Source organism: Lepidochelys kempii, chromosome 1 (genome assembly GCF_965140285.1).
Source record: "Lepidochelys kempii isolate rLepKem1 chromosome 1, rLepKem1.hap1, whole genome shotgun sequence".
NCBI lineage: Eukaryota > Metazoa > Chordata > Testudines > Cheloniidae > Lepidochelys > Lepidochelys kempii.
Window position 1 is genome coordinate 73,238,351 of NC_136380.1, and position 144,179 is coordinate 73,382,529.

A 144,179-nucleotide genomic window follows, 5' to 3' on the forward strand; every position below is an offset into this window, starting at 1 on the left:
TCAGCATGGATTCACCAAGGGAAGGTCATACCTGACTAATCTAATCGCCTTTTATGATGAGATTACTGGTTCTGTGGATGAAGGGAAAGCAGTGGATGTATTGTTTCTTGACTTTAGCAAAGCTTTTGACATGGTCTCCCACAGTATTCTTGCCAGCAAGTTAAAGAAGTATGGGCTGGATGAATGCACTATAAGGTGGGTAGAAAGTTGGCTAGATTGTGGGGCTCAACGGGTAGTGATCAATGGCTCCATGTCTAGTTGGCAGCCGGTATCAAGTGGAGTGCCCCAGGGGTCGGTCCTGGGGCCGGTTTTGTTCAATATCTTCATAAATGATCTGGAGGATGGTGTGGATTGCACTCTCAGCAAATTTGCAGATGACACTAAACTGGGAGGAGTGGTAGATACGCTGGAGGGTAGGGATAGGATACAGAGGGACCTAGACAAATTGGAGGATTGGGCCAAAAGAAATCTGATGAGGTTCAACAAGGACAAGTGCAGAGTCATGCACTTAGGACGGAAGAATCCAATGCACCGCTACAGACTAGGGACCGAATGGCTCGGCAGCAGTTCTGCAGAAAAGGACATAGGGGTTACAGTGGATGAGAAGTTGGATATGAGTCAACAGTGTGCCCTTGTTGCCAAGAAGGCCAATGGCATTTTGGGATGTATAAGTAGTGGCAATGTTGGGACCTGGGGAAGGTGCGCCCCAGGCTTTTCTGCTTTGCCAGCAGATCGAGGGCCGTGATCGTTCCCCTCTATTCGACATTGGTGAGGCCTCATCTGGAGTACTGTGTCCAGTTTTGGGCCCCACACTACAAGAAGGATGTGGAAAAATTGGAAAGAGTCCAGCGGAGGGCAACAAAAATGATTAGGGGACTGGAACACATGACTTATGAGGAGAGGCTGAGGGAACTGGTGATGTTTAGTCTTCAGAAGAGAAGAATGAGGGGGTATTTGATAGCTGCTTTCAACTACCTGAAAGGGGGTTCCAAAGAGGATGGCTCTACACTGTTCTCAGTGGTAGCAGATGACAGAACAAGGAGTAATGGTGTCAAGTTGCAGTGGGGGAGATTTAGGTTGGATATTAGGAAAAACTTTTTCACTAGGAGGGTGGTGAAACACTGGAATGCATTACCTAGGGAGGTGGTAGAATCTCCTTCCTTAGAAGTTTTTAAGGTCAGGCTTGACAAAGCCCTGGCTGGGATGATTTAGTTGGGGATCGGTCCTGCTTTGAGCAGGGCGTTGGAACAGATGACCTCCTGAGGTCCCTTCCAACCCTGATATTCTATGATTCTATGAGAAGGCTCGGGCCCTCCTGCACATCTCCACCGGTTCCGTGAGGGGGGGTGCTGTCTTCTACCAGGAGGCAGGTGACGTGTTTCTTGGTCCCCTTCATTTTCTCCAGGGCATAGAAGAAGCGGGAGCCGCGATCCATCTCCTGAAGGAGGCGGATGCGGGATCGAACAAAGGCGCCCCGGGCCTGATGGTCCTCGAGGGCCCGGAGCTTCTCCCACTTCTCCCAGCACGCTCTGCAGAGGAGCGGGTCCTCGGGGCTGGCAGCTAGACGCCTCTCCAGCTCTAAGACCTTCCGTTCCAACTGCTCTATCACTGCATGTCTCCATCAGCTGGTGCCCCGGGTGCAGTCGCGGCAGAAAAGCCTGGGGCGCACCTTCCCCAGGTCCCACCATTGCTGCGCCAAGGGAAAGGCACGCCGCTGCCCTCTCCAGGCCAGCCAGAATTCCCGGAAGGACGTCACGAAGCCCTCATCCTCCAACAAGCTGTTGTTAAAATGCCAGTAGGCCGGCCCCGGCCTCTCCGCACAGAGGGTGGCTGTCACGGTGGCTAGGTGATGGTCAGAAAATGGGGCCAGCCAAATGCTGGAGGAGTGGGCTCGTGAGAGATGGAAGCATGATAAATAAATACGGTCCAACCGGGAGTGGCTTGACCGATGGGCTTCTACCCGTACAAAGGTGAAGGTGGAAGTGTCATCCGGGTGGTGGTCGCGCCAGATGTCCACTAGGGAGTGATGTTCGACTATCTCCTGGAGGGTGTCCGTGGCGGCCAGGCTCTGCTCGGTCCCTGAGTGGTCCTGTTCCTCGAGTGTGGTATCAAAGTCCCCTCCAAGGACCAGGCACTCATGAGAATCTAAGGTGCCGAGGAAGGCAGACGCCCGCTGGTAGAATTGCAGCCACTCTGGGCCCAATGTCGGGGCATAGACATTAACAAGGTTAATCACGAGCCCCTCCATACGGACCTGGAGATGCAGCAGGCGACCCGGCACTGCCTCAGCGACCCCTAGCACCTCGGTCGTAGGTCGGGGAAGAACAGGCTCGCCACTCCAGCCTGTCAAACCGTGGCATGGCTAAAGTAGACCCTGTCCCCCCACTCCAGCCATCAACTGTCTTTGGCGGTTGGGTCCATATGGGTCTCCTGCAGGAAAACCACAGAGTACCCTCCCTCCCGAAGGAAGGAGAGCACCTGGGACCTGCGGAGAGCCATCCGACAACCCCGGGTGTTCAACGTTGCGATGGTGAGAGATGTCATGGGGAGGGTTGTGGGGGTCCTCACTGGCAGGGACGTTCGCATCTCCCAGCGGGCTGCGCAGCAGTCCATGACCCATCCCGTAGGTGAGTAATTGTTCATGAAAGACGCAGACCCGCCAGTAGGTCGCAGCATCCTGCTTCCCCGTCCCTTTATCTTCCCCCATGAGGGCCCTTGTGGCCCGGAGGATTTGAGAAAAGTCCCCCCATCACTGAAGAGCAAGTTGTACTTTGTTGTGGGAGCCATGGACATCCTCTAAAAACTTCCGCAGCTCTCCTCGCAGCTCATATGGGAGTGGGGTTACGGTTTCCCGGTTGTTCTCTGGCGGGGCCCTTGGTACAGACCTGTGGTCCACTACAATGGACAAGCAGGGTGCGGACCCCTGACAGGGTGCCTGATGGGCTGGAGCTTCTAGGCCCACCTCAAGCTCTGGGGCAATAGGGGGCGGTGGAGGGGAAATAGCAGCTCCTACTGGGTCGGGGCAGGAGAACACAAAGGCTGCTCCCTGGGGGTCATCAGTTGGGAAAGGGAAAGAGACAGCCCCGGTGGCGGCAATGACATTGCAGGAGATAAATTGGATAGGGGTAGGGGCAGGGGCAGAGGCGAGGTTATGGGTTTCGGGAGGCAAGCAGCTGGATGGTGGCGCCTCCCGATCAGGCTCAAGGGTTAAGGGGGTGGGGAGGGAGCTCTCAGTGACACTGGGCGCATGCTTTGTGGTGGATTTAGCGGCCACAGCATCAGGAGGTGGATTATCTTCTGTAGGGCCCCCGTCCGGGAATGAAGTCAATTGCTCCGCACCAACGGGGGATGCCCCTGGCGACTTGTGTCCTGGCCGCGTGGCACCGGCTGTCACCTGAGCAGGCTCGGTGGTCGTCAGCGGGGTACCATCAGCGGCCAGGTCGGTGGAGGAATCCTGGGGCTCCTCGGAGGTGGGAACGGAAGCAGCAATTATGGGGAGGGAGCATGGGGAATAGAGGGGTGAAGTGAGGTCATCCAGATCGAGATTTTCTGGGAAAAGGTCATCCTCCCCCTGGGTGACCAGGGTCAGATCTAAGGCCTCAATCTCCTCGAACATGGAGGAGAGGACACTTTCCGCTGCCCCAGGGTTCTCCCCGCCAGCACCCGCCATGACGGCTGCCTCAGGGTTCACGGGGGCTTTGGGTAGCGTCTGGACAGAAGGGGCTTCCTCGAGGGTCTCGGAGGGGAGGGTCTCCCGTGGAGGGGAGACACTACCCTCCGGTGCTGCCACGTCTTTTCTGGCTGGCACCGGTGGATGGGACGCACTCGTGGACAGAGCGGAAGGTTCGGCATCGGTGCCCCCCTTCCTGGTCTTCCGGGGGACCTCCACCTCAGGTAGATGAGGCGGGGGTCGAGCCTTCCGCTTGCCTCGCTTCCCCTGGACTAGGGCCCAGCCCTCCATGACATCATCTGGTGGCTGGTTAGCAGGGGTCGTGTCAGGGGGTAAAGGCGATGGCTCAGGGACTTGCGGGGGGAATGGTGGGGCAGCATAAGGGAGGGAGGATTCTCCCTGGGGCAGGCTCTCTCCCATGCCTGGTGGTATCTCTGCCATACCCTCCTCTATAGGGCCCTCTAGATTGTCAGCAGCAAGGGTGGGGCTCTCCCTCTCGTCTGGGTGTTGTAGGGCAGGTGCCCCTTGGGCCTGAGTGGGAGTAGCAGTGGTCCAAAGAGGAGGGGGGGCGGTTCAGGTACCGGGCGGCCAGGGGCGTCGGCAATGATGGGGCCGATGTCCTGCCAGGTCTCGGGGATCCCAGGTGCCCCTCCTTGCCAGGCTAAGGGGCAGTCCCTCCGGACATACCCGATGCCCGGCAGAGGTAGCACCGGGCTTCCCCCGTGGAAAAGTACACACAGTAACGGGCCCCCTGGTGGGGGACTAGGAAGGACCCTTCAAGTGCCACTCCGTCACACACTGCCGACGGCAGTAAAAGTTGCACTTGCCTGCTGAAGGAAAAAATGTGATGGACGGTGGGGTCCTTGCGGCCCAACGGGAGAGGGCTGATAACAGAAACAGGTTTCCCCAGGGTGGAAAGGGCGGGTAGCAGGGCAGCATTGGGGAGAAAAGGAGAGACAGAGGTCAGGACCAGGTGGACGCCCAGGTCCTCTAGCGGCTCTTGGGGGACAAACACCCCCCCCCCACCGCCAGGCCCCTCTCCACCGCTTCCTGGGTGGCAGCCTCCGATGCTAAGAAGAAAACAACCTTTCCATACATTTTGGAGGTAGCCACAATGACCGAGGGCCCCACCACCCTTGCCAACGCCCGCACGTAGGTCTCCACGTGGGGTGAGGTGGGCACCAGCAGGCATCAAACACCGTGCTTCCTTGTCATGGTGGGAAAGGGGCCCTGGCTGCTATTGATGGTGGCGGGGGCGGTGGGCAGGAGAGATGACAAGGCGGCAGGCGGGGGGGTTGCCGCCGCCCGGGTATATGTCCTGGGGGCTGAGGGAGGGACATCCGCAGAGCTGGTGGAAGGGGCAGAGGGGGAGGACGCCATGGTCGGTGGTGGGGTTGCAGCAGTGGGGGTGGCCTCTGCCATGGAGGGCCCGGTGGTTTTAGTGGGGCCCTTCCCCTTCTTCTTGCACTGGCCTTTCCCGCCAGCTGCGGGTGCTTCCCTTGAGTCTGGGGAGGCGATGGGCATGGCAGCGGTGGAGGCCACCCCGGTACCCTCCATTGCCGATGCCCCAGAGGGGCGGTGGCAGGTGATTAACAGGAGCTGGGATCAGGTAGAAAGGGACAAGTTGTGGGGTGGACAATTCGTGGGGGGGCACATGAACCACCGTACTCTTGACCAGAGAGTCCTGTTTGGTTGGCTGGTGTTTCTGGCCCACGCGGTGGAATCAGGGTAAGCAGCTGAGTCCAGAGGCAGATGTTAGACAGCCAGCAAAGATGGTGGAGTGAGGGGGTGAAAATCATAGTGTGGGGGTTGGGAGGACACAGATGGATCGGGGGGCAGCTCTGTGCCACACCCCCTGTGTCCCTACAAACACAGTTAAGACACAGTCAATGCCTCCCCCCACATGAGAGCACAGTTTGAAAGTTACTCAGTCTTAGGCCCCCTCCACGGCAATTTGTAAATTCCCCGGGCGGTGTTCCTCCGGTGAACGGCTTTTTCTCTGTCTGTTCCGGGCTTTCTTTTTTGCATTCCAGAAATGCTGGAGCAAGTGATAAGAGTCCTCTCGATCGGAGACAGGTCCACAGACAAATAGCAAGCGGCTGGATCTAGGTCCTTCCACTCCCCCGCTCCAGGGAAGCAGGCTGGCAGCCCCCACCCCCCTCGGCGTGGGGTTTCAGCTGGAGCGGCAACAGCGTCCGAGGGCAGGCGAGTGGGGGCTAACTGGCCAGCACTTTAGCAACAGCAGAGAAAGAAAAAAAAATAACAAAAAGAAAAGAAAGGCGGGGGAGCATCTGGCCCGGTTGGGGGGAAGCCGAAAGCAGGGGCAAACAGCAAGGAAAGCCCAGGCCAGAGAGCAGCAGAAGGAGCGCAGGCTAAATAGGTCCCTTTTCCCTGGGTAAGGTAATAGGGAAGGTCCCAGAACAATCAGGAACCTTCTGAAGATAATTAAGACAGGATGATTAGAACACCTGCAGCTAGTATCAATTAAGGCAGGCTAATCAGGGCACCTGGGTTTTAAAAAGGAACTCACTTCAGTTTGTGGTGTGCGTGTGAGGGGCTGGGAGCAAGAGGCACTAGGAGCTGAGAGTGAGAACGCGGACTGTTGGAGGACGAGGTGTACAAGCATTGTCAGACACCAGGAGGAAGATCCTATGGTGAGGATAAAGTAGATGCTGGGAGGAGGCCATGGGGAAGTAGCCCAGGGAGTTGTAGCTGTTGCACAGCTGTTCCAGGAGACACTCTAGACAGCTGCATTGCACAGGGCCCTGGGCGGGAACCCGGAGTAGAGGGTGGGCCCGAGTTTCCCCCAAATCCTCCCCAGCTCCTAGTCAGACACAGGAGGAGTCGACCTGGACTGTGAATTCAGAAAAACGGCCGAGCTGAGGGCTGCCGTGAAGCTCCAAGGCGAGCAAATCCGCCAATAAGCGCAAGACCCACCAAGGTAGAGCAGGAACATTGTCACACTAAACAATTAATAAGTTCAGGTGCACCATTTGTTTTCCAATTCTCTTGGAGTAGTGTGATGATTCTGGTGCAGGCATGGTGTCAAGGTTCCTTCCCCACTCTGAACTCTAGGGTACAGATGTGGTGACCTGCATGAAAGACTCCCTAAGCTTATTCTTACCAGCTCAGGTTAAAAACTTCCTCAAGGTACAAACTTTGCCTTGTCCTTGAACGCTATGCTGCCACCACCAAGCATGTTAAACAAAGAACAGGGAAAGAGCCCACTTGGAGATGTCTTCCCCCCAAAAAATCCCCCCAAGCCCTAAACCCCCTTTCCTGGGGAAGGCTTGATAAAAATCCTCACCAATTTGCATAGGTGAATACAGACCCAAACCCTTGGATCTTAAGAACAATTAAAAAGCAATCAGGATCTTAAAAGGAGAATTTTAATTAAAGAAAAAGTAAAAGAATCACCTCTGTAAAATCAGGATGGTAAATACCTTACAGGGTAATCAGATTCAAAACATAGAGAATCCCTCTAGGCAAAACCTTAAGTTACAAAAAGACACAACAACAGGAATATCCATTCCATTCAGCACAGCTTATTTACCAGCCATTTAAACAAAAGAAAATCTATCCCATTTCTAGCTAGATTACTCACTAACTTAACAGAAGTTCTGAAGAGCATTCCTGACCTGCTCCCGACAAAAGCATCACACAGACAGACAGACCCTTTGTTCCCTGCCCCCTCCAGCTTTGAAAGTATCTTGTCTCCTCATTGGTAATTTTGATCAGGAGCCAGTGAGGTTATCTTAGCTTCTTAACCCTTTACAGATGAAGGGGTTTTGCCTCTGGCCAGGAGGGATTTTATAAGTCTCTATACAGAAGGTTGGTTACCCTTCCCTTTATATTTATGACATGTGGCATTATCCACAACAGGAATCAACTCAATCTGTTATGGAATCTCCTGAATCTGGTACCAAAGTTTCTTCCAACAAGTTATCAAAATTTGGAGTTGTAAAAGGAGGATGTTCGATTGAAGGAACATAAAATCCAACTGGAACATTCCCAGAAGCCAGTATTTGTCATGGCTGCAACTAGTCCATATATCATTCCAGAAAGTAACATTGGATAGTTTTACCATGAATGACACAGGTCCAGTGCATTTCACAAGTTCTCCAGGAACCCATTTCACTCCACAACCATAGTTGCAGGTCCATACTAAGTCTCATACTTCAAAAGGATGATGCCAAGTCTCATATTGATCAATTTGTGTAGCTTGGAATTTGGCTACACTTGAGGCAACATCAGGACATAGCAGGTCCCAACAGGTATGCAAAGATCACTTCAGCAAAAGAGTTGCATATGACTTGGGAAGTATCATGTGGTTTCTTCCTGTAAACAAGCAAGAAATTTCTGCTGATGACTCAAAATAGACTTGTTAGCTCTTTAGGCATGCTTAAGTGTTGGTACAAAGCGTTCTGCTAGTTTGTTTGTAGCAAGATGGTACAGAGTAGAACATATGTTCTGAATTCTATTAGAGGCTAGGAACCTCTGAAATTATTTTGAACAGAACTGAGGTCCATGGTCTCTTATCAACTCTAACGGTTCACATAATCAACTAAAGAAGGTATGAAGATGTCCAATACTCTTGGTAGCTGTTGTAGAAGTGATTCTGAAAACTTCTGCCCATTTTAAATGGGTGTTCATTATGATCAGAAACATACAACTTTCCAGTGTCCTGGCAAAGTCCATGTGAATACTTTTCTAAGGAGTCTGAGGCCACAACCACAGGTGTAGAAGAGCTGAGCCAGGGCCATGCTGAATTTTCTGACATCTAGTAAAGCACTTTGCCTTCTTCTCAATTGTTGATCCCCAGCCACCAGGCATAATTCCAGACTATGGCCTTCATCTGTACACTGACCAACAGCTTCCAAAAATGAGATTAAAGTAATTTTGGAATGATCATTCGTATTCCCTATATGATGCAATCTTGATTCACAGATAATTCATGTTGACCTGACACAAATTGTGTATCATAGAACCATAGAATATCAGGATTGGAAGGGACCTCAAGAGGTCTAGTCCAACCCCTTGTTCAAAGCAGGACCAATCCCCAACTAAATAATCCCAGCCAGGACTTTGTCAAGCCTGACCTTAAAAACCTCTAAGGAAAGAGATTCCACCACCTCCCTAGGTAACCCATTCCAATACTTCACCACCCTCCTAGTGAAAAAAGTTTTCCCTAATATCCAATCTAAACCTCCCCCACTGCAACTTGAGACCATTACTCCTTGTTCTGTCATCTCCTACCACTGAGAACAGTCTAGATCCATCCTCTTTGGAACCCCGTTTCAGGTAGTTGAAAGCAGCTATCAAATCCCCCCTCATTCTTCTCTTCTGCAGACTAAACAATCCCAGTTCCCTCAGCCTCTCCTCATAAGTCACGTGTTCCAGTCCCCTAATCATTTTTGTTGCCCTCTGCTGGACTCTTTCCAATTTTTCCACATCCTTCTTATAGTGTGGGGCCCAAAACTAGACACCGTACTCCAGATGAGGCCTCACCAATGCCAAATAGAGGGGAATGATCACGGCCCTCGATCTGCTGGCAATGCCCCTACTTACACAGCCCAAAATGCCGTTAGCCTTCTTGGCAACAAGGGCATACTGTTGACTCATATCCAGCTTCTCGTCCACTGTAACCCATAGGTCCTTTTCTGCAGAACTGCTGCCTAGTCACTCGGTCCCTAGTCTGTAGCAGTGCATGGGATTCTTCTGTCCTAAGTACAGGACTCTGCACTTGTCCTTGTTGAACCTCATCAGATTTCTTTTGGCCCAATCCTCTAATTTGTCTAGGTCCCTCTGTTTCCTATCCCTGCCCTCCAGCATATCTATTACTCCTCCCAGTTTAGCATTATCTGCAAACTTGCTGAGGGTGCAATCCACGCCATCCTCCAGATCATTAATGAAGATATTGAACAAAACCAGCCTCAGGACCGACCCTTGGGGCACTCCGCTTGATACCAGCTGCCAACTAGACATGGAGCCATTTATCATTAGCTGTTGAGCCCGATGATCTAGCCAGCTTTCTATCCACCATATAGTCCATAATCTGAGGATTCTTATGATCCAACACTGTGCCTTGGAGTATCATTCCCTTCACAAGAGAAAGCATACCCTGGCCTTAGAAGTCTATTTTTAGATGTCTGTGCTAATGATGGGTAACCTATCCATCAAACTGAGATAAACTTTTGATGAAATGTTCTTTTTGAGTTGATGGAAGTTTGAGCATGGTCGACATGACAGCCCATCAGCACTGCTGTGATGAATCCTTTAATGGAACTGGATGGTATAAGAATAAGCTGAAAGTAGCAGTGCCCATCTGTGTTCCATCTAAGCTGTGTGATTGGGTGGCTGCCCAGGAGTGATTCAAGTGTGCAGCTTAGAGGGAGCAATGTTCACTAAACAATCCAAATCAGCTTCCAACAGAGGCTTCAGAACATAACACAAAACTATGGGCTTGCAATATTTTGACTGGCTGTCAGACTTAACGGTGAACCTCGCTGACATGTTGCTCATCTATCCAAGTTCCTATTCAAAATCTTCGGAGTGTCTGTCCTGTATTTCTTGAAGGTTTTGAGATGCTTTCATGACCTTCTTGATCTCACCTTTAGCTTCTAAAGCCAAATTCGGACAAATAAAAGTGGATACTTTCCTTCAGTCACATACAAGACTGTTTGTCTAATTGAACTTTCAGCTGGAGTATCCCTTTTGGGACTAACTTTTCTAAGTAAAAGTCTTCAAAACTCTGAAGTTCTCTTCCAGAGGAACTTGTGAAAACGTCTGGTGATAGCTAGATGCAGAAATCAGTGAGATGGCAGCTCCAGTTTCAGACACCATTCTTCTAGGAACTCCAGCTTCTGATAACACGTGCAGTGCTAGGTCTTCATCAATGTCACTGGACCTCTTATTCCACATTATGAATTTCTGACTGCCATCCCTTCTTAGGTTCAGTCCTCATAGGTGTCTTCTTGGATGGATGGTTACTTGTGTTGCTGGCTGTTGAAATGTGTGTTAGGTCATGGCAATGCGTCCTTTCTTCTGGCACTTTCTGCAAATAACCTGGCATGCTTAGCAATCCTCAGTATGCAGAGTTTGTGCAGAATAGCCACACGGAAATTCCTTGCACTCCCGTCATCCTCGGTGTCACTGATTCAGGAGGTGAACATCTCAGTTCACAGTAAATTCCAGCAAATCCTTCTCTGTGCTTTCCATGACCATAACTACCTCAACAGCCTTCTTCAGTGTAAGTGCTGATACAGTCAGTAACTTCTTTCAAATCTGACCATTGTTTAATCCAGAGCCAAACTGGACATGTAGGGCATCACTCAATGTCTGTCCAAAGTGACAATGATCTAATAACTTTCCTAGAACAGCAACAAACTGCTACTGACTATCCACTTTCCTGGTGTTGCTGAAGGAATCAATATCATTTTGCTATCATTATTGGGACAGGAGAGAAATATACTTTCATTGCTTCCGTAATTGCCTACATGGAAGTTTCAGGCACAGTTGGAGACAGTAAGTCATGCAGCAGTTTATATGCCTTGGACGCATCACTGTCAGCAGGGTTGAAATTCGTTGACCATCCAGAAAGGAGTTGCAGGTTGCCAATGGCTCTAAATTTTTGAGGTACACCACCCATGATTCACGGTTTTCTTTGAATTCACCAACATCACCACAAAAGTTGCCATTTCACTTCTCTCTTGTTGAACTTCATGCCCTCCTGGACATCTCTCTTCCACAGGGAAACTTTATTTTCTCCTTGGCCTGGTGTTGGAGCTTTTCTCTGAAGGTTACATTCCCCCCCCCACTCACCTTTATTTTTCTATACCGTGCACTGTCTGAGCTTGATCTCCCTCTGCTGGTTGTATGTTTACACTGAAGGCTTCAGACTTCCTCCTTTGGTTGTACTTAAGCTCCCTCTGCTGACTGTAGGCTGTCAGTGTAGGCTACAGACTGTGTCTGTTCCTGAGTCCATGAGGCCAAGATGGCTGCTTCCCCTGCTCTGCTCTATATGAAGCCGCTCTGGCAGCAATTGCAGCTGTCTCCTCCTTTGTTTTATTTGTATTTGCCTACTCCCGCTCTCTGGCCGACACTGCCCATGCAGCAAAAGCAGCAGTCTGCCACCTTATGTTTCTAGGTGAACTCCCATTCTTTTTATTTTAATTATCATTTGCTTACTGTTTCTTCTCATTGGTAGGGCAGTGGGAGCATTGGACACTCAAGGGAGAGAAGCTTCCAGTTGCCAATACCATATCTGGATCCAACAGTGAAGAAGATAGACCCAAGGGGAGCTGATTTAAACACAGCTATCTGTGGTGACTTTATTGTTCTGGCAACAAACAGGAACAAAGACAAGTGAGGCGCTGATCTGAGTATACAGAGCCCAACCATTAAGAGGGACAGAACATCACAGGCTAGGTGATGGTTGGATTAGGAAGGGGGAAGAAAGGGGGACTCATCATCCATTGCATTAGCCCAGTGTAGATTACTAGGTATTTCCACTCTAGAGGATGCTCTGGGCCATATCCATTATTCTATAAGAGAAGTGAAAATAAGAAAATCCTGTGTAAAATTTTACTTGTTTTATAATTCTCACAATGAAGGATCAAATTCTGTCCTTATTGACACTGATTTTGTTCTCGTCACCATCAATTTCCACAGAGTCATTCCAGATTTACATCAGTGAAAGTGAGAGCAGAAATTGGTCTATTCTCCTTGGTTTCTAACAAAGTCACATTAGGTTGTTTCCATCTTATCCTCTAGATATTTTAAAGGCATCACAATATAGAGACTTTCTTCCCGGCAGTCTGCCAAAGTCCTGATATTTTAAACCAACTACCTTATTTTCATAAAAAGAAGTCACATTTTAGCATTTAACTATAGGCAACTGTAAAAATTCCCCTTGACAACAAACCCTCCATTCAAATTATCGGGACATATCCAGTTACTCAAGAAACATCTGCAAATACCATCAGATGCTTTCAGCATTGTGGTCTTACTGATCTGATCTGCCTGAAGCATCTGCTGACCTTGATGCTGTGCCTTATGTAATCCCAGTGAGATGAACACTAGACCTCTTGATCTAAACCATACAGTCCACAGAGAGGATGATTTAGTGTTCTGATTATTGTACAAGGCAGTGACAATTCTCCTACAGATGTGAATTAGCCAGAATCCTTCTACAAAAATAAAAAGAGCTTTAAAAAGGGACTGCTGGGCTTTTTCTTGTCTGGTGTCGTGTACTCAGGGTTCTTGCCAGTAATTCCAATAAGTTAAAAAAAACATAAAATAATTCTTTAATGTCAGATAAGTAGAAATTTTTTCAGATTTTATTCTGAAATCTTGAATATGAAAGAGCAGATTTAAGCTGTATTTCTTCTTGTTCCACATTAATGTTTTGCACTTCAGCTGTCAAATGTCGCCTTGTGTTTTAAACTTCAAAAAGCAGGAGCCAGGGCTGCCACTTTATTAATCTTCATTACATAGCTTCTGGACAAAATTGAGCATCACAATTCTAGTAATCAAGCAGCTTTTCAGCATCATAAAATTAATTTATATTCATTTCATTCTGTCTTATCTTCATTTGTGTGACCTTACCAACCACTCTCTGCCATTAGGCTAGAGCATAGAATTTTGAGTGTTTTGATGTTTTATCAGTTATTTACAGGTTATATTTTAATTTTTGATACCCACAGGTCATTCCAGTGCCACAAACAGTTTATGAATATTTGCACAGCTTGGTATAGACAAGGAAGACTTATCCTACTTATCTGATGAGAATTTCACTGAAAAAATATAAACAGCTGAATTCAAACTCTCTTTTAAATGTGGACCTTTGAATATATATCTTTTCAAATATTTTTTGAGATTATGTACAGATACAAAGTTGAGTTGCAGTGTTAGAAGTTTCAAAAATGTTAACCTGAGAATTCTCAGGTGCTCAGCAAAAGAGAAAGAGAGAGAAAAAATATTTTTTTAGTGTGGTATAGTTTTACAGTAGCATCAAAATGTGCAGTTATTAATTGAATTAGTTATGTCCCAAACACAAGGGCAACAGTGAATTTAAAATTAAGGGTAGATGCCCACTGGAAAAAAAAACTATCCATGTTTTATTGATCATTTTTCAACATTATGGTTTCAAGTTATTCTCTTAATTTTGCAATCCAATACATATGATAATCAAAACCTTTCTAAGAGATCTTTGCTTTACTTTTAATTGCTTTTTTAAAATCTTGTGCTATAAAAATAGACATTAGCTTTCATCCTCGATGAATCAGAATGAAAGATTAATGATTTTTCTGTTCTCAGGAGCTATCCTTTAAACATAATGCTGCTATTAAATATTGTATAACACAGTTAATTACATAGTCTTGATGCATGTTATGTTGGAAGAGGGCTATTTGCCACTTATTAATATTTTACATTGTTACAGTATATATCATGAATATCAACCAACCAGCTTTGTATAAATGCTTTAGTTCACAAATTGTGGCTTATCATGAATAAAACAAGTGATAAATGATATGGGGGATAAGCCACAATCCACCAATCAACTATTGCCATTCCAAATAGTACATCAGTTGCACAAGACAACAGTTGACTGCAGTCTGATATCTCATCTATTGCAGGTCCCGATCTGGGAGGCATATTCAGAGATCACTTAACTCCAAACAAAACAGCAAGGGGAACAGGGAGAGGAGAAAAGGAGGCCCTTCCTTATAAACTTTAGTCCAGTAGTTAGGGATGTGGGATATTCTGATGTGGGTCTTCCTCAGTTTCTCCTATTGAAGTTGTTCCACTTTAATTAATTAATTTAATAATGTTATATTAATTGGTCCAGAAAAGGAGTCAGAATTCTTCTACGGCCCAGTGAGAGCACTCAGCTGAGATACCAGTTCCCTGTTCAAATCCCTTTTCCTCATCCCAGCAGAAGAGAGACTTGAACCAGGAGTATTCCACATCACAGGTGAATACAGTAACCACTGATTTAAAAGTTAAAAGGGAGGAACTCATCACCTCCTCAGTGGTTTTGTGTGAAATTAGGCAGCCTCTGAGCAGGCCTACCAAACAAGGTCTGCATGCAAGTTAGGCAGAGGAGAGGCGCTCTTCCTCTATTTCATGGATCATAAGCAGAGATGGGTGCCTCCCTGACTTAGAGGATCTCCCATTGGCAAGATTAGGTACAGTAGCTCCCTGATAGTGTGCTGGCATTGTGGATTGCATTCTAAGGTCCCTATATCTCCCCATTCATTATAGAAGAAGTGTAAGCACCTAACTAAGACTTTGTAGATCACAGTGTTGTTCCTGTGATTTTCTATGGGCCTAAAAGTTAGGCCATGTGACACGCAGTATCTGAACACTTGAGACCCTTGTGGATCGGGCCTAATTCTTGTTTGTTTGTTTTTAAGCCTCTTTACATAAACACGCATAAGCATGTGCCTGTGCACATGCCCATAGACACTGAAAAACAGTTCTCCTGTAACAGTCCTCTGAACTCTTTTCCTCCATCAACACAACTGATAAATTCTTAGGAACTTGTTTCTAAAGAAACTAAAGAAAACTAGAAATGATGTAGCTTATTTTGGAAATGTTTTACTTATTTCTGTGGATCTTTTCAAAAGTGACATGCATTTAGGAAGTTAAATTCAGAATCTGTGTAAGAGGAACAAATAGCCAAACACAAAAGGCAAGGTACTCAGACAACATACCATCCTGAGATACATCAGCATATAAGCAAACCCCATACCTTTAGCCTTCCACAGAGCCCCCCCCCCCCTTTTTTTTACAAGATAGCTGCAAATCAACAAATGAATATCTGAATATCAACAAATGACAGGTTTTTTACTTTCTCCCACTATCACTTTTTTAATCTAACTCTAAATATCAGGTTTAGTATGTAAACAACACATTGAGTTTACAGTATATTTTGACTTTCAGCCCCAACATTCTGCTTAACTACGAAAGTAGTCTGCACTATTATAGCTCTCTGTATTAGTCCTTCCAGAAATATGACATCACTGCTGTGCTGTGTTTCAGAAGTTAAGGGCAAGATTCTCCTTTACACTAAATTACATTTGCTCCCTTTTTAAGGTCTCTTTGCACAGCCAGAGCAGTGCAAAGGGACCTTAGTGTAAATGAAAATCAGGCCCTAGCACTTGTCTTTTAAGATTGAATGGTATAATAGAACAACTAAAGTAATTACTCAGAGTAAAACAAATTAGGGATCAATAAATATCCCTCTGCACTGCAGCTTACAGGACTATGCCTTCCAGATATGCCAGGCACTGATGTTTTATGAGTTGCACTAAGTTGTTCCAAAGATCTTGCATCTAGGGCATTATATATAGTTATGGTTGGTGTTGCGCATTGTTGAATATCCAGTAGAGCTTTAAAATCAGCCATTCTTACTTTTGTGCCAATGCCTAATAGTGATAATGGAAGGTTCATCTCTTCTCTTTTAACAGTCACAGTTAGAAGCCAGAGGGTTCATTGCTTAGCCACTACAGATTTCCTTTCTGCCTTTGAAAACTGTGAACACAGCATGGCATTCTCATTTTGCATCTCAGCCAGTACTAATTTTTCTTATTTTTCGAAAATCCTCATTTGACAGGAATTGCTCCATCTATTCACCTGGCTTTTTAACATTTGCCTGAGTTTATTAAATGACTTTATTAAACCACTACACCGGTGGAAAGAGAGAGTAATTTTTAATGGACATGCAAAACAATGTTGTGCTACTTTTTAGCACTTTGTTGAGTCCCTTGAAGTATTACGAGTAAGATGAAAACGATAGCTGTCATTTCACCTAAACATTCCTGCTTTTCCTGTGCAGTGAGAAAGCACTCTTTTCCTTGGTGTTTTCTGTATTATCAGCTTTTTCTTAGAACCAGATACTGCAGTACATGACTTTCAGCAATGACAACTGTCAGCATGGTGATAAGAGGAGGGAACACGTGTCACAAAGGTTTCCTGTTGTAGTGGGAATAGTATAGCCCCACAAGCAAGGAAACTCAAAGGTAATGCAAGGAGGGGACTTATATCATTTGTTGTGACTGAGCTTGTCACCTGAAGTTTGTTTTACAAGCAAATAACAACCTGTCCTCCTAATCCCAGAAGGTTCTCTCATTCCTGGGGTGATCTGAAAGATTTTCACTGCTCAAGGGGGTTTGTGTCCTCTGTGGAGGAAAAACAAAAACAAAACTACATGACTTTACTAGCTAGACTTCCTTCACAAACCACACTCTTTGCAAAGCATGAAATCTTCCCAGACAATACCATATGGCCAGAGACCTTTTCATCAGCAATTCCATTAGTCAGCTCTGAAACAGTTCCTAGGTCAAGGCAAACTTATTTCCTTCCTTTGGAAGGCTACTTTATTTTTTTTCCATGTTGGTCTGTGGCAGTTGTCCCCTGAGAGGATTTTAGCTACAGTTCAAGATTTTTTTCCTAAAGTTGTTCTATGTGGTCGCTATAAAATATCATTAATCTACGTGTGTTCCTTTCCTCCCTTTTCAGGTTGCTCCATTCAGATGGTCTAGCACCTGCTAAACAGTAGAGGGGCTATGTCTTTAAATAATAAATAATATTATTTAATAACCTAATAATAGGTGCTGGAACTAGGATTGCTGGTTTCAAGTGGTTTCCATCACATACAGGGCTTACAGTTTGGTTGAATGGCTCTCAGCACCCCCACTATAAAAATCATTCCAGCATCCCTGATAATAATCACTATTATTGTGCGTTTGAATCCCATAGTGCTAGGAATGGTATAAACAAGCAGCAAAGAAGACAGTCTCTGCCCCACAGAGTTTATATTCTATGGATCAAGTCCCGCAAAGGCTTATGAGTGAGCTCAGCTTTAAGCCTGTATGTTGTCTCACTGACTGACTACAGAAATCAGGGGGATGAGTTAACAATAAAATTAAGAGTGATTAGCAAAAAAGATGATGTCCCAGGGGTTAAAAATAAAATGGGTTCCCTATAAAGCAGGATCTGTATTGTACTCAGCACTCAAACAGCACACATCCAGAGCCCGAACTGAATTTCACTCAAACTGTTGATGAATTAGAACCTGTGAAATATATTACATTTGGTGCACAGGAAGAGGAAGCAATGAATTACTTGAATATAATTTTCAAAGCATTACTGTTACAGTAGCTGCCAAACCACAGCAGCACTAACCAAGGACACAGATTTTTAAGCCTTCCACCGACACAGAATTCCAATATTTTTTTTTCTGAAAGAACATCATCAAATGTATTTGAAGTAGTTTCGTATATAAATATTGTATATGCAGCATGTAGATCATCAGTAAGAAAAGCTTTTAGTCTTTTAAGACTCTCATAAATGAATTCTAGTACCAAATGGCTGGTATGAAAGTTGCATTTAATTTTCAGAGGTTTGGAGTATGGGATTTAATAACTTTACCTTTCTTGTGAGTAATAAATGTGGAGTTAGAGCTAAAAGTCCAGTCATCCAACAACATTTAGTTAGTTATTAGGAAATGCAAGCTGTCTTCAGTATTTTAAGCCCTAATGTCCAATTGACAAAGAAGATGGAGCATGAATTAAATCCATGCAGCATAAACCTAATACAAAATAATATTTGCACATCTTTTCCCTGCAATCTGCAAACTACCATTTCATTTAATAATAATTTAATGGCAATGTGCAACCTGAATCCAAATGTTGTGCGAGGACCACATTTATTGTATAAATGAATGCAATTTGATTATCGAGCTCTTCATAGTATTAGACTTAACTTGCCCTTTTCAGAAATCTCCTAATAATTCAGTGAGATTATGCTGATTAGCAATTTTTCATCATGCTTTCTAAACTAAAGGACTATTAGCTAGTTTCAAATAAATTAGGCATTTTTCAGAACTCAATCCTATATCAAAAGTTTATCTTTAAAAAACAAAAAAATCCCCATTCAGATTAACAAATAGGCCTTTTAATCAAGTTTCTTACTTTATTTATTTTATTTATCTAGTCAATTAAACATATGTAAGTGGGGTTTGATATAGCATGGACAGTTTTTCTGTGGATAATTAAATTACAAATCAAATTATTACTTATTGATAACATATTTGTTAGAATTGATCAGGAATTTCCCATTGAGGTTTTTTTGGTAGAAAAATATTGATTTGTCAATACTTACATTATTTGTGGAAAAGGGCTGATATGACAAATCTCCCAATTAGAAACTTTTTGGAAAATAAATGTTTGACACTGTCAAAATGACTCATTTTGACATTTGCAAAATGACAAGTTTCATTTTTCAGTTCAAAACTACTTTTTGTTTAGCAATTTTATTTAATTAATATGTGAGGTTATTTTTTTAAAAGGTCAAGATTGAAATAAAGCATTTCAAATTACTTTAACCAAAACATTTTTTCACATTGTTGGTTCATGAAAATTTGTGAGATTTCAATGTTTTTTTTTCCAATTTGGTATGGGTTATTTTTTTTTTAATTTGGGGAGGGGTTAATCTCAAAAACTTCACAGGTCAGGAAAAGTTTAATACCTAGCTGTTTGTTATTCCAGGTGTCACCAACTGACACAGTTGCATATTCCAAGTTAGTTTTCATGACATGAAAGCCAATATTTAGCAGTGGGGAGATATTTTGTGTAATGTTATTAGTGTTGCTATGTTAGATTTTGTGTAGAGGGTGCTCAAGGAGAGTTTGCCATCTATCTTGGTCTCTGACTAGTGACCATTCTTGCAGTGGAGTTGCTCTCTGAGGACCAGGCTTTCGTATTGGGCTGAAACTTCTGGAAGAATGGATTGCCTTGCATGTTGTTCGGCCATCTCTGTTCCATGACTGGTGCATGTCTGTAAATAAAATAATTTACACTTGGAATACACCCAGACACTATGGCACCTATTTCTCCTCCACTGGGAAGCCAAGCTGAACATCTCCTACTGATCAGAAGAGGGGCAACAATATATATCTGATGACTGATGAGAATGCTATAAGTAAAAGTTGAAATGGCCTTACTCTTCTTATAGGTACATATATGGATGAAAATCCCACTTGTCTTCCTGGAAAGGAAAGTGTTTTTTACAGGAACTTAATATTACTCAATGAATTAATCCTGCAGGGCAGGCAGTTCCCTAAAAGACAGCAGGAGCATGAAGGTTCCAGGACTATATACAACTGCTAGTATATCACCAAGCCTGCAGTCACACAACTTTGGACTGGGGATCCTAGGAGTCAGATCTCACATATCACAGAATCATAGAATATCAGGGTTGGAAGGGACCCCTGAAGGTCATCTAGTCCAACCCCCTGCTCGAAGCAGGACCAATTCCCAGTTAAATCATCCCAGCCAGGGCTTTGTCAAGCCTGACCTTAAAAACTTCTAAGGAAGGAGATTCTACCACCTCCCTAGGTAACGCATTCCAGTGTTTCACCACCCTCTTAGTGAAAAAGTTTTTCCTAATATCCAATCTAAACCTCCCCCACTGCAACTTGAGACCATTACTCCTTGTTCTGTCATCTGCTACCATTGAGAATAGTCTAGAGCCATCCTCTTTGGAACCCCCTTTCAGGTAGTTGAAAGCAGCTATCAAATCCCCCCTCATTCTTCTCTTCTGCAGGCTAAACAATCCCAGCTCCCTCAGCCTCTCCTCATAAGTCATGTGTTCCAGACCCCTAATCATTTTTGTTGCCCTTCGCTGGACTCTCTCCAATTTATCCACATCCTTCTTGTAGTGTGGGGCCCAAAACTGGACACAGTACTCCAGATGAGGCCTCACCAATGTCGAATAGAGGGGAACGATCACGTCCCTCGATCTGCTCACTATGCCCCTACTTATACATCCCAAAATGCCATTGGCCTTCTTGGCAACAAGGGCACACTGCTGACTCATATCCAGCTTCTCGTCCACTGTCACCCCTAGGTCCTTCTCTGCAGAACTGCTGCCTAGCCATTCGGTCCCTAGTCTGTAGCGGTGCATTGGATTCTTCCATCCTAAGTGCAGGACCCTGCACTTATCCTTATTGAACCTCATCAGATTTCTTTTGGCCCAATCCTCCAATTTGTCTAGGTCCTTCTGTATCCTATCCCTCCCCTCCAGCGTATCTACCACTCCTCCCAGTTTAGTATCATCCGCAAATTTGCTGAGAGTGCAATCCACACCATCCTCCAGATCATTTATGAAGATATTGAACAAAACCGGCCCCAGGACCGACCCTTGGGGCACTCCACTTGACACCGGCTGCCAACTAGACATGGAGCCATTGATCACTACCCGTTGAGCCCGACAATCTAGCCAGCTTTCTACCCACTTTATAGTGCATTCATCCAGCCCATACTTCCTTAACTTGCTGACAAGAATACTGTGGGAGACTGTGTCAAAAGCTTTGCTAAAGTCAGGAAACAATACATCCACTGCTTTCCCTGCATCCACAGAACCAGTAATCTCATCATAGAAGGCAATTAGATTAGTCAGGCATGACCTTCCCTTGGTGAATCCATGCTGGCTGTTCCTGATCACTTTCCTCTCATGCAAGTGCTTCAGGATTGATTCTTTGAGGACCTGCTCCATGATTTTTCCAGGAACTGAGGTGAGGCTGACTGGCCTGTAGTTCCCAGGATCCTCCTTCTTCCCTTTTTTAAAGATTGGTACTACATTAGCCTTTTTCCAGTCATCCGGGACTTCCCAGGTTCACCACGAGTTTTCAAAGATAATGGCCAATGGCTCTGCAATCACAGCCGCCAATTCCTTCAGCACTCTCGGATGCAACTCGTCCGGCCCCATGGACTTGTGCACGTCCAGCTTTTCTAAATAGTCCCTAACCACCTCTATCTCCACAGAGGGCTGGCCATCTCTTCCCCGTTTTGTGATGCCCAGCGCAGCAGTCTGGGAGCTGACCTTGTTAGTGAAGACAGAGGCAAAAAAAGCATTGAGTACATTAGCTTTTTCCACATCCTCTGTCACTAGGTTGCCTCCCTCATTCAGTAAGGGGCCCACACTTTCCTTGGCTTTCTTCTTGTTGCCAACATACCTGAAGAAACCCTTCTTGTTACTCTTGACATCTCTCGCTAGCTGCAGCTCCAGGTGCGATTTGGCCCTCCTGATATCATTCCTACATGCCCGAGCAATATTTTTATACTCTTCCCTGGTCATATGTCCAACCTTACACGTCTTATAAGCTTCTTTTTTATGTTTAAGATCCGCTAGGATTTCACCATTAAGCCAAGCTGGTCGCCTGCCATATTTACTATTCTTTCGACTCATTGGGATGGTTTGTCCCTGTAACCTCAACAGGGATTCCTTGAAATACAGCCAGCTCTCCTGGACTCCTTTCCCCTTCAAGTTAGTCCCCCAGGGGATCATGGCCATCCGTTCCCTGAGTGAGTCGAAGTCTGCTTTCCTGAAATCTCTTGGTCATGATGCGTTCAAGGACATGAAGGTACTACAAGAAGTGGTGCCAAAATGTAGTCAGTAGTTTTTATCCCTAAGTATTTACTGAACCAATGTCCTGTCATGGTGCTGAATAATTCTAGAAGTGTCTTTTGGATGACATACAAAGTGGAAGCCCTGACCACTTGTGATTATTAGGGATCCCATAGCACTTTCACCCCCACCCCCAAGAACAAGGGCATTAGATGTGATGTCCTGGTCAAAAATCTCATTTGAGTAGCTGTGGTCTGTTTATGTAAACTTCCCCAAAACTTTCAACTAGATATGATCTATTTCTTCTCCTCTTTCCCTTCTGTGAAGCACTAGTGTGCCCTTATAAATAGATGCTACATTTCATCCTAGAAGTGGCTGTATTAACATGGTGACTAAAGTGATTCCTTTATATTTGAAGAGAGCATGTGGATACTTTAGGATGTGTGGGAACCAGAATTTCTGGCCTGCAGAAAATGTTGCATTTCAGAATATTTTTTTCATCATGAACAAAACAGAAATGATAAATCTTCTGTAGAACAGACATTTTTGAAAAGTGCCGACTGGTTCAGTGAGAGGGAGCTGGGCATCCTGCCAACCAGCTGCGGAGCAGGTCACCTGAGGAGCCAGCCAGTCTGGGGAGTTTTAGTTCCTTGGCAGCCCTCCTGGTGTGCTGTGGGGAAGCTAGGGATCTCTGGGAGCTTTGGCAACCCAGCAGCCAGCTAAGTGGGGTGCAGTATAATAGCTTCCCCAAGGGGAAGCTTCACATGTGGCCAATGTCTGCTGACCTGGTTTCCATTCAACATATTCTTGTGAAACGTTTCAATACCTTAGGATCAAAGTCCTTTTATATGTGTGGGAGATATTTTATATGTATTAACACAATTCTTCATAGACTTACAGCATAAAAGGTGTCCCATAAAGTGAGATACTCTATACATATACAGAGATGGGTATAAACCCAAACTTCAGATCTTAACACCAATGAAGTCTGGTTGCTTCAACTCTTTTTTGATTCTCCCACAATGCAAAGGGGCTACAAAGAAGTCCTAAGCAGGCAGCTACAAATTCCATTGGCATGAGGAAGAACTCATGCAACTGGTCTGATGTCATCACCTCAAATACCCCACCAGCACAGGGAGATATCAGGGGAGAAGGGTGATAGGATGTAGATAGAGTATGATGCACTCTGGCAATCCCCAGCCAGTATAATGGCTTCTAGGGGTCCTTTCCAAGTTGGTATAATTTAGAACAGTTCCAAGACTATTCTGAGTTACTCCAAATGATCTAACTCCTAACAGCCTCAGAGATAGAAGGAGTGCAAAAGTAAAGGAAAGCCAACCCTGCAACAGCAGTGGGTGGTGTCTTGGCTCAACTGAAAACCTGGACCTCAATATTTATTGCTACAATGAGTTGGAGTAATTCAGGATACCTAATAAAACATTCTGAGGCAGAACACGAAGTCCGTACAGAATAATGCTCCTTAAATTAATTTTTAAGGATAAATTGGCAAAAAAATTCTTGTGAACATTTTTATTTTCATAAAGTCTACATAAGACACAAGAGACAAATAGTTTTTAAAGTGTTATTACTTGGAATTGCTGCTCTCTCCTTATTTTGACATATATGGAGCATGCAATTATTCACCAAGGTCACTTTCCACAGAAGAAAAGGACAGTGTCCAAAAGGTAGCATTTAGGCAGTGAATATGCTATGACAATTTAATCAGTGAGAAAACCCCAATGTCAAGAACCACCTTATTTCTGGGCTGACAAAGACTGACACCTCATCAGACCCTAGTACAATTGTCTACAAACCCCTACAAAGATCAGAATCCCATTGCAGTAGAAAAGGAGGTGGGGGTTCAAACATATTATAGGCATAGAAGTTGGGACAACCTCTCCTTTAGAGGCCAAATTTATAATTAGCTTGGGAAACACAGAGTATCATTCTGTAAATGTTGATGTGCAGCTATGGCCTGATGTCCAGAGAGACTGTGGCTTCCTCTCTCCTAATTTGGGAGATCTAGAAAAAGAAATGAGAATCTCAGACCATATACACAAATAAATTTCTAACCCTTTTCCTTACCAAAAAAAGACGTAAAAATGTGAACAGAGTGTGCAGCTGTGGCATCAGTACACTTCCCAGTCACCACGGCCTGCTTAAGAAGTAGTGTTGGGATACTGCAGGGACGTGCTGGCTGCCGCTTCCCAAAGTTCTCTTTGGCCGGGAACAGCAAACCGCAGCCGCTGGGAGCTGCGGGGGACTGTGCCTGCAGACGGTCAATGTAAACAAAATATCTCATGACCCACCAGCAGATTACCCTGATGAGCACATGCTGAAGGTTACTGACCCCGGTCTAGGAATTAGGTGTTGCAATGCTGAGCAGAGAGATATTAATTCTATAGCCCAGTGTTTAGAGCACTCACATCGGAGGTAGCAGACATGGGATTAAGTTCCTGCTGCGAATCAGACAGAGTATGTCTCCAACATCCCAAGTGAGTGCCCTGGCAACTGGGCTATTGGGCATTCTAGGACACATATGGAAAGGGTGTGCAGGAGAGAGATTGTTTCAGCTGCTAGGACATGGGCTACACCAGGTCAGCTGCTTGTGCATACCAGCCCACCTTCCCCAAAAAGCCTCGTCCTGGGCTGTCTTTTGTGGGGGTTAGGCATGCTTTGAGCACACCCACCAGATCGGGCCCTGCAGGCAAGATAGGAAGGAGAATTTCTCTTTGAGGATCCCATCAGGGTTGAGGTAAGAGCTATGGTATCAAGAAGGTCAGAGGCATTAGAATTTTGCCAGCTTTGCACATATGCACTGGCATAAACATTGACACCTAGGGGACTTTACTGGCAGAAAATTAGTCACCTACATGGTAAGGCAGCATCTGATAACTGGTTTTGTGAATGTCAGTACTTAAGGACCTAAAGAAGCAGTTAGGTGCCTAAGTCCCTTTGAAAATCTAGCCCTAAGTGTCTAGGCACTTTTCTAAATCCTACTAGGGACTTATCTGCACCTGAGTACTTTTATGGTCCATATGTAGACCTTCCCTTTCCTCAGGGAGATCTAGTCAGACTCTTCTCACAGAGTGGTTCATTGGTCTGTTGACTGAACTTCCTTTCCAGTCCCCAGGAGAGTGCTCTATCTGACGGACTGGCTGCTGAGTCCAGATCTATGAATCCAATTTCCTTTAAACATATATGTTCCACTGATCACAGTAGTGCACTTTGAGCCGTATCTCCTCACTATATCATGGTTCCTTCCTGATTATTAACTAAAGGTGGAGGGAGGACACTTTCTGAAGTCTTTTAGCAGGCTTGCAGCTCATTCAAGTCTGTCTTCAACACTGTCCTGGTTAGTACACACAAACATACTGATAGTAACTGAGGCAAATTAACTACTATGGCTAAAAACTTTTACTGATTTTTGGTTATTCATTGTCCTCTCATATCCTCCTAGGGCTGGGGTGTATGCACAAGAAAAACCACAAAGCAATATGTCCCTTGATTTTTTGGGAAAATTTCAGATTAATTCACAGACAGGGGCAACATTACCCAGGCTATCTTATTGTTCTGGTAAGATAATGTGTACATAATACTAATCACATTCATTTGAAATGAACAGAGTTAATCAGGCATGTTTTGAAATTGATGAAAAAGGTGAGGTGGATTATAATTTTTTTAGTCTTTTTTTAATGAGCTGTAAAAATGAATAAACTTTAAAAATGCATATTTGCTGACTTTGCTATCTGCCGATTATTTTATAGATTATTTAAATTCGTTCACAACTAAATTATAAAACCTGTACATAAGCACCAAGACTAAAAGGATTTTATGGATACAAGCATTCAAAATAACAGCATTCGTATGTACATGTTATGATAGAGTAATCAAATGTCACACTTAGAGGTATCATATAATGGCCTCAGGTGTCGGGAAGGAATATTTTCTCCCCTCTGCACACCCACCCAACCCCATGTGAAGCGTGGGGCAACTAGCTGGTTCACTATGGGGTTCACTATCCTGATTTCCTGAAGTCATTGCCAGAGACAAAATAATGGACTTAATGGACAACCTAGGATACGGAAAACTATGTCTTTGAAAGACCATGATTCTATCTATACCATAGATTTTTTCCCACAGTCATACATTCTTATTTTGGCTTTTTCTATTCTGCTCTCTGATTTTCCTACATCAATTAGTTCCTCTAAATCATGGTGTTTGGATACTGCAAGACATTTGGGGTCAGATTCTTATGTGGCATAGTCAGGGTAGCCCATTTGACACAATGGAGTTATGCTGACATAAATGGCTGTCTGTTACTGACATATGATTAGCTTTTAATTAGCCAAATATGGTCCAGATTCTCCTTTCATTTAAACTATTCTTACACTGGTGTAAATCCAAAGACATCCAGTGTGTTATTCCTAATTTAAACCACCATAAATGAGTGGGAGAAACAGACCTTATCTTTATATTTTAGCTCTTCTTTGTATGGACACAGTCTTCCCTATTAAAACAAAGCCTTTCCGTACTGAAGTGGAAGCCATGACAGTAACTGGTATATTTAAGTGTGATCTTTCCTAACAAAGATCTATTATTCTTCAGCATTGTTGTTGCTAGCAAGGTGCTAATATAGCTTGGATGCTTTATGTTACTTTAGTGATGCTAATCAGCTGTAAACCCCTTTTAACTTAATCCACATTTACAGCTGATCAGCATCACCAGGATGGCATAAAGGAGCCAGAGGGGACTCGTAATCATTTTTAAAATCTACACATCTGGACCAGATCCTCAGCTGGTGTAAACCAGCATAACTGTACTAAAATCAGGAGCTGGAGATCTGATCCATTTTTATTAGAAAGCATATGCATGAAAAATATTTGAGTTCTGTCTAAAATACAGTTGTGTGACAAAGCATAAAAAATTAATTTCAGCATAATTATGTGATTTTTACTTATGAACTGAATATCCCCAAGTGATTCCAGTATCTCTTCATTCACTTTGCTAACAAACCTCTCAAAATAGTTTACAAGTTTGGTAGCCTTTATCAACAGGATCTAATATTCCAATAGAGTTCATGAAAAATAAGCTCCCTGTAGTTTTTCACAGAAAAAGTACATGAATTTTAATCTGTCTGATTCATCCCCAGTTGATGGGATTTGCCTGTAATATTTATATCTACAAGGATTCAAATATTACGGTTGCACATGTGATGAATGAAGAATCCAAATAAATATAAATTTATGTGCAAAATAAATGTAAATTATGTTCTTCCTTGCTAGCAAAGCAATGGATTGTTTTTATGCATTTATTGTATTCTAAGTGAGAGTGTAACTTGTGCTAATATTAATAGTAGCAGAACATGACTTTAGATGGTCCTAAAACATACGTGACATTTGTGTGTGCGTGCAAGTGTGACTAAAAGAAAAGGAGTGGATATGGCTATCATGTTGGGGAAGGCAATTTTGATTTTAGCTGATTTACTTATGAACATAAACAGTTACTTAACTTCAGAATTACTTTTGGTTGAACTATTTCTGACAGCCTCATAATTTTTGATTGATATATAAAGCTTCAGAGGCAAATTGATTAGGATCTGTATTTAGGATTCAGAGTTCCATGATCCACAATTGAAGAATTAGACTAAGTTTACCACTTTGAGTTAAGACTTTGATTTATCATGATTTGATTTAAATTTCTTTTCACATCCTATGTTAAATTCTTTCATTTACACTTTGAAAATCCTACCATACCCATCTTTATTTTACCCGAAGAGTAAATTATGTTTTGATTCATAAAACTTAAAAAAAATGTAGAAATTACAGGTATAGCATATTGTCTTATTAGAAACTTAATACATTTTTACTAATCAGGGTAAAAATACAGGGTGAAAGTCAATGGGAATTTTGCTATTGACTTCAATTAGGTTAGGATTTCACCTATTATTTTTAGCTTTCCTTTTCATTACTGCAGTGCTGGAAAAGGTAGATTGTCTTGACTGACTAAGCCATATTTTTACTGGACAAAAAGGAAAGAGAAAAAAGTTATAACAGAGGAGAAATAATAATGACATACAGGGAACAAAAGCAGGAACCTGAAGATCACACCCACGTGTTTCTCAGGATTTAGCTAAACCCAATGGAGGTGGCAATGTTATTTAGTTCCCTTTGCTTGCCTAGTCTGGTCTGGACATGTTTTGGGAAACCAAAAGCTCAGTGGGGTGCTAGTATATACTGTGAGATGGTAAAGCTTGCTTCCTCAAGATGTTCAGTCCGTAAGATGAACTTAAGCAAGTTGCCACGTATGTCCAGAAAGGGGTAGCCTTTTTGTCCCATCAAAACTACCCAAACCATATATCTGGCAACTACATTTAGGAATTCCTTTCTTTCCTTAGGTCATTATGTCAGTTTGTCGCTTTAAACAATAGCTTTGAAGATCACTGATCACCGTGGTTTTGGTGGGCTTTTTTAGCTTAAACACATCTAATTTGTACCAGTCTATCTTCAAATGTTGAGGATTGTTAAGAATTTTTTTTATATACCAAGCCAAGTTGCCCTTTGTTCATTTTTTCCCTAATTTTGAACAACTCAGGATATAGGCCTTCTGAGCAATGGGATTTTGGGGACCATTGTGACTCTAAGAAACGTAAGAATCATGTGTGGCTAAGTCTGTGGCTTTAGGTTATTGGTGCTGCTTCTAACTTTCCAGTCAAGTCAAATTCATACTTCTAGTGCCCTTGAAACTTATACAAAATGGCTTCTCATATTACCTTTTGGGTGCATCACTTAGTTCCATCTTCATTGTGTACTACCTTTCTTTACTTAGGAAGAGCCTGAGAGGGACTCAGTAGTGGAGGGGCTTGGGTTTTTACTTTCTCTCCAGTTTCATTTTAAATAGATGATTATGAACATACCCTGCCTTTCTTCTTTCCTTTGGCCCAATCCACAAAGGGACTTAGGTGCCTAAGTCCTATCTTTAGGTGCCACTGAGAGCTCCAAAACAACCACGCGGCTGCCACCTAACCTTCAAGGTGCCTAAACTTACTCTGTGTCTAAGTTTTTGCAGTAAAAGTTCCTTAGGTAGCTAAGTTCTTGCATGTGACCAGATGCACTGCTGTCTCACAGTAGGTGTCCAGACAACTATCTCCCACCTAAGCCCAAGTGTTCTTCCACCTAAGTCATGTGCAGGTCCCGATCTGGGAGGCATATTCAGAGATCACTTAACTCCAAACAAAACAGCAAGGGGAACAGGGAGAGGAGAAAAGGAGGCCCTTCCTTATAAACTTTAGCCCAGTAGTTAGGGATGTGGGATATTCTGATGTGGGTCTTCCTCAGTTTCTCCTATTGAAGTTGTTCCACTTTAATTAATTAATTTAATAATGTTATATTAATTGGTCCAGAAAAGGAGTCAGAATTCTTCTACGGCCCAGTGAGAGCACTCAGCTGAGATACCAGTTCCCTGTTCAAATCCCTTTTCCTCATCCCAGCAGAAGAGAGACTTGAACCAGGAGTATTCCACATCACAGGTGAATACAGTAACCACTGATTTAAAAGTTAAAAGGGAGGAACTCATCACCTCCTCAGTGGTTTTGTGTGAAATTAGGCAGCCTCTGAGCAGGCCTACCAAACAAGGTCTGCATGCAAGTTAGGCAGAGGAGAGGCGCTCTTCCTCTATTTCATGGATCATAAGCAGAGATGGGTGCCTCCCTGACTTAGAGGATCTCCCATTGGCAAGATTAGGTACAGTAGCTCCCTGATAGTGTGCTGGCATTGTGGATTGCATTCTAAGGTCCCTATATCTCCCCATTCATTATAGAAGAAGTGTAAGCACCTAACTAAGACTTTGTAGATCACAGTGTTGTTCCTGTGATTTTCTATGGGCCTAAAAGTTAGGCCATGTGACACGCAGTATCTGAACACTTGAGACCCTTGTGGATCGGGCCTAATTCTTGTTTGTTTGTTTTTAAGCCTCTTTACATAAACACGCATAAGCATGTGCCTGTGCACATGCCCATAGACACACTGAAAAACAGTTCTCCTGTAACAGTCCTCTGAACTCTTTTCCTCCATCAACACAACTGATAAATTCTTAGGAACTTGTTTCTAAAGAAACTAAAGAAAACTAGAAATGATGTAGCTTATTTTGGAAACGTTTTACTTATTTCTGTGGATCTTTTCAAAAGTGACATGCATTTAGGAAGTTAAATTCAGAATCTGTGTAAAAGGAATAGCCAAACACAAAAGGCAAGGTACTCAGACAACATACCATCCTGAGATACATCAGCATATAAGCAAACCCCATACCTTCAGCCTTCCACAGAGCCCCCCCCCCCCCACTTATTTTACAGCATAGCTGAAAATCAACAAATGAATATCTGAAAATCAACAAATGACAGGTTTTTTATTTTCTCCCACTATCGCTTTTTAAATCTAACTCTAAATATCAGGTTTAGTATGTAAATAACACATTGAGTTTACAGTATATTTTGACTTTCAGCCCCAACATTCTGCTTAACTACTAAAGTTTTTGTTGTTGTTGTTGCTAGGTATGACAATTTTTCGCTTGTAACTGTGCTTTATATTCATAGTGGAAAAGGAGCAAGAGGGCTGTTTTCATCTTGTTGCAAAAACAAGTGAGAAAATCCAATTTTGCCAGTTTCAGTTCAATTACAAATCTTTTTTTTTCAGAGCCTAGCTCATGACCATTACCTTGTTTTCCTTGTTTCCTTGTTTGTTTTGTCAGCTCTAAGCAAATCCAGAAAATGTAAATTTGCTAAAGCAGGTTATGAATCCACAATACAATTTAATTGCACAATGTGTCAATTATACACATCTCACAAAGCACAGTGGTTACAACAGCAGAGGATGTTGTCAAAGGTAGCAATAGGAAGGTGAGTACAATAAATAAGAAGTGTGAAGAGTTGGTAATTGCAAGTACCTATGTGGAAAACTGTCTAAGAACTTACCGATTAGAGAAGCTGTAGGAAGTTTTCAGCTGTGTTTTAGAAAAGATCATCCACCAATAGACGAGAGGTAGCTTGAACTTGCAGAGTGCAAGAGAATTAAAACTGGGGGTGGGGAGTAGATGGAGAAATGGAGGTAGATAAAGGCATGGCTATGAAAGGCCTCAAAAATCAACAACATCATTAGTAACAGATATGAAAGAGGATGTGAATAAGTCTGATGTGACTTTACCCACAGTGGGAAGGAGTAGAAGGAAAGAAGAAACATTAAGGGGGGAAAGGAGAGGAAATAAAGGAGGAAAAAACACATCATTTGGAAAACAAAAAGAGTAATGGAGGAAGTCTGAGGTCTGAGAACACAGCACATTTTGAAGCACACACAATACTATTTCTAATTATTGTCTGTTGCTCAAGTACAAGAGTGATAATCACCTTAGAAATATATTAGACTGATAGGTAAGTGCAGAGCCAGGAGTCATATAGACATGTTTTGATATGACACGTGCTCGAGCTCCAGAATGTTCAGAACACTGAAACAGCCCTCTCAGAGATAGTGTATGAACAGAGAAGCACAAAAGTACAGAAATATGGTCTGAAGTGGCAAATGCATGAATGAGCAAATTAGCAGAATGAGCGTCTGTCAAGGTCCCTTCCCCACTCTGAACTGTAGGGTACAGATGTGGGGACCTGCATGAAAGACTCCCTAAGCTTATTCTTACCAGCTTAGATTAAACGGTGCCACCACCAAAGTGTTACACAATGAACAAGGGAAATGCCCACTTGGAAACGTCTCCCCTGCAAAGTATCCCCCCCAAGCACCACACCCGCTTTCCTGGGGAAGGCTTGATAAAAATCCTCACCAATTTGCGTAGGTGAACACAGACCCAAACCCTTGAATCTAAAAGAACAATTTTAATTGAAGTAAAAGTAAAAGAATCACCTCTGTAAAATCAGGATGGTAAATACCTTACAGGGTAATCAGATTCAAAACACAGAGAATCCCTCTAGGCAAAACCTTAAGTTATAAAAAGACACAAAAAAAGGAATATACATCCCATTTAGCACAACTTATTTTATCAGCCATTTAACCAAAACAGAATCTAATGCATATCTAACTAGATTGCTTACTAACTCTTTACAGGAGTTCTGACCTGCATTCCTGCTCTGGTCCCAGCAAAAGCATCACACAGACAGAGAAGACCCTTCCCCCCCACTTCAGCTTTGAAAGTATCTTGGCTCATCATTGGTCATTCTGGTCAGGTGCCAGTGAGGTTATCTTAGCTTCTTAACCCTTTACAGGTGAAAGGGTTTTTCCTCTGGCCAGGAGGAATTTAAATTCCCTTTACAGTTATGACAGCGTCAAAGTAGGGATAAAGGAGGAGGACTTGTGGCACCTTAGAGTCTAACAAATACATTTGTTAGTCTCTAAGGTGCCTGTCATGGGTGTGAAGGGAAGGGTAGACACCTTTGGGGTCCCTCCTGGCCGGAGGAAAAACCCTTTCACCTGTAAAGGGTTAAGAAGCTAGGATAACCTCACTGGCACCTCACCAAAATGACCAATGAGGTGACAAGATACTTTCAAAAGCTGGGGGGAGGGAGAAACAAAGCCTCTCTCTCTGTCTGTGTGATACTTTTGCCGGGGACAGAACAGGAATGAAGTCTTAGAACTTAATAAGTAATCTAGCTAGATATGTGTTAGATTCTGTTTTCTTTAAATGGCTGAGAAAATAAGCTGTGCTGAATGGAATGGATATTCCTGTTTTTGTGTCTTTTTATAACTTAAAGTTTTGCTTAGAGGGATTCTCTATGTTTTGAATCTAATTACCCTGCAAGGTATTTACCATCCTGATTTTACATAGGTGATTCTTTTTACTTTTTCTTCTACTAAAATTCTTCTTTTAAGAAATGGAATGTTTTTTCATTGTTCTTAAGATCCAAGGGTTTGGGTCTGTGTTCACCTATGCAAATTGGTGAGGATTTTTATCAAACCTTCCCCAGGAAAGGGGGGGTAAGATTTTGGAGGATTTTGGGGGGAAAGACGTTTCCAAACTAACTCTTTCCCAGTAACCGGTGTTAGACATTTGGTGGTGGCAGCAAAAGTCCAAGGGCAAAAGGTAAAATAGTTTGTACCTTGGGTAAGTTTTAACCTAAGTAGGTAAATGTAAGCTTAGGAGGTTTTCATGCAGATCCCCACATCTGAACCCTAGCGTTCAGAGTGGGGAAGGAACCTTGACAGTGCCACAAGTCCTCCTTTTCTTTTTGCGGATATAGACTAACATGGCTGCTACTCTGAAACCTGTCATTAAAGTAGGGATAGTCATGAGCTATGCTGCAACAGCGAGACCAGTGAACAGATTGTTTTGCCCAAGTACTGTACTGCCAGAAAAGTAAAAAAGAGTTATACAGTTAAACTAGCACTAGCCACATAATACAGATAAAGAGTTTTGCTTTTGTTATGGTTTTCTAAATGTCCAAGAGGTAAACTCAATTTACAAACAATCAGTCCCTGTGCTTCTCTCAAAGCTCCTGTATGACTTCTCATAAGGGAATCTCATGCATTCCAGCTTTCTTAAAATATGGCTCTGTGACTGACAAAGTAATTTCTCCCTTCCTCCTCCAGTCCAGGAGACTGATGCCCTGCTTGTTCTCCCTGATTTCTTGAAATATGAAGGTCACATGTAAATAACTAGGGCTCACTCAACCACTGTAAAGATACCTTTTCATACCAAAATGTGGCTTTGTAGTAGGCAGACTTGCAAACTGTATCTATGTGAAGTGGAAAGGAGATCTTAGAGTCTATAATATTTCCGCAATTAAAGAGTGGAGAGGTAAAAGAGGTCAGAATTGAGAAGGGAGATGGAGGAGTTAGAGGCATAACTGAGGGGAAAGAAAAAGAAGCAAATCATTTGGGTTTAGGTGGGAAATAAGAGTGCCACCCAAAAACACATTTAAAAAAAACACTATTTGGAAGTCTTTTATTGTTTCCTAACAGGGCCATCTATACAATCCCTTACTTATCAGTCAGGGATCTGTATTCTTTGGAAGTGCAAGCTCCAGACATTAATGTAAATTCTAAGTTGGACTAATCATCAGCAGGAGATAAGAGAAGTCATTCTCAAGCACATAACCATATCACAAAAGTCTTAGGTCAAGCAGAAGTCAAGTCCATATCTTTACTGGTGACAGGTACAGCTGTAACCATAGCAACAACAAGAATCACAGGAGGAACATGAGAATTGTACTTGTCACTTTCTTCCTGGCTCCCCTCACCCTTTATGCCTGCTTTCAGGAAATGCCTGTATTTTTAGGAGCAGATGACTGCCTTATCAGGGTTTAGTAAACAGCTAAAGGTAACTAATTTGTCTTTGGAGATACATGTGTAGGTGATTTAATGTAATGCCAAGTAGTTAAAGGACAAATGTAGTTTACAACAGTGCTAAAAGAGTTCCCTTTCATTAGCTGCCCCAGCATACTAATAATCTCTAGACAATACTTCTAACAGGGCTGTGCATTTGGGTTCCAGAAAAATTCAAATATCTAGATAACAGGATAACCCTGAGTATCCTGGTGTTTGTATTTTGCATTTTCATGGGCTCGGGGGCTAAAATAATGTAAATTTCGCTCTTTCATAAAATTTTCATTATTCAGCGGCTGGAATACCTTGAGAAGACCAGACTTCATTCTTTACCCTTATGATTATTTATCTGGGCTATTAAAAATGACAATAAAAGGAAGTGAAAAACAAATTCAAATAATCAACTCAAACACCTGAAACAAAATATAACTACTAGCCCCTACAGACCCTATTCCTGCAGAGTTGGACTGATGGCGACTAACTGCAGCCTCTTTCTGCCCAAAACCATTAGAAGACAGCACACTCCATTTTCACACTCACACACACACAAAAATAGCAGTGATCAGATGGCTAACAGAGAACATGAGTATAAACAGGGTAGGATCTGAAGCTTCAATAGGAAAAGAACATGTTAAGAATTACTTAAACAAATTATATGTCTTCAAGAAGACAAGGCCTGATGAAATATATCCTAGGATACTTAAGGAACTGGCTGAAGAGATCTCAGAGCCATTAGCAATTATCTTTGAGAAGTTGTGAAGAACTGGAGAGATACTTGAATACTGAAAAGGGGCAAATATAGTACCTCTTTATAAAAAGGGGAATTAAAAATAAGTCAGAGAACTATACACCAGTCAGCTTAACGTTGGTACCTGAAAAGCTAATGGAGCATATAATCAAACAATTAACTTGTAAGCACCTAGAAGAAAATAAGGAAATAAGTAACAGTCAGCATGGGATTTATCAAGAAGAAATCACATCAGACCAACAAAATATCCGTCTTTTACAATGTAACAAGCCTTGTGGATAAGGGGGAAGCAGTAGATGTCATATATCTCAACTTTAGTAAGTCTTTTGATACAGTCTCACATGACCTTCTCATAAACAACCAAAGAAATATAGCCTAGATCAGCTGTTCTCAAAGCCGGTCCGCCGCTTGTTTAGAGAAAGCCCCTGGCGGGCTGGAACGGTTTGTTTACCTGTCGCATCTGCAGCTTCGACCAATCATGGCTCCCACTGGCCACAGTTTGCCGCTCCAGGCCAATGGGGGCTGCGGGAAGTGACGCAGGCCAAGGGACATGCTGGCCGCCCTTCCTGCAGCCCCGATTGGCCTGGAGCAGCAAACCACAGCCAGTGGGAGCCGCAATCGGCCGAACCTGCGGACGCAGCAGGTAAACAAAGCGGCGGACCGGCTTTGAGAACCACTGGCCTAGACGAACCTACTATAAGGTGGGTGCACAACTGACTGGAAAACCATACTCAGAGAGTAGTTATCAATGACTCACAATTGAGCTGGAAGGGCATATTGAGTGGAGTTCCACAAGGATCTATCCTGGGTCTGCTTCTATTGGATATCATCATAAATGATTTGAATAATGGCACAGAGAGTACACTTACAAAGTTTGTGGATGTTACCAAGCAGGGAGGAGTTGCAAGCATGTTGGAGGACAAGATTAAAATAAAAAATGATCCTGACAAACTGAAGTAATGGTCTGAAGTAAATAGGATGAAATTCAATAAGAACTAATGCAAAGTACTAAACTGAGGAAGGAATAATCAACTGCACAAATACAAAATGGGAAATGACTTTGTAGGAAGAAGCACTGCAGAAAAGGATTCGGTGTTTATATTGGATCACAAACTATATATGGATCAACAATGTAATACTGTTGCAAAAGAAAGTGAACAACATTCTGTGATGTATTACAAGGAGTGTTGTAAGCAAGACATGAGAAGTAATACTTTCACTCTACTCAGCACTGACAAGGCCTCAACTGGAGTATTTTGTCCAGTTCTGGGCACCACATTTCAGGAAAGACAGACAAATTTGAGAAAGCTCAGAAGAGCACAATCAAAATGATAAAATTTCTAGAAGACACAATCATGAGGGAAGATTGAAAAGATTGGGTTTGTTCAGTCTGCAGAAGAGAAGACTGGAGGGATATGATAACAGTTTTCAAGTACATAAAAGGTTGTTATAAAGAAGAGGGCCCTTAAGCACTGAGGACAGGACAAGAAGTAATGGGCTTAAAGTTCAGCAAGTGAAGTTTAGGTTAGACATTAGGAAAAACTTGCTAACTGTAACTTTGTTAAGCACTGAAACAAATTACCTAGGGAGGTAAAGGAATCTCCATAATTGGAGGTTTTTAAGAACAGATTAGACCAAGGGTTCTCAAACTTATTTAATCGTGCACCCCCTTTTTTGTGTCTGTAGTTATTTGCCTCCCCATCACTAAGTAGCTATACTACCATCGAGGCAGAGTGGTAAGCAGCTCTGAAGGCAGCACCACGCAAGGAGCAATCCAGAAGTAAGGGTGGCAATGTGAAAAGGGATATTCGTCAGTATCACTTTTCACAGCAGACAGTGTCCCATCGCCACCCCTACTCCTGCACTGCTGCTGCCACACCAGAGCGGAAAGCTGGAGCCCAAGGATTGACAGCTGGAGCTCCGCTGCCACCTCTCGGGAAGGAATTGAGGGGGGTAGAAGGAGAGCGTGAGCCCCAGATGACAGGACTTCAGCTGTCAGCCCCAGGCAGGGGGCTCTGGCCTTCCCCCTAGCTTCCCGGTGTGCCTGGTCCTTCTGCATGAGCCTCGCCACCGAGGCCTGACAGCGAGAACTCTTAAAAAAAAAAAAAAAGCGCACAGCTCATGCCTCCCTTGACACATTCCCACGCCTCCCTTGGGAGGTACACCCCATAATTTGAGAACCACTGGATTAGACATACACCTGTCAGGGATGGTCTAGGTAATACTTTATCCTGCCTTATTGCGGGGGACTGGAATCAGTGCACAGGATCTATAGTGCTCCCTTCCAGTCCTACATTTCTATGATTCTATACTTAATCCAGTTTCTGGACTACCTATACAGATGAACATCTGCATGAATTTCAAATAGAATTTGATTCTCTATTTCCTTTCATACTTGGAATACTTTTGATCACTCCAGAATACTTTTGATCACCGCATCCTTTGGCTTGAAGTGGTTACCATTATATACAGGGTTACAGTTTGATTCAATGGCTTTCAACACCCCTACAATAAAAATTGTTCCAGCACCCTTGGTGCAGTCTACTGTTTAGGAAAATGCATCAGCCAGTATGAATGCAGCAACAACTTGCTCATGGATTTTTACATTAGAAAGTATTCTCAGAAAGGAAATGTTTGTCAGGATATTGAGATTATCTCTTTCTTATCTGTACAGCCACCAGAGATGGGCAATAGGCACATCTACCAATTTCTTAGTAGTAGCATACTGTAGTGTCATCAGTCCTATGTTACAGCCTTAACATATGGTCATAATTACCTTCTGTCTTCTAGTAGTAATGTAGTCATTCCATGCTCATGTTCCTTCATGGTACAGTCCGTCTTCTGGAGTATCCGCATGAAACAAGAAGGATTGAATAATGATTGCTGGCTAGTATGTGCTATTGTGATAAATAAAGGGGCGGGGAGGGGGGAGGCAGGGAGAGAACAGCTCCCTTTGATGGACACCCAGCCAGCCAGTTAGCTGTAAATTCCCTCTTGGTAGCTGTTCTTTACTTGTTTTACCTGTAAGAGATTAAAAAGTCCCCCAGGTAAAAAAAAACAAATGTGGGCACCTGACCAAAAGAATTAATGGGAAGGTAGAACTTTTTGAAATTGGGAAAGAAACTTTTCCTTTGTCTGTTGTTCTCTGGGCTGGAGGGACAGAGCAGCCTTGCTATAAGCAGCTGAAGCCAGGTATGATCATGTCTCATGAGATCATGACTAGAACTACTTATCTGAACTCCAAATGTGTAAATAGATCAGAATGTTTAGCTAGACGCAATTAGGGTTATTTCTTTTATTTCTTATTGGCTTGTGGGCTCCTCTGTGCATACCCCAGATGTTTTTGTTTGCTTGTAATCTTTAAGCAGAACCCCCAAGAAAGCTATTTTGGGTGCTTGATTTCATAGAATCATAGAATATCAGGGTTGGAAGGGACCTCAGGAGGTCATCTAGTCCAACCCCCGGCTCAAAGCAGGACCAATCCCCAATTAAATCATCCCAGCCAGGGCTTTGTCAAGCCTGACCTTAAAAACTTCTAAGGAAGGAGATTCTACCACCTCCCTAGGTAATGCATTCCAGTGTTTCACCACCCTCCTAGTGAAAAAGTTTTTCCTAATATCCAACCTAAACCTCCCCCACTGCAACTTGAGACCATTATTCCTTGTCCTGTCCTCTTCTACCACTGAGAATATTCTAGAACCATCCTCTCTGGAACCACCTCTCAGGTAGTTGAAAGCAGCTATCAAATCCCCCCTCATTCTTCTCTTCTGCAGACTAAACAATCCCAGTTCCCTCAGCCTCTCCTCATAAGTCATGTGTTCCAGACCCCTAATCATTTGTGTTGCCCTTCGCTGGACTCTCTCCAATTTATCCACATCCTTCTTGTAGTGTGGGGCCCAAAACTGGACACAATACTCCAGATGAGGCCTCACCAATGTTGAATAGAGAGGGACGATCACGTCCCTCGATCTGCTCACTATGCCCCTACTTATACATCCCAAAATGCCATTGGCCTTCTTGGCAACAAGGGTACACTGCTGACTCATATCCAGCTTCTCATCCACTGTCACCCCTAGGTCCTTTTCCACAGAACTGCTGCCTAGCCATTCGGTCCCTAGTCTGTAGCTGTGCATTGGGTTCTTCCATCCTAAGTGCAGGACCCTGCACTTATCCTCATTGAACCTCATCAGATTTCTTTTGGCCCAATCCTCCAATTTGGCTAGGTCCCTCTGTATCCTATCCCTGCCCTCCAGCGTATCTACCACTCCTCCCAGTTTAGTATCAACCGCAAATTTGCTGAGAGTGCAATCCACACCATCCTCCAGATCATTTATGAAGATATTGAACAAAACCGGCCCCAGGACCGACCCCTGGGGCACTCCACTTGACACCGGCTGCCAACTAGACATGGAGCCATTGATCACTACCCGTTGAGCCTGACAATCTAGCCAACTTTCTACCCACCTTATAGTGCATTCATCCAGCCTATACTTCTTTAACTTGCTGACAAGAATACTGTGGGAGACCGTGTCAAAAGCTTTGCTAAAGTCAAGAAACAATACATCCACTGCTTTCCCTTCATCCACAGAACCAGTAATCTCATCATAGAAGGCGATTAGATTAGTCAGGCATGACCTTCCCTTGGTGAATCCATGCTGACTGTTCCTGATCACTTTCCTCTCATGTAAGTGCTTCAGGATTGATTCCTTGAGGACCTGCTCCATGATTTTTCCGGGGACTGAGGTGAGGCTGACTGGCCTGTAGTTCCCAGGATCCTCCTTCTTCCCTTTTTTAAAGATTGGCACTACATTAGCCTTTTTCCAGTCATCTGGGACTTCCCCCGTTTGCCACGAGTTTTCAAAGATAATGGCCAATGGCTCTGCAATCACAGCTGCCAATTCCTTTAGCACTCTCGGATGCAACTTGTCCGGCCCCATGGACTTGTGCACGTCCAGTTTTTCTAAATAGTCCCTAACCACCTCTTTCTCCACAGAGGGCTGGCCATCTACTCCCCATGTTGTGATGCCCAGCGCAGCAGTCTGGGAGCTGACCTTGTTAGTGAAGACAGAGGCAAAAAAAGCATTGAGTACATTAGCTTTTTCCACATCCTCTGTCACTAGGTTGCCTCCCTCATTCAGTAAGGGGCCCACACTTTCCTTGACTTTCTTCTTGTTGCCAACTTACCTGAAGAAACCTGTTACTCTTGACATCTCTTGCTAGCTGCAGCTCCAGGTGCGATTTGGCCCTCCTGATTTCATTCCTACATGCCCGAGTAATATTTTTATACTCTTCCCTGGTCATATGTCCAACCTTCCACTTCTTGTAAGCTTCTTTTTTATGTTTAAGATCCGCTAGGATTTCACCAGTAAGCCAAGCTGGTCGCCTGCCATATTTACTATTCTTTCGACTCATCAGGATGGTTTGTCCCTGTAACCTCAACAGGGATTCCTTGAAATACAGCCAGCTCTCCTGGACTCCTTTCCCCTTCATGTTAGTCCCCCAGGGGATCTTACCCATCCGTTCCCTGAGGGAGTCGAAATCTGCTTTCCTGAAGTCCAGGGTCCGTATCCTGCTGCTTACCTTTCTTCCCTGTGTCAGGATCCTGAACTCAACCAACTCATGGTCACTGCCTCCCAGATTCCCATCCACTTTTGCTTCCCCCACTAATTCTTCCCGGTTTGTGAGCAGCAGGTCAAGAAAAGCTCCCCCCAAGTTGGCTCTTCTAGCACTTGCACCAGGAAATTGTCCCCTACCTTTCCAAAAACTTCCTGGATTGTCTATGCACTGCTGTATTGCTCTCCCAGCAGATATCAGGAAAATTAAAGTCACCCATGAGAACCAGGGCGTGCAATCTAGTAGCTTCTGCGAGTTGCCGGAAGAAAGCCTCATCCACCTCATCCCCCTGGTCCGGTGGTCTATAGCAGACTCCCACCACTACATCACTCTTGTTGCTCACACTTCTAAACTTAATCCAGAGACACTCAGGTTTTTCTGCAGTTTCGTACCGGAGCTCTGAGCAGTCATACTGCTCCCTTACATACAATGCTACTCCCCCACCTTTTCTGCCCTGCCTGTGCTTCCTGAACAGTTTATAACCATTTTTGGAATTGCTCTTTTAAAATCTTGCAAAAGCCTAAATTCCAGATGTATTTTCTTTTTGTTTTTAATAAAGTTTACCTTTTTTAAGAACAGGGTTGGATTTTTGGTGTCCTAAGAGGTTTGTACATGCTGTTTGATTAGCTGGTAGCCACAGATAATTTCCTTTGTTTCCTTTCTCAGCTCTTCTCTGGAGAGGGGGCAGGAGGTGAAAGGGCTTGAGGGTACCACAGAGGGAAGAATTCCCAAGTGCTCCTTCCTGGGTTCAAAGGGGGTTTTGTTGCATTTGGGTGGTAGCTGTGTTTAACAAGCTACCTTTAGCACAGAAAAGGACAGAAAAAAGCTGTAACCTTGGGAGTTTAATACAAGCCTGGAGCGGCAAGTATTAATTTTTAAAATCCTTGTGAACCCCATTTCTGTACTCGGAGTGACAGAGTTGGGATTCAGTCTTGACAACTATCAAAGATTTTCTTTCTGTATTTTGCTAACATGTAAGACCTCTGTTCTATATCCCTCATTATGTGCTAGGTATGGGCTAAATACATTACTGGTTTCAATTATGGAAAATTTAGGATGAATTTGGCACACTGTGTTTTCTTCAAAGATGATTTATACTCCTTGGAATTCTAAGCAAAAAACAAAATATCCAAATCACTCCAGGAATGGAAGAAAAATGAAAACAAATATTTGAAGAGGGTAATGTTGGGTTCACTGCAGTCATTCTTCTCACCACAAATAGACAAGCGGCTACAATGGGGCAAACTAAAAGTCTACAAAAAGAGGATTACATCAGATTGCTGTTGTTAATACAGTTAGAATAATAGAGAATAGCCTCCTGAATGTAGGTGATGAATGGTCCTGGCCCATCAAGTTAGGAGAATTTTATTTATTTGGAATTTAATTCAGCTACCGAATGAGCTGCTATTGCCTATAACTGTAGTTGCAAGGACACAGTCAAAGAGATACTGTATCAATAAAAAAAGGTTAAATTCTCACTCACAGTTATAAACTATGGTCAGGCATGCATTTGAGAGGCACTTGTTTTCTGATTTTCTGTTTGTGAATGAGTATAATATTATTTTTCCTTATTAAATATTACATATAGCATATAGTTCCAGTACATGCGTTTACCTATCCAAGTGACATGTAACACACTAAAGTCCTATTAATGGAAATTTACTATGGGAATACAATTCTTTCAGAATTATACTTATGATTATTGCATGTGGGATGGGAAATCAGGATATATTAATGGTATTAAAGACTGTTAATCATGTAGCAAATGTAATCATTTTGTTAAGGGTACAACAAAAATATTTTCAGGGATTTTGACTTGAAGGGAAAGAAAATTACATTGTTACTCCGTCAAGTTATTTGTGTGTGTGTGTATATATGAGAGAGAGAGAGAGAGAGAGAGAGAGAATATGTATATTCACACATGTTGGTTTGGCCAGGCAAAAGACGTGGTAACAATAAAACAGTGTGCAAGAAGAAAACACTAAATAGTTGATCTTCCTTGTTAGGAAGAGGAATAATAACCAGATCAGGAATGTGCTGTATTTCTGGGACATGTCAATTTCATAAAGTATATTTTCCTCTTGATTTAAAGATTCATATTACATTGTGCAAAGCTGTGTTAGTACAGTATATAAATCACTTTTTCAACAGGTTTGGAAATAGCCAACTTTTTGGAGATTTGATCTTGAAGTTGGATTTTCTTTTCAGAAAAAGTAACATTTTTTTACAAGCCTTTCAGCAAAGGCTGGATTCAGTGTTTGTTGATATGGTGCCTGTTTTCACCAGGGAAAATAGAAACAAGGAATGGCTAGTAGTAAAATCATAAGTAAATTAAATTACTAAATCTAGGCAAATTACATTAAATTTAAGAGAATTTTGTAATATTCCCCTCAATTTAGGAATTACTCAGTTATCCAGTCCCTGCTTAGTCTCATTCTGTAATCCAATGAGAGTTTTTCTTGAATAAGGGTACATGATTTAGCCTGCTTTACATGGGCCTTGAAAATAATGCAGATATGGCATTCTCTACCAACAGTATGAACATTCTCTAATATTTGTGGTTATGCAGTGGAAATTTCATGACTCAAGCCAAAATGGGTAATTTCACACAAGTTAATTTCATATTTCATAATTCTTCATTCTGGTTGGAATTTATGTAAGTGAGTTACAATAACTTACCTTTGCTCCCATTGAAGTTAATGGAGTTTTACCATATGAATGCTTTAAATTAAGAAAACGGGGGGGGGGGGGGGGGGGGGGGAGGGTTGCTGTACTTTACATGATATGTTCTGTCACCACCGCTGCACTTTTGAACCTCTGAGTGGAGCAAAGGAAAGAAAGCATGAATGACAAACAATTGTATGGCATGTGGAGTATTACCTAATTCCCAAAAGTACACAACTGCTTTTCTTGTTCCTAGTTTTCATCAGTTTAATTTACTGGCATTTGTCTTTGTTTATTCTGAAGCTTTAACACAGTAAAGACCACAATGAATACATTAGTCTTTAAATTACTGTTATTTTTCAGTGTGAAACAGGAATACATCAGTTTTCTAAACAAAAGTAATAGTTTACTAGATATTGTTGTATTCTCATTATTTATGCCTACAGAGTAGAATTCTTTATTTTCCTGTTCAGCAACCAAGTTCTCCATTTTTCTCTCCCTCTATTTCTAATCTGCATTTGTAATCCAAACATCTGTGGGCAACCATCTAGTTATTTGTGGGTTTTGAATATGTGGATTCAGTATGCAATGTAGACATGGTAACAAACTATGGGGGTTTGCCATTAGTCTTGTGTAGATATTGTATATATCCTACATTTGTTTCTGATTCTAAATTTTTCCTTAATGGTACCTTGCAGTCTTTTAACTAACTTGTTGTTCACAACGTATTATTATTCCAGAGTCTGTTGTCCAACGTACATTCCTTCACATGTCCTTTTAATCTTGAATAATTAGCAAAAATAAACATAGAACTCTAGCTATTGATTTTGGCATGTGGTCCTTCCTGGTAGCTGTCAGCTTGGAAAATACAATGCTCCAATGAGGGCAATTTAAAGAGTCACACATTTCATTTATTCACCACCACAGGGCAAATCACATGTTAATACTTTTCTATAGTGGATTTTACATTTTGTCAGTAGAGAAAATTAAGGCAACAGCTTTTAAACTCCTGGCAAAATGAAGGAGTGTCACCAGATGAAGTGCTCAGGTAATATACTATTGTATACTGTAGTTTATTCATCCAGAAGTGTTCGGGCAGGCTCTGAATTAATCTCCAGATTTCAAAATCAGTCTCATGGCGACTTGCCAGATTTTTTGTGTTCCAGGGAAAGCTGACCCTGATAACTGAAGGAGTTATTTCACATATTTCCCCTAGAAGTTCTAGTTAAAAGAATCTTTGGAAAGTCTACCCACCATGTGCCACTCCATTCCTTTGTCTTCCCAGACAAGGGAACAGAATCCAGCCTATCTATTTAAAAGGAGCCCATGCTGAATAATTACATACTCCAATTGTTCTCCATCTGCTGCTTGCTTGATCTACAAATGCCTTTTCTTATACCAGAAGCAAATAGCAGATACTCAGCTGTTCGGAGTTTCCATCTGGGAAATTGCAAGTTGCTATGGTCCAATGTCCAGGAGACGAGCCTATTGCAACATACAGTTAAATACAGCAAAAATGTTGGAAAGGAAATCAAAGAAATACATATTAGCTGGTCTCAATTTGAATATTAAAGGGTAATCAGGATAAATCATATAATAAGCAAGCTATATATAGTACATATTTGTCAAGCTGGTGCTGTGGAAGGGGAACCGCAAGAAGTTCCTTATGGAGTGTGAAGCATGGTCATATTCCTGCTGGGTACACTGGAGTTCCAGGAGGCATTGTGCTAAAGTCTGGTTCAATGTTTCAGAATACTTCTGAACTAGTGTGCCTCTACATTGTCCCCAGGGGCTATTCCTTCAAGAAACAATAGAGCACTTAATGTGTCTGCTGCAGCTTAAAGTGCCACAGTTACAATGACACTGGAAAAGAAAGGGTCACAGGTCTTATTAAAAAAAACACTTTCCTCAGTATTGTTTGCCCTAAAAGTATGCAAATGTTTCAGATCAAATCTGTGGACTCTTTCAGTGCCAACATTTTATTAAGCGTTAGCATACTCATTCCTGTCAGGAACTTCTTGTTCAAACAGCCTGCATCACTCCTTTACCCAATAGTGGTTGCTTAAATCAAAACAATAACAGGCAGAGTCCATAAGCATAAATGCTCTTCAGGGCTTCCATCTACAGCTCCCTTCCTTGTACTCCAGGAGGTTCAAAGTTTCTTCAAGGCAGCCTGGTGCCTGCTCACTTAGCAGAGAACAGTTACTTCTCTGAAGTCCCCAAACCTTTTGCACGCTTTTTCTGTTTCTCTCTCTTTATACCTGGGCTTGCCCTCATTAGCTGCATCAGCTGGGGGCATGTCTCTCCACAATTGGCATTTCTCCTTGCTGAGCCAGGTTTGAATTGGTTTTGCTGTCTAGGGGCAGGGACAGTTTTTAACCCCCTCCTACCTGTGTTTTGGGTGGGGGTTGTAGACCCCATCAAAATGCACCACGTACATCAAAGGAGAAAAAAATACCTTTCTAATATTACAAAAATGTATCAATACAAGGAATTAGGAAGATATATAAGCAGAGAAGTAGCATGTATGATATGTAAGGTATGAATTGAGAAATGCACATACTGGAACCCATGTTTTATGGAGTAATTTTAACTTGTCACTTACATAGAATATACTTTCTCAGTTCTGTACAATTCACTTGGGAAATACCATGCAATATGTAGAATTTTAAACTGTTTACTGAATCTGTAGAAAGAACCCTTATAGCAGTGTATCTGGACTGCCATGATTAAGAATGTGCCATCATTTCCTTTATAAATCTCTGTATTCAGGGGGATTAGAATAATATGGCATTAAAAATGCCTTTGGAGTCAAAATGAAGCATACAGTGCTAAGGTTCTGAGGCATTGCTGATTGTGTGAAAAGTTATGGTGTGCTGTGACTACTAATAATTTCTCTAGCCTTCACATTTAAGCTCAATCCATTCCTCAACACTACAGCACCACCACTCATAAAAAATCAGCTGCTATGTGTATGTACACAGACAATTGAAATCTATTCTGTTTTTTAAAAAGGTAATTTGGTCTAGTGATTAGAGCTAAGGAAAGGGAGTCAAAATTCATAGGTTCTCAAAGTCAATGGGATTGTTTCCTAAGTAATGAAAGCAGAATGGGTTCTTAAACAGCTTGTCAGGGCTTCAGTTTCACACCTGATCAGAAAGGCAGCACCTGCAAAAGCAGGGCAAAGACTGAAAAATGCTTCCTTCTAATATTCATTCTAACTTTGAACTAACTCACTTTTCTGTCCCTTTTAGAGAATATGCCTGCAAATAAGTTTCCTGGCAGCAACATTAACTGCACTGCCAATTTTAAAGTGAATATTAGAGAATATTTGTGTAAAACAAATGTTGAACTTGTGAATTTCTAAGTTATGCTGGTCAGAACATAGACCATCACTGCAGAAATGGGGGCCTATGTTTAAACATCAATAATTTAAGGGATTTAGGAACCAAACTCCCAATTTCAATGGGAGTTGAGCACATTACTCCCTTAGACATTCTGGAAATCCCAGTCTAAATTTATATATACACATTTATTCTGGGCTTGGCCCTTGACAACATGGATGTAGAGTACTGCATACATAAATGTAACCCTTCTGCCAGGTGGAGCCAGCAGCAAAAGGGGCTGTGTTCAGTATCTAGGGGTTCCTTTTCAACAATACAACACAAAACCCCCACCCAGTGACCTGGGACAACTACACACCACCCGCTGGGTGCCTTTAAGAGGCAATATTTCCCCTCTTGCAAGCACAGAATCTGAGTGTAGCAAAAAATTAATAAAAGGAGGGAATTAACTCAGCATTAATTTGGGAAACCACCACAACTAGGGTTCATAAACACAAACCATGAGCAAAAGACCCACCCCCAAGTAAATTGGACAGTGTCCTTTTTCCCTCAGGGTCTTAAGTCCAGCAATCCAAAAGTCCCTTTAATGTGGCCGTCCCTTCTCTGTACCCCACTCACAGTTGCTGTCCTTGGCCAGTGCAGCTCCAGAGTTCAGAGGCTTATCTGCAGAGTTCACCTCCCACCCGGGGTGGAAGACCGGGGGGGGGCAGGGAAGATAAGGGGACACCTTACATGCTGCAGTGCTCAGGTACTTGCTCGTCGCTCCAACTTGCCACACCTCTCCACCAGCCACCCTGCCGGTCGTGCCTCTCTGCCAGCCACCCTGCTAGCCACTTGCTATGCCTCTCCACCAGCTGCCCACTCATCAAGATGTTTTCAGGGCCCCCCACACACACCCTTAACACAGCTTTCAGCAGTTAGTGGAGGAGCCTCACTGCTGGTGTACACTGCTGGGCAGTCTCTTGCAATAGAGACACTATCCCAAAGTAGGTCTAATACTTAGACCTAGGTATCAGTGATTTCAGCTCTGCAGCATGTAACAAGACTCAACTGAGTCTAAATTAACTCTTCTATTATATCATGGGGAGAGAAAGAGTCAAATGATGTGTGAATCCCTTAAACAGGACCCAAACCACCAAGTACCTACCCCCACCCCCTCTCAACTCATTGGGCTTTGGAACCCATGTCCCCTGCCTAGTGAGTGCCATTCAGTTGAGGGTGAGTCCCTCCACTGGGGTATGCCAGGTACAGTTCTGCTGCCCTCGGTTCACAACACAAGGATAACAATCTTTTATTACTCCTGCCCCAGTAACAAGGAGACTTGGGATCCAACACCAGCCACAAGTGATCATTTGGGCAAGCAATTCCATCATGCTAAGCACCTAGGCAGGATGGGTGTGTCCATGCAAATGAGATCAGCTTCTGAAGTCTTATTCCACAGCTCACCACTCGATGTCAGGGGAGAGCTCATCCAGAGTCTGGGTGGGGGTTCAAGCTGGCTTTGTGTTGTATTGTTGAAAAGGAACCCCTAGATACTGAACCTGACCCTTGTTGCTGCTGGCTCCACCTGGCAGAAGGGTTACATGTTTGGGGGCTCGTCCAAGATTTCAGTTGGGAAGTCTCTGAATCTCGGGACATGCTTCCTCAGCTAGGGGAAGTATGTAACCCACATACCTCCTGGGTGTGGTGTTCTGTCCCATCTAGTGGCACCATGACCACAGAGAGAGAGAGAGAGAGAGAGAGAGAGAGAGAGAGAGAGAGAGAGAGAGAGAGAGAGAGAGAATGAGGCTGCTCTACAGCTTTAGCTAACAGACAGTTAGCTTTTAGCTCATGTTGTAGAGGCTCATGCACTGAGCTCCAGAGATCTCAGGTTCGATCCTGTGCACCAACAACCGGGGTCTGTCGGTGTTACATAAGTTTGAGATATAATAATAATAATGAGCAAGGCAATGAGGAACCTGATCTTGAATTAGTAAGGGCAGGTGGACACCAGCTTACTCCTGCCTAATAGCAAGAATGAGGCGTAAGACCTAATATTTCCCTCATTGAGGTTAGTGGCAAAACTCCCATTGAGGTCAGTGGTGCAGGATCAGGTCCTGAGGAAGAGGACAGAGCCAAACACTTCAGGAGCATGGTGAGAAAATTGCTTAAACCCGTATCTTCTCACACACACAAAAAAAATCTCTGCTTATGCCCCATCTTTTCCTTATCCTGCACCCATTTCAGTAATGTAGAGGATTGCTTGAGACTTATCACAATGCTAGCCTATGCTTAGAACTTACACTTACCTGCAAGCCCACAGGGAGTTTAAATTTCCACTCGAGCTTCCTGATGAATCAATGTGCAGAATCAAGACCTCTATTTCTCCATGACAATGATACATCCTATAGCAGTAGCCTCCAAGATGTCAGTTATAGAAGAAGCTGCTTTTATTATGGAAAGACACAAATACACACAGTATTTTGTGACTTTTTTTAACTGAGATGGGATTTGGCCTACATAGAACTTTTATGGTAGAATCCGATGAAGTGAGCTGTAGCTCACAAAAGCTTATGCTCAAATAAATTGGTTAGTCTCTAAGGTGCCACAAGTACTCCTTTTCTTTATGGTAGAATTATAATCTCCAAAGAAAGCAGGGTTATAAAAACTGCACTATGGGAAAGCATGCAGACTGCAAAGAACAACTTTTTTCCCTAGGAGATGAAAAAGAGCTTTTTGTAAGATTCTGAGGAAGTTTATTCTGCCCTCTTTTATATTGCAAATGTCTCTTTAATTCAAGTATGCCATATGAAGTGTTGATAAGGGTTTTTGTTTTAGCTGTTTGTGTTGTGGTTTTCTCATGAAAACATTCCTTCCATGCTGCTTGAATTTGCTTGTAGAGTTCTCCAAGAAATGTAAATTTGTTTCAAGTGAAAACAGGAAAAAGCAAGTTTGATTAAGCTGTTCATAAGAGGTGTTGATACATGGTGAAGATATACTAAAGATGTTAATTAAAGTGTTTTTATTAAACTTGTTCTCCATTCTGTGTCTTTCAGCTTGGCAGGATAAATTATTGCTACAGGTGTTTTCATTACAAGAATGGAGAAAGAAGATGAAGGATTAGAGCTACAAATCCTTGAAGGAATGTATCCTTTTAGTTACTGTACTGATGTTACTATTGTCTATTATGAGATGCATAACAGCCACAATTGCTGGCTTTCCCCTTTTGAGTAAGTGGTGGAACTAATCACTATCCATAGGCAGACTTAATTGCTTAGTGAACTTATATCCATCATTTTACAGTAAGTTAAATAAAGGTTAAAAACATTTAAAACAATGAATAAACAGCGTATACAATATGGTTTAGTTATTGAAACATTTCATATGCCATACCTCTGTGATGGACTGCAACCTTGTTGTAGTGGAGAGGCTTGCATGGGCTAAAGACGCTCAGAGCTACATTGTTCAGAGCTTTCATACTCATGTTAGGGTCCCCTTTGGCGAGCAGGTCAGGCGAGATGAGGTTCCTGACTAACCGCGGTCCAAACTTCACAAGATGCCAATGGTGGATCAGACGCATATAGAGGACATTTTAGTACTCTGAGGCTGTGAAGGCAGATGAGGGATGCAGCAGGAAGAACACCCCTGATGTCTTGGGTTTTCCTCCTGTCAAGTGTCATGTGGTCACAGCCTGCACACAGGTTTCCCCATCTTAAAAGATTTCAAGTGCAGATCTCTGCCAAAGGGCTCACACCCGCAAATCCCTGTGGCAATGGATGAGTGGTGGTGAAGACAAGAGTAGTGATTTCTGGGAGTCTTTAGTCACAAATCCACACACAGGTGGCAGTCGTGTGACGGTCATCTTGTGTTTGGATGAGACTGAAGTGCATTTCGGCAGCAGAGGCTGTGACTGAGCAGTGCTTTTTAGGATTCTCTCTGTTCATCCCAAATGGGGAAGAGCTAGAAAAGGTGCCCCAAACATAGGCTGTCTGACACTCTTCTAACTGGATGGCTACATCCAGTGGGATCACTCAACTCTATGGCCAAATCAAGAGATATAAGACAATGGGAGGGATAGCTCAGTGGTTTGAGCATTGGCCTGCTAAACCCAGACTTGTGAGTTCAATCCTTGAGGGGGCCATTTAGGGATCTGGGGCAAACATTGGGGATTGGTCCTGCTTTGAGCAGGGGGTTGGACTAGATGACCTCCTGAGGTCCCTTCCAACCCTGATATTCTATAAATTTTGTCACCTGGAATATCCGCAGCCTTATGGACTCTCAGCACAGTATCAGAGGGGTAGCTGTGTTAGTCTGTATCCACAAAAATGAGAAGTCCGGTGGCACCTTAAAGACTAACAGATTTATTTGGGCATAAGCTTTCAGGGGTTAAAAAAAACACTTCTTCAGATGCATGAAGTGATCCATGCATCTGAAGAAGTGGGGGGGTTTTAACCCACAAAAGCTTGTGCCCAAATAAATCTGTTAGTCTCAGCACAGTGAATGCCCAGAAAGAAGAACTGCCATAGTTGCCAGAGAACTGACAATTGACAACTACATTGACATTGCAGCTCTTAGTGAAACCCACCAGGCCGATGAGGGCCAATTTAAAGAGGAAGGAGGTGGACACACCTCCTTTTGGAAAGGAAAGCCACCTGAAGAGAGACACATTCACGGGATTGGCTTTGCCATCAAAAATAAAATCCCCAGTCAGCTTTTGGAGCTTCCCATGGGGATCAACGAGAATCACATGACTCTTTGGCTCAAGCTCAGCAACAACCAATATGCCACAAAAAGAAAAGGAGTACTTGTGGCACCTTAGAGACTAACCAATTTATTTGAGCATAAGCTTTCATGAGCTACAGCTCACTTCATCGGATGCATACTGTGGAAAGTACAGAAGATCTTTTTATACACACAAACCATGAAAAAATGGGTGTTTCCACTACAAAGGTTTCTCTCCCCCCACCCCACTCTCCTGCTGGTAATAGCTTATCTAAAGTGATCACTCTCCTTACAATGTGTATGATAATCAAGGTGGGCCATTTCCAGCACAAATCCAGGTTTTCTGCCCCCCCCCCTACAAACCTGCTGTGCATAAGCCCCAACACTTGATGATGAGGAAGACAACAAGGAGCAGTTTTATAGCACCGTCGATGCAGTCCTCACAGCCAGACCTAAGGCAGACAAACTCATCCTCCTGGGAGATTTCAATGCCAGGGACAGGACTCCCAAATCTGGAGCAGCACAATAGGCAAAGAAGGGGTGGGAAATGTAAACCCCAATGGTATTCTCCTCCTTGGGAAATGTGTGGAGCATGACCTGCTCATCACAAATACCATCTTTAGGCAGTGTAACAAATTTAAGACCACATGGAAACATCCTCAGTCCAAATACTGGCATCTCCTTGACTATGTTATAGTCAGCACCCGAGATTACACTGATGTCTGTATAACATGAACCATAAAAGGTACAGATCATTGTTGGACAGACCAATGAGTAGTAAGATCAATCATGTACCTGCAGCTCACTCCACCACACTGCAAACACCCAAAGACGAAGTGAAAACAGTCCAACGTCAAAGCACTTTAGGACCAAGCCAGCTGCAAGACATTCCAGCAACACCTGCCTGAGAATCTCTCTAACTTGCCTGATAACATCATTGACATTCAAGAGCACTGGGATCAACTTTCAAATATCATTCACAGTGCATGTGCTGAAACTATAGAATATTCCACTCATTGACACCAACACTGGTTTGATGAAAACAACAAGGAAATCCTAGTGTTAATTCAACAGGAAAGAACTGCATTCTGTAACTGGCAAAATGATTCCTCTAATCAATGAAAACATGGACTGCTCAAAGCCAAAGTCCAAAGGAGGCTACGTGACATCAAAATTAAGTGGTAGCAGCAGAAGGCCTCTGAGATCCAGGGTTTCATAGACCAAAGAAAGAGAAACTTCTTTCAAACAACAAAAGCTATATATGGGCCATGCTCCAAAGGCCCAACTCCCTTACGTTCCCAGGGTGGCTCCACCCTCCTCAAGGACAATGTGGCCATTAAACAACACTGGAAGGAGCACTTTGAGAGCCTAGTAAACCACAAATCCATGGTCTCTGAAGACACCATCAACCCTATTCCACAATGCTTAGCAATGGAACATATTGCTGATCCCCCATCTTCTGAGGACAAAGTCAAAATATCACCAGGCCCAGATGGCATCTCAGCTGAGGTTTTTAAAGCTGGTAGAAAAATGCTCCAGCATAAACTTTGCCAACTCTGACAAAATCTGGATCTGCAAAGAAATTCCACCTAAGAATGCCAACATTGTTACAATATTCAAGGAAGGGGACAAATCTTTGTGTGGGATCTAAAGAGGTATTTCCCTCCTCTCCATCGTGGAGTAGATCCTTGCCTGGAACCTACTAAACTGCCTTCTCCCCCTTTTCAAGGAACTCCTCCCTTAATCATAGTGTGGGTTCAGGCCATCCCAAGGCACAAGTGACATGATCTTCGTGGCACAACAGATTCAGGAGACCAACAACAGGAACTGTTCATAGTATTCATTGATCTAACCAAGACCTTTGACCAGGAGTAGATTTACCATGAAACAAACCATGTGGTGGGACGGGCGCCCAAATGCAGGACAAATATCTGACAACCTGCCCCTGAGTCCTGGCCTGCATGGCGTGACTCATGGCCCACATCGCTCCCGAAGGCCCTCTCTGTGCGCCCCTGGCGGGGGGAGGGGAGGTGGCTTCACGCGCTGCCCCCACCTGGGGCAATGCACAGAGATATGCTGTCCTCCTCCCTGCCCAGGGTCGTGCAGAGACGTGCCAGCAGCAGGGCTAAGGCGGCTCCCTGCCTGCTCTGCCTACTCCTTCCATGCCGCTTCACTCCCAGAAATATCCAGCATGTCCCTGCAGCCCATGGGAGGAGTGTGTGTATCTCCACGCGCTGCCCCCGCCCCGAGCACCGACTCCATATCTCCCATTGTCCAGAAACTGCGGCCAATGGGAGCTGTGGGGTTGGCACCTGCAGGCAGCAGCACACAGAGACCCTCTGCCTCCTCCCCACCGCCTAGGAGCCGCTGCTGAAGGGGTGTGTGTACTGGATGATTTGGGAGCCACACCTCTCCTGATCCCCTCCTGCACCACAACCCCCTGCCCCAGTCAAGGTACCTCACTTTATTTTCATTTACTTTCCATTACTTATAAAGGAGGAGGAGGAGGAAGAATAAAAGAATGAAAAATGGGGGTGGGAGGGAGATAAGTGAGAATGTTATTGTTTGTTGGCTGGGTCCTGATGGGGGGGGCCCTGAAAATGAAGCTTCACACAGGGCCCCACTAACTCTAAAATGCCACTGCCTTTGACTCTATCAATCATGATGCCCTATGGAAGGTGTTGTGTAGGTTTGGTTGTCACCAGAAATTCATTTCCATCATCAGACTACTCCATGATGGGATGACTGCCACTATTCTGTGCCACAGCTCAGAGACCACACCATTCATCATCTGCACTGGTGTCAAGCAGGGTTGCGTCATTCCTCCAACACTCTTCTCCATTTACCTTGCCATGATCCATAACCGCCTTCCTGATGGAATCAGGATTGAGTATCGTATGGATGGTCAACTCCTCAATCTCTGACGCCTCCAAACAAAATCCAAGATCATGAGAATTGTCATCACTGACCTTCAGTATGCAGATGACTGCATCATTCTCGCACACACACAGGCTGATCTGCAAAGTACCCTAAATCTTTTTGCAGATGCCTATCACAGCCTGGGTCTCTCTCTCAACATCAGGAAAACCAAGGTACTCTACCAGCCCTCACCTGCACAAACTACTCTTTGTACTGCACAAGTCACCTTCAGTGGAAAACCCCTGGAAAATGTGGAGCATTTTCCATACCTTGGCAGCCACCTCTCCCAAACAGCCAGCATTGACACAGAAATTGAATACAGGATCTGCTGTGCCAGCACATCCTTTGGAAGGCTACTCAAACAAGTCTTCAATGATAGGGATCTGCAAACAGGCTCCAAGATCTTGGTTTACAAGGCAGTTGTCATGCCCACCTCTTCTCTATGGGTGTGAGAGCTATGTATCCTATAGTGACAACTCAATTAGCGTGTGTGGTTCCAACAGCACTGCCTCAGGAGGATTCTCAGGATCAGCTGGGAAGACTGACACACTAACATCAGTGTTCTCTCTGCAGCCAACATCAGCGGTATAGAAACTCAGGTCATGAAACACCAACTCCACTGGGCTGGCCACTGTATGCCACTGTATGTCTGTATGCCTGACACTTGCCTCCCGAAGCAAGTATTCTTCTCTCAGTTAAGTCAGGGAAGAAGGGCTTGCAGAGGGCAGCGGAAGCACTTCAAAGACATACTGAAAGTACACCTTAAAAAGGGAGGCATCAACCCAACAAACTGGGAGGACTCAGCGCAGAACAGAACACAGTGACGCCACACCATACACCAAGCCACAGCTCACTTTGAGGAGAACAAGTCTGCTCATGAGACAGAGAAGTGACAAAAGAGGAAAGAAGGGGTACAACAGTCCAGCCAACAACTATGTCTCCTCCAAGATTACACCTGTCACTTCTGTGGGAAATTCTGCAGAGCATGAATTGGGCTCCTCAGCCACTTAAAAAACCCACCAATGAACTCCCTTGGCAGACATCATCCTCACATCAAGGCATAGCCGAAGACATATGCCATAGGGATTTACAGCAAAATAATCTTTTATAAATGTTCAACATCTGTAGATATTATAGACTCATAGATTCTGAGGCAGAAAGGACCACTGTGACCACTAGTCTGACCTCCTGGATAACACAGGCCTGAGAATTTCCCATAATAATTCCCACCGCATACCTTTTAGAAAAAAATATCCAGTCTTGATTTAAAAATTGTCAGTGATTCAGAATTGCTCTAATGGTTAATTACACTCACTTCTACAAATTTATACCTTATTTCCAGTCTGAGTATGTCGAGCTTCAACTTCAAGCCATTCAATCATTCACCTTTCTCTGATAGATTGTAAAGCCCATTGTTAAATATTTGGTCTACATTTGTTGTTCCTAGATGTATACATTTACTCATATTAAAATGCAAATTGTTTCCTTGCACGTAGTTTACCAAACAATACAGATCACTCTACATCAGTGATCTGTTCTCTTCATTATTTACCACTCCCCCAACTTGTGTGTGACATTCTGGGTTGCAATCTAAACAAAGAAGGAGTGGTGCCATCACTTGCTCTGTAATCCCATGAGCCTCAAAGTGTTCTGCTGGTACGGCAACCTTTGCCTGAGTACTCCCAAGCAACATACAAGCTTGCACTGAATGTCTCTGTGTTAAACAGCTCTGACTCAACAATTCAGATTCCAGCGGCCTTCTCGTTACACCCAAGCCACACTCCGGTTACTTGGGACAAGATGACCACAACACCCCTCCCCCAGTGCTGAATTTTCCTAAAACTGTGTGCTCTGCAATGTCCAGCCCTCTCCTGGACCATTCAGGAAGAAATTAAGGTTGGTTTGTTCCTTTTAAAAATACAGTACCCAGCAGTTTGCCACATTAATTGGAGTTAATACTCACTTTAAATGAAACGCATCACTGAGTTGGTTTAGATTAAAAGTAAAACAAGTTTATTAACAAAAGGAGACAGGATTTTAAGTAAGTTCCAGTATAAAGGATAGAGGTGAAAATGGTTACAAGTAAATAAGAATGAAAAACGCTTTCTAGAAGCTAAGACTTAACAAAACAAACTATACCCTTTGTTCAAAGTAGTTTCCTTCCCAATCTACCTTCCAGCAAGATTCCTTACTACCCCAGTGGTCAGGATCTCTCCCAAGGTCCAAAGTGCTCAGTTCCTTTGTCTTCTTAAGCTTCTCTGTCCCTCTCTTCTATAGGACACTGAACCTTTGAAGGGAAATCTTTTGAAGCACCCCCCTCCACACACACACCAGTAAAGTTTATTCAAGTTGCGAGGAAGGTGACATGGAGTCTCCCGGTGAAGGAAGATGCCTGCTAGTTTCTTCCACCACCAATGTTTGCTAAAATGCAAACTGGTCTGCTCCCTGTGATCTGCTCCCTGTTCTGTCTTGATGGTCCTATTTACCTTCTATGCATTCCCATTGTCTCTTAATGTACCTTGGAAAAACGTTCCAAATGGCCGAATCACATTCCTTTCTCTAAGGTGGAGTAACTTTTTAACCTTGTTTGGCAGACACACTTTGATAACAATTTCAATAAGTTTGTAATTTTGAATTTGTTCTCCATACATACTACAAGCAATAATATGAATAATCAGTAAGTTATTAGCTTTTTGTTGATATCTTACAGGACAAATTTTAGATAAGGGTTATGATATTAGTGAGCTGGAGTATGTTCAACCTGTTAGGCCAGCTGAAACTCACTACCTGATACCAATGAGCCCCTTTCCCTCTTGCACTGAGATGCTGTTAGGGTCATAGTGTCATTGCAGACTTTATCAGTTATGATTTTAGGTTGTTTTCTTCCAGATCACTGATAAAAAAAAATGATAAATAGCAGAGGGTCAAGAACCAATCCTTGTTGGATCCCACTAGAAACACACCCACTTGATGACAATTCCCTATTTACAATTATATTTTGAGATCTATCAGTTAGCCAGTTTTTAATCCAATTATTGTTAATGTTATATCATTCTAGTTTTTTAGTCAAAAAGTCATGCAGTACAACATGTCAAGCAGATAACAGATCATGTACTGCCCTTGGCCCACATGCATAAGTGTCATTAACGTCAGCACAAGTCATGCATGTAATATATGGCCCTAAGTAGGCATGCATCTGTACTCACATATTTGGGCTCATAAGACAGCATTGCCACAATAGAAAATCAATCAATCATCATTGGTTAGGAAACTTCATATTTTATAACTACTCTGGGTGAAATCCATGAGTCTGTGGAAGTCCCATAAAGAAGCAGATCCACTTCCAGGGCAGGGGGGAGGAGGAGTTTTTGGGATCGTGATGGGTAGTGGAATGGCTGTGAAGCCAAGCTTGATGAGAGTACAGAGGCCTGGGTAGGTCAAAGGTCTCTTTTTTAGTCCAAGAGTAGTGCAAATTCATTAGCCAGCTTTTATATTATTCCTATTGCAGTACTGTCTTAAAATCTCAAATAGGGGTTAGAGACTCATTGTATTTAACAATCAACAAACAAAGAACACAAAGACAGTCCTTCCTGTGGAAGAAAGAAGCAGCTCACTGCAATTACTGCTGCCCATCCTGTGGCTGAACATACACACTTACTTGGACTGTTTGTTGAGACGGTCACTCTTTTTTAAGATTCATTATATCTAATTGTATGGGGCTTAATTCTGGCCTCAGTGATGCAAGTATAACTAAGCAGAATTTGGCTCTTAGCAAGTTTTATATTACGAATGTTAGTCAAGCTATGGATTTAAAAAATGTAGCTATGAAATTAATTAATGTGAACTTAATTAAAATGACAGTATCAACATCCAGTAATTTCTGCTACATTAGTCAGTTCACACAGTTTATTTAGTTTATCTGAATTAATTGATTCTCTTTTCAATGCAGGCACTTATTTTCAAGGTAACCACTGCATTGAACTATTCAGCTGCTTTAGTGAAAATAATTCAGTATTAGAAAATTATGCAGTGCCTCTCCTTTTTTTATGTTAAAAGCCTAGGAAGTTTGTGTAGTGGGTGTAATGTGAGAAATTTTTCTGATAGAATGACATTTCCTACACTACATTTATGTGATTATAAGCAGTACATTGGATTTGGGAGCACAGAAGTAGAGTTGGGTAGGAAACAGTTTTCCCATCATGCAAGAATTTTTGTGATATCAAAAAAATATCCCCACCCTGATTTGGAACAATAAGTCAAAACCTTACATTTTCACAAACCAATGATCAAAAAAAAAAAAAAAATCAGGTCCATCAAATGTTTAGTTTCAATAATCTTGAAATATTTCATTTTTAATTTTGATACTAACTTTTGAGTATAAAGTAACTGAAATTTCATAATGAAAAATCATTTCCACAATTAAAATGAAACTTTTTATTCTGAAAATGGAAAAAGAGAGAGAGGGCATGCACACACAAATAATCCCTAACCAGTTTTAGGCAGATGTCCTTTAAAACTGACACACTGAAGGGTTAATTAATTTAAACTCCACAGACATTAGGTCAGATCCTCAAGTTCATCTGACCTTCACTCAATGGAACTCAGTGGATGGAGGCATAGGTAGCTTTTCACTATCCTTCTGTACCCAATCTTGGGGGGCAGCTGGGGCCAATCTGGCCTTCAGCACAAATTAGTGCAACCTCAGGTCTGATCTAATTTGTACCAGTTGGAATAGGCCAAACACTACCGGCAAACATCCAGAATACCCATTATGCTGTGGAGGAGACCAAGCATGTATGGCTGTGAGAACTATGATATTGAAATCAATGGAACTATGAATCTTTATAGCACAGTGACATACTGAGATTGACGCCCCATTGTTCTATCAATTAGCAAACACATTAGGTAACAGCCCTGACCCCAAAAACCTTATAATCCAAAACAGAATAAATAGACAAACTACGGGAAAGGAAACAGGGACAAAGGGGTGACCTGTGTTGCCTAAGGTCCTATAGCAGTGGTGGGCAATCTGAGGCCGCCAGACAGTTTGTTTACATTTTCATGGCCGCCCACAGCTCTCAGTGGCCGCAGTTCGCCATTCCCAGCCAATGGGAGCTGTGGGAAGCGGCAACCAGCATGTCCCTGCGGCCCGCGCTGCTTCCTGCAGCTCCCATTGGCCAGGAATGGCGAACCACAGCCACTGGGAGCTGCAGGTGACTGTGAAAACGTAAATAAACTGTCTGGTGGCCCACCAGCAGATTACCCAGACGGGCCGCACACAGCCCGCGGGCCGCAGGTTGCCTACCACTGTCCTATAGCAACTCAATGGACATAAAATCCAGGTCTGACTTCCTGTCCAGTGCCCTAACTACTGCCTCTGGGACTACTAAGAGAACAAGGCACTATTCAATGTAATAGTGTCAGGATCTGACCCAGCATTTGGATCTGATAGCAGGCATTTCAGTCTCTCTCTTTTTGCACCTGTTCATCCTGTTAGACATTTTGACTAATAGAATAGGGTCTCATTTCTTATGCTGACACTTAAAAATATATAGAACTTATATTTCACATATGGTGTTCCAAATTATAGTGCAAAAATAGCAAGTAAGCCCCTTCTGTGCAGTTATTGACAATTCAGTGCAAAAATAATTTTCATCAATCAACCATTTGATTCTATTTCCCTATTTATTTTTACAATGAAGAGAGCTAATTAAATTCCCTTTACCTGATTCATTTCATATACAGCATGAATAGCAGGTAAAGTCAATTTGTGAACCCATTGTCCTTGATGTACTGTAGGAGTGTTTCCAGCTGGAACTGATTATGCTTCATGTTCTGTGTTACCCAGTTAAAAGTAATCCAAAAGACAACAATAAATAATTGTGCTTCTACCTTTATTTAAATCTGTACTGGCACTGTTATTGAACAGTGCAGGTAAATAGCTGAAGATGGCTCACATTGTTCACAGAGCAATTTCTTAGCTGTACTAATGTTCCTGTATGGGACCCTGAAATGTCTGCAGTATAGAGGAGGTTAACCGATTAAAGAAGGAAAAAAAACCCTCAAGAAAATGAAATAAAGTCTGAATTTGTGTTAATTGCTATTTAAACAATTTGTACAATGAACTCTCCAAGATTAAAGGGAGCGGCAAGGAAATTAACTAGTGATTAGATTTTTAAAAAGGAGATAATATCAATAGGGGGTGGTTGAGAGTTATAGGGGAAAAATACTAGGATCACAAATTACAAATGGAAGAGGCCTATTCGGTCTGTCCCTTTTACAATTGTCTGTAGTATTTGTTTCTAGCTTTTTGTTTGTGAAAAAAGCTTATCAAGTGTAGTGTAATCTTCTTAACTAAAAGTATGATGACATTTTATCTATCTACCTATCTATGGATGGACAGGGGGAGGGAAGAAAAAGGTGGGTACCATTGCTAAATGGGGGAGGAGAGATAAAGAAGAAAAGTGAGAAGGACTGGATTTTGCATTCCCAGTTTGGATTGTATAGTTCCAAAGACCTGTCAATGGCAAATTTATTGAAATCAGCAAGTCAAATCCCTTTTGCAACCAAATTTCCCAGCAATGTGAATAGGATTTTTGCATACAAGTTCCAGGATAGTCAAAGATGAGGCTCTAAGCAATAACTGTATTCAGAAGAGAAAAAAAAGCAGAGGAGGGACAGAACCAAAGATACGAAGAACTAAATTTCAGAAGAGAAAAAATAAAGGATTATTATAGGGACCACAATAGTTAACTTTGTAATGGATGTTTCATTATCATCTCCCCTTTTCACTCTCTTTATCATCTTTGGCAAACTTCATGCCAGCAGCATCAGCTTCCTATTGGTATTCTTCCAGCCAAGGATCACTGGAGTGCATTGTACTCTGGTCCCATTACCTCCAGAAAACCTGATGCTCCTATGATGTGGGGTGGGTTTGGAGGGGTTGGTTAGAGAGCCAGCTATGGCAGCTTTATATCAGCCACTTATTCCCTCACACTTAAGGAAATCCTCAGCTGTCTGCACCACACAAAGTGGACTTGTCATAGGGTAAGACTGAGCCCACTGTATCTAAATTGGAATTTGATTGGGATCTTGGGGTTAGCATGTTAGCTGTTGATGACCAAAACAAGTGAGCTATAGTGACCATGTGGCCAGTTGCACTATGTTACAACTCATTCAAAAGCTGTACAGCTCTGGCAGCTTAATGATCTCTTAACACCATGCTGAGAGACTAGCTCACTACTGACCAGGTGGGTGAAGTATTGCCTATTGAATCATCAGTTCCGCTCAGAGGCATACCATTATAAAAGCTTACTCAGTTCACCCAAGTTCTGTTTATGCCATTTCAATGGATGGCAGAACAAGGTGTCATGGCTGATAGGGCGTATTACAGGAACTGTAGAATCACTAGTAAATACCTATTTTGATACATATTCTCATTCAGAACACACAGCATTACACTCCAATTTTAAATGCTTAATTGTGGATCTAATTCCCTAAACCTCCTTAAGGGTCATTAAAGTATCATGTAATTTTGCATTAGGTTCCTTTTACTGTAACACATTATGAGGTATCTGGATAGCAGAGAGTGGAGTTGTGATATTAGTATGCATCTACATATTTTCTTTAAATTAATGCACGTAAGCAGCAGCCAATTTTCACATACTAGTAACATAATTAAATACCTGCTAATTAAAAACAGTCATTTAAAAATAGATAAAGAAAAGGGTCTATAGAAACAATAAAGCTCTTCCTCTCCTCTCTTATAGATTAAAGCAACAGATAATTTAAAAATAAAATGTTTTAAATTAATTTAATGCATTTAATATACTCTCAATATGAAACTCGTTATGCTAAATTCTAAACCATAGTGACTTATTTTAGTACTATAAGCCCTTGGGAAAAGAAAAGACATTTTTCATGGAAACACTGTCAGAGCCTCAGCTCTAGCAGCTCTTATGAAACAGTTATATAAGAATTGAATAAATGTGCTGATTTCTCTGTATCATACATTGTGAAACTCAGAATTCCCAGAGGGTAGTTTCAACTACATCACTATCAGGTGCTGGGAAATGTGCACTGATGATGTGAGAATAGTTATTCACATGCTCATTCAGCTGATCACATCACACCAGAACTGTAAAATCCTTATTTATGTTAGCAGGTCATTGAGGTAGAACTACAGCTCATAGTGAACAGATGTATATATACATAGAGTGGATGAATCCATTCCACAGAAGACTACTGCAACTGTAAGTGGTGTCCTCTTTTTTGACACTGAGGCACTTCTATCATTTACATCAGCTATAATCTTTACTCTGAAGTCTTTCACTTCACAGAATATGTCCCAAGATCGCTTATTAATTTTTGAAGTGCATCAAACTGATGAAAATGTAAAAAATAATTCTTACTTGAAATATTATTCTTTATATATATTACATTAGCACTTAGGAGCCAGATTCATAGACTCAGGAGACTGGAAGGAACCTCTAGAGGTCATATAGTCCAATGCCCTGCACTCATGGCAGGACTAAGTATTATCTAGACCATCCATGACAGGTCTAACCTCTTAAAAAACTCCAGTGATGGCGATTTCATAACCTCCTCTGGCTCCAGGCACATAGATCATATGCTGTGATAAATATAAAGGGAAGGGTAAACACCTTTAAATCCCTCCTGGCCAGAGGAAAAATGCTTTTGCCTCTAAATGGTTAAGAAGCTAAGACAACCTCGCTGGCACCTGACCAAAATGACCAATGAGGAGACAAGATACTTTCAAAGCTGGAAGGGGGGAAACAAAGGGTTCTCTCTGTCTGTGTGTTGTCTTTTGCCAGGACCAGAGCAGGAATGCAGGTCAGAACTCCTGTAAAAAGTCAGTAAGCAATCTAGTTAGATATGCATTAGGTTCTGTTTTGTTTAAATGGCTGATAAAATAAGTTGTGCTGAATGGAATGTACATTCCTGTTTTTGTGTCTTTTTGTAACTTAAAGTTTAGCCTAGAAGGATTCTCTATGTTTTGAATCTGATTACCATGTAAGGTATTTACCATCTTGATTTTACAGAGGTGATTCTTTTACTTTTTCTTCAATTAAAATTCTTCTTTTAAGAACCTGATTGCTTTTTCATTGTTCTTAAGATCCAAGGGTTTGGGTCTGGTTCACCTATGCAAATTGGTGAGGATTTTTATCAAGCCTTCCCCAGAAAAGGGGGTGTAGGGCTTGGGGAGATTTTGGGGGGAAAGACGTTTCCAAGTGGGCTCTTTCCCTGTTATATTTGTTAGACACTTGGTGGTGGCAGCAATAAAGTCTAGGGACAAAAGGTAAAATAATTTGTACCTTGGGGAAGTTTTAACCTAAGCTGGTAAAAATAAGCTTGAAGTTTTTTTTCATGCAGGTCCTCACATCTGTACCCTAGAGTTCAGAGTGGGGAAGGAACCTTGACATATGCATACCCACAGTGGCATATGGATAGGGACCACACATCTTGAAGAACCTCCAGTTACTATAAGGTAGGCAACTTTCTCTTATAACATGATATTATATATACCCCTCCTTAAAACTCTCCTTGGCCATAATGCTTTCAAAAAACATAACAGTGGTTAGGCAGCTGATATGCTGAGATGCTTCTTGTCATGCTGACAAATATTGTCTTGTTTCTTTGTACTCTCCTGTCTGTATCCATCTACTGCCTTCTGTCTTAAACTTTAATTGTAAGATCTTTGGGGCAGAGACTGTATTTTTATACTGCATTTGTACAGACCCCCACAGTATTTCACTGTGAGTGACTGACAAGCAATACTCATATAGAAGGAGAAAGATGGCAGAGCCAAATGAAGGACCACCATTCCAAATGATGCATCAGCAGAGGAGTCCTGTACCAAAACATAAAGTCTCACAAACATGTGGATGGAGATCCATGTAGCTGCCTTGACGATGTCAAGAAGAGGCACCACTTGAAGCAATGATAGAGACATTGCTTATGCTCTTGTGAAATAAGTTCTTACCCCAAGAGGTGGGGGAATATTAGACAGTTGGTAGCAAAGTGAAATACAGCCCAAGATCCATTTTCAGATTCTTTGAGAGGATATCACCGGACCCCAACTCTTTCTGCTGTGGCAACAAATAGTTCCTGATTGGTTTTGTTCTCCGCAGGTAAAAGTCACCTATCTTCTGAGGATATGATGGGGTTTGGAAAGAATGTATGTGAGTGCATTGACTTGTTCAGGTGAAACTGAGATTACTGGGGTGGGGGGGGAGTGAATTTAGAGTAAATGTAATGAAACTTTGTCCTTATGGAATATAAGTGTAAGGAGGTTCTTGCCATGAGCACACCAAGCCTCCAGGGTGAGGTGATGGCCACCAAGAAGGTGACCTTCATGGATAGGAGAGACATGGAGCAAGAAGCTAAGGGTTCAAAAGTAGGTGTAGTGAATACTGACAGAACAAGGTTCAGGAAGCATTGAAAAGTAGGCTTTTTTATAGGCAGGAAGGTTCTGATTAGGTCTTTCCGGAATCTGTTATTCAGAGGGCATGGAAAGATTGAGTCGCCCTGTGAAGCTTAACAGTATGCACTGACTGCTGCCAAGTGGCCCATAAGGATCTGATAGAGAACCCTGCTGTCTTTAAGGAAAGAATAAGGGCTCCCCAACCTAATGGGGATGCATTGGTAATGATTGTCCTGTCCAGTGCAGATGTGATGAAGGGAACTTTGATGCATACCCTGTGAGCATTCTTCCACTCATGAACTGTTGGTTTGCGAGTACACAGGTTGGAGCCGCACTTGCAGGCAATGAAGGTGGAGTCTTGCAAATTGCATGACATAAGCACATGAGGCATTATGGTGTGAGAGAGAGAGAGGTCTTGATATGCACTCAGGGGTTGCTTATGATCCATTCTGTGATATTCATAGCCTGAAACCTGCCCATAGCAGGTAATCCTTTGCCATGATTGAATTTAAGGATGCCCTGAGTAAGTCTAAGATCTGTGTAGGGGTGAGGATGGATTTTTCAGCACTTACCCTGAACCCCAAAGAGAAGAGGAGTTGCTGCATTGTTGAAGTTGACGCATGGGTCTCTTGGCATGACCTGGACATAAGAAGCCAATCATCAAGATAAGGGAAGACTATGAAACCATAGCATCTGTTATAGGCTGCTGCTACAGAGAATACCTTGTTAAAGATTCTGGGGGTAGCAGCGATACCTAAAGAGAGTACTCTCTATTGAAAGTGGGTGGAGCCCACTGTGAATCTGAGAAAGTGTATGCAAGCAGGGTGGATGTCCACATGAAAGAAGGTATCCATCATATTTAGAGCTATAAACCACATGCCCTTTTCCAGTGATGGAATTACTGATGCCAATATGACCATGAGAAAATAAATTTGTGAAGAAAGTGGTTGAGTTGATGCAGGCTGAGAATGGATCTCCAACCTCCCTTCATTTTGGGTACTAGGAACAATGCTGAATAAAAACCAGTTCCTTGGTACTGAAGAGGAACCCGCTCCATCACTCCTCACTTTAAGAGATTTCATCTCTTGCTTGAGAATGTTCTTGTGAAAGGGGTCCCCAGAGAGGGAGTGGGGAAGGGGATTTTAGAGGGGAGAGGGACATAAGCTCTCCCATATAGCTGGAAAGGATGATTTTCAGCACCCATGTTGAAAGAGAGTGTTAAATGGTCCCCAAAGGGACTGCAATCCGTTGCTGATGGAGCCCTAGACTTGTGTGCTTTCCTGTCATGCCTCCAAGATGTAGGATGTACTAAGTTCTTTTGGGCTGAGCTCATAGACTTGCCACATTTAGGCAGTGCTGAATCAAACTTCTTTGAAGAGGATTTGGAGGAGACTTAGTCTCATGCTTATGAGAATGGTATCTGCTTTTCTGACAAGATCCCGCTGAGGGTTCTCTGGGGTTAGACTCCCTCACTCATGAGTGGGACCTTGTGGCAGGAGGAACACTTTTTGTTGTAACAGGCCAATGTAAGGGGGTTGGGGGGCATACCTTTGCCTGGATCTGATTTTGGCCTTTTCCATTAGGTGCTTCCTAAGGCAAAGTTCCTGCCCTTCCCATGTACATCTAGAGAACAAATGGCAGATACTGCACCTTGTCATGATGTGGGCTTCCCCAAGTACAAGCAGCACTGGTGGTTGTTGCTGACCAAGAAGGATCACAGGTAGGAAGCACAAATTTGAATCTTGGGCATAGTCCAGTACCCAAACTGTGTAGGGGAGAGGAGGGTGCTCCCCACCTTGAGAAGATTAACTGTAAAACACGAAAATTATTAGATAAAAACTTTAAAACTCTAGAACTCTAAGAGCTATTTACAAATATCTAAATATATTCACAGATAAAGGAGAAAGCCAATGCCGCTGACACTGGAGGTTCTGACCTGGCCCATGCAGCAATCAGAAGGAACTGGAGAGATGGTCAGTCCACCCTTCCCTTCAGAGGTGGTTGGAAGCACAGGGTGAGGCACAGGGCATGGATGGATAAACAGACACCGCACTCAAAATTCTCAGACTCCAGTCACATGGAGCACGCGTGCCCATAGAGACCAGCACTGAAAGAAGAACATATATTTCCTTCATAAAGGTAATAAAAACAACCAGCAAAGTATTAATGGTATGGTAACAACTGACAACAACTGAACTGGAAGACAATGAAAATGGGACAAATTCTGACTTATTTTTCGAGATATAGAAAATAAATTCCTACTTACCGAATAGAAAGTATGGCATAGGGTTTTGTTACTTTAAGGTAAGATCCTGAGTGACAAAATCTGAGCCTTAGAAAATATCCTTCCTTCACAAAAAAATGGGGACTATTGAGAAGGAGAGCTTTAATTATAGTTATTATATAATTATAGTTAAATAAGGATCCTAGAGAGCAGAATTTGTGTTGACGGAGGTTGAGGGCTTTTAAAAAGCTATATAATTTTGTTCCATGGTAAAATGCAATGAACAAGGACAGTAGTTACAGAAAACACTACAAGATGATATTGAAAATTTTTCTTTGAGTGTTCCCTCAAGGATGTCTTTAGAGAGCCACAGAACACAGGCACAGCCACAGCCAAAGCCTCTACACCCTTTTGGGGAAAGGATTTTCTGTAGTTGTGCAGTTTGTCAGTCCCTCAGTGATGGCTGCCATCTATTTAGTCATAATAACATAGCTTCTTGCAGAACCATGCTACAATTGGCTTCTCTGTCTATGTTTGCACAGAACCCACTCTCATAGGACAAATGAAGGCACACAGCTCTTTTAGCATCATATTGTCTCCAAAATGTGGTTGCCCCCGACCACACTCAAGCCATAATATACCTCTTTCCAGCTTCTGGAGACCCAGTACTAAGGAAGGAGAGGCTTCTGTTGCATGATGAAAATGAAGGGGAACATGTTGCTGACATGTTGTTCCCCATCCCAATGTTACATGGCTTCCATACCAGTTCTTTTGGCTTCTTTCCTCTTCCACTCATAATGATTGAAGAGCATGGAGAATGAGATTCTCGGAGTGAGTAAGTACTTAGAAAACATAGCTAAATGTACAATTCTAACTCCATATTTATAATTTTTCCTGCTTTTTGCCTTGTTTCCTCTAACCCTCTGCAGTGTCTCTCCCCCACACTGTCAACCCTTCCCCAGTTAAGGAGGGAATTTGTTTTCTGATCCTAACGTAGTCTATTCTTTTTCACAGTGACCACACCGTGCACTTAGATAATATGCATCTAAGCCACTATCTGTGATCAACCTGGTACTGGGTGAGAGTAAACAAATCTGCCAAAAAATGTTTGTAACAGTCTAACAGAGAATTTACTTGGCACCACTGCTAATAGTGGAGAACATCATCCATGTGTAGACAGAATGTGTTTCTAGCTCTCAACTGCTCTGTTTGTTTCAGGTCACGATGCATAGAAGCCACAGGTGCATTCCATTTTGTGGGCACAGTAATTTCTTTCATAACCCCACATCTACTGTAACTGTTCAGACGAGTGTATCTTAATTCAGGGAACGTTGGAAGTCAAATTCTCTTAGCTGTGTGGATACTATTAAGATTTGCTCCATCTTTTAGTTTAATCTTTACTGGGGCATATAACAGTAATCCTATTTCCTCAAAAATATTCATAAGGATTATTTCTGTTAATGCATTGCCACAGCTACATCATGATTTCATAAATTATTAGTCTGTGAACCACTGATGATGAAAACATTGAATTACCAATTAATGTATTTATATTTGTTTGGCAAGAAATAGTTAAGGAGGACTATCTATAATTGAGGTAGTGCTTATTAGCTGAAGAAGATCATGCAGTCTGCAACACAGTAACACTGAGATCATGCTTTCTAGATCAGGCTCAGTTATAAACCAGATTTCAGTATCACTAAAAGGTGGATAGAAAGCTGGCTAAATTGTTGGGCTCAACGGGTAGTTGATGTCTAGTTGGCAGCCGGCATCAAGCGGAGTGCCCCAGGGGTCAGTCCTAGGGCCGGTTTTGTACAACATCTTATTAATGATCTGGATGATGGGATCAATTGCACCCTCAGCAAGTTCGCAGATGACACTGAGCTGCAGGGAAGGTAGATACACTAGAGGGTATGGATAGGGTCCAGAGTGACCTAGAGAAATTGGAGAATTGGGCCAAAAGAAATCTGATGAGGTTCAACAAGGACAAATGCAGAGTCCTGCACTTAGGAAGGAAGAATCCCATGCACTGCTACAGGCTGGGGACTGAATGGCTAAGCAGCAGTTCTGCAAAAAAGGACCTGGGGATTACAGTGGACGAGAAGCTGGGTATGAGTCAGCAGTGTGCCCCTGTTGCCAAGAAGGACAACAGCATATTGCGTTGTATTAGTAGGATCATTGCCAGCAGATCGAGGGAAGTGATTATTCCCCTCTATTCGGCACTGGTGAGGCCGCACCTGAAGTATTGTGTCCAGTTTTGGTCCCCTCACTACAGAAGGGATGTGGACAAATTGGAGAGAGTCCAGGGGAGGGCAACACAAATAATTAGGGGACTGGGGCACTTGACTTACGAGGAGAGGCTGAGGGAACTGGGGTTATTTAGTCTGCAGAAGAGAAGAGTGAGGGGGGATTTGATAGCAGCCTTCAACTACCTGAAGGGCGGTTCCAAAGAGGATGGAACTAGGCTGTTCTCAGTGGAGGCAGATGACAGAACAAGAAGTAATGGTCTCAAGTTGCAGCGGGGGAGATCTAGGTTGGATATTAGGAAACACTATTTCACTAGGAAGGTAATGAAGCACTGGAATGGGTTACCTAGGGAGGTGGTGGACTCTCTATCCTCGGAGGTTTTTAAGGCCTGTCTTGACAAAGCCCTGGCTGGGATGATTTAGTTGGTGTTGGTCCTGCTTTGAGCAGGGGATTGGACTAGATGACTTCCTGAGGTCTTTTCCAACCCTAATATTCTATGATTCTATGATATTTAGATGCATTTTACATGGCTCTCTAGAATCAGCAGGCCAGGCAACTAAAGCAAGAAACAATGATGCACTGACATTTTATTGTCCTCCAACTTCTCTCACTCAGTTCATGTGACACCAAACAGAAAAGTGTCCTCTGACTGCATTTGTGGCATTCAGCCATCCAAGCAGGCAATATCTGACAATATCAGGTGCAGTTAGGACTTCACCTTTGAATTTGGGATAGTTTATTGAACTCTGATCTGCCTGTGTTAGCTCTGAATTCATAGATTCGTACATTTCAAGGCCAGAAGGGACCATTGTGATCATTAAGCCTGATGTCCTATATAACACAGGCCATAGACCTTCCCCAAATAATTTTAGAAAAATGAGCATATCTTTTAAGATCGATTGAGAATTTCGTGCTACCTCTGCTAATTGTTCAATGGCTTCTAGAGCATCCATCTGGCTTTTTATATGTGTAAGTGCTTTTTTGTGCAGCTCTCTTTAAAGTCTGGTTAAATTGTAAAAGCAATTTCTGGGATATATATTTGTTTGTAATGACAAATGCATTTCTTATGTATCCCTCTTTCTTTTTCCAAACTTACAAATGTCTGCTAATGTACTCAAACCCTTGTGTATGTTGTTGTTGTTCCTCTGGCAAAGGCAAAAGTCAGAAGGAATGTGACTGGGGTAATGTTAGAGAAAACATGCAGCATTTGGCAGCAGACACTTCATTCCAAAAAGGCTAATTCTGAAGAGAAAAGATTTGTGGAAACCACATTACCTGTCACACTTCCAGTCCAGGGCCCATTAAAATCTATACTTTACATGCCAAAACCACTTTCCAGTTCAGTGCCTTGTTCAATAAGGCGATGACAAACACTGAATAAGAGAAAATGCAAATGTGAATCCAGCTGCACATCCCATGCAAAAGTTACTCTCTGATGTGGTCTACCTGAATCTCCAGAGCCTCCATGGAGAGGAGAGGAGGAGAGTGCAGCCACTGCCAAGCACTCATGTACAGGTGGGCAGAAAATAGGAGGGCAAGGGAGCAGATTCGAGAAGCCATGGCTCCATGCCCCACAACGCATGGGCCAGTGCAATGGAGCAGGCGCAGAATGGAGAAATAAGCTGCACCAGGGAAAGAGCTGGCACAATTTACTTCTCCCATGGAGCAAGGTTGCCAGTCCAGCCGTAAAATGGCTGTTGGGGAAGCTTGCACTGTGATTGCCTGTCCTGGCTATCTGTTAATGAGCCTGGTTTGGATAGTGGCATCAGATGGCCCAGTATTTATATGCATATTAATCACCCTCCAAACTATTTAAAAGAAGCTATAACTTAAAGTATGACTGTAGATGCATAGTGATAGCCTAAGACAGTTTCCCATGGAATAAGGCAGGCAGCCTATTAGTTTGAACTCTGTTTAAAGTGGAGTGATTATTGTAACATGTTGGCTGTATCTGGGTAATTTGTATTGGAAAGAACTGGTAACTAGAACTCTCATATTACAAATAAAATATCTTGAAAGGATCTTATTGTCTCTTTTACTGAGCACATCAGCACAAAATTATTCAGCCCAAGGCACAGGAAACAAATATTGTCAAGTACAACATTATTTCTGCTATCTCTCTATTCTCCTCAAGGACTGTCATGTTTTTTATACCAATTTCTTTCTATCACCTTTTGTAACAAGCCTTTGTGCCCTGGTATACAGACAGTCTGTTCTTATGAGACCCCCACAACTATGGACTTTCAAGATCTGAAGGACAACCAAGGACAATAGTTTTTACTGAGGCAGTATCACCCTGTTAAAAATCAAAGACAAACTGCGTCATTTGTTAAGGAAACTGGATACACTAGCCCACCGGGGCAAAGATGAGAAAAATAAATTTATCACTACCCTTAACTGATTCACAAGGCTTATTTCTGCAAGCATTTCTGAGGGAAAAGGCATGAATTTCACCCTCAGTATTTATTAGCACTAACGAAAAAATATAACTATAGAGACTATATTATTGCTAAGTTGTTTATAAAGAGCTGTAGGTATGTGGTATGCTTTATAAACAGAAAGCTAGTCCTGCCAATTTCCCAAGATTTTTTTATCTAAGCCAAAAACCTGGTAAACAAATACAAGATATAGGGCAATCATTCTGAAGAGTGAATATTATTAATTTTGTCAGGAACAGGGGAGGGATTATATAAAGACCTGAATTTTGAAAGGAAAGATGTGGAAGAGGAAAAATTGAAGGTACTTGGGCAGATCAAGATGGGGAGCATTCTAGGCATAATGTTTTCAACATGGTGTTGAAACTCATCAGGTTTTAGTGCGGGGCATCCTGATACTGTCAGCCAAAATTTTCTAGGCATGTGGCAAAGGCACTTTTTGATTTATTTTCTATTCTCTTTGTAAAAAATAAGTAATTTAATGAAAAAAACCCCACTATATTAAGAGAATATTAAAGTTGCAAAATTAAATACCCAAAAAGCATGCCCAAAGTTAACTCTGCCCCTTTGTGTATATGCGTTAAGCCAAATTCTCTGCTGGTACAAGCTGTCAGTTTAGCGTAGTAGTGAATTTGGCCCAATCTTTACTTACATAGTCATATGCTATTATTTATGTGGGACCTTGACATCTTCAGTGCGTAAATTTGATGATGTGCAATGAATAATGTTTTTTTTTAAATAACTTCAAAAAATAAATGAAGAGGAAGAATATATATAATGCAATTGTTCTCTATCCACCACAATTAAAGTTATTTTCTGTGTGGAATGTAAATTACATTCTTATTTGTACCTCTTACAGAGGAAGGATTAAATAAAATTATAGCATGTGATCATGTAGTTAAAGACTGTGAAATCCTGGCTCCACTGAAGTCAAAGGAAAAATGCCAACTGATTTCAGCAGGGCTAGGTTTCAACCTTGTATCTTTAATGCACACAGATAAGGGGATGTAGCTGTTCTTCACGGACTTTGTCATTTCTTCATTTTTAAATGTTTAATTTTGTAACCTTAACTTTGTTGCCTTTATTTTGGTGCAAAATATATAAATAACTGACTACAGCTGAAAAAAAAAGTTTGCAGATGATACTGACATTGGAGGTAGCACATACTGGGCCTGTTCCTGTTCCTATGGAAACAAGTGGCAATATTCCTATTGCAGGCTCAGGAGCATCAAGTAATGCAACCTCAGAAACATTTGACTCATGTTGGTTATTTGTCAGTTCATTGTAGCATAATGTAAAATAATTAGTTTGGGAGTAAAGAATCAAGTTACCGAATATGTGCTAAAGGAAGCTATCGTCCAGAAAACAGTTCATGAGAAAGATGTGGAAGTTACTGAAACCACTAATCCGGTAGAGAACAATGTAAAACTAGCAAACAAGTTTATTAGTAGAGAGGAATAAAATACAAAGCAAAGAGAGATTATCCTATTATTGTAGAATTAACTGATGAGATGCATCTGAAATAATATACAGTCACTAGAGACTATCCAGAGAAAGGATATTACTACTTTAGAGCCAGGTTCTGTCATCCTTTACTCATGCTGAGTAGGGTTTTATTGTAGAAGTAGATGGATTCACATTGATGCAACTATATCTGGAGTAAGGTACCACTCAGTGTGAGCCAGGGTGGAAAATATGTGAAAGATTAAAGAAGCTGGGACTTACTTAGCATGAGAAACATGGGAGATCCCGGTGACCTACACTGACAAAAGTTCTTGGAATTATGGAAATGTTTGAGAAAGTTAATAAAGCTAATTTTGCCCTTGTGAGATTAAAAAATTAGAGAATAAGGTAAAAATAATTATATTTAGAACTGAGATGATCAAAAATGTTCCATTAACATATATTTTTGATGGAAAATGACTTTAGCAAAATTGAAATTTTAGTGAAAAATTCAGTTTTCATAAATACAACTTTGGAAAAACCTTGAAGTTTTCATTTTTCAAAAATGTTTGGTCTAAAGCCAGTTCAATTTTAAAACTGAGAAAAGTATATATAGCTGCTGAAAACCAAAACATTCTTTTCGTACTTTCACAAACCTCTGAAAGATTTAGAAGAAAAATATAATTTTTGTAAATATTTTTCATGACAAAATTATTTCCTGACCAGCTCTACTTAGTACCTATAACTAATATCCCATTCTATGTACTCAATGAACTTCACAAACCTTAAAGGCAAGGTTATGCAATCTTTATTCATTCTGATGTGCACTTTGCACTACTTATGGGAATGTATGTGTTACTTCAATATAACTACATTTATGAGAAACTGTTTGCAAAAATGAATAAATGTTTCACAATCTAACCTTTGTTGAGTAAGCCTCTCAATACCTCTCTGAGGAAGGTATGATAAGGAGGAACTTAGGGGAAAAGCAGGGAAATAAAGTCAGAGTATTTCACACAAATGGTATGAAGCTCTAACATGATCTGAGCACACTTTCTGTATTGGCTGTTGAACACAGTTTGGCCCTTGTCTTCCCCATGACTAACCCATGTTCAACTAAGGTTAAGGGATGGGGAAGTAATGGCTGATATCACTCCACTCTTAGTGAAGATACAGCAATAGAGTTTAATTGGTTTCCCAAAGTGCCGTAGTAAATCAAATGTAGAGCAAGGAGAGGAACCAATCATTCCTTGGTTCTGTGAACTTTGCCAGAGCAAATCTCAAATCTTCAAATCTCTCCTCATAGTAGACCCCCTTCTACTATGATGCCTAGAGTAAGTTGCCCATTTACAGTGGCTAGGTAAGTGGCTGATGTGGTTTGCTGGCATTATTAATGTATAATTATTTATATTTTTAATAAGTAAACCCTCAAACCTCCATGGAAATTATGTATGTGTCATAGGGCCTTCCTTAGCTGGGTGGCCTAGTGGCTAGATCACTAGTCTTTCAGTCTATAAGGCCAGAGAGCATAGTACGGGGACATGGGCCCTCCGTCTCTACTGGGTCCCAGCCCAGTATCCTGTGTAACTCAACCCCTAAACAGGAAATCAAGACCCACTTGCCTCGGCTACTTTCTAGTCTCTTCAGTTTGGGGCACGTCCCCACTAGTTCCAGTTTACTGCAGCTCACCTAGTCCATTGGCCCTGGGACTGGGGCTTATTTACAGCCTCCCCTTGGCTGGGGAGCCTTTACTTGCCTCAAGTGGCAGCACTGACTGGCAGATCGCTGATCCATCCCTGCAGGCAGGCAGATAGAGAACTCCTGCCTCCTCTCCAGTCAGCTCCCAATTGCGCCAGGCTCCCTTCTTTTCTCCTACTCCAGGCCTGGCATTGGCCACAGGTATAGAAGAGCAGGGCTAGCTAACCCAAAGGTTTTCTTTAACTCTGCTGTGTCGGATGAGAGTTTCTCTACTCCCTTACAGTATGTAATCAGTCTAACCATGCCTTCCTATCAGTGTTACCTTTGTCCTTCCTCCCTTGCTCTTTCAACATATTTCCTATACCTACTTGTTGCATCTTGTCTTAATTTACAAGTGGAAGCTCTTTAGGGTAAGAATTGTCTCTTACTAAGCACCTAACACAGGGACATCCTACTATAACTGGTGACCACTGTAGAACAAACAATACATAGTAATTTATTAAATCCTCCTCGATTAACCAGATTTTTTATCTAAAAATTGTTTTTTTTCAAATTGCAACATGAGTGAATCAATGAAAAAAAATTTATGAAGAAGACCTGTGAAGCCATCTATTCCAGGTGATAGAGTGGAGTTTAATCATCACTGTTAAATGACTACCCGTGGGACACCCACACGTCATGCACAATATAAAGGTTTTATTTTTCATTCTGCATACACTATGATATCTTGACAAAGTGAGTTTATTGATTTGGAGTTGTATCTAATGTCCACTGATTTCTACTTTATCATTGATTTTTACCACAAAACACTTTTAACAAAACAAAATCTATTTTTGCTACCCAAGAAAAAGTTAACAAACTTTTAATGGAGTTAGAAATGTGAGAATATTTAAAGTTTAGTGTACTGTACTGGGTATTCTACACAGTTAATAGTACTGAAAGCACTTAGTCAGGGATGATTCTCCCTTAAGGGTCCTTACAGGCATAATTAATTTCATGTACGAGAACTAGTTTTTGACTTTATTATATATGATTTTAATATACTACAAAGCTACAACACAAGAAATAATTAGTGAGAAAATTTCAAAAGATATATGTATCTCTGGTGAGTACAAAAATGTTCTATCCAGCAGTCTGCTCAGTTGCCAGAAGATGTGTTATTCTGAAATTTTTCCCACAAGTGAGGTATTAACTGTTGTATGTATTCCCTCTCCATCTCTCTCTCTCTCTCTCTCTCACACACACACTCCTACTTTGCTTGCAAAGATATTAAAAAGTGACCACATAAAAACTATATATGACTGAATTTGCATAATTAAAGTAGTAAATGTGAAGAAACATTCTCACAATGCAATATCCATACTATTAATCTGTGAACCCATCTCTATTTTATAACAGGAAAACTCTTTTAATATTTACTAATATCGTGAGTACAGGCAGAGACAGCAAAGAACAAAATAAGTGCATGTGGTGTGGTCAATGATATTAATTACAATCCATACTTGTTACCACAGGAATCCCAGTTTTGTACAGGATCAGTATTTAGTAGAAAAGGGTATAGCTTTCTTAATAACCAAACAAAATAAATTCTAGAAAGGTTTTGGAATTTTCCCCTTCTTGAGGCGCATCCCACATTTAAAGCCCAAATTATCTTTGTCCCAAGCAGAACTTATATTATTCCACATTTTATCCTGAGGGTTCTTGATGGGCCCTATACTAGTGGACGATTAGTCTTGTAAAGTGGATCAGACCTCTAACATTATCCCTTCCTTCTCCCATCATGCCCCTTGTTCCAGGAGGTTTGGGAAGCAGAGACATATGCCCAGTTGTGGTGCAGATGCACCAATCAGCACAGAACAGCCTTTAAAAAAAGGAATTCTATCTTGAGTATTTGTTGATGAATTATGGCCCCCTTCTACTACCTGAGTGGTGCAAAGGGGCTGTAACTCACCTTGTAGATCTGGAGCTGTAGCTTGCCCTGTGTTGTAAGATCGGAGTGATGAGGCCAGAGTGACTAGGCTGCCTTTACCTTTTATGGACACCAAACTATCCTCTCTCTTTGTAATTCACAGTGGTATTCAAAGAAAACTTGTTGCAAAGAAATTGACAGATGTTGTGGGAAGTGTTTTTGAAGAGTTGCATTGGATGTTAGTAACAAAATGCTCATTGACTTTAATGGGAGTCATGTGACTAAAAATCTTGCACAAGTCATTTCCCTAGACTATAGAAAAAGAACACTACTCAGTAAAGCCTTTTCTCTTTTGTCACTGTATTACCAAACCACCTCTCCAAGCAGCACTATTCATGTTGATTGAAAGATGTTGCTGATTCCTTGGATGATTGTCTCAGCCAGCACTTTCATACCCCCTCCACAATGTAATTCAGAAGCTGGCTTCATCACAAACAAATAATCAACTGGGGTGGGGGACGACACAAGAAGTGGGGAAATTATCTGGCACCTTTATTCTATAGTACTTATATGCTCCCCCCATTACCGTAGTATCTGAACATCTCACAATGTATTTATCCTCACAACACCGGAGAGGCATTTTACATAGGGGAAACTGAAGCACAGAGAGACTAAATGACCCTGACCAAGGCCACATAGGAAGTCTGTGGTGAAACACAAAATTGAACCGGTCTCTCCCAAGTCCCAGGGTGGTGCCCTAAGCAGTGGACCATTGTTCCTCTCTAAACTGAAAATGCCTTTCTGACAAAGTAGGATAATAATCTAGGAGGAAATGTGTTCATAGGACATGTGATCATTAGATGTGTGCTGTCAATAAATCTACTGCCCTAGTTTAATTGGCATGCTTTTAGCAAACGCATATTGATGGATACAGTTCACAGGGGTTCACACACCCTTGAATTTTGCATTTGCTAAAAAATCCAAGCAAACCATTGCAAAACTTGCTAGTTATGTAACACAGCTAGTAAATCTCTCTACCTTTGCTCCCCTTCCAACCTCACACAGAACCTTTTCTCCCCACCACCTTTACCTCATGCTATCTTCCAGAGGCTGTAAACTCCCCACACTACTCCTGATATCTTCAAACATAGTCAGCTGGCCCCATCCCACTTCTGAATTTGCAGGTGGATGAATGGCAGACTGGCCTGATCACCCTTCTCACTGTTCAGACATCCAAAGGAGATGGTTTCCAGGGCGAAGTGGATGCCTACCTGGCCCAGTCACCCATAGATGGCGCCTGAGTCCTCTGTTTGGGGAGGTTCACATGCAAGCGCTGGAAGCAACCTCCCCACCTATGCAGCCACCCATTCAAAATATCTTTTTGATATATTCCAATTGTCCAAATAAAAAATGTTGTCAGCCAGTTGCCAGTGATGGGTGAACTTTAAAAAATTCAGAGACTTTCCACTGAATGCATCTGATGAAGTGAGCTGTAGCTCACAAAAGCTTATGCTCAAATAAATTTGTTAGTCTCTAAGGTGCCACAAGTACTCCTTTTCTTTTTGCAAATACAGACTAACACGGCTGCTACTCTGAAACCTCTCTTCAAACAAGCACCCAAAAGGTTTTTTCCCCCCCAGAAACAATCCATGAACATTTGAAGTCCCCATCCCATGACACTCAAGTATCTTCCTCCCCTGTAAGCATCAGTTCCTGTCTGGGCCTTTACAGGAGTTTTTAGAAGTCACCTACTGAGATTTATATGCTCTGCAATATTTATAGTTAAAGTAACAATTCTGTGAAATCCTCCTGAGTGCATAGTCATGCCCTGGGGAAGTTCCTGAACCACAGGCACAAGGGACAGCTGACAACTAATATTTTCTCTTTCTATCTCTCTCCCACACACATACCGTGTGCCATCTCTGGATCCTCTTAGTTTAGTAGTCTCAGTTTTTCCATGCCTATTGAATAAGAAGAAAAAGAAGCATTTTTTGACTAACTGTAAGAGTGCTGAAAATAGGACATGAACATTTGAAAGGAACAATAGCTAGGTATTGTGGCAGAAGTGGTAAAAGTATTATGTGAAGAAGTGCTAGTGGCTTGCATCATCACCAAGGCACTCATTATAGAGATTGTGTGGGGAAAAGTACTCTCCTTTTGTCTGGCAGTGAAAGCTCTGAGGTTCCTTGTACAGAAAAGCTGCTGTACAAAAGGAGAGATGACAGGTAGGCTCACCTTTGAAAACCACCTGGCCCCAAAAAAGAAGCGTTGAGTTGGAGGGGTTTCCCAAGTTGTAAAGTTCAGGGACTGGGCAGGAAGAAAGGGCTGTTTTTTGTTAAATAATTCAGATTTGTTTGAAATTCTAAAGAGAGACAAAGTCAAAAAGCTGCTTCTTGGGTTAGAGCTGTGATGCTTTATCTGAGGTTTTGGCAAAATGGAATCACCTGTGCAGTGTGTTATCACCAACAGGAAACCAATCTGCAAGGTCCCCAAATCTGCTACTGCTCAGCAAAGGGGCAAGAATATGAAACTACCAATTTTATTTAAAAAGTACCTTAAATGGGAGTCTGCAGAAGGCCTAAAAAAACCTGCAGCTACACCACATTTAGTACGGCGCTGAGTTAATTAGTGAGCCCATAAGTGCCTTTGAACTTGTTGGGCTTTTAAAAGTAGACATCAGATTCCTCTGGCCAGATTTTCTGGTGAGTTTAGTCCCTTTGGACCACTGGGGACATAATCTACAAAGAGGCCATAATCTGCTCACAAGTGCCTAGCAGAGAATTTCCTGGCAAACTCTGTCAGGTGGCAGAGGTGCATGATTCTATGCCTCTGCTCCACTGGTGTATGGCCCACTATGTACTATGTCAGTGGTGCACGTAAGAGATGTCCAGCAGCTTTCTGATGGCTTGTGTACGTAGGAAGGGTTTTAACCAGCTATGAGGTATAACTATCAACATAGTTAAATAGTATAATTATACATATATAGCTCTCCATGTGGACACTCTTAGCTCAGAATAAGAGCAGCTTCTTTTGGTTTAGCTTAAACCACTTTCCAAACGATAATTGATAGCCCCACCCCACATCCCACAGTTTTACCAGAAAAAGAGTGTCCACATATGGGGTTATGTCACTATAGATATCAATTTACATTCACACAATAGCTTAAACTGGTATAACTTTCCTATGCAGACAATCCCTAAGAGTTGTAGGAATTGAGTTTGACTACTGCCACATACCACTTGGCCCTTATGTGTAAGAAGGAAATTCAATAACTTCCAAATTGAGATGGGCTCCCATGTGCATTACAAAATAGCCAAGACCAAGGGATAGGGAAGTGGTGACTTTAGAGCTGGGAGATTTTACAACAAAGATTGTTTGGAATGTTGTTTCAAGAAAAACATCTTCCTACATCTGATGGAAAGAAACAGTCTGACTGGAACTGGGACAAAACTAGGGTCTGGCATTCAAAGAGCTATAGGCTGCACTTTCCTTTTCCACTTCAATGTCACTGTTAAAGATTGTGCATACTTACCTGGATACCCAGGACTGAGAGTCACTTTGCTACTTCCCTGCCTCCAGAGTGATGGAGACTTGCTGGTGCTTACCTGGGTGTCAGCTCACTGACACCTCTAGTCTATTAGAGAAAATCTCCTCTGGGCAATGCTAGCCCTCATTTTGCATTGCAGGGTAAAGATAGGTGCATCCCAATCCCAAACTGCTTTGAAGCATTCCTGTGTGATATCCAGCCCCCATCACTGGCTACTCAGAAATACCATGTTTGTTATCCCTAAGGGGATAGTTTACACACCAGCTGGTTTGATTCAACTAAGATTCAGCTCCTATATAACATCACACAGTAAGATATATTTATAGTGAAAACAATCACAAGATTATTATCAAAGACTAAGAATAATTTAAGCAATAATGAATGCGGATAATGGAAACAGAAAGGTTACATATAAAACAAAGTCAATTCACACTTTTATATACTATCTGTAAATACATTACACAATTCTATTAATGATCTGATCTGGCTTTGATGTAAGATCTTACATGACATTATTTATGGATAAATACCAGGAAAGTGGTATGCTAGGTGTAGTGAGTTTGTCAGGCCTGTTGGGAGTTACTATTACAGAACAGTGAATCCTTTGGCAGGTGGCATTGAGAGGTTCTTAGGATCCTGTAAGTGAATTAGCCTAGGAATAGATTGTTCCATGCCTGTGTCAGATTCCTCTCTTGTTTAGGAAATAACTCACTTTTAAATTCCAAATCTTCCTAACTGCTTGGAAACCATAGAATTTTTTTAAACTGGAATCTGAAATCATGCCTGTTTACATGCTGCTACTTTCAAATGTTAGGGAATCCTTCTTGTTTTACTTACTGATTTTCTAAAATTTATAGAAATGTATTACCATTATATAATGAAAATAAAACTGGGTATTTTTAAGCACTTTAAAAATATATTAATTCAGTAATTACCACTAGAATTATTCATTCAAAAGCAAACAAATAACCACTAGCCATTTCATTTTCTTCATGAAAATTTCCTACGTGAAACAAAATTCTTGTTATTTTTGCCATGGCTAAAACTCTTGTTTAGTGCAACTGTGATATATCCGCTTCATATTTTAAAATTGAAAAGGCTTTGTGGAGGGACATATGAATCTGCTCAGAAAAAGTAAACACAGAACTTCATCATTTGTTCTCCCTGGCTGCCCATTACATCCCATTTCTTGTCTCTATTTAGACCATAAACTCTCCAGAGCAAGGACCTTGTCTTCAGACCTATCTGTAAAGCATATAACACACGGGTGGTATCTAATAAGTAATAATTTTTCACATGCCTCCATAGTTCTAGGGAAAATCCCCCTCAAAATAACGAATAAAGCCATCATGAAGTAATACTAGAAAAACAGGCACATATTCACATTCATATGAAAGGAAGGCAGCCTGGTGATTATGGCCCTCATTTGGGATTCAGACAGAGTGAAAGTAAGCCATGCCGGCCTGGCCCAGCTTCCCCAGGCTGGCGCTTTAAAGGGCCCGGGGATCCCTGCAGTGGCCAGAGGCTACCCCATGGGCTACAGCAGCGGGACTCGGGGGGGCGTTTTAAAGGGCCCAGGGCTCCCCACAGTGGCCGGAACCCCTGGCCCTTTAAAGTGCTGCTAGAGGCCCACTGCCGGAGCCCCAGGGGTAGCGGCAGCAGGGCTCCGGCAGTGATTTAAAGGGCCCGGAGCTCCACTGCAGTAGCAGCAACCGGAGCCCAGGGCCCTTTAAATCGCCCGTGAGCCCCGGGGCTCCCAGCTGCCTCTGCTGCTGGTAGCTCTGGGGGTAATTTAAAGGCCCCGGGGCTCCCAGCCACGCCTCTTCCAATCCAGGCCATGTGCCCTCCGCTCAGGGCTCCAGAGTACTGGTAAGTCCTTTAAGTTACTTTCACCCCGGATTCAGAACATCTGGGGTCTATCCCTAGTTCTGTGACAGATTTCCTGACCTGGACCAAAGAATTTAATTTCTCTCACTTTCTCATGCGTAAAATGGGGATAATACCTCCTAGTTGACACAGGTGTTGTGTTCAATACTGTTTGTGAGGGGCTCAGATACTGTAATAAGTGTCTTAGAAAAACCTGTGAACATTCATATTCAGGAGTAGAATTATTTTTTTTTAAAAACTATGCATATCCTGTTTCTAAATATAATCCTCTGTTCTAACCTACTCTTCCAGGCTATTGATGTTCTTGCGACTGGGACCAAGAACAGTCTGGCTTCTGAGGTGGTAGTGTTGGACTTATTTTTGACACTCCCCTCCCTTCAGCCAATCTTTCCTACTCTTACTTCTATGCAGGGTGAATAAAGCAAAGTCTACCAATTCCTTCTTTCCCTCCCCTAAAGGTCAAGGAGAGGGGAGCCACCCAAAAATCTTCAAAAAGAAAAGGAGTACTTGTGGCACCTTAGAGACTAACAAATTTATGTGAGCATAAGCTTTCGTGAGCTACAGCTCACTTCATCGGATGAAGGGTTTTAATGAAGTCACACAAATGAGGGTCATTCTTGTCAGTTGCCAGCTTGTGCAGATCAAGGAGTGACTGGTTCACATTCTTTTCCAGGTGCAAGGCACACTCCATTGCTGTCAGCCCATTCTCCCAATCATCACGATCTGGTTTCTTGATGTCCTGCAAAAAGATGCGACCGCCCCTCTGGTTCTGCAGCTTCATGATTTTTTCAGCATGCTCACGCTCCTCGTGGGACACATCGGATGAAGTGAGCTGTAGCTCACAAAAGCTTATGCTCAAATAAATTTGTTAGTCTCTAAGGTGCCACAAGTACTCCTTTTCTTTTTAAGGTGAGCTATTACTAGCAGGAAAGCGGGGGGGGAACCTTTTGTAGTGATAATCAAGGTGGGCCATTTCCAGCATTTGACAAGAATGTCTGAGGAACAGAGGGGGGTGGGAGGTGGGGAATAAACATGGGGAAATAGTTTACTTTGTGTCATGACCCATCCACTCCCAGTCTTTACTGAAGCCTAAGTTAATTGACACAGCCAGAAGTCACTTACTACAGGACAGGCCCAACAAAGAAAATAACAGAACGCCACTAGCCATCACCTTCAGCCCCTAATTAAGACCTCTCCAACGCATCATCAAGGATCTACAACCTATCCTAAAGGACGACCCATCACTCTCACAGATCTTGGGAGACAGGCCAGTCCTTGCTTACAGACAGCCCCCCAACCTGAAGCAAATACTCACCAGCAACCACACACCACACAACAGAAACACTAACCCAGGAACCTATCCTTGTAACAAAGCCCATTGCCATCCGTGTCCGCATATCTATTCAGGGGACACGATCATAGGGCCTAAACACATCAGACACACTATCAGAGGCTCGTTTACATGCACATTTACCAATATGATATGTGCCAGCAATGCCCCTCTGCCATGTACATTGGTCAAACTGGACAGTCTCTACGTAAAAGAATAAATGGACACAAATCAGACGTCAAGAAGTATAACATTCAAAAACCAGTCGGAGAACACTTCAATCTCTTTGGTCACTCGATTACAGACCTAAAAGTTGCAATTCTTCAACCAAAAAAAATTCAAAATTAGACTCCAACGAGAGACTGCGGAATTGGAATTAATTTGCAAACAGGATACAATTAACTTAGGCTTGAACAAAGACTGGTAGTGGATGGGCCGTTACACAAAGTAAAACTATTTCCCCATGTTTATTCCCCACCCCCCACCATTCCTCAGACGTTCTTGTCAACTGCTGGAAATGGCCCATCTTGATTATCACTACAAATCTCCCCCCCCCCCCCCCCCCGCTCTCCTACTCACCTTAAGTGATCACTCTCATTACAGTGTGTATGATAACACCCATTGTTTCATGTTCTCTATGTATATAAATCTCCCCAATGTATTTTCCACTAAATGCATCCGATGAAATGAGCTATAGCTCATGAAAGTTTATGCTCAAAGAAATTTGTTAGTCTCTAAGGTGCCATAAGTACTCCTTTTCTTTTTGCGAATACAGACTAACACGGCTGCTACTCTGAAACCTGTCATTATCCAAAAACTTCAGTCACTTGCTCTGGAGGCTCATGGCAGAGGGTTTCTGGTTAATATTCTGCCCCATTGAAGTTAATGGCAAAATTCCTTTGATTAAGTCCTGGATTTCACATTCACCCCTATTACTATCTCCTCATGGATGGCTGAAAGGGGAGAAACGTCCTGCCCCAGGCAACAGTTCAAATGTAGATGACCAGGTTTTCCAGAGCAGGCAAAGGCAGGAATGCTAATCACTGTACTTGGCTCCAGTCAGTTCTTGACAGCAGCAGCAAGCCTAAGAGAGCTGAACATCTGGTTGCGTCATTATTGTTTGTTACAGATTGCCAAGGGCAGCAAATTTCAAAGATGGGATTCAGAGTAACAGCCGTGTTAGTCTGTATTTGCAAAAAGAAAAGAAGTACGTGTGGCACCTTAGAGACTAACCAACTTATTTGAGCATAAGCTTTTGTGAGCTACAGCTCACATCATCGGACAATGTCTTCTGCAGTTTCCACAGTATGCATCCGATGAAGTGAGCTGCAGCTCACGAAAGCTTATGCTCAAATAAATTGGTTAGTCTCTAAGGTGCCACAAGTACTTCTTTTCTTTTTAAAGATGGGATTGTGATTCAAACTCATAAAGCAAGGAAATCTACAGTAAGGGGTGAAACTTGCAGTATGCCCTCCAATATCTTGGCACAACAAGGCACCTGATTAACTGGTTTCTTGGTTCACCCCATTATGTCTGGGGTAATGGAAGACACATTGATTTTCCCAGAATTTTTAGAACTAGGTTTCAGTAGGTTTCCAGATTCCTAAACTTGGAAACTTAAGTATTGTGTCTGATGAAATCAAGAACCACATTCCCTCACTCAGTATAATGCATATTTAGCATTCTAGCTACAGCTAGAATAGGCTACCCTTGTTTTTTCCTACCCCCCCTCCCCAGACGTTCTGGTTAAACTTGGATTTAAACTTGGAGAGTGATCAGTTTGGATGAGCTACTGCCAGCAGGAGAGTGAGTTTGTGTGTGTGTGTCCCCGAGAAAAGGGGGGGGAGTGAGAAAGCCTGGATTTGTGCTGGACATGGCCCACCTTGATTATCATGCACGTTGTAGGGAGAGTGGTCACTTTGGATGAGCTATTACCAGCAGGAGAGTGAGTTTCTGTGTGTGTTTTTTGGAGGGGGGTGAGGGGGTGAGAGAACCTGGATTTGTGCTGGACATGGCCCACCTTGATTATCATGTACATTGTAGGGAGAGTTGTCACTTTGGATGGGCTATTACCAGCAGGAGAGTGAGTTTGTGTGTGGGGGGGTGGAGGGTGAGAAAACCTGGATTTGTGCTGGAAATGGCCCAACTTGATGATCACTTTAGATAAGCTATTACCAGCAGGACAGTGGGGTGGGAGGAGGTATTGTTTCATGATCTCTGTGTGTATATAAAGTCTGCTGCAGTTTCCACGGTATGCATCCGATGAAGTGAGCTGTAGCTCACGAAAGCTTATGCTCAAATAAAATTTGTTAGTCTCTAAGGTGCCACAAGTACTCCTTTTCTTTTGCGAATACAGACTAACACGGCTGCTACTCTGATACAGCATTAACATGGACCCATTGCAGACCCTGCATATTGTATTTTACAAATTTAATATAAGCCATAAAAGAATACATTGACAAGGAAAACAGGAACACATTACACATCATATGGAGCCAGATACTGAGCTGAGGTAAATAGGCATAGCTCCATTCATTGATGATCTCTCCTATGTTTGTGGCTGGATTAATTTTACCATAAAAACCTTAATTTGTGGTATTTCATGACTTCCCTTTTCTGGATTTCACAAATGTATAGTTGCAATAAATGTTACATTGAGAATAAGATAAATTTATTTATGTGGCCCAGCTATCTTGGACTCCCATCACCAGTGCTCATCCTCCAGATTCTCCTATATCCTAACCACACCCGCCTCTCAGAACTCCAACCTCGTGGACTCTGAATTTACAATTTAGCTCTTCATCAACATGAGAAATTGGAGCAAACAGACACCTAGATAGATTTTGCACAGGATTCTAAACATCATTACTTTTCACTTAGCTAGCACAAAAGAGACACAGATCTAGACAAAGTAATAAACATACCTGAATGCATTTCCCGGCCTCACTTTCCTCACTAATCTGCAGAGTTCTTTTGGTTTAGGGCAGAGTCCTCTGAAGACACAAGGTTCTGCCTCTCCTGCACATAGCTTCTCTTCTGAATCATGAAGTCCCTCTCTGCTCCAGGTCAGCTAGCTTTTTCCTTCCTCAGCTGGTCTTGAAACTAAACAGGACCACTCTGCTACAAAAGCAGCATTCTCAAATCTCATGATTTTAATCAACTCCAGCAACTTTGGGATGTGTTTTAACTAGTCTCATGAAAACATGGTGAAAGATGCCAATTCAGGAATAATCCCTTATTCCAAATGACTACTATCTCAGACCGAAGCCAGCAAAATGGCTGACATTTCCTTATAGTCTATCTGGAAGTGAGACTGCCCTTAATAAAGCTGGTTGGTACCTGCCACTGTTTTCAATGCAATTGAAGGCATGCCCCAGGCAAAATGGGTGTCTGTTCAGGGAGATGGACAGGACACAGGGTCTCTGAGGAGCAACAGAGAAACAGAGCATGGAGATGGGAAAAGTGAGGGGGAGCAGGAGCCAGATTTAGGGATTGCAGAGGAATTGGAGCATGGGGATTGTGATGTGGATGAGAGATGGAGGACACAGAATGGCAGCTCTCCCAGCCTGGGGGTAGTAGTGGGCTAGGAGACTCTTCCGAGCACCAAAGGGAATGCAGAGGTGCCAACTCTTGCAAATTGATTGAAAGTCACAAGATTTTCGACTTTTCAATCCACAGCACCCTGAAGAAAAGTTGGAGAAAACTGGTTCTCTTAGCTTTGGTCAACCTATTGTCCTAAGGTGTTTCTACCTGAATAGGTGTCCATTAAGGTTTAACAAAATTGACCACTGTCCCTGGTCTGAGACAGGTGACACAGACCATGTTAATTCATAGCTGACTCACTTTGCTTTGAGGCACTCCATGATGCAGCAATTTCATAAAATCAACCAGAATTCACAAATTGTACCTAGACACATTCTCTAAATTGTCACAGTGTGTCAGTGAGTAATTGTGATTATTACTTCTGGTGGGGAAGAGTTAGAAGATGGATACTCCAGAAGCACTTATCCTATTTTTGGTGCATTCTAGTAACAGGAAAAGAATACAGAAAAAGAAATTCATTATGGTGAAAATTGCAGAATTATTTTGAAATAGGAGGTTTTTCAAAGTGTTCCACAAGGCGTCAGCAAAGTCTTTAAATAAAGTTTCCATAACAAGAGATATGAAGTGTGACTAGCATATTTTGGTTGTTATGAAGGCACTTGGTGTGCAAAGTGGTTGTGTTTGATGTTTAACTGATCTAGAAAGCCAGCTTTCTTAAAGGAACCACTAGCATTGTGTTTGTACTCTGAATAACATGGATTAATTTAGTCACTGGAGAGGCGTTTTTGATGTGCATAATCTCCACTTTATGTTTCAATTAGCTAGGCTGTATGACAAATACATATTGTAATAGCTCCTGTATGGTTGTTTAACAGAATATAAATGTGTCATCATCCCTCTTTGATATGCTGAAGAAAAAAAAAGATTATTCAAAGGGTTTCAAAACCTACAGAGTTCAAGTGGTTCTAAAAGCTAGGCTATGCTTCAGGTGGAACCAAAATTCAGATAAAGAAGTGAGTGGTGAAAAAGCAAGATGAGTGTCATTTTGCACCACCCACCCGCCATTGCAACGTTTACTGGGTGTTCTTCTCTTATCTAACTGGAGCAGTAGTGCAATTTCAGGTGTTCTGACTGGTGGACCATGTGCTGATATTGAAATTCAGCTCGCCCACCCTGCACCTAATGTTAACATTAGATAAGCACTGGCTAATACAAATTCTCCCAACTTTCTACTGCTTATTCCTAATGTGTGTCACTAAGCTTCAGTATAATCTTATACAGAGTTACTAATATCCTCATATGGTATCAGGAAGACCTAGATTTTTCCATGCCTCCATTTCTTCTTGCCTTAACCACTGATATTATATGAAGTGGATAACACATAGGTTTGTAAGCACAGCATAACAAACTGAGGCATGTTATCTTGGCAGTTAGAAAGATCACAGCAAATAAAACATACTGCAACAAATAGATAAGGTATTTAGTCTAATACAAGCTCCGATCCTAATTCTCCATAGACTTGTCCATTAGCTGTTATGATTACCTGGAAGATGGCAATAAGCTTAAACAACATTAGGACATTCAGAAGTATTTGTAAGTAAGTAAATAAATAGCAAACAAACAATCATGGCATTTACTAAGGTACCAAGCAATTCCTGGGAAAACTAGTATCTAGTGATGTAAGCTTTAAGATAGCAAAGAAAGAGTTCAGGCCCCTTAAAACTGCCAAACTTTTCTCCTTTAGAGCAATATATACTTTATATATACACTTTCTGATTTTATACCCTATATTTTAATGAATAAAACTTATTTTGCTGACTTTGATTTTTCTCTTCTTCTGCATCAGTAGTTCTTTATGCATGATTTCTTGGAAACTCCATTTTACCTATAAGTCTACAGAGAAGGAACCACATCAGGAAGAATATAACCTCTTGTGAAAGTAAATATATGCTTAGTTCTTCATTCTCCTAGCCCAAGTAATTTTTTCCTTGTACATATTGAGATGGGAGATGAAAAAGCTTCACTAGAGATTGCTCAACCCCTGTTTCAGTATATAAGAGCATCAGTACAACACCATAGGGACCTATCCCTGATACTCAAGAAGATTTCCCATTCAGTGGCGGTCAGTATTTCCAACCCTCAAGGGTGGGAAGAGGTGGGGCAGGGGTGGAGGTTTGGGGTAAGAGGTGGAGTGGGGTCAGGGCTTGAGGCAGAGCCAGGGAGTCAAGCGCCCCCTGGCACATTAGAAAGTCAGCACTGCAGGGACCCTGTACACTGCAGCCAAATAGTCTTTGCTTCAGTCCTTTGCTGCTAGTTCCCTGTGCCTCTTTCCATTGGGCCCTTTTATCTCCAGCCCAATCTCTGGTCCAGTATCCTGAGGTTCTTCTCCCTCTGCAATCTCAGAATAAGTTCAACCAGCCACAAACTCTGTCTGATTGTTAGGATCCTATGGCCAGAGATGAGCACCCTTCTTCACACCTCTGATCTCAGCCAGGAACTGACCTGCTAAGCCCCTGCAGCTCCTTTTATCTGGGCCAGCAGGGCCCTGATTGGCTGTTGCTAGCCCTGTTAGCCCTTGGAGGACCAGGTTTCTACGGTTTCCAAAATGCCTGCTCCAGAGAGTCCTCTCTAGGCAAGCTTGGAGTATCACCTTGTTACTTTTTTCCTCTCAGCTGACTCCTTTTTGGGATGGGGAGTAGTAGGACCGTGGAGTCTCCAGAAAGGAGCTGTAATGGACAGGTACAGCCCATCACACTTCTTAACTTGTCTGCTGACTCCCAAGTGGTCAGTGTCTCCTTCTGGCCCTTCTAGGCCTCTGGATGATTAAATCTTGTTGGTAGCCTTGTCTGAGCGGAGTAGGGTGTTAGGGTGCCAATGCCCCCAGAGGAGACAGGGAAGCATTTATAGACTGTCACATAATGCTGTACAGGAATTATGTAGAATACAGGACAGTTTGTTGGGGAGGAAGGATACAAAACTAGAAATGCCCATTGTCCTTGACACAGTTTGCATAGATAATACAAGTTGTGTCACTGGAAACTCCAGGCCCCTATGTCTTAATGGCCCTTTTGCACAAGCAGAGAAGCTGTACAGTTAAATATAGTTGTACATACATGTTTGTTAAAACTGACACAACCATTTCAAAATGTCTCCTTGACTCTACACTTCATGGCATAAAAATATATAGTTAAAATATTTGTAACATTAAAAGTATGAATTACCCATGCAGTAGTGTTGGATTAAGGCACAACATGGGTGTGTTGGAGACAACTGGCTTCACCTCATGACTTCTTGTGTCACTGAGGTATACCATAATCAAAAATACCACATAGCCAGCTGTATCTTAGGCCCCCATCCTATAAGGATCTGTGTGGGCTGATGTTTGCATCCACATAGCCACATTGAAGTCAATGGGGTTCCACATGGATGCCTGGGTCATCCCTCAGAGATATTTGTATATTGGTTCTTTATTGTTTAACTATCCTCCTATAACATTCCTTCATATGGTCCTATTTTCCAGAGAAATGCCATAGGCTTGGGAAATAGCAACCCACAGACTACATCAGTTTTTCATTTGAAAAGAGACAAAATATTTAATCTATTGTACCAGAGGTTTTGAAATGTCTTTTTATTTCCCTATATTTCAATATGATTTTCTGTGCAGAAAATCACAGTCTGCAAAAATGCCACAACGGAGATCAGATCAGAAATTATTTTTTTTTAAAACGTATCTCTAGGTTATATTAATGTATGGATCATTGAATGTTATGCTCTGAAAATGAAATACAACTCATTCTACAGATTTAGGCACAGCTAACCACAGACTGGACTTTTGAATGGTATGCTTTGAAGACACAACAGAAATGTACTTATAGTAAGTCACAGTATTATGGGGATGTCTGTTGTAACTCCATCGTTAAAGGTCTGTTGAGATTTGCACTGAAAGCAAGACTAAAATCTCTTTTTTCACACTTTAGGTCCAGATGGTGGCCCAGCTTGCACAGCAAGATAAAGCAAGACGGAAGCATAATGACCTCCCTTACTCCTTTTTGGTGATTACCTGGATAGTAAGCAGACAGCAGTCTCCATGGGGTTGCTATGTCCCTATCCCTTACAGCAAAAGTGAGTGGAACTGGTCAGAGATCCAAGACTCCACACCTCAATAGGCTGGCTAGCATAGCTTTACCTGCCCATTAAGGGGAAGTGTGGGGGCTTGGCACACTGTATTTCCTCTGCAGACTTGGGAAATGGGGAAAGTGGGAGACAGACTGCGTCTCTCAACAACTAATTGCCCCTTGCTCAGAACTCATGGCAAAGCCACAGCTATGCCCTCAGTGCCTAAAATTAGTCTCCATAGTTGACAAAATAAGTCTTCACAGGCTAAACAGGTTTTCCATGCAACATTTACTATCATTTACAGAGGCATCATTCAAATATGTTCCCATTTTGAAAACTTGTCCTGTTTTCAGAGTTTATGTGTTTATCTATCAAAACCAAGTCTCCCCTTGCTTTGATACCACCACAGACACCAAGAGTTATTCCCCTAATTCAGATAATGTCTTTTAGTCACAAGATTAGACCCTCAAACTGCTCAGATCAGTCAGCTACTTGCACTTTCTGATGTAGCAGCCTGTCTTCCTGATTCACCAGCTTTTTTCTGAACATACAGCTAGTAATCCAGAGAGGCAGGCTGGGCAGAAAGGTTATGGAGATTGGGCTCTGGCATAGAGCTAGGGCTCTGAAGGGCTATTAGGAGTGAATATGGATGTGGATGGGATTTGGAGTATAAAAGTTTGAGCATAATTTTAGGGAGATAGGATTTTTTTTTAGCAGGGATGTGCAGATAGGTTGGTCAGGGGAGAAGCCTGAGAGGCAATTTTGGGAGAGGGTTGCAGCTGTGCAGGGGGCTAAGGTGGGATGGGATCCAATGTCTTTGCACAGAGGTGTCAGTATTTGAAGTGCTCTGTAGTGGTCCCTCACTCTCAAGTGGGGAGGGAGGCCATTCCGCCACACTGGGGGCTGAGCAGTAAGCAGTCTACCTCCAGTAGCCTCCTAGCAGAGGCAAACAGCCCTTAATAGTCTGGAATTCTTGGGCAGGGCTGAGCAGTAGTCTGTCTTTAGCCCACAGTCTCCTGGGGCAAACAGCAATTAACAGTCTATAAGGGGAATTCCTGGGTCCTTTTGGGTGGGGGTGGAACAGGTTTTAGTCTGAGCCTTCCGGCTAAGGCAGCTAGCAAACACACAGTCTTGGATTCTGGCCCTCTGGGCAGGGCAGAGCATAAGCAGGCTTTAGCCCATATGCCCCTGGCTGGGGCTGACAACAGTTAAGAGACTAGCATGCCCTGACTCTCAGACAGGGAGGAGCAACAAAGGGCCCGGCATCTTAACTCGGGCAGACCGCAGGCAAGGGCAGGACTCTTGGCCTACGGCGGGGAAGCTGCCAGTCCGGGTGGGTGGCAGAGGGTAGGGGGGCACAGGCTCACCCGAGTCCACCCAGCCCAGGGTCCTAACTCTGGTGGAGTGGTCTGCCACTGGGTCAGCGGGGGGAGGCAGGGGCCAGTCAAAACATGCTTACTCGTGCTCCAGCAACAAAACCGGACTGTTTTCTCTGGGCTACTTTCTACCACAGTCTGGGCAGAGCAGTCTGTAGTCCACAGGCCCTCTTGCTCCCCTGGGTACATAGTGGACCACAGTCCCCACAAATCTTCTCCAGAGTCAATCTCCTCTGGGGGCAGAGCGCTGCACAGGACTGGTTCAGCTCCAAGGTTCTGCAGTGGAGGGGAGACATCCATCTTCTTCCCTGGCTTCCACTCAGCTGAGCTGCAGAGCCCTCCCTTTATACTTCTTGTCCCACCCTGGTTAGGGTTTGCAACCTTTCAGGATTGGCCTGGAGTCTCCAGGAATTGGCATCAGTCTCCTGGTGACTATTGAAAGCAATCTGGGAGATTTTAATAGGATATTTTAAGAAAATGATGTTACATCATGTTGGGGAAAAAAATGTCCAGGAATTATTTCAGTCAGAGTTGGCAACCCTAGCCCTGGTATTTCTGAAAAGGGGGGCAGGGTGCCTACCAGGTGGAGTGTGGTGGTCCCTTGTTCTCAAGTCCAGAGGGAGGCCACTTGGCTTCACTATATGCTCCTGCCAGTGATGCTAGTTTTCTTTCATTCTTTCACATACTGTGGGGAGACCTTTAAGCATCAGTACTTTGGAGCACAGCCATTGGCTCCTCTGCCGCTGCCTCCTTGGTCTCCGGGACACCAAGTAGCAGACTATTTCTATGCCAAAGCACTAGTGTACCAACAGCTTCCCATGGTGAAGACTTGCTGCTAGGGAGCCCATCAAGCACCAGTGCCTCAGGGCAAAAGCGCTGGGCTTTCCGCTGAGCCAACCCACACAATTTTAGTAACCCTGCACTCAACCTCCCTCAGTCAAAATCCTCTACCTCATATCTTGAGTAACTGTATCCCTCTGCCTCTCACATGGCCCTTCATCACCACTCCCTTCATGTCTCTCTATAACCCCACTGCAGATGGTGGAAGAGAGGTAAATGAAATAAATGGTAACTGATGGATTGCGGAGAACTGAGGTTTGACAGGATAGCAACTGAGAGGTTCTACATGACTTAATCACTTATCTCCTATTTTAGGGTTAATGCTGGGATATGCAGGCTGGCAAATTTAGCTCACAGTGAGTCTGTGTGAAAATATTAACTGAAGATGAAGACTCAGGAAGGACTTATCTGACTCAAGTTCACAACTTAGATCCACTGACTTCTGCTAATATAACCCAAACTGTAGGCTGCTGGCAGTGGAAAGTTTATCTGGAGTTGGAACACAATGATGCAAGCACCCCACAACCGCAGCCCCATCAGTGGTGGCTTGTGTAGCCTACCAATTGGGCAGAGCCACCCTAGGAGAGGGATGGGCCCGAGCGTATGAGTGATACAAAAGATTCAGATGTCCTAAACAGTCTCTGCTGGAAGGATTCTTATGGAGTTCCTGCCAAAATTTAAAGCTGCCCTCCTCTGCCTTGGTGTGGTTGGTATTACAACTTGCTCTTCCTCCCAGGATAAATCCCTACTCGATCACAGCAGTATAAATTGCACTGCAATGAATCAAACCTTTTAGTCTACTTTCTTATATTTATTCTGTGCCGTATTGTGCAACTCTTATGTTGAGCCATATTTATACATACAAAGGCTAATGTAGTGCCCATCTTTAAAAAAAGGGAAGAAGGAGGATCCTGGGAACTACAGGCCAGTCAGCCTCACCTCAGTCCCTGGAAAAATCATGGAGCAGGTCCTCAAGGAATCAATCCTGAACCCCTTACATGAGAGGAAAGTGATCAGGAACAGTCAGCATGGATTCACCAAGGGAAGGTCATGCCTGACTAATCTAATCACCTTCTATGATAAGATTACTGGTTCTGTGGATGAAGGGAAAGCAGTGGATGTATTGTTTCTTGACTTTAGCAAAGCTTTTGACACGGTCTCCCACAGTATTTTTGTCAGCAAGTTAAAGAAGTATGGGCTGGATGAATGCACTATAAGGTGGGTAAAAATTTGGCTAGATTGTCAGGCTCAACGGGTAGTGATCAATGGCTCCATGTCTAGATGGCAGCCGGTATCAAGTGGAGTGCCCCAAGGTTCGGTCCTGGGGCCGGTTTTGTTCAATATCTTCATAAATGATCTGGAGGATTGTGTGGATTGCACTCTGAGCAAATTTGCAGCTGATACTAAACTAGGAGGAGTGGTAGATACAGTGGCAGGTAGGGATAGGATACAGAGGGACCTAGACAAATTGGAGGATTGGGCCAAAAGAAATCTGATGAGGTTCAACAAGGATAAGTGCAGGGTCCTGCACTTAGGACAGAAGAATCCAATGCACCGCTACAGACTAGGGACCGAATGGCTAGGCAGCAGTTCTGCGGAAAAGAACCTAGGGGTGACAGTGGACGAGAAGCTGGATACGAGTCCACAGTGTGCCCTTGTTGCCAAGAAGGCCAATGGCATTTTGCGATGTATAAGTAGGGGCCAGCAGATCAAGGGACGTGATCGTTCCCCTCTGTTCGACATTGATGAGGCCTCATCTGGAGTACTGTGTCCAGTTTTGGGCCCCACACTACAAGAAGGATGTGGAAAAATTGGAAAGAGTCCAGCGAAGGGCAACAAAAATGACTAGGGGTCTGGAACACATGACTTATGAGGAGAGGCTGAGGGAACTGGGATTGTTTAGTCTGCAGAAGAGAAGAATGAGGGGGGATTTGATAGCTGCTTTCAGCTACCTGAGAGGTAGTTCCAAAAAGGATGGTTCTAGACTATTCTCAGTGGTAGAAGATGACAGGATAAGGAGTAATGGTCACAAGTTGCAGTGGGGGAGGTTTAGGTTGGATATTAGGAAAACCTTTTTCACTAGGAGGGTGGTGAAACACTGGAATGCGTTACCTAGGGAGGTGGTAGAATCTCCTTCCTTAGAGGTTTTTAAGGTCAGGCTTGACAAAGCCCTGGCTGGGATGATTTAATTGGGGATTGGTCCTTCTTTGAGCAGGGGGTTGGACTAGATGACCTCCTGAGGTCCCTTCCAACCCTGATATTCTATGATTCTATGATTATGAGACATAGAAGGCCTGGACTTCATGAACTGTTCACGCTTGCTGAAGGAGAAGTGAAAAGCACTGTTGGTTGCAATTTTCACTGGTGGAAATGATCATTTTGGACAAAAAATGCTGGGTTTGCCACAGTAAAAATGTGCAAAGCATTTATAGGGATTTGTATAGGGATATATAGATCAGCCCAAGCTCTCCCATCTCCTCCGCTGAACTTTACTAAGACTCAGGCATCAACTCACATCCGAAATCTAAACAAAAAATATCATAGTGCAATGTGATCCTATTGTGACCTGACTCCTCTGAACGTTATCTCAGATTTTCAGTAGCTCCATTAGCACTTTGGCTCAGAGGAGTTAGCCCTATTCTGATAGCTCGATAACTGAATGGCATGATTTTCAAGCTCACTCTCCTTATAAATCCGGCAGGCAAATAGGAATGAGTTCACAAACCTGTAGAGGCTTGATCATATGTCTCAAATCTCTGGCAACCAGTTCCTTCAAGTCTAGTGCCAATGTTTTTCTCGTATAGAAACAGTATGAGTACTCCACTTTTATCAAGGGGATCAAATTGCTTTTATTTTCCAACCACTGAAAACATGTGCAAATTGTGTAGACACTTTCATTACATTCTTTTAAAAAGAACTCTGTGTGAGGAATACACCTGAGTAATGCTGTCCATCAGAAAAACAGAATCCATTTCCCATCATTCACATACACAGAGATGTACAACATGGGATACATGGCTGATGATCACCCTCAAGGTTGTTAGTTTTTATTCAGCATCTTTCTTCAATGTTACATCCATATTAATTTCAACATGTTAGTGTGTGGTTTAGAAATGAAGAATCAGTAATCTAATAAATGAGCACTAGGGTCTGTCCAGTAAAAGTGAGATTTATTGGAAAACTTGGAAACTAGTAAAGAAATTAGTGGCAAGCAAAAAAAAAAAACTTATAAAAATCTTATAAAATAGTATAATTTAAAATGTCATAATCTAAGTAAGAGGACAAGAAAAAGCAGAACAAATGTAAATGATAAAGACTGAATTAAACATTGTGGCCCAAAACACATGCACTGTAATGTATGGCATCAGGCAATTTGTGTTTCCTTGAGAGGGTATGACTTGTACCAGCAGCTTGTATGACTAGTAGCTACATAAAAGGAAATATATAGTCAGAAAGATTGAAATAGATGAACTCAGCACATAATATATAGCTCTTATATTTTAATTTTACACCAGTAACAGTACATTGTGCTTATATATTGCATGTATAATTATGGAGCAAAACTAATCCCTGATGTAACCCCATTTATGTCAATTGATTTACATCAAGGATGAATATTTAGATTTTTTTCTTTCACTCTTCTCTCAGATTTATTGTAAGATTAGTTGTTATTTATTAGTAAGCCACTTCCTTTTTTATATTAAACAATGTACTATTGAGTCATATTAAACAAAATTCCATTCCAAAATTTAATTAAAAAAATCAACATATTTCCATGAAACCTTTTCCTTGAATCTGCATTTTCCAATGGAAAAACTTTGTGGGAAATTTTCCCACCGGCTTTAATGTTTGAGGTTTTCACCATGAAATTTTAAAATCCTCATATAGTATTTGTTTAGGATTAATTTTTGTTATTCATAAATGAACTGGAATATACTTGTTCACAAATAAACTAAATGGCTAAATGAAGAGACTGGCTTTACAGAACAAGTTCAATTTCTTTGTCTGCAGTTTCAGCATCACCTCACTTCACTGTCAAGGGGCTCCACACAACCTGAAAGGAACACCATCACCAGGGTAGAAATGTTGTTCTTCCAGAATTGCAAGAGTCTACTTTGCACAAGTTCTTGTGGCTTAGCACCAGTTCAACTATGCATATAAGATAGCAGTCTTGCTTGTTAGAGGATCCTCATTCATAAATTACAGTCCTGCTGTTTTTCCTCAACAGGACACCAGACTATTGCAGAAGTATTACCATGGAGCACCTGCCCTCATAAAACAATGTCACTTTATATCTTTTCAAAACTATTTTGATTAGATTTGTTCTAGTTTATTTTTGAAGCAGTCTTCACAAACAAGTGCAATGCAGTTGAGCAAAAAGATCTGCATAATAGTTAACAGTTATACAGTGATTTATAGGATAAACGCAACACATACATGCAAAACACTTTGCAAACATTCACTAGTCCTGACAAACCCCACTAAGAAGCTGGGTGTATATATTTCCAATTTGAAGATGGGGAAACTCAATAGGGATTTTCATACAAAAATCATCCACAGAATTTGTTAATATAAGTCTGTATGCATTAGCAAATGTACTGCCAGGATAATTAATAGTACCTTTGTTCATCATTTTGACATCAAATCCTTATAGCACCACACAGCATAATTTATATTTATTTTTGCATTTCTATTTTGTATTTTGGATATGTACACATGAAATGTTCTGTAACCTCCCAACCCTTTCCTCTCTGCATTACTTGGGAGCAGGAAACACTCACTTGTGTGTCTGATGTTGTCAACAGTAAAGGAGATCCTGAATATCACATTGGTGATGTTAGATAAGTAAGAATCCTCTATCCACCCTTGTACTGCAGTTCTCTTCCTATAAAGGATGTTAATCTTGGCAATACCTCCCCCTTGCTGGGCACAGTACACACTCACTGGCATCCTTGGGATTCTCCAGGAATAAACCTGAGCTAATCTATGCAATGGGTCTAACTCAAAAGTACCAATTATAAACAACATACAACCAATACACACTTAGGTTTGAGTTAACACACTTTTATTTAACAACTTGAAAACATAACAGATTGAGATTAATTAAAATGTCACAACCAATTTAAATCAGCAGTGGGCATTTCAATAAATCAATTAGTAAATACAGGTTACATAGTAAATGAAACTTAACCAACTTACATCTACACTGTCACGATTTACTGCACCCCGCGTATACACTCCTCTGAATTTCAGAGTTCTAAACACGTGTGTGTGCAGGCACGCTTGAAGATCTTGAAGTTAGGGACAGCATTCTGTTGGACCAGTAAAACAGTCCAGCCCACACAAATAGGAGCAGAGTATGTCTAACTGGAGATCTTTCCAAGCTGCACAACCCCTCTGAAGATGGGAATTGTTTTAAGCAGAGGTTAGTAACCTTGGATCCCGGTTACATGATAAAACCACTTCATCTCTTCTCACACTCAGGTAAGTCCTTAAAATCTCTGCTATCACCCTTCCCTTGAAAGCACTTTCCTAAACAAGGTGGTGGCTATTCACACGGCCTGCATGAAAGGCTAACCTCAGCCAGTTCTGGGCACAGCAACAGTCTCTGCCCTGACTCCAGTGAAACCCACCAATAGCCTCTGAGACTCCCTACTTGGTCAAAGCCCCAGTGGACTCTCAGCAGCAGCTCCTGGCTTAGACAGAGCTCCTCAAAGCAATCTCCACTCTCCTGACCAGGATCCCAGCTCCCCACCCAGAAGATGGAATCCACTGCATGCTCTCCCTGCATCCCATGGACGTGGAAGTCTCTCTCTCTCTTCCACAAGGCATTAAGGGTGCTGTGGTCTGCACGGCTGGACTGCAGCACTCAAGATCTTCCCAATTAGAACACTCCCAGTTAAGTTCAGAGGCCCCTCTAGCAGTGGTTGTCTACAGTTCATTTATATTACACAGACAAGATGGGTGAGATACTATCTTTGTTGGTCAAATAAAACAGCAGTTCTCAACCAGAGGTCTGGGGCCCCCTGAGGGGCCACGAGCAGGTTTCAGAGGGTCTGCCAAGCAGGGCCGGCATTAGATTCACTGGGGCCCAGGGCAGAAAGCCAAAGCCCTGCCATGCAGGGCTGAAGCCTGGGACCCTGAACACTGCCACCCAGAGCTGAAACCAAAGCCTGAGCAACTTAGCATCGTGGGGCCCCCTCTGGCATGGGGCCTAAGCAATTGCCCTGCTTGCTAACCCTTAACCCCAGCCCTGGCTTTTATATGCAGAAAAAACAGTTGTTCTGGCACAAGTGGACTGTGGAGTTTTTATAGCATGTGGGTGGGGAGAGAAGAGGGGGGGGACTCAGAAAGAAAAAGGTTGAGAATCTATTCAACAAAAGATACCTCACTCAGCTTGCCCCTCTCATATCCTGGCACCAACATGGCTACAACAAAACTACAAACATAGATATTACACACATATAAGGCCAGATCAACTATGCTGATTTACACAACCTGAGGATCTGGCCCATATATTCTATACTGTACTGATACTACATGTTATTTATTTGTGTATATATGTTTGAAAATCAACAAGTCTTTACACAATAGAACAAATGTATATAAAAGAAAGCATGGATTCCAAAAATAAAAATCAGACATGTTACCATACATTTTTAGAAGTACAGAAATACTTTCATTTCTGTGCGATGGGATGACCTCCATGCCTTATAGAGTTGTATTTAACTTAGTATAGGAAAGGAAATTTCTAAGTTTTTATTAGGTAATCATTACACTAACCGATTTGCTTCTGTTTCTTGTAATTTACAACGGAAATAGTTTGACCTTCAGTTGAAGTTCTCTCAGATTTTGTCAAACTTTATGCCAACAGCAGTCACTGATTTTAATTGAATGGAAACAACCGTCCTCATCCTCTGTGTCACACTGCTGGATTTTGTATCATTGAATTTCAATCTGGTTTCACTGGGACCTACCGAATGTGGCTTATGACAGCCTCTGAGTCTACTTGCTACACTTCTATCCAGGGCAGCATTGTTTGCCTTTTTGTCTGCTCTCTGATTAAATTGACATCTTTTACCTTTTGTGACTCCTGTGTCATTTTCTGTTGACAGCATCTAGTAATGGTAACAGACCAGTGTCCTTGTGGAAGGGGCAGAAATCATTGATTGGCTGGGCGTATTAATGCAGACCCTTTAAATGTCATGCAGACATGGCTTTGTGCTAAGTGGCAGCTGAATGGGTGCCAGTGAGAGATGTTATTAAGCACAGATAACAGGCAGCACCCTCTACACACTGCCAATGTCATTTTGTACCATTTGAGGAACAGTTGGGAGATAAATTTGTTCAAGCAATTTTTCCTTCCCATCACCTTCCACTGAAGCTATTTAAAGCAGAAGAGTTGCAATCACATTCTGACTAGACTGCTACTGGTCTGAAGTGCATACAGCTTCAAAAAAGTTGAAGTTGTTTTTGTACAATCTATGTACACTTCACAGCTAAAAAAAAATCTCTTCAGAACAAGACGGCAGAGCCTGATGACATGAGAGGTTAAATGGTTGCCATCTATATGTACTTTATATTTTCCTTCCTAGCAATGAGTAAATAAGAATTATTATAAGAAGTCCCGGCCCTACAGGTCCAGATAAAGGAGACAAATTAGTTATAGCAGTTCCATTTGTTCTGCTAGCTGAAAGTGATTGGGCCATGAGAGTACCCCGGACATAATGTGGTCACCACTATACAAAATGTTTGTGTTTGAGAATAGAGAGATGGCTGGGGTAAGAGTGAAGTGGCCCTTTCAGTGAAGCATTTGTGCTTAACTTTAAGTACATGATTAACTCCATTTATTCATGGAAGCACTTAAGTAAATTGCATTGACAAAATAAGCATTTAAGCATGTGCTTAAAATTAAGCACAAAACTAAAGCTTTGCTGAGTTAGGGTCTTGATCAGGAATGGAATAGTCAGCTTACAAAAGGAATTTTGACCTCTTTCTGCTCTGTTTACACTGTTGTAAATCCAGTCACTGTGACCAATGGAATAACGCTGGGTTTACATTGGTTCAACTGAACTGAGAGCATATTTGCCCCAATAACTCTCCCTGACCTTTGAGCCTGCTATATTAGCCTTGCCAGTCACCCTATGCTATCCTCCAATGTCTAAGCAGGTGAAATTGATAAAAAGAATATATAAGCTTTCATAGTAGTCTCCAAATCAAACTCAAATCAAAATATTTGGGGCTATCATTTTTAGTGGATGTAAAGAGGCTAATTGTGAGTTGGCCTGTTCACAAAACAAGTGATATATATTAGACCAAGGCTCTTCATCTTGGATTTCCCAATACTAAAGGCCCAGGGTGCAGAATACTTCAATAGATTTTAGATATAGTAGGCCTGATTCTATAGTCATTTTTACTTGTGTAAAATCCAAGGGGTAGAATTTTACACCAGTGTGACACCAATTTTGCATTAATATAAGTGATGACAAAGCATAAAGCAGTGGAGAATTGGGCCTACGGCTATTATACATAATTTGTGGTATATCCCTTGTTAATTGTAAACCAATTTTAAAAGGAGAAGAAAATACCCTTCAAAAGATACCACTTTTAGAATATGTTACTGTAAGTGGTTGCCCTCGCTGTCAGAGCGCCCCCTGGCATCAGGTTGTGGCATTGACAGAATCCTTTTCCTCCACTGACCCTATTCCCACCATTTTAGTTCTGTTATTTCTCCTGGGAGAATTCTACACCAAAAAATTAAAAATTCTGTGCACAATATTTTAAAATTCTAAAAAATCCTGCATATTAAATAATGCAATATAATCATACTGGTTTCCATTATTTAGGTAACCTATTTAAACTATAATACAATGGATGGAGAATGGGAGTGGGAAGCTTGGAGGATGCTTGCCTAATAGTAATGTAGTTAGGTTTGACCCATTATTTCTAATTAGTCAACAAATATATGCAGCCATATGCTCAGATTTACATCATGGGCAACTGAAGAGCAAGTGAGGGCTGGTGAATCAAACTCAGACTTTATATTGGCTACTGACCATCTCCAGAAAGGTCAGTAGCAAACAGTTCATGGAGCACATTTTGATAGGAAACTTTTAGTCCAAAAATGTAGACCAGTTCTAATCACTAAAGCACCATACACATTTATAAGGTCACACTGGCTTTTACACCACTCTAGCAATGTAAAGGAGCCTTAAAAAGTTAATTTTTGTTTTATACTCCTGAGGGAATTCACAAAGACAATGGGAACAATTCAGTAAGCAGGCAGGATGCTACATTCTGCTCTGCCTGAGGGGACAGAGCCTGCCCCATGCCTACTGCCTCAGAAACACCTGAAAGTGCTTCCCCTCCATGCCAAGCATCCCACAACAGCGAGCAAGAGAAAGAGTGTCTCTCTCTCTCTCACACAAGCGCATGACTGCCCAGCCCCACGTCCCATGATTTACATCTCTACTGGCTGCTCCGTGTGCCCGAACCAACCTGCCTACACTGCCAGGGAGGGGTGTATGACCACTCCTGCAGCTTCCCTTTGCTTCCCCATCAGAAGCAATTTTTCTGCGGGGAAGCAAATAAATCTGTGGGGAACATGAATTTTGTGCACATACAGTGATGTAGAATTCCCCCAGGAGTAAGCAGCTGCTATAACCTGCATATCCCATATCCTAGCACTCCAGCCAGATCACTTTTCAGTTCAGTCATTTTCAGGGGTAACCAAAAAGGTCCATACAAAAACTCAAAGTCTCGGTGACCTCATAGCACTCCTTCAGCTCCAGCCCAGGCTTAACAGTCCTTGTCCCTTTCCAAAGGCTTACACAATCTCTTCTGTGAGGTGGTGGTTGGGGGAATCCAAGCATGCCTCCTCCACCCTAGTGTCCTGGTGATAAGCAGCTAATGTCTCTTTCTTCTGATCCCTTGCTGGTTCCCTGGCTGCTTCTCATCTTTGCCGTCTTGCAGTCATGTATTGTGGAGCAGTACTCTCCAGTCCTTTTCTCCCTTGAGTTATTCCCAGTCTGTTGCTAAGGAGATTTCTGCAGGTTTCTCTTAGTCTCTCCAGCAGATGCCTGAAACCCATTCACTTTTGCTGCCCTCTCTCTTGAGAGCCAGCCCCATTCCTGACCACAGCCCCTGACTCCAGGCCCCACTCCCAGTCACAGCCCCAATCCCAGTCTTGCTCCCTGCCGTGGCCTCAGCCGCAGTTCCAGTCCCACTCCTCGCCCTGGCTTCCAACCACAGCTCCAGATTTTATTAGGGATAAGGGGTGATGCAACTTAAAAAGTTTGGGGACCATTGATCTAGACTATAGAGCCCAACAGTCTGCCTACTCCCCTGTCCTTCAGGGACTTCCCATTAAATCCAGTCAAAGTTCTTTGTTCTCTGGTATTTTCTGAGCCTGCTACAACCAGTTTGAGAAGCTCATCAGGGTGCTGGAGGTGGATTTAAAATCAGAAGGCTCTTGCATTGCAAATTAATCATTTGTGGAGAACTGAATGTCAGGATCCACCCCAATTTCCTGGGTGCATTTCCTAACACATCTGTTAACAAATTAACTCAACATATGCATATAGTAAACACTACAATAACCCAGTCAAGATACAGTTTTCACAAATTATTCCAGGCAACTCCAAATCCATCACATTCCATCACAAATGTTTGCCTGTCAAGATACAATCCCCTATTTATTCTATATTGATACAGTATCTGTAAATAGGTGGCCATCATTCATACCATTGCAATGTAACATCCCTGGGAGAAGCATAGGCAGTGGGGATTACATGCTGGACCTCTCGTGCTAAGAGCAGGAATCTCTAGTGCCTGAGCTACTTCTGTGGGTAGCCCAGCCACTAGAGGGAGATAGAGCACCAAACTGAATAAGCATGAATTACATCATTAATTGGACCATAGCACATTGTATTTTTTTGGGTAGTATTATTTAAAGAAAGTCTCAAAAATATCAAATTAAATTAGAGAACTATAAATGTACATGTCAAGACACTGCAAAGCTTTTGAATGTTGATTACATAAATAGAATAGCATCTGTTTTTTAATCATATTTGATACATATCTGTGGAGTTCTTTCCTGACGGATATTTTTGTTGCTGTGTCTCCAATTGCTGAGAGAACAATGATGTCTCTGACACTCATATGTTGCTGTAATTAAACTTTCAGCCCATCTGTGCAATACATTTCATAATATTTTCAAGTGGAACAGAATTTTTATCTCTATTTTTGCTTGCTAAGAAAGCTATTATCTCGCTGAACTTTGTGAGAATAGCTGTTTCAGAGCAGTTAGCAAAGAAGATGCTCTGAAAATGTTTCATCAGAGCAGAAGGAAGAAACCAGGTAGAACACTAAAAGGTTAAACAAAAGTTTCTTCCTTTCCAAGACCTTTGCTCAGATCCTTAAGTGCTTCTTTAGCAAATGTTGTTGACCCAATCAGTACCTAAAACAGGGCAAGGAGCTGCTTTCCTTAAGAGTTCTTTTGGCATTAAATGATTCCATCATCTGTAGCAAGGGAAACCCTAAAGGCCCAAACTCAGGTCCTGGCAAGTAAATAAGTAGAAAGTAATGTAAACAATTTTATTTTAAAATATATTTTATTTTCATTCTGGATGAATGATGAAAAAGTATTTTGGACTTCAGAAATAAGATGTATATACCCAAAACTAATTTTCAGTTAAAATTTAAGGAACTGGAAGAGGCATTATAGATAACTTTAAATAAAGATCAAGACCAAGATTATACTACTTTAAAGCCTTGAGCATGGTGCCTAGCAGTGTGCATCAGGTTTTTGTGCACCGGTGGAAGTGTGATTGCACATGCATAGGCACAAACAACATTAAGTGCGATGCTTTGCACAGAACCATAGTAAGTCTCCAGGCCTTTGTATTCTCACTCCTTTAACTGCAGGAAAGCAAGGTAAAAAAGGGGAGGATGTGGGCAAAGAATGGGTGTGTCTGAGAAAAGGTGACCTTAACTGGGATCCAGCTCTTGCTAAAGTGTAGTGTAAATATACACTCCAGTCTTAGGCCTTTCTTTCCCTGGTAGGCAGGGATAACTTGGTGTCATACAGCATTACTTTCATTATTGGGTCAGCACTTCTGAATGTACAAAGGTCTCCTGAGGCACCTGAAACCGTCAGATAACCAGCATTCTGCCATGCTTCTTTGCATGGCCGAAACATAAGCTGTGGGATAAGGACTCAGAGCTCAGCAGAGACTTGCTCTTCCCTGCCAAGGTACCATGATCCTCTTGTCCCTTCACCTTGTCTTCTTTGCAGCTCCACTTAAGACCTTGAGGTGGGATCTACAAAGGGACTTGGGTGCCCTACGCTCACCATTGCAATGCCTGTCTTTTAGCACCTAGAAAAATCAGAGGAATAACACTGCTATCCTAAAAGCTAAGTTAGTCTCCCTATACAGTGACTGGGCAGAGATAGATGCCTTAGAATGTTATCCACAAAAGGCAGCATGCTAGGCATGAAGACATCTAAGCTAGCCAATGGGAGATGCCAATGACAGTATTGCGTGTCAAGTCCCACTCATCTCTCGGAGATATGTGCCCAAGTTTGAGAGGCAGGGAGGCTCCTATCTTTGCTTTCATTTCATGAATATGAACCCACCTCCTAGAGAATCAGGTGGCTTAGGTGCCTAAACTGTTTCTTGAGAAAATTACTTCAGAACCTTCCTCAGTCCACACAAAATGGCCAGAGGAAGTGTCATCACTCATCTTGTGAATTTAGCCTCGGGGTTAGACTACTCACTGGGGATATGGGCAATGCTGGTTCAATTCCCCGCTCTGACTCATGGAGAGAAAAAGATTTGAACAGGGGTCTCTCATATCTCTCAGGAGAGTGCTTTAACCATTGTGGTATGCGATATTCTGAAATGGAGCTCTCTCAACCTCCCCTGTTGAAGGTTTTTGATTGTGGCTGAATAATGAAAGATTGATTGGAGCCAGGGAAGTGGACCCAGGGTCTCCCATCACTCAGGTGAGTGCCCTAACCACTGAACTAGAGTCACTCTCACTCACTCAATGGCTATTTAAGTATTTATACACTGTAGAATGATCATTGGATGAAAGAGAGCAAGGGAATCACTTTGTAACCCAGTGGTAAGCACACCCACCTTGGGAGGTGGGAAGCCCTGGGTCTGCCTGCTCCAATCACTCTTTCATTATTTATCCATAGAGGAACAGCTTCAACAAGAGAGACAGAGAGCCTCACACCAGCGTATCCCAAAGCTCAGTGGTTATAGCACTTTCCTAAGAGGGGAGAGACCTCCTGTTCTACTCCTCTCAATCTCTATCTCTGGTAGAGATGGAGAAATTGAACCTGGGTCTCCCACATCCCAGACAAGTGGTCTTACCACTGGGCTAAAAGGTGCAAGGTATGCACTACTACCCCTCCTCTGGCCAAATTTTGAATTGGACCCAATCTGGAAGGTGTACTCAGAAACCAACTAGCAAATTGGGCCCGGCATGCAACTTAGGCAGCCAAATACCTATCTTCCCACGTTGAGAGAAATGGACTTGACAAAAACCACAGCCATTTTGTGCACTCAGCCACCATTAACTGGAAGTGAGACCACCACATAGTCAAGAGTATCTTGAGCTTTTCAAAAGCATAAGAAATAGCTGTTTTGCCAATGTCATAAATATAAAGGGAAGAGAAAACACCTTTAAATCCCTCCTGGCCAGAGGAAAAACCCTTTCACCTGTAAAGGGTTAAGAAGCTAGGATAACCATACTGGCACCTGACCACAATGACCAATGAGGAGACAAGATACTTTCAAAGCTGAGGCGAGGGAAGAAGAGAAACAAAGGCGCTCTGTGTGATGCTTTTGCCGGGAACAGAAAGAAATTGAGTCTTAGAACTTAGTAAGTAATCTAGCTAGATATGCGTTAGATTCGGTTTTGTTGAAATGGCTGAGAAAATAAGCTGTGCTGAATGGAATGTAGATTCCTGTTTTTGTGTCTTTGTAACTTAAGGTTTTGCCCAGAGGGATTCTCTGTTTTGAATCTGACTACCCTGTAAGGTATTTACCATCCTGATTTTACAGAGGTGATTCTTTTACTTTTTCTTCAATTAAAATTCTTCTTTTAAGAACCTGATTGCTTTTTCATTGTTCTTAAGATCCAAGGGTTTGGGTCTATGTTCACCTATGACAATTGGTGAGGATTTTTATCAAGCCTTGCCCAGGAAAGGGGATGTAGGGTTTGGGGGAGGATTTTGCAGGGAAAGACATTTCCAAGTTGGCTCTTTCCCTGTTATAATTTGTTAGACGCTTGGTGGTGGCAGCAAAAAAGTTCAGGGACAAAAGGTAAAATAGTTTTTACCTTGTGGAAGTTTTAACCTAAGCTGGTAAAAATAAGCTTAGGAGGTTTTCATGCAGGTCCCCACATCTGTACCCTAGAGTTCAGAGTGGGGAAGGAACCTTGAGATGATGGCAGAGCGGTGGGATTAACTTGAAATCGTTTTGAGATCAATTTGAGATTTTTTGAACCAGAAGCACAAATTTTAAAAGGAAATATTTATTTTTCCTTTGGGCTGCTGAAAAGCAGGTTTTCGGCTGAAAGCAGTTAAGAGTTTTTGGGTTTTTTTTTTTTTTTTTTTGGTCTCTGTTTTGGGGCAGAGCAGAGACAACAGGGAACTGTCTTTTGTGAGCTGGAGTTCTCTACCTAAAGACAATCCGATAAAGTGAGCTGTAGCTCACAAAAGCTTATGCTCAAATAAATTTGTTTGTCTCTAAGGTGCCACAAGTACTCCTTTTCTTTTTGCGAATACAGACTAACACGGCTGCTACGCTGAAACCTGTCATTAAGTTGGAGAAGTTTTCTATGAGCATGGAGGCTGACATCCCACTCCTCAGCAGCTAGGAGGAAGGCGAACCACCAGAAACCCTGCCACTGACCACTTGACACCATCTCAGACTTTAGGTAACTAGAGCTGATTGCTCTAGACCAGTGCTTCTCAAGGTATCTGATGTGGGGAACCGGCCATTTTTTTGCCATGTGCATGCAGACTGGTAGCTGATAGCTCATGGACCAGCACTGGACTGCGGACCACAACTTTGAGTAGCACTACTCTAGACTATTGCTATTTTAGCTGTGTTCTGTAGACTCACTAAACAGGATTTTTGGTGTGAAAGGATAACCATACATTGGTTAACCTGGAAGATCAGTTAAATGGGATTTCCTCTTTTAAGAAAGCATCTTATCCCTCCTGCACCAGATGATCATAAAGATGCTTGGTGAAATATCTGATTAGGTAAAATCACTCTGCTTGCCACACTTCCCATCTGATTATATAATTTCCAAAATACAGAGAATACAGCAAATGCCAGAGCAAAAATGGTAAATAATGAGGTGTGGCTAACATTAATTGTCAATGGGGACCAGCAGGTTTATGCTACTCCACACTCAGGCTATTTCCTTTGAGTAAGTAATAAACCAGCCATTTAGTCTGCGCTATTAACATTTTCCATATTATTCATTAGCAACAGGGGATGGGGCAAAACATTGTAAAATTTAAATGATCTATTTAAGATAAGGTACATTTTAAGGGAACCAGTGATAAACCTAATTCATTACTAGTGCAGGACTAGTCAACCTCTTTTCTTGTACCTACTTTGCTCAACATGATCTAACAAAGAAGCTGGTTAATTGGAAAAATCAGTGTCTGAATTCCAAATGGCTGTTCATAATTGTGTTTCTTTTTATTTCCTATTAATAGAGATTCACACAAACAGGATTTTGTTCTCACACATTTGGGAGAAAGGCAGTCTTTACATGAACATTACACCTGGCTGAACATTTTTGAATGCTGAAGTTTTTTTATGATGAAAAAGGGATATTTTTCACAAAATTTTCCACAACAAATGTTCAATTTTTGACTAGCTTTAATGAATACTCAACTGAACAAAGGTATATATGGATAAGAATGTTTGATATTCATGATTTACTATTTGTATTTCTGCCTTTCTGCTTCAAAAGTCATCATCCAGTAAGGAAGCAGAAATTATACCACAGGATATACACAACTAATCAAGAGGCACACAACTAATATACAAAAGCAAAACATTAAAGGGAACAGTTCACGAACAGCCTTTAGGCTGAAATTTCTGAATGCTGAAATTGCATAAACTTTAAATCTAACAATTCAACAAATACTATCCTAAACATTGAAATGTTTGCATGAAATTGACATATAGAAGTGGCTTTATTTATTCATAATATTTAATCTGACCTGCTCTGTTTTATCACAACCTTTGCCTCTCTTTTAAGGAAACTGTTTTTCCACTGAGATCTCATTAGTTATTCTGCATTATATTCGGCAAGATTCTCAGTACTCTCAGTAGGGTCAAAGCTCATACAGAATTTTTTCAGGTATATGCTGCTGTAATAAATCAATATTTTCAAGAAACAACTGAACCTGAAGGGAAGTCAGTGTCAGTCTATGCCTCAGAACCTTTTTGGATTCACTGAGCCACATCATAGCATGCAGAAAGATGAGGGATGAGCTAGAGAAAACAATGGAAATGTTGAGCACAAAGTCAAGAGCATGCATCCTTCAAATATGCAGAGAACTGTAAATGGTATATTTATTAAGTGTCACAGAAGCTGCAGAAGTTCAGCTATAACAAGGGAGATAATTAGTAAGTGTTTAATATAATACAAGGTGTACATATGAAGGATTTCCTTACAGGAACTGCAAGAGCATGATATATGGCTGAAGAAAGCAATCTGGCATAACGATACTCAAGCAAGAGATCAGGTAAAATGTACAAGACTGCATATCACTGCAGCCAGATGTGGCCAGAGATGAACACAGAGATTGCATACAGAGCAGAGGGTCAAAAAGTCAAGCATTTGAGGTGGACATGTAGTGGTAGTAGGGATGCTGCTGCCACTCCCTTGCCGATGAGAATGCAAAACCAATGAATGGCAATGAGCTGTCCCTCCAAATAGCTTACTAGGTCCATTTGCCAACTTAATGATAACATAGAAATGCCCAGAGTCAATGGAAGTGAGCTCACTAGTTATCATTAATCCTGTGTGATATAGGTTGAGTTATTTATCTCTTTCTGACACTAAGCATTGTTTTGGATAGTATGTCTTTGTACCTATCTTCTTTGATCTCTAATATTCCCCCCCCCCCCTTTCCTTTTTTAAATATCTAATCACATCTGGTTTCATCACAGTTTCTAACTATTTCTCTATAACTGCAGGTTTTGAATTGCAGAGAAGTGAAACAATTTAAGATTTTCATTCTCTTTCATTATAAATGTAGTTTAATCTTATCAGAGTTTACTATAAGTATGTTCTACTATACAGATGACATTGTATAATGTACAAAATTAGACATGATCATTCACTTAAAATTCTAGAACTGACAGTAACCATTAGTTATATTGATTCTCTCTTCTGTTACTCATTAAAATTAAAAATATTCTAGTCCTAAAGTTTTTGACAAAAAAGTCACATCATTGTGAAAAAGGGAATACTGGTGTAAAGTATGAGTTAAGAATGGAAAAAAAAATATTAGATTTATAAATCACTAAAGAGGACCATTGCCCTCTCAGTCTCAGTCCCTTTAGTCTCAGTGCAGACTAAAACAGAGAATATTAGATTTTCATTTCACAAAATGCCAACTGCAAAATTTGTAAATGTTTGAAGAATAAGCCATCGGGGCTTTGACTTGTGTTTTTTATTGTCTACCCCTATTTTGCCACACACACCTGATTTTTTCTTTGAGACATCTTCCTGATGCACTTGAATTCTGATATTATGATTCAGAAGGTGAGCTAAAGGAACTATGACCTATATTGTTTCATTTGTTCATTCATTTACTCCACTGTCCAATCCATTTGAAGCTTCAGTGTTTAATATAACTAAGAAACACATTATATTCTGGGATTAGCAATTCCAGAATGATAGAGCCATACACCTCTCCTTTTTCATTAGATGAAAACACATCTAGCCTGAAGGCAGGGTAGTTTATTTTAGTACTAGCAGAACTCTTGGGTATTTATTAACTGATGTATTTTCATGCTATAGGTATGCACTCTGCAGCCTTGCAAATCTTTCTGCTTGTAGTCAATCTACAAAATCTAGAAAATACAGTGACCACCATTGCCTATGGTTATCACACTTTAGGATATGAAATACCATAGTATTTTTTATACATATGTAAGTGGGGGAATAGTCCTGCTATTGTGGGGAACTTTCCTGGATTCTGCACTACCCCGGTGAAATGGGCTAGCAAAAGGATCTGAGTCCTCGCTCCCACTTCCTTTACCCAGTGGTCTCCCTGCCCTTGAGGGCTCCCCTTCCACTCTCCTGTCTGGCAGAGTCCTCGTAACCCCAACAAGGCTGGGCCCAGGATTCCTGGGGGGGGGGGTCAACTCCCAACCCTGCTGTGGTCACCTAGGACAAGGGCTAGGGTGTCCCCACTCTGGGGTACACTCTCTGCACTGGGCACTTTTCTGACCCACTGACCATTACATACATTTTAAAGCAAATGCAAGTTATTTAATCAATATTCTTTTTAAAAAGAATAAGGAAAAATGGGAAAGGTTAAAGGAAACGCATCAGCCCGCTCTGTGGCTGGGAACATCACAAGCAGTGTCTCTGGAATGTCAGGGCAGTTGACCGTCTGTTCCTTGTAAGTCCCAGGCCTTCTTCTCAGGCCCTGGCTGTGCTGCAGGGATGCTGTGGGTTGGACACTTGCTCTGGTGGTGGCCACACGCTCTCAGGCTCTAAGTGGCGGGACCCTTCTTCCCAGTGTCGCCCCCGCCCTGTCGGGGTTACGATCCAAGCCTGGCCTGCAGAGCCTCTTGGCTGAGGCATCTCCCTGTGCTGGGCCTGCTGCCCAGGGTCCCCCTCGCTCTCCCCAGCTGCTCACCACACCCAGCTCCAGACTGCTCCAGCCCCAGCTCCATCACTCTGTCTCAGCGCTGCTGCTGCTCTGCCTCCAGCTCCCTGGGCTCCTTCTTTGGCCCCTCTGACTCTGGTTGCTGCAGCTCTGCTCCCAGGGCAAGTCTGCTCTCTCTGAGCTGTGCCTCTGGCTTTGGGGCTGCAGCTCTGCTCCCAGGACAGGGTCTACTCTCTCTGGATCTGGCACAGCTCTGCTCCCCAGCTCAGCTTGGGCCACTGCTTTATCCTTAGCTCAGCCCCACTCTGTCTGACCCAGGCAATTCCAGCTCACACGGAGGTCGGGACCTCCCTGGCCTCCTGACTCCCTGATTAGCCTGCCCGCCCTGTCATTCAGGCTGACCTGGAGCATTGGCCTCTCCCAGTTGTTCCGAAGGACTGTCAGTCTCAGGGTCCTGATTCCCCATTGACCCTTCCCCCTTTTAGTACTGGGAGCTAGCAACTAAAACATCCCCACTGAATGTTAGTAAGGGGCAACAGTCCCCTTACACACAGAATAGAAAATAGCTTCCTGTAAAGGGGCAGACTCACCCCCTACTGCTGGTCATTGGAGAATTACCTCTCTCCAGCACAGAGTGCCCTCTGCAGGCCAGTGATCTGCACTGCTCTGGCCCCCACAGACCCCAGTGCCCCTTTCTCTGAGTTCTGCCCCCTGGCAGCACCCCCACACTCTACCTCTGGGTCACCCCTTCCTGGGGAACCTCCAACCCACAATCCCCACCTTGCCTCAGTCTGGACTACTGCCAGTCATCACCAAGCCCCTGCTCCCTGGGGCAGACTGCAGTGTAAAGGCCACTCATCATAGGCAAGGGGGTTCTGACCTGTTGCCTTCCTCTGCCTCCCAGTACCTCTATAGGCCTTGGACCAGGCCCTACAGCTTGGGGAGTTGCCAGCCTGGAGCACCCCCACTCAGCCTGCTCCTTGCACTGCACTGCACTGCACTGCACTGCACTGCACTGCACTGCACTGCACTGCACTGCACTGCACTCTCCAGCCTGGAGAGAGACTCCTTGGGCCTTTGGCTCACAGCCTTTTTATACAGGCCAGCTGGGGCCTGATTGAGGCGTGGACCAGCTGCGGCTGCTTCCCTGATCAGCCATCCCCAGCCACAGCCATCTCCAGGACTGCTTTTCACCCCTTCTATTTTAGGAGCAGGGTAGCCACCCTGCTACACTTCCTATTAGTAATACAGTAGTAGTAAGTAATAGTATCCTAATAGTATCCAAATACCACTTCAATATTTAAAGTACCAATAATAAAGTATGGCTTTTTAATACTGACTATTGCAATACAGGGCACATTTAGTCAGTTGAAATAGTTTGATCGTTGGGAGGGGGAAAATAAGGACACAATTATTTGTATTGCCAATAATTTCAAAAGATTTCAATAACGATCAGGTCCCCATTGTTTTAGGTAAAGTGCAAACATAAAAGAAGATACTGTACTGGCCCTAAAGACTTTATAATTTCAGGACTAGTCTACCCTAGGAAATTAAATCAATACAACTGCGTCGCTCAGGGATGTGAAAAATTCATGCCCCTGTGAGACATAGTTAAGCTAACTTAACCCTGGTGTAGACCACGCTACTACCTCTTGGATAGGTGTATTAACTACAGCAACATGAAAAATCCTCCCATCACTATAGTGAGTGTCTACACCAGGGGTTCCCAAACTTGGTTCACGGCTTGTTCAGGGTAAGCCCCTGGCAGGCCACAAGACACTTTGTTTACCTGAGCATCCGCAGGTACGGCCCCTCACAGCTCCCAGGGTTTGCCATTCCTGGCCAATGGGAGCTACAGAAAGTGGTGGCCTGGCCCGTGCTGCTTCCCGCAGCTCCCATTGGCCGGGAATGGCGAACCACAGCCACTGGGAGCTGCGAGCGTCTGTACCTGCAGACGCTCAGATAAACAAAGCATCTCGCGGCCCACCAGGGGCTTACCCTGAAAAGCTGCGGACCAAGTTTGGGAACCCCTGGTCTACGCTGACGCGCTGCAGCTATGCCTCTGTAGCGTTTTAAGTGTAGACATAGCCTAAAAAGACAAAACACAAACAGGTGAAGGATGGGGTAAAATGCTACAACATGCAGATTCCACCCCATGATCATATTGAACAATACTTATTCCATGAGTGGTTCCACTGAATTAAATGGTACTCTTTAACATAATGAGGGGGAAGTGTCAGGATCCAGTGCCAAGAAATTAGCATGATGGCAGCACCTATCACTAGTTTTTTATATGTTTACACACGTTTCATTTATATTACAAATTACTTATATTTATATTCTAATTTTTTTTAAGATGAGGAGGGTAAGAGGTATGGAAACTAAATAAAATAAAAACACAAGTCATATGTAAGTCTTCCCTTTTGTAAGCTATAACATAAGAGCCAAGCCAAATTAAAGACAAGGTGTCTTTTTAAAAATTATACTATCGCTGAAACAGAAGTTATGGACTTGATGCAGAAATTACTGGCTGAGGTCCTACGGCCTGCATTATTCAGGAGGTCAGACTAGAGCATAATGGTCCCATCTGACTTTAAATCTATGAAAAATAAATGTCCTTACCTTACCTGGGGTACAATAATAGCTTGGATAAAAGCCCTTGCCTTTCCAGGGTTATCCTAAAGTTTTATAATGAAAGTTCTTCCCTTCCAGTGTTCAATCAGGAAAGCAGCACTCACCATTTTTGCTGAAGTTGTCTCTTCCCTCCCAGAATCACATGCTTGTTTCCTTTTTTTACCCCTAGCATCTGGACCTGATGAGCTATTGAGATATCCCCTTGACTCCTCTTTCTACTTCTATAACCCCGCAGGGCCAAAAGGGAAACAAAGGGTTGGCACGGGGCTGCCTAGCACAGTGCATTCTCAGTGCAGGCTGGTGGCTTTGGCAATTATTTGCAATAAAAATAAAATATAAATCAGAGGTCCTACAACACCAATTTCAAGTATTTAGATGCCTAGATATGGATAAAGACACAAACATTTAGACACCCAAGTTTGAAAATTGGGCACACAGTTGAAAAAGCTGGACTTATAACAATGTAAATAATGACCCAAGCTGCCTGTCAAGACTGCTACCCTTTATAGAGAAAAAACAAACCCTTATTTAAATAATTCCAGGCCCCCACAGCAAAATAAGTGGAAATATTTTCTATGCTCATGAAATGAGTCAGAAAACATTTTATGGACTTTGCTTTATACACATTTTTTATAGCCGTGGGTCTGCCACAACCTTGAGTGGTGTAAACAGCATCACAATTATTTTATAGCAAGTATTCATCTGTTCAAGTACTAATTTTGAAGTGAATGGCTCCCTGTGGGACACAACTCAATTATACATCAGTTTTACTTGTACTTCTTATGAACTGTTCTATATTTTACTTGAAGTTATCAAGTTGCTACTTTAATATATCTGAAGGCTGGAAAGATGTTTTGTCCATTGCCTAAATACATAGTTTTCAAAAATCACAAGGGAATAAATTATCTATTTTAAATTTACATGGGGATTTGGGGCAACCTAGGCACCAGTGCAGCAGTGGGTTAAACAATCCAGTGGAAAGTGCCATGTTGAGGCCTAGCACAGATCATATGGGCCCCAAGTTTATAGGGACAGGATATTGGGGTAACACTGCAAAGGAAGATAGGATTGCCTCAGGCCATTAAAACAATTGCAAGCTGAAGTTGGTTTTTTATACTAAAGTATATGCTCCTCTATGCCAAAGAATTTGAGTGCTTTTTGATTCAAAAGGCTACTCTTGTTATTGCCATTCATTGTGCCCATTAGTGTATCATCATTGCCCTACAGCCACAAAGAAGTTTCCTCTCATAGGCCCAGACTTAGGAAGGTCCTTGAACATGTGCTTAACTTCAAGCATGTGAAGTCAATGTGTTTCCTCATACATTTAAAATTTGGCACATGTTCAAGCAACTTGAAGAATCAGGGCATGACGATTTGGGGATTCTGTCTGTATCACTTCTTAATTGTGGGTGCCTTTATATAATTGTATCATGAAATGACTGTCTCGTGAAAAGCCTATATGTATATGGCTCCATCATGAGTTAGCACGGTTGGCCTGGCAGGGACTTGACACAGAGACAATAGTGATTGATCAGGACTCAAGGATGGGCTATTCAAAGTAAAACATCTTCAGACAATGGGTTTGCTCGAGCTGAGGGAAGATATTGCCTCCTCTTTTCTGAAGGCATGGGGATTTAGGAGTAATGGAAAGTTACCAGGAGGACAACAAAAGAAACTGGTGTCTATGAATGGACTCACAGGGGGAACTGAGGAAAAGAGCGATTTTGTACCAGATTAAGATGAGGGAGGCTGCTGCAGAGGCAGGATAGGCAAGGGGGCGGAAGACCCTGACTGACTGAGTTCCATCAATTGCCCAAAAACTCTCAATGGTGAGTTAGTAAGAGACATTGTGTTGAGGATGTTTTAGTGTTTTGTATGATCTATGTTTTATTTGTTTATGAAAGAGCATAAAGCTGCAAAGTGTATGTCTGTGTGTTGTCTGCTTCACAACTGCTGCTTACCTCTGAGAGAGTTATCCTGTAAACCAGAAGCTTTACTCTTGTGGGGTGGAGTTCTGGGAGAGGAATGTGTTTCAGTACCAGGGAATCTGAAAGGTCAGTACTGATCTCTGCGGGGCTAGGCAGATAAATACAGATTCCAATACTTGGAGAGCGGCACCAGGTCTATGTGCTGAGAGTTTGCCTTGGGATCTCAAGATTGGGACAGTGGCTGGACTCCAGTCAGAGTCCTGAAACTTAACACACATACCCAGGAGCTCCAGAACACAGAGGCCTGAATTCTCCTCTCAGCAGTCCTAGGAAGAGAGCTTGTTAGGATCTGTGACACAGAGCCACAAAATGTAACAACCAAATATATAGAGCTAGGAACCCAGTTGTTCAATAACATTTCTTCTGGGGGAAAAGATAACAGTGGACTGGTCTGAAGAATTCAAGGAAAGGAATATGAAGGAGTCTTGGAATTAGTTTCAGCAACTTTCACTAAAGTATGTTAAGGTTGCATCCCAAGCAAGGGGAAAAGTCATAGGCAAGGGTTGTAAACCAAACTGCATGAACAAAAGAAATTCAGGAAAGAAGTTGAATGCTAAACACGGAGGATGGGATGGAGATTAAAGATAACTCCTAAACAAACACTTTGTCTCAGGTTTTAATAGGGTAATAATGAGCTTGGGCAGTGACAGAATGGCTTATGGGGAAAAGGACGTGGAAGTAGAAATTACCACATCTGAGATGGAAGCTAAATTCAAACAGTTTAATGGAACCAAATCAGGGGGCCCAGAATAAACTGGCAGATTTAATTGCAAGCCCAAAAGCAAGGATTTTTTTAATGAATCTGTAAACTTCTCAGTCAAACCCTATGACTGGAGAATTGCTAATATAGTGCCTATTTTTAAGAAAGGAAAAAAAACGTGATCAGGAAACTACAGGCCCATTAGTTTTACCTCAGTTGTATGCAAGGTCTGAGCAGAAATTCTGAAATAGGGTAGTTAAGGATAGAGGTAAACAGGAATTGGGGGATGGGGCACATGGTTTTACAAAAGGCAGATCATGCCAGACCAATCTGATCTCTTTCTTTGAGAAAATAACCAATTTTCTAGAACAGGAAATGCAGTAGATCTAACCTACCTGGATGTCAGTGAAGCCTTTGACAGAATTTCAAATGAGAAATTTTTAGTTAAATTGAAGAAGATGGAGAATAGAAAGTTGGATAATGAACAGGTTAAAGGGAAGACTTATAACAGGTTGTGCTGAAATGTGAATTGTCAGTTTGGAGAGAGGTTACTAGTGGAGTTCCTCAAAGATCAGTCTCAGGACCAATCTTGTTTAACATTTTCATTAAATAAATAATCTTGGCACAAAAAAGTGGGAGTGTGCTAATTAAATCTGTGGATAACACACATTTGGGAGGGTATTGCAATATAAAGGAGGACCAGAATATCATGAAAGATTAGGATGACCTTGAGACCCGGAGTAAAAGAAATAGAATGAAATTTAATAGTGCAAACTGCAGGGTCATGTAGTTAGGAATTAACAAGAATTTTTGCTATAAGCTGGGAATGCATTGGTGAGACTTTATCTGGAATTCTGTGTGCAGTTCTGGTCTTCCAGGTTTAAGATTAATTCAAACTGGAACAGTTGGGGAGAAGGGCTACTAGGATAATCAGAGGAATGCAGAACCCACTTTACTAAAGGAAACTTAAGGAGCTTGGGTTGTTTAGCCTAATAAAACAATGGATGGGGGGAGATAGGATTGCTCTCTATAAATATATTAAAGGGGTAAATACCAGGAGTTATTTAACATTGGCACAAGAAAAAATGGGCATAAACTGGCCAGTACGTTCAGTTTTGATTTGATGAAGCTTTCTAATGCTCAGAGGAATGAAGTTTTGGAACAGGCTTCCAAGAGGAGTAGCAGGGGAAAAAACTTAACTTGTTTTAGACTGAGTTTAATAAGTGTATGGAGGGGATGGTATGATGAGATTATCTACAATGGCAAACGGTCCATCCGTGATTGCTATTAGCAAATATCTCCAAAGGCTAGAAATGGGACACTAGATGGGGAGGACTCTGAGTTCCTACAGATAATTTTTTCCCAGGTGTCTGGCTGGTGGGCCTCACCCATATGCTCAGTGCCTAACTGATTGTCATATTTGGGATTGGGAAGGAATTTTCAAGCAAACAGATTGGCAGAGACTCTGTGGGCTTTTCGCCTTCCTCTGCAGCATGGGGCACAGGCCTCTTGCTGGTTTAAACTAGAGCAGGGATCAGCAACCTTTGGCATGCGGCCCATCAGGAAAATCCGCTGGTGGGCCGGGAAGGTTTGTTTACCTGCAGCGTCCGCAGGTTCAGCCGATCACAGCTCTCACTGACCGCAGTTCACCGTTCCAGGCCAATGGGGGCTTTGGGAAGCTGCATGAGTTGAGGGATGTGCTGTCCGCCACTTCCCACAGCCCACATTGGCCTGGAACGGCGAACCGTGCCCAGTGGGAGCCGTGATCAGCTGAACTTGTGGATGCTTCAGGTAAACAAATCATCCCGGCCCGCCAGCGGATTTCCCTGAAGGGCCACATGCCAAAGGTTGCCGATCCCTGAACTAGAGTAAACATTGGATTCTCAGTAATTTTAAGTCTTTAAATCAAGATTTGAGGACTTCAGTAACTCAGCCAGAAGCTATAAGCCTACTACTGGTGTGGGTTGGTGAGGTTCTGTGGCCAGCAATGTGCAGGAGGTCAGACTAGATGTTCCTTTCTTGCCTGAAAGTCTGTAAGTCTAGCACAGTGGGACCTGAAATTTGGTTGGTGCCTAGGCACTACCATAATTAACCTGATTAATACTAACAGAATAAATGGGATAAACGTAAACCTGGGATTACTGGCATGAGTTGTCCATTAAACCCAGTGCCCAACTAGCAGAACAGACAGAGCATCTGATTGGATGAAAGGTTTCAGAGTAACAGCCGTGTTAGTCTGTATTCGCAAAAAGAAAAGGAGTACTTGTGGCACCTTAGAGACTAACCAATTTATTTGAGCATGAGCTTTCATGAGCTACAGCTCACTTCATCGGATGCATCCGATGAAGTGAGCTGTAGCTCACGAAAGCTTATGCTCAGATAAATTGGTTAGTCTCTAAGGTGCCACAAGTACTCCTTTTCTGTTTGGATGAAGATAGTGCTTTTCATCTTATATAGCACTTTTCTTTTTGAACAACACAAACTGTCTGTTTCTCCACCCTCAGTGGTGGTATAAGTAGCTTCCACAACATTCTCAGCTCTTGCAAGCCTGGGAGTGAGATTCCAAGAGTAGAAGTTGAACTCTGCTCTCCCATTATGGCACCAGGCTGGCCCCTCACTGCATAAGTCTTGTAAGTATTTTAGGAGGCCTAATTAGATACCTATCAAAAAAAAAGAAACAAAGAAAAAAAAAGAAAAAAGTTCTGGAGGTCTGAACCGAAAAACATTTATCACAAACCAATTCCCACTTTTTGTGTGAAACTCAGAATCATTCTCTCATTTACTTTTCTCTTTTTATTACTCTTCCCTTATGGAATTTTCCTGGTAGTCACTAGATTTCTACTTTTCTCAGATCATAAATCCATATGATCTCACAGATCATCTGGGTGTGTTGGCAAGTCTGATAGTGCATAAATTGGTTTAGCCTGCTTTACTTGGGGTGTTAGGAAATTTATGTGAAGCCTACAGAAGTCTATCATGAGATAATTCCTGGCCCTTTCAATATCCTAAGATAGCAATCAGTTACTCAGTTTAAGGCTGCTTTTAAGGGTCTCTGGAATCAATTTTTGCTGATAGCCTCATTCATATGTTTTCACATTTCAGCCTCTCAGTAGCTTAAGCTAAAATACGGTGGCTTGAAAATGCAATCCTTGAACCCAGTTATCAGATTGTTGCTCTGAATTCTAAAGCACAACATAATTTTCCTAGATAAGAATTGAAGGATCCTAAAATAATGGACAAATCTCAAACTATGGTCTATAATTGTCTAGTGATAAAAAGAGGAGGTTATAATTTCATGGTTATCATCACTGCCATGTCATTGGCTTGATGACCTTAGAGAAGTCAGTAATGCCCAGTCCAGCAAACACTTACACATGTTTGACTCTACTCACTACTTTTCAAAGGGACAACTCATGTGCTTAACTTTAAGCACAAGTGGGCTGAGGCCTTAATCTTGCCCTGCTTCATACTGCCCATCTGTAAAATGGGTAATATGTAAATAAAATTAAATTTACCTTATCTAAGTGGAGTTTAGGACAGAGCTTATTTGATTACAGCCTCATTATCAAAGATGCTAAAGACCTGCATTTCCGATTAGCTTTAATGAGTTTGTGCATATTTAGCGTTGCTGAAAATCAAGCCAATCATGTTTTAGAGTGAGAACCTTAGATATGAGGATACATACAAAATATTATTTAATGAAAATAAAACATTTGGGACATACAATATTTATAGGAAAAAACGTATGAGGTTGAAACCCAAGCAGCTCTCAAAAAGATTTGCTTGTGGGAGAAAGGAAGAAAAGAAGTGGAACCTCATGCTCCTTTGTAGGTGGCATTCCACTACCTCCACATCTGGTCTTACTAGTCTTGTAGATGTGACTTCCTCTGAGATGTCCTGCAACTTCCTTCCATCTGATGACCTATCCAAGATTCCCAGGATGTAGTGCAATGAGCTTCCATCACATACCAGTGCTAAATACACAGAGTGATGGTTTTACTGGGTATGTCTACACAGCAAAGAAAAACCCACGGCTGGCCTGTACTGGCTGACTTGGGCTTGCAGTACTTGAGCTGTGGGACTGTTTCATTGCTGTGTCGACTTCCAGCTCGGGCTTTGGGACCTGCCCACCCTGCATGGTCCCAGAGCCTGGGCTTTGGCCCAAGCCCGGGCTCTGGCCCAACCCCAGAAGTCTACACAGCAATGAAACAGCCCTGCAGCCCCAGCTTTGAGAACCTTAGATGGTTGGCATGGACCCTCTACAGGTATCTAGTTGCTGTGTAGACATACCCATTGGGATATAGGAAAGAGTATTTTGTTGTTTTAGTTTGTTGCCTGTTTTTATTTTATTGTTGTTGTTGTTCTTGCTATCTCACAATTTGTTGGAATCATGGGAAAAAATAGTTTTAGAATGGATTTGAACTGATCAAAGAGCTATTAAAATTAGGGATCTGTCAACAACGAACTCCTTTAGGCAGTACTATTGCAGTCAGATTATCTTCTGGAACAAAACAGAAATGGCACACCACAGACACAACCTGCCTAAATAATAACAATAATTTTATTGTTCTTTTTGAAAACATACCAATCAACATATCTAGAAACAAGGCTGCAGCTTTGTCATGTATTCTTCAGTCCACTACCCCTAGGCCACGTTCTGATGACTTTATTCCTGTTGAGTAGTACCTTACTCAGTGAATAGTGCCACTGATTTCAATGGGACCAGTCCTGGAGTAAGTTAATAGTCAATATGAGTAATGTATCAGTAAGCACCATGGTCTGGGGTTTGGCACCTAAGTTCCAGTAAGCCACAAAACTTCCCCTAACCCTGTAGCTGCCTAAACTCACTCAACTCCTAAAATTTTAGGGTAAATGTTCCATAGGTGCCTATGTTTCTTCCTCTGGGCATTACACTATTGTCTCCCTCTAGGCATCCAGATGCCTATCTCCTGCCTAAGCCCCAGAGCAATTCACAAACAGAAAGAAGATAGTTGTTCACCTGCCTAAGTCATGTGCAGGCCCAATCCAGCTGGTGGACTCTAAGCACTCCTACCAGATCAGGTTCTGTTCATAATCTCTGCTGCTACTGGTGGCAGTAATCTTATAACTCTGAGCCCAGTGTTACAGTACTTACCTAAAATGTTCAATTACTCCTCTGTCAGAGGGGGAGAAAGGATTTGAATGGGGGCCTTCCACCTCTCAGGAATTACTCTGATGTGGATGCTCCTCTCAATCTCTCCTGTTGGATAAATAATTGGAGTGATCGGAGCAGGGGAACTGTATTCTGGGTGGATGCCCTAACCATCACACCACAATTATTCTTTTTTTCACTCTTACCCCATGGCTAAGTATTTATACATAGTAGAACAGCTTCAAGGAAGGCACTCTCATAGAATCATAGAATCATAGAATATCAGGGTTGGAAGGGACCCCAGAAGGTCATCTAGTCCAACCCCCTGCTCAAAGCAGGACCAATTCCCAGTTAAATCATCCCAGCCAGGGCTTTGTCAAGCCTGACCTTAAAAACCTCTAAGGAAGGAGATTCTACCACCTCCCTAGGTAACGCATTCCAGTGTTTCACCACCCTCTTAGTGAAAAAGTTTTTCCTAAGTGGTGATTCCCCACCATCAGAATATTCATAGCTCAGTGGTTACAATACCCTTCTGGGAGACTAGAGGTCCTTGTTCAAATCTTTTCTCCCCATCAGGCAAAGTGGGAATCAAACCTGGCTCTCCACATCTCAGGTAAGTGCTCTAACCACTGGGATAAAAGTTAAGTGAGCCCCACCCTCTTTTTGCACAGAGTGAAGCAGGCATCCAACTTATTCTCACAAGAAACAACTTAGATGTTTAGGCCACCTGACTCCAAGACAGAGGTTCCTGGCTGTGGATCGCAAGCAGAGATAGGCACCTCCTTGCAGCCTAGGCACCTCCTAGACACCGTGTCTAAGTTCCTTTATGGATCCAGGCCTATGTGATTAGAGTAACAAGTCCAATAAACTAAAAGGTTTTGTCCAGTCTGATTTCTGAAACAAGTTACTAAAAGGAACTCATCTGATAATATGAAGATGCCCAGGCTAAAATGTTATGGAAGAAAAAACACTGCAGGAATTACGTGTTAAGTGGATGATGTCAGCACTCTGAATCGTATAGCTGGCAATTACAAGAAAGCAGAGATGCAGCAGGTGTAGTAGCTCCATCAACACCAGCTAATATAAATTCACATATTTTATTTTTCTCTACAAGCCATGCCAGCAATTCTTTCAAAAGTACTCCTTTTAAACTAAATCTTCTCAAAATGCCACTAAAATCTAACACTGACCTTCACAGTATTCTCAATGCAAGCAATTAAAATAAAACTTGTCTCTTTAAAATGTACCTCCTTCAAAACAGCCTTACAGATTTTTTAAGGTCCAGCAAGCCACACCAAGATGTAAAGCAACAAGCTTAGGTGTACATCCTTCCCCAGTGCAGGCTGCTTCAAAAAGTGAAATGTACATTTAAAATGATCTTTCTTCCAGAATTATTGAAAATCTTGTCATTCCTCAATTGTGTGATATAGCTGTAAGATTAATGAGCCATCATTCCTCTTTTTATGTCAGCTACCTCCTCCATTGTAGGGGGTTTTAATGTATATTTAAAACTGTACCTGAATATTTTTCAGGATAAAATTCGTATCACTTTCTCTCTTTAAAAGATGTTTTTGAGATCAAAGCCACTTTTTCTTTTGTTTCCTTCCAAACCTTATAAATATGGTATTGTTTAGTATTAGTAAACCTCAGTAACCCAGTGTTCATATGAAAACAATTTATTCTTTTGGAATGAAATTATGTCAACTGGATTGTGAAAATGGCAACATTGAGAGGGGAAAAAAACTGTTGATATGAGCTAACAAACCACCCAGAGTGCAAGTTTTCAGTAGTAATTTAGGCACACTACTATATTGCCCCAACCACACTGCCACATCTCCCTGGTGGGTAACGTAATCATCTGTGCCAAATGCACTGTACAGGGCAGCTCCAATCTTACTAGAGTGGGTGGAGCACACCCCAGGGTTTTCATGTCTTTCTGAAGTATTTAGGCATTGGGTCCGACAGGCTAGCGCCCCACCACCAAACTGCAATGAAAGCCACAGATGTTTTTGTCTCAAATCAACCTGATTTGTGACCTATTAAAATAAATCTAATAAATAGGGGTCATTTGTGTAATGGAACATGGAACATGTTAGTCCTCAATAAGAGAGGCTCAAAGGAGTTGCTTGTCAGAGAAATGTCCAGATTAAAGTAATGTCCAGGTTTGTCCCCATTGGAACTCACTTTAAAGTTCAGATGAGGAAAGAATAGGTGAGTACCATATTATGTATTTGGGTGCTTGGAATACAAGAAAGGAAGGAGTTGGACTCCTCCTTAAATGTTATATCTGAAAATCAGTCTTATCCTCGGAAGCAATTGCTAGTCACCTATTTAAAAGGCCAGCTCCAGCATTAGCCTTAAAGCTGGACAGTTATCCCTTGCTATGCTCCAACCAATAAAGCTTCTGATAAAGACAAGATGGAGTTCTAAAATCAACTCAGCTTTCTTCTTTCAAATATCTTGAATCATAACATCACTACTCTTTTTGGCAACTTTAATGCTAATGTTGAGAATTCAAGTGGAGCATGGACCTGTCACTCCAGATACCTTAAATGACAATGGCAAATGCCTTTTACAATTGTGTTTCTCAGGCGCTTGTCATTAGGAAATCCTGATTTTGAAGGAAGTAAATTAATCAATTTACTTGGTTGAGTAATGATGTCCAAAGAAAATAATTGATTACATTATAATCTCTCATTGTTGGAAATTGTCCATAAGCAACTGCAGAATTTATCTGCCATGTTTGGCACCATACACAAACTAGTCTTTTTAATGTTCCATCATAGACTAAAAAGTGCAAGCAAAGCAATAATTGTGTTGCCAAAATTTAAATGACCTAACCTAAAAATCTATAGGATTCAAAACTGCTATGAAGTCTAAATCTCAAACAGATTTGAGACCCTTCCAGAATATACTGATGCTGAATTCACCTGCGCAGACTTCAGATCCCAGCTAATTGATGCTGCTGTGAATCTCATTGGTCCCAAATAAATTCAAGAAGCCCTAGATCTGCATTAAAACCTTAGCCATCATTGTTTGAGGTTGTCCGAGAGGTGATGTGGTCATGTATCGTAAGATAAATGGTACTCATAATAAAGTGATGCACACTGACTGCAAAGCTTTTATGGATGCCAAAGCCATCAGACTCAAGGAAGCTTCTGCCAAGAATGATGTTGCTTCCTTGTATAAACACCTGTGTGATCTCAGTGACAAAAAAGATCATTCACTCGGTCTGGCTTACTCTAGTTCTGGTCAGTTAATAGTACAGTAAGGAGTGCATGGTAAACTGGAGTGACCATTTCAGCTAACTGCTAAATGGACCCCCAGATTCTTTGGACCCTGACATTAAGGCCAATGGCAAACTGACTCATTCCATGCAAAATGTTCCTGGTGAATTCATTATCAAAATCTGCAGATATTTAAAGAATCTTAAGGGAAATACGGAAACAGGAATCTATGGAATTTCTGCAGAACTGCTAAAATTCTCTGGCCCAGCCATTCTTTTGTGTCTGCAGCCATTCTTCAATATCATCCAGAGAAAGAGCTGGTCCTATCCAACTGGCAAAAAGGCACTATTTTGCTGCTTTGGAAACAAAGAAAGCAAGAGATTGTTGTTACTCTTCAAATGGTGTTAATTCAATCTTTATCCATCCCAGGGGAAGTTTTGCTTCTGTCTTGTTCACCCAAGATACTGGTATTTTTAGGAGCAAATCTTTATAGATATCTTCCACATATCAAGAAGGCATGAGAATTCAAGCACCCTGTTCACATTGCATTTGTGGATATAAGGCCCCATTTGACTGTTGACAGGGAATTGGTTTGTCTGATCTTTAAACTTGGAGGCCTCCCTGACAAGCCCTGTAAAATATTCCATATCTTCTTTGAGGATTCCTCATGCTGAATTATTGTAATTGGACAAAAAATGCCTTATTTCAAATTAGGTCAGGTGTTTGACAAGGATGCATTTCTGTTGCAGAACACTTCAGTGTCTCCATAGACTGTATGCTTGACCAGACACTAAGTAAATGCCCAGTCAGCTTAGGACTTCAGTGCCCTGCCTGGTCTGAGCCAGACCCACTAGCCTGTTTGAAACCCAGACCCAGGTCTGAACCACATCCCCTAACAGCTGTAGGCTCAGTTGAAAGCAGCTTGCAGAAATGTGCCTGTCTTTAACACTCAGATGTCCAACTCCCAATGGGGTCCAAACCCCAAATAAATCTGTTTTAAGCTGTATAAGCTTTATACGGGGTAAACTCATAAATTGTTCTCCCTCTATAACATTGATAGAGAGATATGCACAGCTGTTCCTGCCCCCCCCCAAGTATTAATACATACTCTGGGTTAATCAATCAGTAAAAAGTGATTTTATTAATTACAGAAAGTAGGACTTAAGTGATTCCAAGTAGTAACAGACAGAACAAAGTGAATTACCAAGCAAAACAAAAAACACACAAGTCTAGTACAGTAATAAAAACTGTATACAGATTTAATCTCACCCTTAGAGATGTTTCAATAAGTTTCTTTCACAGACTAGACACCTTCCTAGTCTGGGCACAATCCTGTCCTCTGGTACAGCCCTTGTTCCAGCTCAGGTGGTAGCTAGGGGATACCTCTGTCCTTTGGTCTGTTCCACCCACTTATATATCTTTTGCATAAGGCGGGAATCCTTTGTCCCTCTGGCTTCCCACCCCTCCTTCTCAATGAAAAAACACCAGGTTACAGATTGATTCCAGTTCAGGTGACATGATCACATGTCCTGTGAGACCCCCAAGCCTTCATTCCTCTCAGCCTGACTCACAGGAAGTCCTGCCTGCAAACAAAGCCATCCACAGTCAATTGTCCTGGTTGATGGGAGCCATCAAGAGTCCAACCAATATTAATGGCCCACACTTTTCATAATTACAATAGGCCCTCAGAGTTATATTTCATATTTCTAGTTTCAGATAGAAAAGTGATACATTTATACAAATAGTATGACAACACCCAGTAGATTATAAACTTTGTAATGATACCTTACAAGAGACCTTTTGCATGAAGCATATTTTAGTTACATTATATTAACACTCATCAGCACACTTTCATAAAATCCTATAGAGTGCGTCACAGCCTCATCAAGAATGTCTTTCACAAACTGAACACTGAGATGTAGAGACACAAACACGGGGATCTATAATGCTTTGGTGGTCAGTATATTTATGGGATGGAAACATGGCCCCTCACTGACACCATTTGGATAAAGCAACTCTTAATGATCAAAAATATCAAATGGTATGAATTCCAGTCAAATGAAGAGATTCATTTTCTACCTCAACAGGTCCCACTCTCTCAAATGTTTGCCAAACTCTCTCTAAGGAGGACTGGTCAACTGCTCCAAAGGTCTACCAAATTCCCTGGGAGATTTATCTTTGACTTAGACCCAGTGAAATAAGGATGGAGAAGACCTATAAAGAATGGACGGACAGTGTCCGACACCTGTCCCTCATGGGTATCCTACCCTGTAATGCAGCACATTTGGTCCATGACAGAACATCACTGAGATGCATTCTGTAGTCAGTGGCCTTTACACAGTCCAAGCAACAGCATGAAAACTAACCAAAAATTGTCCATTGTATAACACTGCAATTGTTTTCCATACAGGTGCCTTTACTGCAATTCAGAGAAATAAGTTTTGCTCTGTATTTCACAGTTCTCATAATTGAGATGAAAAGGAATCAGAAGGTGTATGTACATATACACACACACACACACAGAGTCACCCCACATAATAGTGTGATGGATGCTTTATCTGCATTCATTTGGGATGGCCTCATTTTTTTGAGAGAGAAATTCACAAATGAATTATGCAGTTTATCCCAAGTAAGTGCTGCTAAAACCTTCATACCAGCATGAATTCTATAGATGCCTTAATATTTTCAGATTTTTAACATCAAATAGTACAAATCTTTCTATCCCTCTGCCTGTACAGCCAACTTCCTTAATTGGCATGGGTCAGATACTCAACTGGCATGAATCAATGTAGCTTTATTGAAGCCAATGGAGCTACACTAATTTATACCAGCTAAGGGTCCGGCCATAGAATGCCAACTGTACAGGGCTCAGAGGAAGCCATAAAAATATTCAAAAATAATTGAACACAAGTCTTCCATATGTAAAAATGTCATGATTTTAAATGTCAATATCTTGTTGCTCTTGCATAGCCAGAAATAAGTGTTGGGCCTTAAACTGCCATAGCCAGAGCAGAGAATGGGATAAGGCTCTTCTTTCAATCCCTATATGAGTACTAGATATTGAACCATAAAAATCAGGAAGTTGGTTTAAAATCATGAGATTTTTAAAATATAAATACTTTGTGGAGAGGGGCAGTGGTTAAAAAGTTTGACTTCAGGAATTTCAGCCTTTAAGAGAAAGCCACTTGCCAGCAAAGTATGTGTGATCATTTCAGATTCAAAATTGATCCTTAAATGCAAATGCAAAAATCTGAGCCTCCCTCCCAGCTGCTTAGGGGGGAACCCATCCTCCAATTATGCTCTCCTAACTTCTGAGTTGGGGGACCTGTCACTCTATTCCTCTCCATGTCCCACTCTTATTACTGTCTTCTGCTCCCCCACAGTCTCTTCCAGCACCTCTTCATTCTTCCTCCTAAACACCACATTTCACTCCCATCTAGCCTCCTCCTGCATCCCCCTTAGTCTCCCTCACAACCCCACACTCCTCTCTATCCATTCGGTCTTCCTTCTATGCGCATGCACATGTGGTCTCTTCTTGCTCCCCATATCCCTGACACATCCTCCTCACTGCTTTATTCAATCTCTCACATTCCCCTGGCTCTGCATAGTGTACAATGTACAGCATAGCTGCATAAACAATAGAACAGCATCCATTAATCCTGAAGGCAGTCCAGCTTCACCCCATCTTTACAAGGGGCAGCTTCACTTCCACATGCAGAAACTACATGGAAATGGTACCCACTTTTCCTGGCTTCAACTCTATTGAAAATAGGAGATGGTGGCCATTGTGAATAAAGGAGAATCAATCAGAAGGAAGACAGTAATAGGGAGATAATAGGAAAGTAAACTGAAAATCACAAAGGATAGTGGGACTTTTGATAAAGTGTCAAGAGTTGGCAATACTCAGAAAAATTGTCACTAGCCCAGAATTCAATCTCAGACATTCAGGACTCAGACGAATCAGATGGGATAGAGTGGATTTGGGGAAAATGTCTTTTTTGGGAAAAAGAAAAAGGTAATATTTCATTGCTACCAGGGCTTTTCTCTTCTCTTTTTAATAGTAATTATTTGAAAATGCCAGTATTGCCAACCTCAAACATTCAAAAAATTACAAGAGTCAAGCCCCACAAATATTATGAGGTTCATTATCATTTTAAAAAGTATATATATAATTTTTATTTGCCTTTTGGTTTTTGAGCCTTGAGATTCAAATTTTCTAACTTTTCTCTAACTTGGAGAGTTGGAATTCTTTTGTTTTTTTTTTGTTAAGTGAAAGATGAAATTCTCACATAATCAAATGACTCCAGCAAATCTAAGATTTATAATAAAATCACAGGAGTTAGCAATGCTGAAGCTCCCTTAGTATGGCTGCGTGAGTGCACTGGGAATATCTCAGCTGAGAATCCAGGTTTATCCTCATCTGAAGCATCTACTAATATGCATCTACTAATAATCCCCTTGTGACAGAATGGTCGGGGAGGTTTGGGCTTATCGGTGATCTTCATCTTTACCCTGTCTCTGGTGTCTCCCATTGGCAACTCATCCAATATGGGGGTGGACCACCTTTTGGTGGGTGGGTAACTTTGCCCTCTGGCCAGGTTACCAATTTGGTTCTCCCCCTTAGGGATAGCAAAGTCCAAAGGAGTGTGAAGAATACCATGTCTTTACAATGGGAAGGGTCTTTGGCCCTCCCCCACACCCTTGTGAATGGCTCCTCTCACCCCACAGTTCTCAGCACCTCTATCCTCTCCTCACTCTTGAGATGAAGGTTGGGAAATGAGGTTTATGTCCCTTCCATAACAAGAGTGGTTGGTAAGGAATCACAGGCCCTCCCACTCCACAGGCTCCAGCACAGGGTCCTATGAGACGCAACAATATCAGGAACCCTTGAGTATCTCAAGGCTGCCTCCCTAGGCCACTTCCTACTGTTTACCTCCTCCCACAACATCTCAAAGTCTAACAGAAAATGTAAAAAATAAAAATAAATTAAAAAAAAGTTTGAACTTCAAGATTCAGTGACTAGTCCCTTCCTCGTAGTGAAAGCTTCCGCTATGCCATTGTTCAGGAGCTCTCAGGGTAGGTCTGTCTTCCTACCCTGTCTGCCCCCATCTGAACTGTGTTGCTCCCTTTGAAGCTTCTTCCTCCAGCTGGAGCAGGTTCTGTAGGGGAAAGGGGAAAGGGAGATCACCAGGCCCAAAATTGCTCCTTAACCCCTTCGGTTCTAGTGTAGGTTTTTATATACACTGCATTACATCCCTCTTTCTTTCTCCCCGAAACTCCTCTCAATCTCAATCTCCCCAGTCCTGTTCTTTACTTGCCCTTGATATCCCTGCATACCCATCACTTTCCCAAAGTCCCTCATGGACTTATCTGTCCCCAGACACTTTGCTACTCAGTCTGCATCCCTGGCCCACCAGGAGTTTGCAAAGAGTACAGCTGGTGAATGATGGAACAGAATGGGTAAGAAAATTCCAACTCAAACAAAATTTCTGCAAAAAACAAACAATATTTTGCAGTTTTTCAAACCAGATCTAGTCAAGGCTGGCAGCTTCACAAAACAACATAGCTGATGGATCTGAGTAGTTAAGTTACCTTCTTTAATAACGATTGTGTGAGAGAGACAAGAGAGAGGGAGAGAAACCTGGAGTTGTTCGTGAAAAGGACTCAAAAGAAAATTTAAGAAAACAGGGTAAGATGGAGCATTTTAAAAAGCTGTGGGGAAAAAACAGAATATTCAGTTTTTCTACAAAGTTATCATGCCAGATTTAGAGACTAAATAAACCATTAAAGTGTATGAGAGAGGAATTTTAATCTTGCTCTAAGAGCAAATCTCAATGCAATAATGCTTATAGATGAAATTACTATTGATGTCTCTACAATACTCAGAAAATGTTATTTATAGATTCTAAAATAGATATTTTAATTTACTATTTTTTATTATGGTTTCTGACTTCCAGCAATGGCCCTAAGCCTGTATGCACGTATGCGCACACAAGAGTTACATATTCTACAATACCAATTATTTATAAAGGGAATGTTTTTCCTCCAGCATACCAAAGTACCCAGTTTTAGCTATGCTCATAAATAGAGTTTGGGATCATCCTAAGCATGAATGAGGAGCCAGAGCCATTTATACATAAGGCAGGTGGAAAATTTATGCTCTTGTAAACCACACCTGATATCACTGTTCGGGGCATCATTTCAGAAAACACTTGCAGTTGTTCTGGTTTCTATGCATACTAAGTGGAGTGAAAAAAAAAAAGCTATATCTTATATGCCATGAATGCTGATGTTTCAAGCAAGAGATCAAGGTTTATATGTCTTTCTTTCACTTTCTTTGTCTCATGTCTTGTATTATCAAACCTGAATCACAGTCCACTATGAGTCATGTAAAGGTCACAAGAGGCATAGTTATTTTACTCTTCCATAGCTGATCCTCTCACTGGCATACTATTTACTATATTAGACTAATTTATATTTATAAAAATTAAAAAATGAATTGAGATGATGTGCATAAGAACACAGAGTCATAGAAATGTAGCATTGGAAGGAAAGTAATTTAGTACATCCCCTACACTGAATCAGGATTATGTATCCCAAGACCATCCCTGCCAGGTGTTTGTCTAACCTGTTCTTAAAAACTTCCAGTGGCAGGGATTCCACTGTTTCCCTCAGAAGCTTATTCCAGAGCTTAACTACTCTTAGAGTTAGAAAATTGTTCCTAATAGCTAATCTAGATCTCCCTTGCTGCAGATTAAGTCAATTATATCTTATCCTACCTTCAGTGGACATGGAGAAGAATTCATCACCATCCTTGTTATCACAGCCCTTAACATATTTGAAGACTATCAGGCTTCTCCTCAGTCTATATTTTCTCAAGACTAAACATATACAGATTTCTTTAACCTTTCCTCATAGGTCAGGTTTTCTAAACCTTTCATCATTTTTGTTGCTCTTCTCTTGACTCGCTCCAGTATTTCCACATCTTTCTTAAAGTGTGGGACCCAGAACTGGATACAGTGCTTCAGACGAGGCCTCACCTGTGCCAAGCAGAGCAGGACAAGTACTCCATGTCTTACATATGGCATTCCTTTTAATACATCCCTAGAATGATATTAGCTTTTTTTCAACTGAATCACATTGTTGATTCATATTTAATTTGGATCACTATGACCCCAGATCATTTTCTGCAGTACTACTGCCTAACCAGTTATTCCCCATTTTGTAGTTGTGATTTGATTGTTCCTTCTTATGTGTAGTATTTTGTACTTGTCTCTATTGAATTTTATCTTGTTGATTTCAGATCAATTCTCCAATTTTTCAAGGTCAATTTGAATTCTAATTCTGTTTTCCCAAGTGCTAGCAACCCCTGTCATCACTATCATCCTCAAATTTAATAAGCATACACTCCATTCCATTATTCAAGTCACTAATAAAAATATTTACTAGTACCATGCCCAGACCAGATCCCCGCTGGACCCAGTAGGTATGTTCCCCTTATTGAAGAAAATTGGCAGCATGTGACCTCCAGAAGAAGAAAGAGGAGAACCCATGTAGCCCCAGTGCAGATAGAGGTTAGACACCGTTTTCAGGCTCTCTGCACAAGTACTACGACAGAGAATGGTTTGGAAGAGTCATCTGAGGGAAGGGATCAGAAGGAGACCCCATTGAGAAGAAGGCATGGAATGCATTGTCCAAGGGATAGGGGTTTCACGACCACCACTCCCAAGAGGAGGAGACAGGTGTTGGTGGTCAGGGATGCCTTCCTAAGGGGGATGGAGTCATTCATCTGCCTTTCAGACCAGGAAACTCAAGAAGTGTGCTGCTTGCCTGGAGCTAGAATTCAGGACTATCTGACGAGACTGGTCAAGTCTCAAACCGCTACCCTTTCCTACTTCTCCATGTGGGCACAATGATACTGCCAAGAATGGCCTTGAGCGGGTCACTGCAGACTACATGGCTCTGGGAAGAAGGATAAATGTGTTGAGGCACAGGTCGTGTTCTCATCCATCCTCCCTGTTGAAGGAAAAGGCCCAGGTAGGGACCACTGAACTGTGGAAGTAAATGCGTGGTTTCTCAGATGGTGTCAGAGAGAGGACTTTGGATTCTTCAAACATGGGATATTGTTCCAGGAAGAAGGATTGCTAGGAAGAGATGGGATCCACCTAACGGGGAGAGGGAAGAGCATCTTCGCGGGCAGGCTTGCTAACCTAGTGAGGCGGCCTTTAAATTAGGTTTACCAGGAGACAGAGAGAGGCAATCTTGCTGGAAATCCAAATCCAACTATTTAGGGCTTTATAGATGAAAACCAATTTCTTGAGTACTGCCCAGAAACTCAGAGGCAGGCACCACAGCCTGTGGAACACTGGGGGTGATGTACTCTTGGTGTGATGCTACTCTAGCTTCAGTGCCCAAGTAATTTCAGGATATAGCCCCCCAGTCTTAATAACTTCTATAACTCTGCATAAAAGCAAGATATTTAATGTTCCATGTTTTCCCAGAGATTCAATAACTTGAGAGAATTCTTCCAGGATCTACTACCCTGATCTCCAACATCTGCCACAGGTGATCTCAGATAACTCTGAGATCAAAGCTTTCTAGCACACTTGGGCCTAGACATCTCTTAAGAACTGGTTACCTGATTGGGCTGGGAACACCATGAGAAGAGCCTATCCCTGTATTTTGGTATTTATGAAACCTGTCTCCCCTAAACCAGGAAGTGCAATGGCATGTGAAAATGTGAAGTGAATTAGTAAATACTTGTATCAAAAATAGTAACTCGATTAGACATATACTACTACTACTACTACTACTACTGAGGCCAGATCTAGCAGGATTCAAAATAAGATCAAGGATTTATATAAATAGCTAGAATATCCAGAGTTATGCAGCCTTCCTATTTCAATCTACAGATTCTGTTCTCCCAGTCCAGTTATGTCTGGCTACTCTTATGTTATAATTCACTGTTGTTCAAGTGATCCCTGCCCTTACAAGCCTCCAGTCTAAATCAGGTTTCAGAGTAGCAGCCGTGTTAGTCTGTATCCGCAATAAGAAAAGGAGTACTTGTGGCACCTTAGAGACTAACAAATTTGTTAGTTGTAAGGTGACAAATACTCCTTTTCTTTTTGCAGTGTAAAATCGATAGATTTGCAATAGAGTTCAGGTATATAAATACACCACAGGAAGGTCCAATTTCAAAGCTGTTAAGTATGTTTTGGAAATCATCAGAGAAAGGGTTTACAGGAGAAATCTTTTAAGGAGAGATTTACATGAAGAGAGGGAAATAATTTGGCCCTGGAGGAGAGAAGCATTTTAATTATAAGGTAAGGAATGGAAGAAGAGAGTAGAGTATTAGTACTATACAGTTCTTCTCACTAACTGCCATCTCTTTTTATAATATGTTTTCCCACAACCTCATTCATCCCATTAGTATCTTGATTTCTCTTCCTTCAGAGTGGGAATGAGACTTGGATCAACTCACCATTAGACTGTAAGGGACTCTCTAAATCCATGAGTCTTTCTGCTATCTGATGAGAATTGATACAAATATGCTGACCCCATAACCACTCCATTCTCTTCTGCAGTATTTCCTTCACAGTGTTACTCAAACATTGTCCCAACTGCACAGTGAAAACAAATAAGAAGACTTCCCCCCCTAAAAGTCATCATTTTCCATCTCAATATCCTACCCAAATTTTTAATAATTAGCATGATCAGGTGACTTGTAAAGTGAAGAAGTTCTTTAGAATAGCATGCAGTACAATACCTACACATTTTAAATTTATACTATTTCTTCTGAAGAACAAAAAGAAACAGAATAAAAATGTACCTGCCATTGCTATTATATGATTCTGTTTCTCAGGTTTTTGATCAAAAATGCATTATGAAAGAATGTTCCTACAATGCAGTATGCTAAATTTAGTATTCAAGACCACAGTTAAAACAATATTATGCTTTCATTTATTCTAGAGCTGTTATTTTAAAGCTACCACTTTCTCTTTGTTAAGGCAGGGATATCAGATAAACTCAGAGAAGTGTGATAGAAATACTCATAATTCAAACACGGATGAGCCCATGGGGCAACAACCAGATGACATGCTGTGCCTGTCTACCAAGACCCCTTTTCTAGATATGATACCACTCTTTTCTGATACAATATGTAGTTATATTGAGTACAAACATATCAGTGATGTAGATATATGTGTTTGATAATCTGTTATCATTTAACTGATTCAAGGAAAAAGCAATTATCCTGCTGAGGTTGAAAAGCAGCCAAGAACAAAGGAGGTCTAACTTTACCAAACATGCCACTGACATAGGAACATTTATAACAACAACAACAACATCTTACACTTAGACACTGCTGTTGCACTGAAGTTATAAAAATTGTTTTCTGTAACACTGTAATCATCCACGAGCCTGTATAACAGAAATTGGCAAACAATGTCCCTGCTTCAGTTCCTGACACTGCCTCATTGGAAACAACTGGAGTAACCAGAAGAATTTTTTTCTATAAGCTAGGGACATATCAGTCGGAAGTGATAGCGGAAGAGAAAGGCCTTGGTGTACCGGTTGATCATAGGATGACTCTGAGCCACCCATGTGACGTGGCTGTGAAAAAAACTAATGCAGTTCTAAGATGCATCAGGAGAGGTATTTCCAGTAGAGACAAGGAAGTGTTAGTATCATTATGCAAGGCACTGGTGAGATCTCATCTGGAATATTATGTGCAGTTCTGGTCTTCCATGTTTAAGAAAGATGAATTCAAACTGGAACAGGTGCAAAGAAGGGCTACTAGGATGATCCAAGAATTGAAAACCTACCTTGAGAGGAGACACAAAGAGCTTGGCTTATTTAGCCTAACCAAAAAAGCTGAGGGGGGATAAGGTTGCTCTCTATAAATATATCAGAGGGATAAATACTAGGGAGGAAGAGGAGTTCTTTCAGTTAAGCACCAATCAATACATTTAGGCTTGAAATTAGTTAAAGGTTTCTCACCATCAGAGGAGTGAAGTTCTCGAACAGCCTTCCCAGGGGAGCAGTAAGTGTAAAGAAACTTAACTGGCTTCAAGACTGAGCTTGATAAGTTTATGGAGGGACTGGTATAAAGAGATTGTCTACCATGCAGACAGTCTTCGACTGCTAGCAGCATATATCTCCAAAGGCTGGTGATGAGATGCTAGATGGGGAGGCATCTGAGTTATTATAGAGAATTCTTTCCTAAGTGTCTGGCTGGTATGCCAGGTCTAACTGATCACCATATTTGAGGTTGGGAAGGATTTTTCCCTCAGGGTCAGATTGACAGAGCCCCTGTCAAGGTCCCTTCCCCACTCTGAACTCTAGGGTACAGATGTGGGGACCTGCATGAAAATCTCCCTAAGCTTAGTTTTACCATCTTAGGTTAAAACTTCCCCAAGGTACAAACTATTTTACCTTTTGCCCCTGGACTTTATTGCTGCCACCACCAAGCATCTAACAAATATATAACAGGGAAAGACCCCACTTGGAAACATCTTTCCTCGCACAATCCTCCAAAACCCTATACCCCCTTTCCTGGGGAAGGCTTGATAAAAATCCTCACCAATTGGCATGGGTGAACACAGACCCAAACCCTTGGATCTTAAGAACAATGAAAAAGCAATCAGGTTCTTAAAAGAAGAATTTTAATTGAAGAAAAAGTAAAAGAATCACCTCTGTAAAATCAGGATGGTATATACCTTACAGGGTAATCAGATTCAAAACATAGAGAATCCCTCTAGGCAAACCTTAAGCTACAAAAAGACACAAAAACAGGAATATACATTCCATTTAGCACAGCTTATTTTATCAGCCATTTAAACAAAACAGAATCTAACGCATATCTAACTAGATTGCTTATTAGCCCTTTACAGGAGTTCCGACCTGCATTCCTGCTCTGGTCCCAACAAAAGCAACACACAAACAGAGAGAACCTTTGTTTTCTCCCCCCCTCCTGCTTTGAAAGTATCTTGTCTTCTCATTGGTCATTTTGGTCAGGAGCCAGCGAGGTTATCCTAGATTCTTAACCCTTTACAGCTGAAAGGGTTTTTTCTCTGGCCAGGAGGGATTTAAAGGTGTTTACCCTTCCCTTTGTATTTATGACAGCCCTTGAGGGGTTTTGCCTTCTTCTACAGCATGGGGCAAGGGTCACTTGAAACTATTGGAAATAGTGAAGTCTTTGTAACTTCAAGTCTTTAAACCATGATTTGAGGACTTCAGTAACTCAGCCAGAGGTTATGGGTCTATTACAGAAGTGGGTGAGTGAGTTTCTGTGGTCTGCAATGTGCAAGAGGTCAGACTAGATGATCATGATGGTCCCCTTCTGACATTTAAAGAATATGAATCAGCACTGGGACTTGATGGGAGCAGGATCTACTAGCAGGCCAATATCTCTTGTTTCATCATTAGGATTTTCATAGTGTTCCAGTCATTTGAAATGCTAACACTGCTTCTAAGCCTTCTCTGATTGGCTGGGTTCTGTGCAGCTGCCCCAAGGGCTGCTATTCACCCTTTGTCTGCCAAAGTGAGGCAACTGCTGCACTACACACCTCCAACAGTTGCTTTTTCATGGGAAACAGCTTACAAATAAGCCTTTAAAGAGGAAAAAAGAGAATTAAAATAATTTTAGGAAATATATTTGAAGAAGGGCTCTGTGTAGTTCAAAAACTTGTCTCTCTCACCAACAGAAGCTGGCCCAATAAAAGATATTACCTTACCCACCTTGTCTGTGGAACATTAGGAGATAAATACTTTAGGAGCTGAATTCTTGATTGAAGAAATGTATAACATGAAATAAATAAAATTAGGAAGTGCACAAAAGCCTACCCTTACTAATCAGAACTACTTTGCTGGTGGGGAGGGGAGAGCAAAGTAGTTGCCTATTCAGTAGGAATAGAGATATCCATATAGCAAAGAGGATTCCGTTATTTACTCATCTCTCTTTTTTAGTTTTATGTTTCTGGACTGAATTTCTGGCCCCACTGAAGTTAGACTGGGACTGATTAGCTTAGAATAGAGACAATAAAGGGAGTATATGATGGAGATCTATAAAATCATGAATGGTGTGGAGAAAGTGAATAAGGAAGCATTATTTACGCCTTCACAAAACACAAGAAATAGGGGTTACCCAATGAAATGAATAGGCAGCAGGTTTAAAACAAACAAAAAGAAGTATTTCTTCATAAAACACACAGTCACCATATGGAACTCATTGCCAGAGGATGTTGTGTAGGTCAAAAATATAACTGGATTTAAAAAAAAGAATTACATAAATTCATGGATGATAGCTTCATCAATGGCTATTAGCAAAGATGGTCAGGGATGGAACCCCATGCTCTGGGTGTCCCTAAACCTCTGAGTGCTAGAAGCAGACCACTGGATGACAGGGGATGGGTCACTCAATAAGTTGCCGAGTTGTGTTCATTCACTCTGAAGCATCTGTCACCAGGTACTGTCAGAAGAAAGGATACTGGAATAAATGGAAGACTGGTCTGACCTAGTATGGTCATTTTTATGGTCTTATGATGACAACTTCATCAGTCACTTCAAAGAGGCCAGAATTTCACTTCTGATGTATTTTTTCCCTCTGCTCTTTGCATGTGATAAAAGGTTTATTCTTTATTCATTGGGAGTAAAGGTTAGAAATGAATCTGAGCCTTTTAATCTCTTGTCCTTGTCTCACCCACACAGCCTGATCTTCAAGAGCATTTGAATTTGGATCCTACCTTTGCACCTCAGGCTTATCTCAGGAAAGTTTTGACTTACATCTGAGTGTATAAGTAGTCATTGCAGTTCAGGCCCAACTCTAGTCAAGAGTAAAAATGTTCTTAAGTTTCTTCCCGTACTAAGGAAGAGTAAGCACATTTGGAGAGTTGAATTAGAGGTACATAGAATAACTGTGGACATTTTCTCTCTTCCTGTATGTGGGGCCCTAAGTCTTATTTATGTATCAAAAAAATACCTTTTTGGTACATCTCAGTTAAGTAGAAGCCAATATAACTGAAGTCCAGTTGGGAAGAGCTGTTCTGAACTCGATATTTGATAAAATTCTCAAATACTGTCACCCAAACGAGAACACACTCTCTCGCTATCTCTCAAATGTCCTAGTAATTATTCCCAGGTGTTTTACTTATGTATATTTCACTCTTTTATATTTAACACATGCATATTTGTAAATGAAATAAAAGTTTATTCCTATTCACACTGGCATATGACAAATGTCCTTTTCCCTTTTTTTATAATTAATCCTTTATTAGGTTTTCAGAGCCTACATAAAAGAAAAGTCAGAAAGTGTCTTTCACAGTATTTCTCTGTATGAAATTCCGATACATAAAATGATCACAATGTCTTAGCAACCATATCAAATAGCAGGTTTTGATCTTTATTAACATCACTTCTAGGATCTTGAATTTTTTCATGAGTGTTCTGTTTTCTTCTTTCTAGATGTTGTAATCGTCTATCTTCACTACTACATCTTCTCCAGGTTGTTTCTATATCAATCTTTTCCAAACAATTTGTCTGCCTTATATGTTCCATTAAGTAACCTTAATTCCATGTTATTGATGTATTATGGAGTCAAAATGTACAAAATATGTTATGGAACATTAAAGGTCTTAATAGCCTCATTAAAAGGGAAAAAATCCTTACATTTCTTAGAACATTTAGTTTCATTATGGTTTTCATTCAAGAAATCTGCCTTTTGGAAAAAGTATTTCAGAAATTAGTAGGAGATGGATTTTCATGGTGGTATATTCTCCTTCATTCAATAAAAAGAATAATGTACCAGACAGCCCTTTGGTAAACATCAAAACATAACTAAGCTTTCCCAATCCAAGAAAGCAAGAAAGAAAGAAAAAGAAAGAAAGAGGCACTGAAGTAAAGTTAGAATAGAATGCACTGATTTATATGAATTAAACTTTAATGCTTTAACAAAAGAGGTCTTCTTCATTACTACAGATGAGAGAAAAAAATATCTGTGGTATATTGGATCTTACTGTTGTGATATATTTCACACATTATTGGATTGGATCTTACTAGACTAGTAATCTGAAACAAGACTCCCCCTTCACAAACTCAGAAATACTTGTCATCTCTAAAACAGGAACTAAATTAATCAGATCCATGGAAGTTAATTAGTCTCAAGGGCATGGATTTTCCTTTCTCCACTCACATATTTCAGAATAATAGAGAGACAAGGTGGTTTGAGGTAATATCTTTTATTGGGTCTTTTATCCTGAGACCAACACGGCTACAACTACATGGCATATTCCTGAATAGACATTTTCTTTATTTCAAAAGCTATACTTGAAAGTTGATTAGATACCTCTGTTAGACATACAATATAGGCTTATTGAAGCATGCCAGTTTAGCTCAACCCATTATAGGGGAGTGGAAACCCAGGAGTTGCAACTTCCAGAGTTTGGTTTGATTTTTTTCTGTCAGGCAGTGGAAAATGTCTGTGGAAAATGTCAGGGCCTGAAGTTCCAACTGTCCCTGAACTGCGGACCACCCCACGATGCAGGCTGAGATGCAGTGGAAAGAAAATATCAACCAAAAATAGGAAGTGGATAGTTCAAAAGAAAAAAAAAACATCCTCCTTCTTTATATCCATATAATCCCTTTTAAAGCTAACCTTAGAAGTCAAGAGCTGTCAAGAGGAAACCAACTCCAGCTGTCAAGAGGAAACCAACCCCAATATCAAAATACTGGAAAAAAGAGTTAAAAGCCAAATAGTGCCTTGATTTTCACCATGTGCTATCCCAGTGAAATCAATGGGGTTGCATGGGGTAAAATTGAGGGTACAATTGGATACAATGGGACTACTGGTACTTAAAGTTAGGGCACATGCTTAAGCACCTTGCTGACTCGGGACCTAACACAACATATTACTACAGGCAAACAGAAATTCTATACTACTTCCTGTCATTAGATAGTATAATAATCACAGCTCTACAGCACAAGAGGAGGCCAGGCTGTCCAGAATCCATGCAGCAGGTATCTACACACCCTTCTTCACTCAGTGGAATATGGCTCTAGGGTGGTTCTTTCCACAGCAGCACAAAGGGTGGTGGGCCTTGGCAGGAGGAAAGGAGTGAGGAACTGCTTATAGAATTGAAAGGGAAGATCCTTAGCTGGTGTAAATTGTCATAGCTCCATTGAAGTCAAACAGCACAATCTCTGCTATTTTCGTTCTCTAAAAACAACACCGCTATTGATGCTGGTTTATGCATTAATCACTGGTTGATTTCCATTTTCTGTATTGAAGTCATTTACATTTATAGAAGAAGCAAAAAAACAGTACAGTAGTTTATGCTATTTTTGTGCTTTTATAACTACTAAAACTAATTAAAAAAATAATCAAGCACAGATATCTACTTCAATTATATTCCAAATTTGTTAAAAACAATCCTAGGAGTTTAAGTAAATATTCCAGTTTTCATTTCAGTATGAATCAGACTGTACTTTGAAAAGCCAGAGAGGTTTTTTTATGGAAGCGTTAAGAGCTCATTAACTACAGGACCATGAAGAGGCTTCCTAAAAGAGGAGGGCCTTAAGATAATAGTTCAGATAATTATGCAGTAAAAGGTTGATTATTTTGTTGACAAAAATAAGCATTAGGTCATAGTGTTTTATATCTGAGAAATGTGGTATTTATTTCTAGTCAGTTCTGGAACAGAATTTAGCAGAACGCAAGTGTCTGGGGGGCAGGAAGGGGGGTGAGCCACAAGGGAGTTCAGACATTACACCATACAACACTCGGACAGAAATAAACTAGGAATAAACTGGGCCATCACTGCTATAATTATGTTTTTTTATATTTGATTTGAACATAAAATCAATAGAATCACAGAAATTAAAGAAAGATACCTTGTGTAATTGTTTATTTTTTGTTAATCACCTGCTCTGTATTCAACACTGTACAGTGCCCCATGGATTTTATGTTCTAATAAATCATTCATTATTTTGTCAATCTTTCCTTCCTTTCAGAGCAAGATTGTCCCCTACATTGCAATACATGTCTTGTATGAAATAATCAACTATTTAGAGCTCATGAAAAATTTTCTTTACCCTGATTTAGGGATTTAGAACAGTACCCTGATTTAGGAAGCTTCTTCGTGCTCCTACAGTATTATAAGACAGTCTCCAGAAGCTCTATACCTAGCCCACTATCACTATTGATGGACTGAACTAAATTGAGTCAGTTTACTTATCTGAGTAGTGTATTGCCAAGTGACGTGCTCAAAGACTTTATTTCTTTAGAAAGTCTATTGTGGATTTCAGAAGCCAGAAAGATGTTTGGACCTGTAATAGAAGTAAGCTCAAAACCAAGTTAAAAGTGTTTTCAGCTATTGTACAAAACTGAATCTTGGTTGAGGTACTGCTATCATGTCTGGAAACTACCCAGATTCCATAAGAAATTCCTGAGATCTGTAATTCATCTTACACAAAAGTAAAAAATACATGATTAAAATTGTGGGGTATCTCAAGAGTTCTTTTCCTGTGAGTTCATAACATTTGAATAGAAAATGTAAGAAAGCCTGAAAAGGACCTGTCAAGGTTCCTTCCCCACTCTGAACTCTAGGGTACAGATGTGGGGACCTGCATGAAAAACCCCTTAAGTTTATTTTTACCAGCTTAGGTTAAAACTTTCCCAAGGTACAAACTATTTTACCTTTTGCCCCTGGAATTTATCACTGCCACCACCAAGCATCTAACAAATATATAACAGGGAAAGAGCCTGCTTGGAAACGTCTTTCCCCGCAAAATCCTCCCAAACCCTACACCTCCTTTCCTGGGGAAGGCTTGATAAAAATCCTCACCAATTAGCATGGGTGAACACAGACCCGAACCCTTGGATCTTAAGAACAATGAAAAAGCAATCAGGTTCTTAAAAGAAGAATTTTAATTGAAGAAAAAGTAAAAGAATCACCTCTGTAAAATCAGAATGGTAAATACCTTACAAGGTAATCAGATTCAAAACATAGAGAATCCCTCTAGGCAAAACCTTAAGTTACAAAAAGACACAAAAACAGGAATATACATTCCATTCAGCATAGCTTATTTTATCAGCCATTTAAACAAAACAGAATCTAACGCATATCTAACTAGATTGCTTATTAGCCCTTTACAGGAGTTCCGACCTGCATTCCTGCTCTGGTCC

At 41.9% G+C, this 144,179-nt stretch overlaps 1 long non-coding RNA gene across 1 annotated transcript; it reads right to left on the reverse strand.

Annotated features, from left to right (window-relative positions):
* Positions 1–23,716: 23,716 nt before the first annotated feature.
* Positions 23,717–66,941, reverse strand: LOC140903689 (uncharacterized). Its single transcript, XR_012156332.2, has 3 exons — positions 66,774–66,941; positions 66,488–66,646; positions 23,717–24,106 (listed from the first exon to the last, which is right to left on the reverse strand). It is a non-coding gene; the product is annotated as an uncharacterized LOC140903689 (long non-coding RNA).
* Positions 66,942–144,179: the final 77,238 nt, after the last annotated feature.